The sequence below is a fragment of the Marmota monax genome, unplaced genomic scaffold (genome assembly GCF_021218885.2).
Source record: "Marmota monax isolate L192 unplaced genomic scaffold, Marmota_monax_Labrador192_F-V1.1 WCK01_AAM20220418_F8-fsc00004, whole genome shotgun sequence".
In the NCBI taxonomy this organism is placed as follows: Eukaryota; Metazoa; Chordata; class Mammalia; order Rodentia; family Sciuridae; genus Marmota; species Marmota monax.
In genome coordinates, this window is record NW_026692881.1 from 2574675 (window position 1) to 2718853 (window position 144179).

The following is a 144179-nucleotide window of genomic DNA, read 5'->3' on the forward strand; positions in this document are numbered from 1 at the left end:
TAGTCCCCAGAATTTATTGCTGGGTGAATTCTAGTTTACATTGTCACTGAGAGGGGCTCCCAAGCAATTTGGAAGAAGGGAGAATGGCAGAACCCTTATTACACCTGCAGCGTTCCCAGGTACAGGAGTTTGGCAGCTGCACCCAGGAGGTTTTACAGCAGCTTTCTAAGTTTTTTTCAGGACTTCACCAGCTTTAATACTGCAGGATCAGTATCCCGACAGTGATTTATATGACTTTCTTCTTCCTCAAGACCACTTGTTTTTTTTTTTTTTTCATTACCTCTGCAATAGCATCCCCATTGTCTATAATTTCTTTTATTAAAGTCCCTGAAATATTTGCTTGAGCAAACCCTGGTACAATATTTGGTACAAGAGTAGATTCAATAACCGCTCAGTCACTAAACAGTTGAAATCAAAGACTGAACATGCAGCAGAGTCCCACTACTATCCATGTGCTCACATTTCCTAGCATCTTTTGCATCACATGGAGCCTGAAATTTAGGTGATCTGCTTAATGGCCCCCAAAAGAAAGTCACTGCCATAGCTTCTGGTATAAAAAAAACCCAACATGGTAAATGAACATTAAGTTACATTGTTGTCCAGTAGCCTGTCCCCTTTTTTTATTAATAGGCAACTAAGATTTTGTCTTTAAAGATCAGTTCTGTACCTAATTCAGCCCTTTGAAACATGTTTCCCTGAGTCCTAATTTATATCTCATTGTGTGACAAGGATGATTCTCTTAATTTGTTCCATTTTACTTACACATTAAATGCAATACAAATGATTTCATATTGTATTTACTATGTGCAATAAACATAGTTAGCATTCACAATGTGAGCACTTTGCCAAGCAGCATAAAATAGCATTCATTAGATGCTCATGGATTGGTTTGTATGAACACTATGTCCCTGAGACAGAAGTTGAGACATCTATGGCTATATCAAATATTGAAAAATCTCAGGATTTATTCCTTCATTCAACAGGTATCTCTTAAACACCATGTTTGTGTCAGACTTTTAGGCAAATTTATGTATGAATACCTGTATTATTTAATGCTGCCATCACAAAAGATCACAGACTGGGAGGCTTATACAACAGAAACTTATTTTTTCATAGTTAGAGAGGCTAGAAGTCTAACACACAAGAGAAGGCAGTGCTGATTCCATTCTGAGGCCTCTCCCCTTAGCAGATGGTGTCTTCCATGTCCTCATGTGGTCTTTACTTTTTGCACATTCATAGAGAAAAGAGCTCTGAGGTCTTCTGCTTCTAAGAACATGAGCCCTATTGGGTGAGATCTCCGCTCTTGTGACCTGGTTTAACCTTAATTATATCCTTAACTTTCCTGTATCCAAATGTAATCACACTAGTGTTAAGGCTTCAACATAGGAATCTGGGCCTATGGTAACACCATTAAAACAAACTGATTATAGGATTGATTTTCTCAAAGAAATTCCTACATGAGGGAAGTTGTCAAATATTTGTTGAGAATGAAGCAAGACATGGAAAAAGCACCGTTTTCTAATATTCAACCTATTTGATTTTACAATAAAAATTCCAAATTCACATGTTCTGATTTTTAATATTTAATAGGTATTTACATAAATTATATAGAAGTGGTTTAGTGAACTTAATGATGCAAGTTTCTTCCAGTTTTTACTTTCTAACACTTGATTAACTTTATTGTCAGTATTTTTCTAATTTCAATGTTTTAAAATCTACCTTCAGAATGGATAATCTTTAAAGTGTGAGAATTATTAAACATAGTCTGGAGAAAAATCAGCACTTAAAAAGTCATTTGAGGTCATGTACTTTTAATCTTTGATATTAAGCAAGTACTGGAACAAAGTGAATCTGACATTTTGTTGGACCCAGCATGTGTGAAGAAAGAATATGTAAAATCAAAAGAGTAGATACTATCAGTTGAATTCATTAATTATGCCTGCATTTTGGAAAGTTTCCAGTCTGTTGTTATTCTGACATATGTCAAAGGATATATGGCCATTTAAAGTGTCAAAAGAATTGCAGAAGAAAAATTTTAGATCTCAAAAGAACAGTGATATTTTAAAACAAAGATTTATTATAAAATCGAATGCCCCTTATATGCTATACAAAGAGAAAAAAAATGTTGCTTTATACATTAGCTCATTATTTTTGGCCATGTGAGGGTACAGGGAAAACTTAGTATCTTCTCATAGCCTCTCTCCTTTTTTACCCTCTGGTTCAATTAAAAGCTTATTCTGTCTAATTTTAGCAAAGTTTTAGGCATGTTTGTATTTTCTATACAGCACTTAATGTTCTTTTTATTATCACAAGGATGATAAAATTGACAATTTTTTTCCCGTAACCTGTCAGTCATTTAAGTCAAAATGAACCTGTTTTATCTGTTAGCCTTTGCCAACTGTTGTGTGCATTACTCAGCTATAAGATATGGGAAAGCAGGCATTGCTGGGCTCCCTTCCCAGAGTTTCTGACCTACAGATCTGGAGTAAGAGGTGTTTTCACCTTTCTTCAACATTTTAAAAATCTCCTTTTCCTACCTAATTTTGGATAATTTCCTCACATCTATCTTCAAGTTTATTTATTCTCCTATCAGTTATGTTCATCAGTAGACATTGGTGAGGGAACAGATGTTTGCCTTGATTCCTTGCTAGCTTTGCTATTGATCCACGCCCAGGCTTTGTGCCCTGTGCAGGTAATTCAAGTCCTTCATGGTTCCTGATCCATTTGTTGATATATAGCCTAGCACCTTGGTCCTTCCAGGGAATAAGTCCCATCTTGTGCTGTCCTCCTGTCATGTCACTCAGGAGCAATGAACTTGGGCCTTCTTGATGACAACTGTTTCATTAGTTGTATTAGTTTCCTAGTGTTGCATAAGTCACCATAGATTTACTGGTTTTAAACAAATATTTGTTACCTCATAGTTTCCTTAGTTCTGTAGTCAGGGATTACTACCTTGACTCCCTGCTCAAGCTCTCCAAAGGCCTCAGTCAAGGTGTAAGCTGGGCTATGTTCTCCTCTGGAGGCTTTACGGGGGAAAATACCTGCTTTCAAGTTCATTCTGATTATAAACCCCTCAGAGATCTTAAAAGTGATTCATTGCTCCCGGTACCTGGCTTCTTTGAGATTAGCAGGTGAGGTTTGTTTGTTTGTTTGTTTTTCCTTCAGACTGGTAATACAGTCTTATATAATATAGCACAATTATTGGACTGATATGCTCTTGTCTTTGCTGTATTAGGTAACCTAACCGAGGCCATGACATCCCATCATCTTTGCCATATTATGTTGAACACACACAAAAAATAGATTTGCCAAGACTCAAAGGGAGGATATTATCTAGGCTGTTATTATGAAAGGGTGGGGATCCTGAAGACCATCTAGATCTCTGCCTACCAAGCCGAATTTCCTCCAGCAGCATCTTCCATGTATTTGGCTTTGATAGATAAAATTTCTTTCCTCACAAAATTAGTGCCTGTCCTCGTTTCTAATTCACCTCACGGTGAAGGTCTAGTTCTTAGTCTTACCTCCATCCAAAAAAATGACAGTCTACCATTCAGTCCTAACAAATATGTGATAATCTCTCTACTATGTAATAATTCTGATGCAGTGAAAAGGACACAGACATTAAAGTAGAAAAACTGCCTTATATTTTGTTTTCAAAATTATAAAATGTATAATTTAGAAGTTATTTAACATCTTACTTTCAATGTAAAAAATCCATAATGAGAGAACAAGCCCATAAACATGTGTGCATGCAAAAGAGAAATTGGTATATGGCATGCATGTAATCATTGATGATTATTTTTTGTGTATGAAGATTTTATGTCTAAGATAAAGCAGGGAGACAGACAACACAAAAATATGTAGAGTTGTTTTCCACCAGTAACTTGGTAATATGCTTTTGTTCTTTATAGAACAAAATCAAAATTTGAATCACTAATACCATATTAAAGTCATTTTACTCAAATATACCTATTGTTTTATGCCTCTATTTTAAGTACCTGGAGACCCTCATCTTTACTTAATAGGTTAAATGGCATAATTGTGGCAATGTTCACAAGATGGGATCAGATATATACATGGGAAATTATGATCATTAAGTGGTTAATTTCATATTTATGAGTAGAGTTAAATATGAGAATTTGCTCTGGATTAAAAAAAAACCTGAGGCAGGGTTAATTCAGTAATAAAGTAATTGCTATCACCATCAAGAGGAAGGAAAAGTAAAAAGACAAGGCTGCTTCTTTTCCTACATATAAAATGTTGTCTAAAGATGAGGAAGTCCCATTGATGGCAAGTTGAAATTGTTGGATTGGTGGTCATATGGATTGTTGGTCATATGGATTATTTTTATGTTAAGGTGACAAGATGGTCATATGGATTGTTGTTCTGTTAGGTGCAAGAGATAATGTATTGCATATCATAGACCAAGAGCTATCTTTTTTGCCATGGTGATTCCTTTAGGGAATTTTTTTCTCCCCATGCACAGCTGCCCTCAAAATTTTACCTCCTCTCTATCTGCACAGTTCTCTTCTTTAATTCTAGATAGGGTTACCTTTGAATCATAAGAATTAAATTTTCTCTTCACAACATACTCTACATACAATGATGGGGTGGTGGAAAGAGCAGTATTACCATGATTGAAAATGCACTTAGAGGTAAAAATTTGCTCCCAAGCTGTAGGCTTTCTTTTTACCACACTGATTGTTATTTTGCTGAGAAGAAACTTTTTAGTTTAAATCCATCCCATTTATTAGTTCTTGATTTTAATTATTGTACTATCAGAGTCTTCTTAAGGAAGTAGCAGCCTAAGCACTAATCTCTAGGGTATATAAAGAACTCAAAAAGCTAAACATAAAAAACAAATAACTCAATCAATAAATGGGCCAAGGACATGAACAGACACTTCTCAGGATATACAATCAATCAACAAACATTAAAAAAATGTTCCACATCTCTAGCAATTAGAGAAATGCAAATCAGAACTACTATAAGATTTTACCTCACTCCAGTCAGAATGGCAGCTATTAAAAATACAAACAACAATAAGTGTTGGCAAGGATGTGGGGGGAAAGTCACACTCATACATTGCTGGTGGGACTGTAAAATGGTGCAGCCAATGTGGAAAGCAGAATGGAGATTCCTTGGAAATTCCCACTCCTTGGTATATACCCAAAGGACTTAAAAACAGCATACAACAGGGACACAGCCACATCAATATTAATTGCAGCATAATTCACAATAGCTAAACTGTGGAACCAACCTAGATGCCCTTCAGTAGATGAATGAATAAAGAAAATGTGGTATACATACACAATGGAATATTACTCAGCAATAAAACAGAATAAAATATGGCATTTTCAGGTAAACGGATGAAGTTGGCAAATATAATGCTAAATGAAATTAGCCAATCCCCCCCCAAAAAAAATGATGAATGTTTTCTCTGATATAAGGAGACTGACTCATAGTGTGATTGGGTGGAGGAGCATGGAAGGATTAGGCAAACTCTAGATAGGGCAAAAGGGAGGGAAGGATAAAGGGGTAAAAAATACGGTGGAATGAGATGGACATCATTACCCTAAGTATATGTATGAAGACACAAATGTATACTTTATATACTACCAGAGATATGAAAAATTTTACTCTATATGTGTAATATGAATTGTAACGCAGTCTGCTGTCATATATAACAAATTAGAATTTAAAAAAGAAAATGCCCTCAGAAAACAGAATGGGAAAGGGAAGGTACTGGGGAAATAAAATTGACCAAATTATATTGCATGCAGTCATGAATATGTAACAACAGATCCCATTAATGTTCTGATAAAAACCCTTATAAAGAAACAAAAACATAATTTTAAAAAGGAAAACAGAAGGGGAATAATTCTCGTCACCAGCCGTGGCAATACTCACAGCCTACTGGGGGATCATAGAACTTGCCTAAGCTGCAGAGATTCCTTCCTAGCTCAAAGTGTGGGCTCATGAGATCTCTCCAGAGAAGTTGTCTTGTTGACTATCCCTTGTGTCCTTCATGTATGTTTATGTTACTCATGTCTGTCTTCTCTAAGAATAGTAGTCCATTCCAGTTTCTATTCTCACTTATGAAGACTTTCTGAAGTCACCACATAACCTTGTATCCTATTATTTCAGATACAAAATATAAGCAGAGACAGATTTAACTGAAATGGGGCTATTAAATGTAATCTTTTACTTGGGTCCATCATTGTTTTTAATAAATCAGAGCCCTCCTATTAAGGAACAAGATGAAAATAGAGGAACAACAATCATTTCTATGAAGGTCATCAACAGAAGCTCTACATAAGTATGGATGGAATAGGAAGGAATGCTACTGCCATGGAAAGTGACATTGTCCTTGTAGTTGAAATTACCCAACTCCAAAATAGCTACATTTGGAAGAATTGGAAAGTTATGTTGATAGTACAGAATTTCATACAATGTCATTGCTACCTAGTACCATAATGAATATGGACCATGGGTGCCATTCTTATGGTGAGAAGAGAATCAGGCTAAGGAGGATGGATAATCAGTGCTTTAGTGGAGACCAAAGCTGTGGAATCAACATGCAAATTATGAAGTCTGTAATATAGTTGATAAACTGAGGTCAGCCCAATAAGTTGTGATCTTCACGTGCTATTGTGACTATATTCCACTCTTACTTGGGCTCACACTATTCACACTAAGGACTGACTTCTAATTGGATGTAGTGGTGGATCATGGAGATCACTCAGAAGTCCAGGAATTTGAGAAAAGTTTGACAGAGTTTGGACAAGAGTTAGCATCTAGATCAATTAGGCACACTAGTGTCGCTGCAGGTAAGTTGGGTAAAGCTCTGAAAAAAAAATCAAATCTAAATCTAATCTATGAGAACACAGTGAATGAGAAGAACAGTAAGGCAGCAGCTCAGGGCTACCAAACATTGCTGGGATTTCCAATGAAAGACCAGGTATATGAATTTATTATGCTAAAATAGTCAATTTCTCTATTCTCTATCCTTCCTGCAAAGCCATCTCAGAGGTAATACTTACTCCACAGTATATGACACAATCCATTCATGTAGAAGTTATAGTTTTAACATTCACTGGAAATAAAAAGTACTATAACAATTATAAGAAAGCAAAACTAGCATAGAGATGGAGCTTCTATTAGCTCCTGTTATGTATGGTGTTATTCCACCTCATTTCACTCTTTTATTTGTAAAATAGACATTCAAATTCATGACTTCAAGATCTCTTCTCATTTAAATCTTCCACAAAGCTAGTTATTCAAGACTAAAAAAAATGGGGTTTGTTTTTTGGGGGGATCCTTTTATACTGTGATATTTATACTCTCTTCCCTTGTGTAGCAAGAGTGCATTTCTAAGTGTGTATGGCTAAATACTATGGCTACTCATTACCCCTAGGCAAGAGCACCTGTGGCTCCTTTTATACATACATAACTGTGGTCTCCTCTGAAGGAGGAGCCATAGAGATCCCCACAACAGAACCTGGGGTCAGTATATCTAGGTAGAAAGTAACAGTGTGTTTGCTCCTTAGCCACCTCATTTCCATATAAATGCTGCCTACTATAATAGACAATGCCTTTTGCACTTCTGAGAAGATAATGATGCAGTCATTTGGGGATGTCATTTATGCTTCTCTTTTGATTCAGTTATTTACAAATTAATAGAGTTCTGCCTAAGCTTCTCTGATACTATGGCCTTTCCCCTTTTCTTGTTTGTGTGAACAGCCTGAGAGGTAGGCACTAATCGTGGTTCAACATTCACAAGTTGGGTCACCAGCCTCTCATTTATCTCTACAAGTATGAAGGGGGAAAAGATCTTCAATAAATGGAGGGTCTTTTAATTGTTAAGGCACAAGTGAGGTAAGAATTCATTCATATGAGGTAACATTATACGTATCAAGTCACTGGTGAATCAAATTCAACTTTATTTCTGATTACAAACATGCTTAATGAAATGGGGAGATAAAGGGGTGGGGAGAAGAAATGGAGTTAATTATTGAGGGATTTTCAAGCTATTGTGGAGAAAGAAATGAAGTTTAAAGTTCTCATCCTGTGAAGTACGTTTGGTGTGAAGAGAGACCTCTTTAATAAAGAGGTTCTTCATTTCCTGAGTTTATCAGGGTGGGATCCCACAGAGGTTCAAAGGGCTGCCATGTGTAGGGAATTGTGTGAATTAACCACCCATTCAGTGGATAAAGATGTTGAAAAGCATAATTAAGGAAATCACTGTGTCATCTGTGGTTTTGTCTTTTATTATAGACACCTGGATTATCTTGAGGGTTTCCACGCAACCACATGGGTTTATTGAGAGCACTTTGAAATTGATTTAAGCTTCCAAAACATTGACTGGGATGATTCAAAGCATTTAAGTATATACTCTACATTAGGAATGCTTTTCAGCTGGTTGCAAGTAACAGAAACAAGGCTGTACACACTTCAAGAGGTTTTCTGAACATTCCAGAGGTTCAGGGAGGTTGACATTAGACTATCAGCTTTTGTACATCAAGGCTGATGTCTACTTCAAAGTTAGACTTAATAGTTTATTTCTTTATGGTAATAAGACAGCACCTGCTTAAGTGATCACATATACATTATAGGAAAACAGAGGTAAGGACAAAGATACTTTCCAGTTACTGTATCTTATTTTGTCAAGTAAGCAAAATAATCACCCTGAAGAGGTTTTTTTTTTTTTTTTTTTTTTTGGCTCTTTAATGTCTTTGGCCAAGGTCTCTAATATTTCACATGGACACCTCCAAGTAAAATATGCTTAGGAAGAAGAGGGTCACAGTGAGGAAACAGGAAGCATCTGATCATCAAAACACACAAATGAATTAAAAATAAACCTAAAAAATTATGTCCAAAATTCAGACAAGATGCTCAGGAGCAGTAGACAGAGGTCTAGTAACTCAAGGCAACTCATTAGGTCTTCTCACCCCTGTGTGCCATTTTCAGAATAGATAAGGTTTCTCTTATAGATCAGTGGTTATCATCTTATACAGTAGAAGGCATTCAGACTGTTAATCATCTCTATTTTATACCCAGATTTGGGGGATACTGTAAAGGAAGGCCTGTCTCAGATTCATAAATGACAATTCTGCCTTCTCTTCTTTTCCTATTATACAGTACCTTTAGCCAGAGCTATCTTCACTCCATGAATGAGAACCCCTTTCCTAACAAATATCATTAGCCTATTTGCTCATTGGCTCAGTTATTTTGCTGTCAAGGAGGATAGTAGGTGGGATCACCTGTCTCTCTATTTCCTGGTAAAGAGTAGATAGATTTTAGGCTACTTGCTTTCACTTCTTCCTCCGCAGACACTTTCAGGCACAGAGATGATATGCCATTGACTGATATGGAAGCTCTAACATTTTCTTTATCAGAGCAACTATTTATAAAATAACCACTTTGGGCTCAATAAATTATTCAATGACATTTATGTGGAATAAAGAGAAAGCTAACCTTGAAACCTATCTTTCTTGATGTGTCTTATCACTTATACTTTGCTACTTTCCTCCATTATTAAGAATAATTTCTTTGGTTAGTTAAAATTTTTCTTGTTTTCTCCTTTAAAAGGTTATTATTTATTTTATTCAAAAGTATGTACTAGGAAGTTATGTTCACAAAGAAATATGCTGGAAGCTAGAAACACAATGATGAAGCCAACAGATGCAATCTTAACCCCTCCTGGATCTTAAAATCCAGTAGATGATAGATTTAAGCACAAAACATAAAATTACATGATCTTGAAGTTTGATCAGGTCTATAAAGAAGATGTACGGTTCAATATTAAGACCTCATGGTAGCATCCTCTTAGGGAAAGATCAGAAAATTTTTCTTTATGAAAATTTTAAATTTTTATAACATAATCATAAACAGGTTTCCTTCCCTCTTAAGCTCTCAAGGATTGAATCCCACTTATTAAAGAAGGATTGTTCAACTTTCACGTGACTGTGTGGTTTCGCTGTGGGCCACTTCAAAGTGGAGCCTGAACCACAGCTCATTTGTTAATATGCAGTGTTAAAGATCCTAGATCTGGTCCTCAAACTGACCTACGTCACATTTTTATTTCTACAGTATACTGGTTGAGGCATCTTGAATGGAATCATTTCTCTTCTGATAAATTACAAATTTCATCCATAAAAGACATTTGTAGCCTCAATTGGTAGAGTTCTTTCCTCGCATAAAAGACATTTGCTTTATATCTTCTATTTGTAAAGAAAATTGTAAGCATTAAATGAGGTTTCGTATAGGCCACAGACAAGTTTGCTTAGGAAGTAATAGTCTTCATATTTATGTGTAGGTCCTTTAAAACAGTCCCAATCCCCCTCTCATTGTCCCAGTTCATTCTGACTTTGAAGATCACTGGAGCATGTAGTGTCTTTTCTCATGAACGTAAAAGAGAAGGAAAATGTTAATGTTGTGAGAATAGCTAACAAATGACCTAGAAACACTTTGTTCTTATGGATTGTTAAAATTGTCCTAATCTATGACTTTAGGTCAGAGAGTAGAAAGTATGAACAGTTCTTATTTTACACATCATAATCCTGCACACTTCGGTCAAGACCTGCTAACTTCTTTTTATCTAGCCTAAATCATTCCAACTGGTCTGTTCTCATCATATGGAAGCATTGCTTTATTCCTAACAAGCGCTGTCCCTTTTCCATCTTACAAATAAGGTTATTCACTTATTGAAGGAGGAACATCTGGATCAAGAACTGGGTATCTTAGATCATCCTCTTTCTATGAGAAAGCAGTCTCAAATGGGAGTGGAACAAATGAAGTTCAGACAGGGAAAGTATTATCACTCAAGTTAGAAACCCATGCCAAGGTGTCAGGTGTCCCCACTTCTGGATGACCCGTCTCTTAATATAAGTTTCTGTCTCTCCCTCCAGGGTGAGAGAAATAGCAGAGAAACAAGAACTCTAAAAGGCAATCTTCAATGTGGAATCCCAATTCAGAATTCTAGGCATGTGTCCTGTAATCCTAACCTTAATTTGGGGGCAGATACTACCTCTATTTTAACAGACCATTGAAGAGAAATGACTTAGAGAGTTAAACAGTTTTTCTGACTTAAGTTGTCTGTTTACTAATTTTGTGATTTTTTCTTACTGGTACAGTGCCACTCTTCACTTTCCTTTTTCTCCACTCCCGACCATCCCTGTCCCTGGAGACTATACCCAGGGGCTTTGCACAAGTTAAACATGAGCCTTATCACTGAGCTATAGCCATAAGTTCTTTTCACTCTTAAAAAAAAAAAAAAGATAAATTCAGAACTGTGCTGAAATTTCCATTTGGGGCTAGACTTTTCAAAGACAAATATACTGCTCATATTTCCAAAGTAAAACTGTGAAGTTTATTATGCTTAAGCACAAATAAACTTTGAAGCAAAATAACCCCTGAATTTCATCAATATGTTTATGGTGAAATGAAACAAGGAAGTAAAATAAAACTTTGCATAGTATTTGGAATTAATATCATATTAAGCAGTTATCCCTATTATTAAATACTAGTCTTTATATTAGATACTAGACACTGCTAATATTAATCTGTATGTTAAATACTATTACATATCATATTTCTACAATAGATTGTTATTTTTATGACCTCTATAATCAAAAGGATACATGTATGTATGTGTGCACACGCACAGACGCACACACACCATATATATCCAAAAGGAAAAAAAATAGGTTCAAAAATTGAATAGCAGCCACAGAAGGTAATAAGTTCCCTGGCAGTGCTTTAAAAGACAAAATGTAGAGATAAACAAAATTGGTACTATAGATTTTTTTTCTTCTTTTTGATTAGCATTGATGCTGGGTTTTTCCCCTATATTTCTTCTGAACCATGGGATCAGAAGGATGTAAAGATAGAGAATATATAAACCTATAGAAGATTTTCTCCCCAAAGGCCATTTTCTCAGAGCCTAGGGATTAGAGTCTAGAGCACCTCCCTCATCCCTCTGGACACTTGCTTACTTCTCAGGGGGAGAACTTTTCCTCAAGAGAGGATTAGAGGATGTGTGGACATGTCAGCTTGAAAGATAAGCTCTCTTTCCACAGGGTGGGGGTGGGGGGGAGGGTCACCGCAGGTATGCCAGTGACTCCTCTCTACATTCTGAATCCTTTACATTTTGGAGTTTCTCTTCTGTGGTGGGACCCACCCCCCCATGTAAAGGTAACATCTGGATCTCAGTACATTGTGCCATGGTAGACTAAGGCATCTAGTACTTATGTATTGTGTATATAAACTAAAGGGTCTTGTCCCTAATCTGAAAAACTTGTATTTATATAAATATATAACACATTTCTATAAATATATATAACACAGTTTGAGTTTACTTTATGATCATGCCCATAGGGTAATATCTTAGACCCTTTAAAGTTTAGGTCTAAAACTGGATGGCTTTATTTTATATAACTATTTGTATGTACAGTGAAATACAAATAAAATGTACCATTTCAACCATTTTCAGTGTGCAGTTCCATTCATGGAATATGTTCACAATGTTCTGCAACCATCACACTACATAGTTCCAGAAAGTAGAACATTTTTTTAATCACCCCCAAAACCACCACACCCCATAAACCATCACTATGTATTAAAGGGGATACTGATACAGAAAGCTCACAGTATCAAACATGATGCCCATGGGTCAGCTAGCAATCTTAAATAACATTACCTGATCAATGCTATGTTATATCATTTCCAGAAAAAAATACAAGTCAAATTTACTTTGTAGTTAGCCCTTGTTTGACTCCTGTACCTTCTTCTGTAACTGGAATACTGTCATATTATTCTAACTTTCATTCTTCCTTTGTTATCTAAAATTCAGACTATAACATTCTTTCTGGGGAAGTTATTTTGTATTTTTTTTATAATAGGTCATCTTTAAATTACCTTCTCCTGTCAGTCCTTTAGGTCAGAGAAGCCCGAATGGAAAAATCATTAAAGAGATTAAGGGACCCTTTATATCCTCTGCTGCCAGCCCCTTGTGTCTTTACTTTTGGTCTCCATCCTGTACCCTCAAGAACCACTGAATTAAAAGCACCTCCTGGTGGGCGTTGGGTTGTTGCTCAGTGGTAAAGCATTTGCCTAGCATGTGTGAGGCACTGGGTTTGATTCCTAGCACCACATATAAATAAATAAAATAAAGGTCCACTGACAAGTAAAATATATTAAAAATCAAATACATCCTGGGAACTTGAAATCACCATCACCTTGACCTTGCACAATGGTGAAAGGAGTCCCGAATGTTCTAAAAGATTATAGAGTATATACAGCTCTCTATACACATGTGAATGAAAAGAACTCTAAAAAAGCACACAGTACTCGATTTTTCACTCACTCATTTATCTTATTCTTTCCATTAGCAACTGAAGGCAGTTAACTGTCCTGTTCACCAAGTCTTTTTTTTTTTTTTCCTTTTTTATTAAATGATTGAACCCATGGCCTCGTGCATACTAAACAAGCACTTCACCAATGAACTACATCTCCATCCCCCTATTATTTTGAGAAAAAGGGTCTTATTAAGCTGCCCAGATAAACCTCAGACTTGTAATTTTCTCCCTCAGTCTCCCGAGTACCTGCTATTACAGGCATAATGTTCTGATACATTTAAACCCATCTATACTGTTGCCAGAGTTTTACTTTCTAACTATAAATAGTCTCATGTTTTTTCCATTAGGTCCCATGCACATTTTTCACTTGGTGAAAAACATCCAATGGTTATCCTCTTAACACAATCTACAAGACCTGAAAATCTGTCCTCTCATTCAGGTACTTCCAAGCAAATTTACATTGAAACTTTTGTCAAATTACAAACTCAGTGCTCATTTAGAATGCCACATGGTTGTAGAGGATGCATGTGAGAAGAATTATTCTTTGTTATCAATATCCAGAAAGTTGACATTGTAGGTGTCTAATGGCTAAATAGAGGCATCCCAGAGCTCACCTGTTCCTCCACAAAGAGCTAAAACAACAGATATGTGGCTGCATTTTGAGATAAGTGACCATCACAACCCTGGAAATTGGTAAGATAGAAACTGGAACCTTGAAACATTCAGAAAGCTGGGACATTAACATAATCAGAAACAAAATATCTTGGCACTTTCCATCTGAATCCAAAACCTGGGGAGAGGAAGTCTTCCCTCTATAGAGGTAAGGGTGAGAATTCAAGTGTGGATGTTGACAATCCTAGCTATTGGAAAGTTCCACAATTCTCATTGGCTTGCAGCCCACTTAAATGAGTAAGTCCACAGAGTAGCCTTGCTTTAGAAATGATTTCACATCATCCCTCAGCAAACTACCAAGTGCTATAGCTGGGAGCCATCTTGAGAAGGGAACTATTACCTTAACTCAGATTGCTCTAGTGGGTGAAAACCCTTGCATGTTGCATGTCTGGGATGCATTCTACTTCACTGGCTCAGCTTTATCTACCTCAGAAACCAAAGTTGGCCCAGTGGTGTAGCCAACTCAAATCTGACGGGTACCCTGTGGAGGGGAGAGGTTGTAACACACAGGGCAATGGAGGGCATTGACCTCAGTAATTGAGATATCAGGGAGTTTGCTCTCCGAGTCTAGGGGCATGGCCAGTCATGTATAGATTGACTCCAATGCCAGGACTAAAGTCATTCTCCCACATGTTGGTGCTACTCCTCTGCATCAGCGCCACCTACAGGTGCCTGTCACTAACAACATGGGGAAGAAATTCTAGTTCCACTTCTCCACCTGTAGGGGTATGCTGAGATGCTTTGAGCAACCCCATGAACCCCAACTGTTGCTCCACTCCCAGAGCACATGACCTATGTCAGTCCAGAGAGAAACTTTCTCTGGTTTTGTCTGTGTCCAGCTTTTGCTTCCTTCTTGGCAAGCCCTATAGCTCAGAGAGTCATGGGGAGAAAAGCCTCAGCTTTCACCCTATACCTAGGTGCACACAGCTGTGAACCCAAGATCCTACTCCTGGAAAGGCACTCTCACAGTAACAGGAAGAAGGAATGTCACAGTTCCTCCTGTCACTACACCTACCTGGGTCCCACTGTTTACCTTGTCTGACCATGATCTGCTGTCAGAACTGGGTTTGAATGCCACAGAGTGGGTGCTGTGGTTTTTGCCATCACTTCTCACTGTAAAGCTCCTGCACCATTGTTTGTCTAGAGGAAAAGCACTTCAGGCTTCTCACCACTATTAATGTAGCCAGTACTAGAAATCTTTACAAGTAACAAACCCAACTTCAACAGGGTCTGAGGAAACTGCCATGGAGGGGAGTAATGCTCCCACTGAGAGAGTAGCCACACAATATGCACCTCTACACACTCTGCTACCTATGCCATACCTACCTGGCACCCCACACACTCTGCTACCCAAACTATACCTACCTGTACTGCTAGAATGTCCTCCCTCTTGCAGACGGTGGGCCTCTTCAATTCTCACACGTTATACACTGTACCCAAAGAACTTATAAGGAGATAATATCATGGCGTTCATCTGGTAATAAAGTGAATATTGCATGAAGCCCAATATTCCAAGACACATCTTCTGGAGAAACCACTCATTAAGAAGGTTAGCCCATAAAAGTAGTAGAGCTCTCTGATCCACCAGATGAGCAAATCTCAATGTAGTCACACAAGACATATGAGATGTGACATCTCAAAAAATTCAAAATTTTCTAGTAAGAGATTTTTAAAAATCAAGATTGATGAAATATTTGTCAAAGAATTCCAAATGAATTATCTTTTTTAAAGGTCAATAAGATCAAAGAGTATACAGATGAATACTAAATTAATTAGGAAAACAATGCAAGATATGAATGAGAAATTTAACCAAAAAATATTTTCAAAAAGAACTAAACAAATTTTGAAAGTGAATAATTTAATATGTCAAATAAAACATTCAGGTGAAAACATCAAGAACAGACTAAATGAAGTAATAAAAATATTTCAGTAAGAAAATTGGTCTTTTGAAATATTCCATTCTCATTAAGAAGACAAAGAAGAAAACATTCAGAATCTTTAGGGTACAACTTAATGAACAAACATCCACATAATTGGAATATATAAAGGTGAGGAGATAAAGGTTAAAGGCATGGAAAACTTATTCAATGCAATAACAGCAGAAAGTATCCCTAATTTTGGGAAAGACAAAGACATCCATGTACAGAAAGCTTGTTAAACCTCAAATAGACATGACCAGAAAAGATTTTCACCACTGCATATTATAGCCAAATTTTCATAAGCCTAAAACAACAACAACAACAACAAACACACACACACACAAAATCTAAACTCTGCAAGAGAAAAGCAAGCATAAAGTTTAAGGGCAATGCCATTTGAATGATGGCAGATTTCTCAGACAAAACTCTACAGGCCAGGATGTAATGGAATGATGTATTTCAAGTGCTAAAAGAAAATATATGTGACCATGAATACTAGTCCCACTATAGTTATCCTTCAGAAATTAAGGTGAAATAAAGACATTCCAAGATAAGCCATCATGACCAATCTTATGGAAGATACTTTAGTGACTCCTACACTCCGAGTAGAAAATGTTAACTACCACTATGATAGCATGTGAATAAACCCCACTATAAGAGTAGGTACATCAAAAAATATAGAAAAGGAGCAAGTATTATCAATACAGTAAACCATCAAACCACAAAGATGAATAAAAGGAAAGAACAAGATATTCAAAATGACTAGAAGAAAGTCAATAATAATAACTGTGAATGTAAATAAAATACATTCTCCAATTAAAAGCTACAGACTGGCTGAAAAGATTAAAACATTTTTTTAAATAAAAAAAGAAGCACAAACATGCCAACAACAAGAAACTGGCTTCATTAGTTAACATACAGAGACCAAATTGAGGGGATATAAAATGGTATGCCAGGCAAATGGAAGCAGGAGTAACTATACTTATTTATTTATTAAAAAAATAGTAGACTTTAAGATAAAAACTAAGAAGAGGCAAAATAAAGAATTAAACAATGATTCAATTAATAAGATAAAGTAATTATAAATCTGTATGTATCTAATGGCACAGTACACAAGTTTGTATAAAAAACCCTATTAGACCTAAAGGGAGAGACAGACTGTAACACAATAATACCAACTATGAAAAAAAAAATCTGAGACAAAAAAGCTTATAAAGGAGGAACAGTTGATTTTAATCTCATGATTTCAGATCCCTGGTAAGTTGGTTCCATTGTTTATTGGCCTGTGGTGAGGCAGAACATCATGGCAGGGCAAAACTACTCACTTTATGGTGGCCAGGAAGCAGAGAGAAGGAAGGGACTAGGGTCCCAGTATTCTTTTCAGGGACACATCCCAACAATCTAACTTCTTTCCACCAGCCTCCACCTCTGACGGAGGCATGCATGATCTTACAATTGTGACATAATCTGGTGACTAAGCCTTAAACACATGGCTTTGAGGGACATTTAGGATTCAAACCTTAATAGTAGATGGTTTCAATATCTACTGTCCACAATGGACATATCATCAAGACCAAAAAAAAAAAAAAAAGAAAGAAAGAAAATTAGAGTCAAACTATACAACAGATTAAATAGAGTTAATAGAAATTTACAGAATATTCCATCCAAGAGCTACAAAACACAATCATTTCATCAGTATATGGAAATTCCTCTAGATACACCATAAAAAAAGTCTGAAAAAATTGAAAAAAAAACTAAACTCTCATCTTTTTTTTACTGATAAAAATGGAATCGAACTAGAAGTCAACAAGAGAAATTTGAGAAATTATACAAATATATGGAGACTGTAAAACACAATTTTGAATGAGCAGTAGTCCAGTGAGGTTGTCAGGAGAAAAATTAAAACATCTGAAACAAATGAAAATGCAGGGGCTGGTGATATAGCTCAGTTGGTAGAGTGATTACCTCGTATGCACAAGACCCTGGGTTCAATCCCCAGCACCACACACACAAAAAAATTAAAAAATGGAAACCATGGGTCTGGAGTTATGGCTCAGTAGTAGAGCGCTCACTCATCTTGCATATGCAAGGACCTAGGCTCGATCCTCAGCACCACATAAAAATTATTGTGTACAACTACAAAAAAATAAATATTAAAAAGGAAACCTACTAAAACCTGTGGAATGCATTAATAGTGCTATGAACTTCCCTTTTAGAAAAGCTGAGTGTCTACAACAACAACAATAACAATAAAACAGATTTCAAATAAAAAACCTAATGATACATCTCAGGGTATATAAAAATCAAGAACAAACCAAACTCCAAATTAGTAAAAGAAACAAAAATAAGGCAGAAAAAAAATGAAATAGAGACCAAAATAATGTAAAAGATCAATGAAATAAAGAATTAGTTCATTGAATATGTAAAACTCTCAAACTGTTAGCTTAACTATTCAAGGGGGAAAATACCCAAATAAAACCAGAGTTGAAACAGGAAACACTACAAATCACACAACAGAAACACAAAGTACCTTTAGGGATTATGATGAAAATATTTATGGCAATGAATTTTCAAACCTAGAAGAAATGGATAATTTTCTACATGCATGAGACCTACCATAATTGAAACAAAAGTATGAGACTGGAACAGTAGTAATAAAAATCTTCCAACAAAGAAAAAGCTTAGGACTGGGTGGCTTTGTTGATAAGTTTTACCGAATATTTAATGTTCTAATGCCAAATGTTCTCACACTATTCCACAGAATTGGAAGTCACAGAACCATTCCAAACTCATTCTGTGAAGCCAAAATTACCTTATTACCAAAATAAGACAAGTACAGAAAAAAGAAAATAAGAAACCAATATCCCTGATGAACATATGCAAAATTCTTCAACAAAATATTAGAAAATCATATTTAACCATATATCAAAAATAGCACACACCATAATCAAATTGGTATTTCATTCCAGGGATGCAAGGATCGTTCAATATATGTAAATCAATAAGTGTAATACATCACATAAATGCAATGAAAACAAAAATCATATGATCATGTCAATAGAGGCAGAAAAAGCATTTGATAAATTTCATCATTCCTTCATTTTAAAGGCCCTCAATAAATTTGGTATAAAAGAATCACATCTCAGCATAATAAAGGGTATATATGGCAAAACCATAACCAACATCATACTCAACTAAAAATAGAATTACTATATGAGTCAGCTATTCCCACTTCTACATATATACTCAAAGGAAATGAAATCAGCATACAGAAGAGAAATGTGCACCTGTGTGTTTATTTCAACACCATTCACAATAACTAAGATATGAAATAAGCCTAGGTAGGTGCCTATCAACAGATGAAGGGATTAAAAAATACATGTATACAATGGAGTACTATTCAGCCATAAGAATATAATTCCATTATTTACAAGGAAAATGATGGAACTGGAAGTCAGTTCATGCCTTATGAATGAATGGAATCATTCATTCATAAGGCATGAATCCCTGAATCCCATTAACATGTATAATTATTGGGTTAAAATAAAGTTGCCATTTTATTCTGCATAAAACTTATCCAAAGTAAATGAAATGCAATTCTAAATGAAGACCTATCCAAATACTATGGAGACGTATATACAAACACATACATAATATAGTATAAAGGATATTGATTCCAAGAATATAAAAATATATATTATCTCATAGTTAACAGGTTCTTTATATGTGTCTCAACCTATATTATATCAAAATATAATTTCTATGTTATATTTAAATAATAAATTTGTTTCAATTTCACTAGTACTTCACTAGTACTTCTAGGGAGGGCTGGTATGTCACCTTGAGTCAGTTCCATTAGATCAGTACTGCCTTACTGACCTGCTTTATTTGAAGGACTGTGATAGTGTTTTAGCAGTGAACATCAAGGATGTAGAAGAGTGACATCCTGAGTGTTTGTTGTCCCTAGTTATCTTTTATTTTGTAAATTCTTTGAAATTAGAAAGTCTTTTATGTTCTACTCTCAGCATCTGGAGGCCACATAGTGTGGGGTCTGACTACTTGGTATGTTCTGTTGAATGGATGATTAAATAGGATAGATGAATAGCATGGCAAATCAGTAAGAGTGCCTCTTTGTAATCAGGAATTATTTTCTTGGTTATACATGAAATTAAACAAGCAAATGAAGCAGAATTAATGTAATCTTGAGGTGCTTGAACTGTAGAACCCTGATTCTATTGCTTACTAAGCAGGCATCTGGTTTACCCTTATTGAGGGCTTCTTCAAACCCTTGCTAGTAGATTTTGGGGGAGGTTGGTAATTTGTATTTCTAGCAGGTCTCCAGGTGCAGCAGCTGCTGCTGTTCTGAAGACCACAGTGTGAGAATCACTGATGTAATCAGAGCATCCACAGATGAGTTAGATACAAGGACATCTGGATCCAGGAGGTCATATTATTTCATGAAAACACAATTTTGCTTCCTTTTATCCTTTAACTTTGCTTTCCTCTGCAGTAAACTTCTCTTCAGGCAAAGACTGCTGGAAGCATCTCAGCTCGTACAATCTTTATAGGTATGCATCTCAGAGGAGGAGGAGGTCTCCTTGATGAAGGTTTAAGCAAAATCCTAGGAATGATTATGATTTTTTATGCTCAGATAATGTAGCCACACCATGTGATTGAATCTCAATTAGATGAAACAGCAGTACTTCACTAGAAAATTAAATGCTGTTGGACAAAATTTATCATTTGCCCATCTTTTGAAATTGAGCTCAAAGGCACTGTGTGGGGCCACAGTCTTTACCATGTATGTTACTGGTAGCTTCAACTGAGTTCTTTTTCCCAGCCCAGAGCTTCTTACCATTTTCCACTTACTTCCCCTTTTTTTTCTCCTAAATGAGTCTGAAAGAGTTCAAACATCTTACGAGGGAAATCCGTCATAATAAGATCTAAATAGAAAGATATTCATTAGAAACACTTTAAATAATTTTAGTCAAATTAAAATAAGGAATATAAAAAATTCATTTGACTTTCCAGAACCAGGATGGTACAGATAAATGCTGTCAAAGTAGTTAATAGAAATGATATTAAAGTGCTTTGCTTCCTTGTAGAAAAATTAATAAGTGAGAACACAATAGGAACATTTATATTTTATGGACCAAGGGTTACTTTGAAAGAAATAAGTGTTAAATATATTGCTATAATTATTATAAGGCAGTCCACCATTTATCTCAAGATGGATGCGAAATGTCCCCCTTCCTTGTAATTATACCTGATGCACCAGGAATGGACAATGTACCCACGAGCACACAATTCTGACTAGTAAAAATGATGCAATATTGTTCACACTGTTGGTGCCTTTCCTGAAGACGTCTCCAGTCTCTTTATTCTGATAGAGCAGGGGAAGAAATGGCAGGGTTGTTGGTATTGTTCCTGCTGGTTGCTTTGACTCCCAAAGTTGCCAAACCCTGACCCTTTCCTGGGAGATTCTGGGTTTCATGTTTTCTCTTCATGGTTCTGGTACTGTGGAGTCCATTTTTCCCTTTGCCAAAGGCGCGCGTGCTCGCGCGTGTGTGTGTGTGTGTGTGTGTGTGTGTGTGTGTGTGTGTGGCGCGTACGCGCCTTTCATGCTATTTGCGTCATCTTTTTCAGAAAAACTTGTATCTCACCAAGTTCAATTGTGAGTTTATTCCCTATGACAATGTATATATCAGAGAATGTTTGAAGTATAGGGATCCTCAGTGAGTAGAAGACCACATAGCATCTAATGAAGAAGTCAGTAGAATTGTTAATTTTCCCACCTGGTGGCAAATTTCTGACCTACACTTGTAGTCTATGCTCCACCTCTGCCAGACAGCCTGCTCAAGTCTATGGAAGTTTTCAATTTTAAGTTTTTTTCCACCATGAGTCCACCTATGCTTTCTACCCAGATTGTAAAGGATCCTCTGAAGTATGATTGAAAAAAAAAAAAAATAGCCGATATCCTGAACCGAACACATATTTTACCAGGGTCTAGTTAAGTGTGTGTGTGTGTGTGTGTATAGAAACTTTTTTTCAATTTTTCTGACCACCCTAAAGGGTGGTTATTATTATTTCCCCATTTTCTAATGAGGAATACTAGACAAGTTCATAAAAAACATAATTGGAAGAATCATGTCAAAGCCATGTGGTCTATGGGTCTATGTACTCAATGACTGCTTTTTACTACCTCCTAAATAGACTTTTGGTGGCTAGTGGTAGGTGAACATCTAATCATATAATTACAAACACGCCAAGTTATTTTTAATGTAATGGAGGCAAGGTTTGTCTTGTAGGTGAAAGGCTCCATGTGTCTCAAAGACAAAAAGATCCATTATTATTCATCTCCTAGGACTTACCATAATCTGAGAATTTGATAAAAAGGGGGAAAATGCACAAAAGTGAGGAAATTTGAATGGATCAGACATATTTATTCACTGATAGATACCCTCATTCCACTATCCAGATCTCAGTGATCTGGACACCTCTACCTCTTGAGTTGGGGTGATTGGAAGTATAGTCTAGATGTGTACTGCAGGAGGGTGAAAACGGGAAGACTCTATTACAGTCGTCTCTTCCGAGAGTCCTATTTTTCAAAATGAGTGTAAAATAAGTTGATTCCCACCAATAAAAAAAATAAATATAATCTACAAGGAGACAGCAGCAATATCACAAAGTTTATCAATGCATATTTGCCAAATGAATGAAGGTATGCATCCTTCTCTATTTATAAAGTAATACAGGCTCATCTATTATTTCTATTTTTGCCCTTTGTTTATTTTAGTGTCCAAGTTATATGTTTACATGAATTAGACAATTGATACATGAATTTATTATAAAGTATAAATTCAGTATGTCCACACAATATAGTACTTTCCGTGGGTGACAATTTAGACTTGTTTAAATAACATCTCCTGCACACCTTTTTAAAATTTCAAATATCTAGAGAATAAAAACACATATTTGCAAGGGTTATCTGTTTCTTCATTAAGAAATCTATTATATTGCAAAATGTAATAACAATTTGATTTATATGGTGTACTGTCACATGAATTAAGCATACAATGTACATCAGTTTTCTATGTGCAATGGCCTTTCTCTTTAAATAACTTTCAGTTTGCTATAATAAAAGAATATTATGATTTCACAGGCACTGCCTAAGAAATTTAATTAACATGAGTAATTTCAAAATTCATTTAAAATCTTATAGTGAAATATTTTATAGACAGTTAAGGTAGCAAATTATAGATTGGCTAATCAAATTCTCAATTAGTGGCTGATAAGTTGTCATGTTCTCAATAACAGATATTCTTCAAATGAAATTGCTAAGGTTGAACTCCTCAGCATGCATCACACTTCCTTATATCTCTGCCATGCATTTCTATTCATAGCTCCCATTTATATGTTTCTGCTCACCATCACACCCACCCAAGACCAGGTCACATTTTGTAGATGTGTAAATGCCTGATGTGTCACAAAGATGCCATCCACAACTGCAAATATTCTAGAACTAATTGTCAATGGAGGAGCTGCTTTTCTGTCTCTGTTTCAACCACACATACAGGGTCAGAGGCTTCCTTCCTGGTGAGGCAGCCCCCACCAAACCTTGAACTGGTATGCTCCCTGGCTGATTGATTTTCTGGAACCTCCTCCCAGTTTGTGAGTAAAGTCTGGAAGTGTTTGTCCTTTTATACCCACTGCAGGTCTAGAGTTAGACCACTTTGTCTTGTGATCAATGGATTTAAAATTTAAAGGGAGAACAAGAGTATAAGAGTATAAGAGAGAACCAAGTATTGGGAAGGGAAACATGAAAAAAAAAAAACAATGATTTACATCCATTTTTACAGAACTATTTACGATTTGAGCTTCATGGTGCGTATTCATCCAAATTCTAGACTTATTGATTCAACAAATATGTATTTATCACATGTCACTTTGAATGCATGTGGTTTCACATTGTATGAAATAGGATAAAGACAATAGAAATCATTAATAAAAGGTGATAAAATTTTTTGTTGGATGAGGAGGAGATAAGAATAGAAAGTAAAAAAAAAGGCATTCAAATTATAGAGGTAGTCAAAGATGTCTTTCTGATAAAAGTGACGTTCAAAATGAGAGCCAAATATAGTGTGGTGAATGCTCTAGGTGAGGATTTATTTCCAAACCTGTACTTAAATGATCACCAAGCTCATGAGATTTTTCTATATCCAACTGTATCCAATAATATCATTTACTGAATAGTTGATAAATCCATTATTAAAATTTAAATTGAAGTTATTTTTTTAAAGTTTATATCATTCCCTAAGAAAATTAAAATCCCATATCAAAAGCAGGAGATATTTTTGAAAGTAGATACATTGACACAAGCATCTGAATCAATCTTAGCTAATTGTTGCCTTCTGCAGAAGGCTAGGAGCCTCAGAATTTCTCCCAGTTAAAAGGGGACATTAGTAATCTTAGTGAAGCAAACAAACTCACCTAGTATGGAACTGAGACTGATATATTTTGAATGACTAGAAGATGAACTCAGATACTATGAGACAGTGATATTTAAAGTTCTGAACATCAGTCTACAATTGTTTTTTACACCATATAGATACCTGTTTCACATCTATAGAAGCACAATGTGAGCATAGAAGACAGCAGAAGTTAGGATCCAGAGGAAGGATAGAAGAAAACGATTATAGCTTAGATGTGATTGTTGGGGGATAAAATGCCAGCACTGAAAATAAAGATGCAAAACAGAAGTCTGATGATGCAGGGCTTTTGAAGCTATATTCAGATGTTTCTGGTGGGTTAGTAGGGCCGAGAGCAGCACGTATCTGGTTAAGAAGATGGTTTGGCTTGGAATAGGGAACATTTTTCCAGTGTGCCTTAATGTGTCAATCACCACACTCAGTACTTGCTTTGGTCATGCCATGGGACTTTGATTAATGAGCATAACTTTTGTAATCCATTTATCTTGTGGTGGGTGCTGAAGTATGCAGAATTAATGTATTTTAAGCCTGTTCCTAGGCAAAGAAGCATTAAGGATCAAATCATTGAAAAATGAATGGTCTCATTTAAATCCAAATTAGGAATACCAATAGGAAGGAATCCTCTTCAAGGGCAAAAAGCTCAAAAAAGTTACTCCTAAATCAATTAAGAATGGGTATTTTTAAAGTACTGTATTTACCAGAGAAATTAGTTAAATACTGAGAATATTTTCTGTAAAATATAGAATATTTATATGACTTTTATGCATTCAAGTATCTTGAGGAAAAAAAAGACACCTGCCCTTTTATCCTTTTTTCATGTATGAATTTTCTCCTAGGAGAAAAGTAAAAAGCCTTGAATTTAGTGATGAGAATTCTGATACTGTGCCTCTTATGAATAGATGTGTCCTACTTGGAAGGTCATTAGTACTAAAGATACTAGCCAGCTTCAATTTATGACCATGAGCAGTTGGATGTTACGAACTGCACAAGCCTAGCCTTGTAAATTCTACTAGGTATAAAGCTAGACTTCATAAGTACAGATCATGTATTTCCAGGAGCAGTGGACAAGTCTGAAGCCTTGGTAGAAGTTTGTAACATTTATCAGAATACATATTTTAATTTAAAAATATTACCTTGTCCTAATTAAAATATATACACCAAAACATGTAATAATCATACTTATAAAAATAGATACTGAATACTTATATGTCAAGTATCAGACAAAGCTGTCTACCTGTAATATCACATTTAATTCTCCAAACTCTCTTTATGGATGGCTTCCAAAAAGTTTTTGACCATAGCTCCCATTGTATATGATATTAAAGACACACATAGAAACTGTTCTATTTTGATTAAAAAAAAATGGTGTTCTTGTTCTTCCAAAATTATTTCACACACCACCAAAGAGGGAAAAATGGAATGAAAAACATGTCGTTAGATGATAAATTGGGTACTTAGGATGCAGGTATCTACCCAATTGACTGCTCAAGTGATCAGACAATGGTTAGAAGTTTGCATGAATGCATTCAACACTTAAGAAATAACTTTGTATTGTGTTTCGGTTTATATGCCATTCTATGTCAATTGCTATAGATTCAAACTCAACTACTTTAACAAGAATTTCTAGAAAGACAACCAACTACATTTTTGGTAAAAGTAAAGTTTCAATTTCACACCTTACTGTGAAATGCAAATTAAAATAACAATGAGATACTTTTAAAAAATTAATACCCAGTCTCTGCTGGAGTAATGTGTACAAACTACCTACAGGGAAATGTGATAATGTATATAGAAAACCTTAACAATATGTATAAACAATGAACCAAAAATTCAATTACTAGAAATTTATCCTAAGGAAATAATTAAGCATATGGTCAAAGTTTTTGCATAATTAACTGCAAGGCTGTTTGGTTTGCAGCTGTTTGCAGTAGTGAAAAATTTGAAAAGAATAAAAATTGCAACTACTGAGGATTTGTTAGATGTACTAATAAACATTCATACAATGGATGACTACTAGATCTTAACATGTATTGTGAGTGACAGATATTAATATACATTTGCAATCTTTATGCAATAAATAAGAATTTAAATGGACATGTGATGAAAAGAAATAGACTATGGTATCAACTCCCAGAATTGGGAATAGAAATTGAGCCAACAGGAAGCTGAGAGGTTGTACCTTTTTACCAGATGTGGTGAGCCCAGGGATGCTAGGAAAAATAGTAAAGGTTATGTGGAGAATATGTGGAAACAAGGAGATTGACAGGAGAAAGGCTGTAAGAGAAGCAAGGAGAAAGATGGTTTAAGATGTTCTCCATTGTATTTTGACATCTTAAGCTGGAGGAAAATTGACAGTGACCAAGTCTTAAAGGGCTGATTTGCCATCTATTTGGTTCAATATCTGGTTGCAGCCTGATTCAAAAGGCACCTATTTTTCTTTGTATTACTTTAAAAATATTTCATGAAATAAATAATGCAAGGTTTAATGTATGATTGAGTTTATTATTGCATAATTAAAAATATTTTCTTGTCCTTTATTAAAGAACAAACTATGTGATGCTCCCGGTTTTTTGTTTTGTTTTGTTTTGATTTTTCTGTGCCCTTATCTCTAAAATGAGATAGGAATCAGTCAGCCATGCATTGTTTAGAATGAGGATATATTCTGGAATCACAGTGTTAAGCAATTTTATCAGTGTGAAGATCATAGAGGACATTTGCACAAACTTAAGTGGCATAATCTACTACACCTCTAGGCTATGTGGGGTAGCCCATTGTGTGTGTATGATCTGTCAAGGGCTGAGTCATCTTTATGCATCACATGACAGCACTAGTCTTGTGTTGTTGATACAAGTCTGCAGGCATTTATGACATGTGATAATCCTTAAGTGTATGGAACTGAGTATTATTTTAATGAGTCATAACAGATTCAGGACTATGTTTCTATTAATGTTCACAGTATCTTAGTTCTATGTAACGTTTCATTAACTAACCTAAAAATCAGAGATATATATACCTGGCCATTTATTTCAGATTGTCCTTATTTCTCAGTCCTGTTTGTAATTGTTTTTTAAATTATTGTTAAGAATTTCAAGAAAAATTCTTTTGAGTTTGTTAGTATTGGTACTATGCTTGAGCTCTACAGTATTTCCACACACAAAATAATCATAAAATCCAAGTTTTACCCACAATAGGAATATTTTTGGAATTATTGTTGGCAGCTTTTAACTCATTCACACTTTGTACAACTAACAGGTATTATGAGGTATGAATTATAAATTGTTAAGTACTTCAATTTCATAGAGCTGGTACCTGGTAGAGTTGGGATTTGAACTTGGGCAATTTGGCACTACATCTATGTTCTTTTTTTGTTATGCTTTTACATTTTACTACCTTAGTGAATTTGCATGGATTTTTCTTTTCAGGTAATACTTATTTCTCAGGATATATATATTATTTATTTCACAGAATATTTATTTATATCATGACTCCTAAAATTTCTTTCATTTATTTTCTGGCTGGTTGTGCCAGGAAAATCACTATTTCTATACTTATCTTATAACTGGACCCTAAATTTAATTAATCCTATAATGTTCTTAAGTAATCCTTTTTTGTATATAATTACATAATCAGCAAGTAATGAAATTGGCCATTTTTGCATGTAATGGATAAATGATGAATTTGTTGGCTGACTAGCAATAACTGTATTTCATCTAATTAAAATTATTTTCAATAACATTAAATTATACTGATTTTGAAAATTTTATGATTAATTTTAGTAGGAATTCTGTTGGTTGTCTCTTTCAAATTTTAACCTCAAATGTAGTCTTATTTTGGAAAAAAAAAAGTCTCTTTATTGGAAGTACGTTACTTTTTGTATTCACTAACATTTTCTTCTGAAAGCTTTTTGAAATACTCATATTATTCTTAAATGTTAAGTGTAATTACATTGTTATGAGTAACTTATTTATAAATATTCTAAAATGATATTTTTTAAATTATAGGAATAAATGGAATTGGGAAAATTCTTACAACAATAGACAACTTTTATATTTATACTTCAACATAGCAATTTTTAAAAATATTTATTTATTTTTTTAGTTGTAGTTGGGCACAATACATTTGTTTTTATTTATTTATTTTTATGTGGTCCTGAGGATTGAACCCAGGGCCTCGCACGCACTAGACGAGCGCTCTACCACTGAAGCACAACCCCAGCCCCACATAGCAATTTTTATGAGACAATATTATTCTTTGTGTCCATTTCTTTTTGCAAAGCCACCATTAAAAGTTATTCAACTCAAATAATTCTATAGCAAAAAGCCAAACACTCTTAATTAAAACCGTGCAATACACCCAACTAGACATTTCTCAAAAGACAGAAAAATGACCAAAAGGTATATTTAAAAATGCTCAATTTTACTGATCATCAGGAAATACAAATCAAAACTACAGTGTAATATCACCTCACTCCAGTAAGAATGGCTATTATCAAAGAGACAAAGAATAGGTGCTATCAAGGATATGGAGAAAGGGCAACTTGGCACACAGTTGGTTGATAGGAGAATAAAGTAGTGCATCTATTATGGAAAATAACAGACATTCCCTTAGGGCTGGGGCTATAGCTCAGAGGTAGAGTGCTTGACTCACACATGCTAGCCACTGGGTTCCATCCTCAGCACCACATAAAAATAAAGATATTGTGTCCATCTACAACTAAAAAATAAATTTAAAAAAATATGTAGACATTCTTCAAAAAATTTAAAACTACCATACGATCCAGCAAAAATACCACCTGGCACACATCCAAAAGAAATAAAAAGTATGTTGAAGAGACATCTGCACCCTCATGTTTACTACAGCACTAGTCATAATAACCAAGAAACAACTTAAGCATCTAACTGATTAATGGATGAAGAAAATGTAGTACATATATATAGTGGAGTATTGTTTGGCCATTAAAGAAAGAATTTAATCCTGTCATTTGCAGCAATATTAATGGAACTGCAGAATAGCATGTTAAGTGAAACAAGCCAAGGCAAAGAAACAAAAATATTACATAAGAATCTGTGACATCTAAAAGCTGATCTCATAGAAGCTGAGAGAAGAAGAGTGGTTCCTGGGAACTAAGAGTAGTGGGCAGGAGGGAATCCACAGAAAGATTTTCCATGGAAACTAATTTTAGAAAAAATAAATTCTGTTGTTCTATTGCACAATAGAGTGACTATAGATAATGAAAATGTACTTATATATTTTAAAAAAAGAACTAGAAGAAATAATTTTGAATGTTTTCAACACAAGGATATTATAAATGTTTGGGGAACCAGTTATGTTTACCCCGATTTAAATATTATATAATATATACATGTATTGAAACATCACATAGTACCTCAGATACTATTTTATGTACAAGAAAATTAACAATACATTACAGTTTATTTTACAGTGGTCATTGAAACTTTAGAACCAATATTTGTGTTTGAAAATTATGAAGGGGAAATTTGATAATTATAATTAAGATAAAATTAATCTTTAACATGTTACAAATTTGGAGAGTAGAGTCAATAAAAACATAAGAAAATAACCACAAGTTGATATGTACTAATTGTAAGACCGAAATATATAGCTGTGTTTTTGATAATTGGCAATCTTCTACATAGAGTCATTTCTTCTGACATGAGTATAACTGCTGAGAGCCATTGCCAAGTAGGAATGACACATCACAATTTCTTTGTCAGCCTACTCCATGTTGCTTAGAGGAAGGACTCTCCATGGTGGACCCAGGTCATTTGCAGTGACTTTGCATGAAAGGTGACCTTGCTCAAGGACCAGGGCGGATCTGGGTTTAGGGTGGATCAGGGTTTAGGGTGGATCAGGGTTTAGGGCGGATCGGGATTTAGGGTGTTCCGGGTTTAGGGCGGTTCCAGGTTTAAGGTGATTCCTGCTAGGAATAGGGCGTATCTTGCTGCCTCAGGCGCCTTGAGTTCCCCTTAAGTTCTCACGGGATTCAGAGAGTATTTGGGATTCAGAGCCCGGTGGAAGTGTGGATTTTGCCCAGAACGTGTTTGTAGAGTGCCGGTGTGAGTTCGGGAATAAAGAATTGCTGTTTGAATCTACAAGGCCGTGAGTGGCTCACGATTTTGTGCCCAGCCAGACTGCGGCATATAACTAACATAAATAACATCAATCTAAAGTTAAACCAAACTTTATAGTGGTTATTTTTAAACACATAGTCAGCTCATTTTCTCCTACTTCAGGAAAAAGATTCACAATGCAGAATATTAGTTTATATAATACTCCCAAGGTTGACATAGTAATTGACATTTTTCAGAATATAGCCAAGAGAGAAACATTGTCATAGATCACGAGTTAGTACTTACGGCTTTCTTTGACAATATTCAAGAAGATATACAAGGCAATGTGGGACATGAAATATGAAGTCTAAATTATATACTGTCCCCATTATTCACAGATCCTGTGTTTGCAAGCTAACCTTCTTGCTAAAACTTTTCTGTAACTAGCTTCCAAATTGGTACTTGTAGATTTTCATGATCTCAATCATTGACACAGAGAAATGGGGTAGGATGGAGGATCAAGGAAGAGAAGAGGAGAAAGGAATAAAGTGGTGAATGAGGACATAAGGGAATGAGAAAAAAATGATAGGAAGCAAGAAGTTGCTATGGTGTCTCCTGAATTGCCTGTTCCTATAGACGTCCATTGTATATGTCAGCCCCTGAGTCTGTTAGGCACCTAGTATCCTTGCATTAAAGACTTTTTTTTTTGCATTTAGCATAGATATGCCCTTGTTACCTTTATGTCAATCTGCTTCCCATCACATATGAAAACAAAAGAATGCAAGATTCCCCAACATATTTCACTTAGAAGGAAATAATAACTGGAAAATTCCATCAGTTTTCAATGTGGATATTAAGAAGTTAGGTGCATAAGTAGGAAATTCCTTTCCTTGTTATTGACTTTAAAACTTTGGATTTTTTTGCAGTTACATTATGTCTATTTTTATGTACATATTTTCATTTATCCTACTTAATAATCAATGATATTCTGAACTGGTGACTTTCAAAAGATAATTTTCATTCACTTAATCTTCAAATAGTTGTATTTCCTCCATTGTCTAGATTCTATTTAAAAATTAAAACTTCAAATTTACCATCTTATAATTTATACATCCTAATTCTATTACATATTCATAACTTTATTTCTTATTTCATTCTGTATAATTTCTTCAGTCTTGAATTTATGATTTCTTTTTATCAGCATTTAGTCTCTTTCAAAATCATTTGTTGGTTTATCATAACTTTTTTTCATTCAAAAAATCGTATGTTTGATATTCTTCAAAGTTAATAGTGTCTTGCTCACAATCATATAAACTGTCATATTCACTATTTTAGTCAGCTTTTTCACTGCTGTGACTAAGGGACCCGACCAAACAATTATAGAGGAGGGTAAGTTTATCTGGGGGCTCATGGTTTAAGAGGTCTCAGTCCAAAGAAAGCTGGCTGCATTCTTTGGGGCTCAAGTTGAGGCTGAACATCATGGCACAAGAGTGTGGTAGAGGGAAGTGGCTCATATAATGATCAGGTAGTAGACAGACTCACCAAATATGTACCCCAAAGGCATGCCCTCAGTGACCCACCTCTTTGAGCCACACCACTCCTGCCTTCAGTCACCATTCAATTAATCCCAACAGGTGAATTCACTTTAAAAGGCTCTTTTGATCCAATCATTTCTTCTCCAAACCTTCTTGCATTGTCTCACACATGAGCTTTTGGGGGACACCTCACATTTAACCCATAACATTCACTTATCTGTTTTACATATAAAACTTAAAACAATGATGTTTAGCATATTATATGCTAATTCCAATTTTTCAACATTCTGAGGGCTCAGTTTAGCAGGTAATTATTGCTATCTCTTTGTTCACGGTGACATTCCCTCAGGAGTCTTGGAATTTTCAGGTTTATCCATTTCTTTGAATTACTTATGGAAATCCGAAGCAGATCTAGATTAAAAGTCTGCTTCTTTTCAGGATATGTATTGTTGTCACATGCATAGGTCAACAGAATTTTGCACCTGGCTTTTCTTTACTTACCCAAAGAATGGGCCAGGCATTTTTCATGTTTCACCCCAGTGAAAACCCTTCGATTTAAAATGCCTCTCTGCATAGACCTAGTACATTTGTCTGCTGTACTCCTCCACATGTCATAACCTGATCGAGCCATCATTGACAAGCTAATGTCAGCAAAGTAATTCACTGCAGAAAAGTCATAAACCTCCGATTTAAAATCGACTTCCAGCTACTAAGGAATTTTTCTCCATAGATATGAATTTTTATGCATACATAAATATATTTGTTAATGTAGACATTTATATTTCATGCAGAATTTTCATGTGTTCTCTAGTGAGACTGTATCTAGACATCTTCCCAACAATATTTCCAGAAATAATTTGATATGAATAAACTGTTTTATCCATAACGAATCTATTAAAATTACTACCTTTGCCCTCCATGTAGCTCTGATGAAAAAAATCATTATTGAATATATGCCATGGACTGAAGAAAAATGTGAGAAGTGCAAATACAAGTAAAATGTTATCAAAGTTTTGTTGGAGTTGAATTTAATTCTAAAACTTATCTCACAAACCCCTAAAATTTATCAGACGTGGGGATGTCTCTATATTCTATGAATAAACATCTAAAACCAAGTCAAAAATGTCATGGAAAATAAAGTATGACATGAATAAATATACAAATATGAGGAACTCCTGAATACAAAATCTATGTATTCTATTTGTAGGAAAGAACTACAACTAAAACATGCATATGGTATGAATACCTGCCAATTACCAGATGACGAACCTTTCAGGTTGACGACATTCAAAACTTTGGTTTAAAATATTAATATAAAGGAGACAGGGGCTTCAGATATAGCTCAGTTGGTAGAGTGCCTGCCTCACACGCACAAGACCCTAGGTTCAATCCCCAGCACCACAAAAAGAAAAAATAAAAGAAAGACAGGAGTTGACTTTTCTTCTTATCCAACTCGGGATGAGCAATTTTTGCTTCAGGATGTGAAACAAATTGTGGCCTCTAGACTACAAAGTCAGGACAACACAAAATGGGAATGGGGATTTTCTGCTTCAACTAAACAAGCCAATAGAACTTAATGTCCTTGCTAAAAATTGGAATTGTAAGGATTTTGAAATTTAGTCATGCTCTGAGGCTTTATATCACTACTTTAATTTGTAATTGCCTAAATGATAAGCTATAATATCATTTATGATATGTAAATAATTATGTATACATATATCTATATTTATAAATCTTTGCCCATTTTTAGTGAAGTTGTTAGTTTCTTGCTGTTGAATCTTTGGATACTGGTATTTTGGATACAAAATCTTAAGCAGATAAGTTTTGCAAATATCTTCTGCTACTGTTGTGACCTTCATGAATGTTTTTATATCATTTTCTTACTTAGTTGCCTTAGCTAAATCTGCAGTATAATATTAAATAGTAGTGGTGAGAGGAGATATCTTTGTGTTGTTCCTGATTTTCAGTGGGAAGCTTTCAGGCTCTAACCATTAAGTGTCAAGATAGCTGTCAGTTTTTCATAGATGACCTTTATGAGATTGAGAAAATTCCCTCCTGTTCCTAGTTTGTTGAATTTTTTTATAATGAAAAAAAAGTGGGTTTTACCAAATATTTTGCATCTACTAAAGTGGTCATAAGCTTTACTTTATCTTTTATCTTTTCACAGTGCTGGGAATCAAAACCAGGGACTCATGCATACTAGGTAACCACTGAGGTAAACCCCTGCTTACTTTCATTTCTTACATTGATAAAGTGTAATATATTATTTAATTTTATACATTAGGCCAACCTTGCATTTCTGGTATAAATCGCACTTGGCAATGATGTAAGTAGTATTTGGTTGAGGATTTTACATTGCTGTATCTTGTAAGTTTTAGTATGCTACATGTTTGTATTCATTCTATTTAAACTATTATTTTCCTTGTGATTTATTTTCAATTTATTTTATTTATAAGTGTGTTGGTGATATCTTTATGGATTGACTCTTATTGTAATATATATAATATGTATAACCTTCCATTTATATATTATAAATTTTTCTTTATGTTTAGTGCCTGTTTTTCCATTAAGTATATTTGTCTGACAACATATTGCTACTCTAGATCTCAGCACTATTTACATGGAATATCCTTTCCTATCCTTGAATTCAATCTTTTATCTTTGAATGTAAAGTGAGTCTCTTGTAGGCAATATGTAGTAGGATCATGGTTTTTCATTCATTATGCCAATATACACCTTGTAGTTAGAAAGTATAATCCCTTTAAATTTAAGCTAATTACTGATAATGATGAACTTCTGTTATGTTTCCATTTGTCCTTTATGTGACTAATATTTTTGGTTAAAATAGTTTAATTACTCTATCTTTAGTATTAAATACAAATTTTCTAGTGTAATATTTTATTCCTATTGTATCACACTCAAACACCTGTGCATGCTCTCTCCTTTCTCTCTTCTATACACACTGGCAATTTTTTTAGTAACATTCTTTGTGGTTGCCTTGAAGATACATTAGCATCTTACATTACAAGAATCTAATTTGAATAAATAATTTTCTTAATATATTAAAACTTTCAACTTACCAAGCCCTTGTATCAAAATAAAATATATAAAAAGAGAATGTTGTAGCTCAGTGGTTAAGTGTCCTGTATATTTCTTTCCTCCGTCTCCACATTGCTGGTGGGACTGCAAATTGGTGAGGCCAATTTGGAAAGCAGTATGGAGATTCCTGGGAAAGCTGGGAATGGAACCACCATTTGACCCAGCTATTGCCCTTCTTGGACTATTCCCTGAAGACCTTAAAAGAGCGTACTACAGGGATACTGCCACATCGATGTTCATAGCAGCACAATTCACAATAGCTAGACTGTGGAACCAACCTAGATGCCCTTCAATAGATGAATGGATAAAAAAATGTGGCATTTATACACAATGGAGTATTACGCAGCACTAAAAAATGACAAAATCATGGAATTTGCAGGGAAATGGATGGCACTAGAGCATATTTTGCTAAATGAAGCTAGCCAATCCCTAAAATACAAATGCCAAATGTCTTCTTTGATATAATGAGAGCAACTAAGAACAGAGCAGGGAGGAAGAGCAGGAGGAAAAGATTAACATTAAACAGAGACATGAGGTGTGAGGGAAAGGGAGAGAAAAGGGAAATTGCATGGAAATGGAAGGAGACCCTCATTGTTATACAAAATTACATATAAGAGGTTGTGAGGGGAATGGGAAAAAAAACAAGGAGAGAAATGAATTACAGTAGATGGGGTAGAGAGAGAAGATGGGAGGGGAGGGGAGGGGGGATAGTAGAGGATAGGAAAGGTAGCAGAATACAACAGTCACTAATATGGCGTTATGTAAAAATGAGGATGTGTAACTGATGCGATTCTGCAATCTGTATTTGGGGTAAAAATGGGAGTTCATAACCCACGTGAATCTAATGTATGAAAGATGATATGTCAAGAGCTTTGTAATGTTTTGAACAAGCAATAAAAAAAATAAATTAAAAAATATGTCATTTTCAGAGATTATATCATTGTCTATGTGCACCAATCATCTCATTTTGTAATAATTTCTTCATGAATATTTTAAAATATCAGATGGAAAATAGTTAAAAAGTTTCACCTATTCTGTATTTTATATTTACCTATACAAATACCTCTACCTATACAATGACCTTCACCAGTATTCTTGGGTAATGACAATGTAAGAAAATACAACTGATGATCATAAATGTATAAAATTTTAAATAAACAGATAAATAAAATGTATATTCTTGAATGGGGTGAATTAGTATGTTAAAGATGATAACTATTCCAATCATTTAATAAGTTCACTGTAAACCTAATAAGCATTCAAGTTGAAAAAAAAACGAGAACTTGCCTGTTATGTGCGAGGCCCAGTGTTCAATCCCCAGTAGTGCAAAAATTAAAAGTTAAAAATATATCAAAATGTTAAGATGAGAGAAAAACTGGGATGACATTAATTTTAGTGTTGGGTATGTATGCAAATTCAATAAAGAAAGAAAATAAGAATAAATCTCAAAAAGTTAAGAGAAAATCAGAGAGGAAATGATTACCGTCATAGAAAATTCAAATTGCTAGAATAAACTTTCTGGGTGCTAGATGTGTGTAAATCTCTTGACATAAATCTGAAACTATTTGTTGCATCATATATATAAATACATTTATGTAAATATATATTTATATATATGCTTATATATAAATATATATATTTATGTTGATATTTATATCAGTATTTTTATGTATCCAGCAATGACTAATTTGAAAATATAAAAATAGTATGTCTATAAAATAGTTGAGTTAGCAGCATACTAACAAGAACTATATAAAACTTTCATAGACAGAACTCTATACTTATAGTGAAGAATTACTTCAATTTTAATCAAAATCCCTACAAAATAGTTTATAAAGTTAAATGTCAAGCATACTCCATATGAAATGCTAGAGATGCTATAATAATTAAGAACAATGACATGACACAAGTATTTCTGTTAGAAAATGTGTTAGGAGTTGGAGCTTATAATATTTGCATTAGCACATGAATGTATAATGAGTAGTACTTAATATAAAGTGGAAAAAATATCTCCTGACATAGAAAGAGATATATGGTCATATCAATAGTTTAATTCTATAGACAAAATACTGTAGTGAAAAAAATTTAATGGAAAATTTTGTCAGCCATATTTTCAATGACAACACACTTAGTCATTTCATAATTTTACTCAATCCTAACGGAAATAAAAACAAGTTTCATAGAAAAAATATATAGTATCAGTGCTGGTTAGCATGAGTATAAAACCTCTAGTCAATTTTTTCCTTTATGTCTCCAAGTTCCTGCTTTATATCTTTCAAGCACCTTTTCCAAGGCATCTTTCTGGAGGGCTGTAAACTTTCATCAGCCCAATGTTTCTCTCTCTCCCTCTTAATGTTCTTTTGATTTAATTTAGTTTTGTGATATTAACATTGTCTCCTTATTCCTTTAGTCTGTATTTACCATGCATAATTTTTCTATTCTTTTATCTTTAATCTGTATTTATTATTTGGCTTTTCACCATGACTCTTACAAATGGCACATACAGTAGTTTGATGTTAGAAACCCAATCAGAGTATCTGGGGCTCTCATTTGCAGTGTGTATAACCTCCACATATTATTGTGACTACTGATGCATTTGTTCTCGTTTCCGATGTTGTTTTTCCACACTTTTTACCACAAATTCTCTTCCTTTGTGGCCCTTTTTGCCTGCTAAGGATGTATCAATTTATACTTATCTCCTTTATTTTTTGATTATATGAGAAATTATGTTTCTTCATTTCTAATTTTACACAGTTGTAAACTACATATGTACTTAAATCAACATTACACACACACACACACACACACACACACACACACACCCCTCTCAATACACAGTTGGTAGGAGTATAAGTTATATTCATTCCAGATTTTTTTTTATTGGTTGTTCAAATCATTACAAAGCTCATGACATATCATCTTTCATACATTTGACTCAATTGGGTTATGAACTCCCATTTTTACCTCAAATACAAATTGCAGAATCACATTAGTTACACACTCACGTTTTTACATAATGCCATATTAGTGACTGTTGTATTCTGCTACCTTTCCTATCCCCTACTATCCCCCCTCCCCTCCCCTCCCATCTTCCCTCTCTACCTCATCTGCTGTTGTTCAATTCTCTCCCTTGTTTCCCCCCCTTTCCCCTCACAACCTCTTATATGTAATTTTGTGTAACATTGAGGGTCTCCTACCATTTCATTCCAGATTTTTAAAACCATAACGGTATATATGTCCACATATGTATATATGAACATAAACAGTATGAAAGTTGTTTGATAAAATACAGACTTCATGCAGATGCATATGTAGCTAGAGCTACTCAATCTAAATTGAGGAAAACCCCAAGAAGCAGTGTATGTAGTCTTGTCATTGATGCCTGAAGGACAGGGATCCAGGACAGGGAACTTGTCCCCCATACCTTTATAAATTTGTAGGAAAGTTTAAAGTGCATGCATGGAAAAATCTAGTCAAATAAGAGATCACGAGTTTCCCTGTGGAATCATTGAACTTATTAATACAGGGAATTTCTAGAGCTCATTGCTTGATGTAAATATCCACTTCTTTTGGGTGACCCGATACTAACTATGCTAAATAAACAACTCAAGGGTGAGGAAAACAAGCATACACAAATTGTGGTTTCCCAAATTTGTCTCTACTCACACCAAAGTGATAATGGTGCTCCCATCTGGCAAAAGGGGTAATGTGAGGAAGTATGTGAAGATGAACTTGCACTTTGTTGTAAAGACTCTATGGTTGAATTTAACAGAAAAAAAATCAACTTATCACTTATTCCCATTCCCATTCATTTAAAATAAGATATTGCTCTTGCCTAAAAGTGGTGGGAGGGATGGACGTATTCAATTCTTTCCAATAATAAAGGACATGCGTTCAAAGGTACTCTATAAATGCCTGGATAGATAAGGAATGCTTAAATCTGAGGACGTGCATAAATAAATAAAAAGCTTTCCTCTGGGCACTGTACATGAGTTCTTTTGGTGCTTTCAGCAGAAGTCACTCAGCAAAAAAAGCTTACAACAACCCCAATTTGCTTCTTTAAAAGAGCAATCACAGTTATTGTGTTAATAGCCCAGGCCTTTTGTAACTGCTTTGTCCTACAAATAAATTTATGCTGAATATTTGGCTTTTTTCCAGTGGAGACTTGAAGCAGCTGAGAAGATGACAGAAAATAGCCTCTCTACAGAAAAGGAAGTCAATGCTTTTGTGCATCTGACCACAAACACCACAGAGAAATGCTTATTAAATCCGGAAGGCTGTTATGCCTTCACTGGATTTTAATGGAAATTGCACGTAAAATGAAGTATTTGCAATCATAGACCCACTTCTTCCTACCTGTGGTTTAACAACGTAGTTGGTCTCCTATTGCGTTCCTGCCACATCAGAATTTTTTTCAACTTTTATTTTTTGAAATGAATCTAACTTGTGATTGCTGCACTCATTTGGTAGATAGATACCTGTTTCACTTCATGAGCTCAGAGGTTGTGACAATGGGCCTGACATTCCACTCAGGAAAAGGGGCATTGATGAATATCACCAGTGATACCTAGAAAGCCATTATGGGTGCTCTTCTTCTGGAAAGGTCCAGAAAGATAAATTGTTTCCTATCTTTTATCTGGATCTCTAATACTGTGCTACCTCTCCACCATAACCTACTATGTTCTTTCTTTTCTGTTTTTAGATGTTGACTTATACCTATTTATCAAAAGTCAGAAGGACATAACATACACATTTCAGAGCCAAAGCAAGAGTGTGTCACCTAATGATTCCATTTGCTGAAACTCAAGCTTTGAAAATAAACAAGAAAAGCAGTAATAATGTGTTATGGTAAATGCCATTACTAAGTCCTCTAATTACCCTGATAGAAAGCTACAATAAGTTTTTTTTTTTTTCTGTGACTTTTCCTGCTATTTTCACTTGGCTCCTCTTTAACTCTTGCTTTATAAACCCTTACCTAACTTCCAAGAAACAAATCCTTAAGAAAGCCAACTGAATTTTCAATGGCCAAGATGCACTTGTTGGCCTTGGGTATCTTGCAAACCATGTGTGTACTATCATCAGAGAGGACACCTGGGCTGAAAGTCTTCCTATGCTCCACAGGTTCTATGCTCTGTTCATCTCCATTATTCTTTTTGCCCCAGAAAGCCAACATGTATAAACAAGGGGTTTTAATAATCTGTGCTTTCTGGAAAATTTTGACCAGTTGGAAGCTGTGCAGCTCAGAGAAAGAACAAGATCAGTATTTTCATTCCTATAGATTACTCCTTAGACTAATCATGTTCCTGAGCCCCAAGTCAAGGATTACTTTCAAGGTGGTCTTCCATGAATGACCACCTGCCCCATGGTTATACAAACTCTTTCCTTATTTCTTCAACATAATGAGTCAGGCCTGCTGCTCCATAACTTTGGATTCTTTAATCATTGTACTACACTCATTTCTGTAAATATCCTCTTTTCAAGGAGCTGCATAACAAATTTTCAAACCTATTGATTTTATTGAGAACCATTTTATTTCTCATACTCTTTAGTGTTAGGAAGTTTAGGAAGACCTGGTTGATCAATTCTTCTGCTTACTATGTTCATTTGGTGGCATTCAGTTGGAAGATGGATAGGAGTAGTCAAGAGGGTATCAGCAATATCCTCGGAGCATTGGTAGAAACAGCTGAAGATGGGATCTGATGGACTCTACTCTTTTCAATGTCCTTGCAGGACATGTCAATCTTGTCTTTGCAGCAGGATAGTCACTTTTACATGGTGAATCTTATATGGCTTGAAGACATCCTCTCTCATAGGGCTTGAGTAAAACAAGATGAAGGGTGCTAGTCCTCTTAAACTAGGTTATTATGTGGCTTATCTGACTGTATGAATTTTTCTTTTGCAACATAAAAAATATCCCATCAAATTTCCAAATCTCAATGATGCTCATTAGGGGGTGACAATCATGTGGGCCACCTTACAAGTTTGCTAGTCAGACTTTATGTGGTCTTTAAACATTCATATTCCTCCAAAATGAGAAATACGTTCACCCCACAATGGTTCTCAAGCACATGAAACCATTGCAGTATCCGTGCAAAGTCCAAGAACTCATCATCCAAATCTTCTCAATCAGGTGAAAACAAAATACCTGGATATAATCCATATTGCTCAAGTTCTAAAGAAAAAGATCTCTCCATCTGTGGATTTGAGAAAGTAAAGAAATAATTTATTTTCCCTATTTCCTCTCAGTATATAAGGAAGCTAAAATTTGGAATTGGAATGCCTTTCAAAATTCCTGTGTGTTAAAGGCTTGATCACCAGTCTTTATTGGCACTATTGGGAGATTGTAGAACCCATGGGAGTTGGGGCCTAATGGGAGGAAGTTAAGGTACTTGGGTTTGTCCTTGAAAGAGATATTGGAATGCTGCTCTTTCCTCTCTGCTTCCTGGCCATTATGAGGTGATCAGCTTTCTTCCTCTAGCTATGTACTCCCACCATCCTCTACTGGGCTGCCACAGACCCAAAAGCAAAATGGTCAAGCAACCATGGACGGAAACCTCTGGAAACACAAGGCACAATAAATCTTTCCTCCTTCTAAGTTGATTTTCTCAGGTATTTTGTCACAGTGGCAGAAAACTGGTGAGACAAATATAGGATAACTATTATAGATATTTTGGTTCAAAGGAGTAAAAACAGAAAGTTAAAAGGAATAACTGGCTCCTGGAAGTTAGTAATAAAAGTAGGCAAATCATGACATTTTTCTTGACTTAGTTTTAGTCTCTGGGCTTCTAGGCTCTGCCCTCGGTGGCACCGTTTCCACTTTCTCAGTCATCTTTTCTTTTGCATGACATGTAAGCCAGTGTTTGAAACCAAGTTGCTTTATTAATCTGGTTGCTGCCAATAGAATTTTGGTCATCTGAAAGCTTTTCATTTTATATTCCCTCTGAACTTTTCATTCCAAGCGAGAAATATTTCTGTTGAAAAAAATAATTGTCAAGAGCATGGGGGGTCTTCCATTCATTATACTGGGTTTTACTCCATTAGGCAAAAACTATCCTTACTAGTCTTTTTTATCTTTCTGAGGATTTAGTAAAAGGTTGTAGAGTTTCACTCTAACTATAATGTTTACAATTAATAAGACAAATAAAATAATGTTTTGACACATTAAAAGGTTTTCTGGTTGTGTAAAGACTTCTTCACGGGGCTACCCAATCCTTAGGTATGAGGGGCTCAGCCAGGTTCAAGCCTTAGTTAACCAGTCAAGAGCTGTATCTCTTCTATGTGGTCCCTCCCTCATGAGGCAATATAACTCTGCCTCATCTAGGGTCAGGATCCAGGCAAGTAGAGGATGACCATACAGCCCGGAACCCACCAAAGCAATTCAAACTAGGCAATCCCAAATGGTTTATTCAGACATATCTGGCCTTTCCCACAAAAAAACTCAGGAAAGGCCCTTACCTAGGCTCTCCTCATTCCTATCTTGACTCCTGACAAAAATAGCCCTACAATGCATATGGTAACCCACTCTAAGAGCTAGTGGATATAATAAACTTATCTTTTCCCGATTGTCTCCTGCCCCTTCTATGGCTGCATCTGAATGACATCACACAAAAGATTAGATGATATTCAGCCTTCTCTTTATGTTGTGGCAGGTTTTCCCCCACCCTCACTTTCAGTATTTTTCCTGTTGGAAGAGGATGAGAATTTTCAAAACAATCAAATTCTATTTCCTTTTAAACAATTGATCCCACCTCTCAAATTTTACTATGAGCAATAAATAAACCAGGCAGAAACTTTAACACATTTTTAACACCTAAACTATATGTTTATATAATATATAATCCCAAGCAGTATATCACTGAATTTATATTCAGTTATTAATCCTGCAGTCAACATTGCTGCAGCACATATTTCTTCTAAGCTTTCTGAACTTAAAGATGTGCTCCTTTCCCTTCTGCGATCAGTAAGAATGAGTTCAAACTTTCTACACGTTGCCTGGAAATTTTTCCATCATCCTGCACACACATGTGAAGTACCTTTTATATTTTCCATGTTCCCATAGGCAACAGTGTTGCTTAGTGTGATAAAAGAGTCTTTCTCTTCAGTTTCCAATAATATTGTCTTCATTTCCTCTGAACCTTCTCTAATAGTCTCCAAAAAGCCTCTCCAACATGCTTCGTTTCCTTCAACTTTTACTAGCTGTATTCCCAATTTTAATATTTCTTTTAAGAGGCTATTCAAGGCAGCTAAGAATTTCTCTTTTCCACTTTAATATTCTCATAGCCTCTATCCACTGCTCAACTACACAGGTACTAATATGTATTTCAATATTTTTCATAGTGTAGACTGGGAGTGGTGGTACATACCTATAATCCCAGTGATTCACACAGCTGATGCAAGAGAATTACCAGTTCTAGGCCAACCTTGGCAATTTACCAAGACCCTGTCTATAATCAAAAATTGAAAGAAATAAAGAAAGGAAGAAATAAATTGCTGGGGTATAGCTTAATGGTAGAACACACTTGGTTTATTTTCCAGTACCAAAACAAAACAAAAAACAAGTCATGATGGAGATTAGGACTCACCCACATGATGTAATTTTAACTTGGAAAAGAGTTTATCTCCAGATAAAGTTAAATTCAGAACTAGGAGTTAGGACTTGTACAGGTACTGTGTCTTAGAAACCTTCTTTATAACTGAAGCCAGCTGTAAAGCGTATCCTAAAATTCCTTCCTAGGTCTTAATTCAGGATCCATGCCCCTGAATTATTCCTTGCTCAAGGTCACTTTATTTCCCCTGGGTTTGAACATTGTCTTGAGGTCAGTTCTTACCCAGGAGCATTTTGCAAGCTAAAGACTATTTCACTCCAGGTTTTCTATATTCTAACTTCTCCTCAAAAACTAAATATTCTTCTTCTATGGTTTTAGTTACCCCACAAGATTTTGCATGTCAAAATTTAATCGCCATCCTGAGTTATTAACAGGGTGGAAATTTTACCTAACTATGGTAGGTATAAAGAGGGGTCTTTGGGAGGTGGGCGGGATTAGATAATGTCATGGGGGTGGCTTTGTAAGAGGGGGAGAGATCAAATAGACTGTGACAGCCCCCATGCACATATACATACATGTGCTCCCTGTCTCGTGCCATGTGATACCCTATGCTCACTTGAAACTCTGCCACCAAAAAGGCCATCACCAAATAGAGAGCCAAGCCTGTATGTCTCTACAAATATGAGCCTGTTAAAGGCTCTTTTCTTACAACTTAGCCAGTCTGTGTTATTCTGCTCTTGGTAACAGAAAACAGACTAATAAATTTTATTTAGTCACTTCCTTTCTGCATGTATTTCTTTGCTCAAAGGTACATAGAATGAGTTCAAACTTTCTACACGTTGCCTGGAAATCTTTCCATCATCCTGCACATGTATGTGAAGCACCTTATATATGTTCCATGTTCCCATAGGCAACGTATTGCTTAGTGTGATAAAATAGTATTTTCCTCCTCCAGTTTCCAATAATGTCCTTTGAACCTTCACCAGTAGTCTCCAAAAGGTCTCCAACAGGCAATTGATCTCCTTAAGTGCCTTTTAGCTTCCACTCTCAACTTATCCCCAAACCAAAGTCACAGAGTTAGGTGTATGAGAACATCATCCCATCTCCTGGTAATAAATTCTGTTCCACTTAACTGTTGCTCCATAATAAGCTATGTGCATAATTAATCGAGTCAAACAACTTATGCCACACTTTTATGGGTCACAAATCTAGATACAGCATGGTTTCCAATTGTCCTACCCCATTCTTCTGGCATTAAACCAGAATCATAAATCTGGTAGAGAATTCTGGTGTGGAATGCCTAAATGATTTCACTAATATTCTGGGCACTTTGGTGGGTACTGTAGTTTTAATGTCCCCTCCAAAACTCATGTTAAAACTTAATTGCCATTGTGATGTTAAAAGTGGGACCATTAAGAGATAATTGGACCATGAGGACTCTACCCTAATGAATGGATTGATGCGATTATTGTAGAAATGAATTATCTAGAAAAGTCACACTATCTTTTACACTTACCCTTACTCTATCACATGTTCTCTTGCCATTTTGCCATGGGATGATGAAGGAAGATGCTCTTTACTAGATGTGGGCCTCTTATACTTTCTAGGCTCTAGAATTCAAGAGACAAATTCCTGTTGTTTATAAATCATCTCGTCTCAAGTGTTCTGTTCCAGTGGCACAAATTGGATGGCAACTGTGAAATCGTTAGAAAACTAGGATGAAGGAGGCTCTTTGCCATTCAGGGTATCATCTGGAGATTTTATTTCCTACAACTTACTCATTGTATTAGTCAGCTTCACATTACTGTAGTGAAATATCCCAGCATATTAAGTTATAAAGGAAAAAAAATGTTTTAGCTTATTGTTCAGAGGTTCCAGTCCAAGATTGGGTGGCACATCACAACATGAGTGCACGAGAGATCAAACTGCTTACATTACGAATTGGGGAGGGACTGGAGGGCTGCAATATTATTCCGGAGCATACTTGCAATGACCTAAGGACCTCCCACAGGGCCCCACCTCCTAAAGGTCCTCAACACTGCTCAACAGCACCACTCTGGAGAACTTCAGGGACTACTTATCTTAACTATAGCATGGTGGGGTCTTATGCTTAGAGCTGCCAAGGTAGAAACAGCAACCCAGAACTAGAATATTGCTATTTTTGCCATATCCTCATGGTGAGAGTAGCCATGGCTTTTCAAAGTTTGCAAATTGGAAGTGGCCTCCGAAGCTTATCTGTATCACATCTCCATGCTTTATGATACTTATAAAGAGGGTTAGATCCCAACATGGGCAGGATGGATTAGTACAGGAACAGAGAGTACATGTAACAGAAGAGTTATGAGATCATACCTGAAAAACATTCAAAAGTAGTTTTGGTTTCAAAGAAAGAGACAGTAGCATACCATTTTTCTCATCTACCATCATTTCAAAGTTGTAGCCTCTATGTCATAACGTAACCTGAAATGGCTTTAATCTCTATATCCCATGGAATTTAATGTTATTCCATGTCACTGAGATCCATTTAGATCCTTGTTATAGATTCTTGTTATAGATTAAATTATTGGTCCAAATCTTTACTTCTTCCTTTTTCTAAGCCCCTTTTCATTTGACTTTTGTGTTTCTCTCATGGAAGTTTCTTTTTTTTTTTTTTTTTTTTGGCCATCTGTTCAGCCATGTATTTTACTCTGGCCAATGGCATGGGGCAGCAATATCAGAATGACTGTTCTGATCTGAAGACAAGGAACACTTCTTGCTTTTGCTTATTATATTACTCTAGTCACCAAGGGGAGGTCATGTGCCTACTATATATATAGGAAGGAAAACAAGATACCCATAAAATGAAGTGGAGCAACCTAAGCTGCCATGGCCTCAGCTGATCTATAAACTGTAAGAAATAGTGTCTCAGCAAAAAAAAAAAAAAAAAAAAAAAAAAAAAAAAAATCAATAAATATCTAAGTGACATTTGACTGATGTATACTCTGTGGGTATGTGATAGACCCAGAGAAAGTTAGAGATGTTATAGGCAGGGCAGTACCCCTAAGGGTCCAAAGGTCTAGGAAATGATGGAATACTTCTCTGAAAGACAAGTGGCCAGATCCTGGTCTGTATGCCATGAAGAGTGGGTCTTAGTATCTGGCAGCAACATAGCAGGTATTTCTTCTATATACCTGTATATAAGATCCTGGTATATTTTTACAAGATCATGGACTAAAAATAGCAGATGCATTGTCACTTAATGTTTCTATTTCACTTTTCTTCATCCTCATTCTTACTATTTTATGTGGAAAGATCAAGGAAAAGTTGCTTTAGATATCAAGTATAAGGAGGACCAAAATTGTTCATCTTTTTAACATAGAAGGTAACGAAACTTTGTGCTCTTATGTTTTAGGGACCTTAGCTTGTTCCCTAGAGGAATGGAAGAAGGGATGTTGAGCCATAAAAGAGAAACTATAAAATGCATTTTCTTGGTGCCCTTCTGGATCTGTCCTCCACCCTTCTTTGTTTAGCTTACTGCTGGGGCAGCTGAATATGTCTCCTTGCATTTGCAAGTCCCACACTCATGGATTCAACTGTGGAACAAAACAAATATTTTTTAAAATGCATCTATACTAAACATGTACAGAATGTTGATGTGATTGTTTCCTGAACATTACTATATTATAACCACTTACATTGTAATAGGATTATAAGTACACTAAGAGTATTTAAAGTATTCAGGATTATGTGCATAGGATATATACAAAAACACCATATTGTACAAGGAACTTGGGCATTCATGCATTTTGATTCTTCAGGGTCCTGACACCAGTGCCCTGAAGATACCTAAGGATAATTATAAGGACCATAAATGTTTCTTATTCTGTCTTCTGGTTGCATTCAAGCAATATAAAGTCATCTCAGGGAATTGGGGAAGGAGAAGCATTAGACCTTTTTTATTTTCCTGGCTTCCTCTTTTCAAAGTCATATTGAATCATTGTTTCAATTGACTTCAAGGTTTTCTTCACTATGCAATTGAAAAAAATATTTTATCTAGTACATAAATATATATTATAAATATTAATTGGGTAATATATTTCAATAAATAGATTGTACAATGCTTATATTGGGATAAACAGACCCTTCTCCTCAAACATGGAACAATTTTTAAAATCCTTTCCTCTAGCTTTTTTAATGCATTGTACATTTCTGTTATCTCTATTCTACTGTACAAATAGCACATCAGAACTTCTCCTACCTATAACTTAGTACAGATTGATCAGCCTTTCCCCATCCCCCCAACTCTCCCTATTACTGTAACCACCATTCTACTTTCAACTTCTATGAGAAGTTTTTAAAAGTACACATGAATGAAATAATGTGGTACTCATCTTTCTGTGCCTGGATTATTTCCTTTCACATAATGATGTTCAGTTTCATTTATATTGCTGCAAGGATTTCCTTCTTTAAGGTTGAATAGTATTCCATAGTATATATAGATGTTTTCTCTATCCATTCATCAGTTGGACAGTTAGGTTGTTTTTATTTCTTGGGTGTTTTACAGAGCACTGTCATCAACATGAAGTATAAATGTTCTCTTCAACATACTAACTTCATACACTACCAGACTTAAGAAAATACTATTAAGCTGTAGCAATAAAAACACCATGGCAATAGCATAAAAGCAGACACATAGACGAATGGAACAGAACACAACCTAGAAATAAACCCTTACATCTACAGGCAAATGATTTTTGACCAACGTGTTAAGAACATGCATTGGAGAAAGGATAGTCTTTTCAAAAAAAAAAAAAAAGTTTGGGGAAAACTAGATGTCTATGTGTAGAAATATATACCCAGACCACCTTCTCTCTCTCCAGTTACAAACATCAATTCAAAATAAATTAGAATGCAAATGAAACGATGACAGTATTAGAAGAAAACATAGGGAAAATGTTTTGGGACATTGGAATGGGCAAGCATATTTTTGGACAACAGTTTAAAAAGCACGGGAAACCACAGCCAAAATAAATGGATTACAACAAACTTCTGCACAGCAAAGAAACACTCAACAGTGAAGAGACACACCTACAGATTCAAACTTAACATCTAATGAAGGGTTGATGTCCACAATTTATAAGGAAGTCCAAAAACTCAATAGCAAAATAAATAACCTCATTTAGAAATGGACAACAGATCTTAATAGACATTTCTCAAAAGAAGATATACAGTGGCCAATAGGTATACAAAAAAAAAATACCCAATATTGGTAATCATCTGGAAAATACAAATCAAAGCTACAATGATGAATGGAAAAATGGCTATTATCTTTAGTCTTTTTGATAAGAGTTGGTAAGGATTTGGAGAAAAGGGAACCTTCGCACACTGTTGGTAGAAATGTAAATTAGTGCAACCATTATGGAAAAAAGTATGAAGGTTCTTCAGAAAAATTAGAAGTAGAATTACCATATGACCTAGTAATCCAGATATTGGGTATGTATCTACAGGAAATGAAATCAGTATGCTGAAGACACATCTGCACTCTATGCATTTTTACCTTCAAAATTCTATCAACTACTCCCTCCCACCATCCTCGGGGATAAGAGCACTGCCACTATCAGCTGCAGACACTGAATTATTCTTGTTTTCTCCTCCTCGCTGCACTTCTATAAATGGTCCCTTTGTATGTTAACCTCCTCAAATTACTCTAAATTGTGTGCAATTTGTTTTCTGTTGGTAATTGGCTTATTCAGCTTTCTGCTCTATGCGTTTTTATAATGTGACTGATTGATCCCCTGACTATAAGTTTTATAGAAAGTAATGCTATTCTTACGTCTTTTTGTGTGAAGTTTGCTTTAAAAAGATTATTGAATAAGTGAAAGAAAGACATGAAAAAATCATCCAAACACATTTACAATCTGTGTTGGTAGAAGAATTAAAATACAGGACTAGAAGTTTATCATCTGGAGCTCTGGGCAGCATCCCCATCACCCCTTCAGGTCACACTAATTTTCTTAAAGATACTTTCTCTCTGTAGCTACAGTCCTACTGAAAAATTGCCAACCATATTACCTAAATTTCAGAAGTTCACTAAATACAACTTCACAGATGTGATTTTCATTCTAAAATATCCTTTATATTATGGAGCTCAGGAATAGTACATAAAACCCTACTAATGTAGAGGGTATTAGATATAATCTGGTTTGTGTCTTTACCAGATTTTTGGAAGTTAGAGAATATGATGATACTTGGGCAATAAAAATGAAGAGACTCCCATGAGAAAATGTTATCAGCCAATATTTTTGCGGTGTTCCAAGCCTCAGTAGGATTAACATTCTTAAAATTATATATATTTCCAGAATTAGAGAATACAGAATACCTAGACTATTATTCATACCAACACTAGGAAATCATCTGAGATAAACAGTATATATATATATATATATATATATATATATGCACTCCTAGGATATTTGCACAAAAAATTAAAAGAAATATTGTGTGTGCATGGTGCTGGGATCAAACATAGGCCCTTATGAATACTAAGGAGGCATTCTACCACGGGGCTGCACCCCCAGGTCCCCAAAGATATCTTTAATCTCCCTCTCCAAAGCCTTTATGGGCCTCTGACATCAAGCAAATATGATTCAGAATTAATAATCCATGGTGTCTATGTCCTCTCTTGATAGAGCACATAGATCCATGCCACCTGCATTGGGCTCTAAGAATAAAACAGTCCAAATGCAGAATAATGATATTACCAAAGACTAGAGAGATGTGGAGCCACGGGAAGACTCATTCATTGCTGTGGAGAACTAGAAGGTTCAGGCAGCCCAGAGAAGCTAAGAACTCACTGAATCAGAAGTGGGAAATTGGAAGCTGCAAATACACACTTTTTTGAAAAACTTGAGATGGTAGAAAGCAGGAACATTTAGACAGACTGTGCAGGCAAACAATACCTAGGAGATCAAGAGGAAAGAGCTGGAGCAGTCATGTGGGGGAAAGAAGGGAACTAAAGAGTAAATCTGTTATGATTTTAAGGTATTCATAGGCCAAGATAAAAATCAGTAAACGTTTAATGAAATGTGGGAAGAAATGGAAGGAAAACCAGCTAGTTTAAGCATTTTAATCACAGCAGAGAGATTTTCAAGTTTCTTTGATGTAGAGTCTCTGCAGATAAATAATATGTAGGCCCCTTCTGTTTAAAAATAGATTTTTACTGACTTCAGTTTTCAAAGGAGAATTTTATGATATTGCCTTTATTTCTGCATTGGTTTATCACAGTGTATGAAATAAAAAACAGCTGATGTATCCAAGCTTAATTAAAATGACATTTAAAGACTGTCACACCTGTAGTGCAACTATTTAATGAAAAAATTGTTAGTGGTATTTGGTTATAGAGCGGTACAAGTATAGACAGAAACACTGAATAAAGTGACTATAAACACACTATACAGTTAAAAGTAATGATAGTATTGCCATATTTAAATAAATGTTTAAAATCTATTCTGAAACTTGTTTTGACAATATTCTGCTTTCAGCCTTATATCATCTTCAATAAGCATTTCATTTACCTAATGAAAAACATATTTAAAGTAATGAGTACACAGAATTTTAATTTGCATATGCAAATGTATTTAATCAGTAGGAAATTCTGGCAGAAGGGAAAGTGTGTGAATATAATTATTTCAGTGACTGCCCACTCCTTTAAGTTTGTGGGAATACTTTATAGCTGGGATTAGAGATAAATATATTTTTTAAGATAAAAAGTATATTCTTCAATGTGGGAAATGACCATAATTATAATGACAACTAGAAGTTATTAAATCTTACTTAATGTTATGTGGAATCCATAGTTTATTTGCATTCTTCAGAAACGTAAACAAGAGACGTTATTGTCCTGCCTTTGGAAATGGATAAATTGAAGTACAGTAAGATGAAGTAATATGCTAAAGATCACATACTAAATAAAGAAGCTGGTAGTGAAAACACATCTATTAAAGTATGTTCTTGTGAACTTACTTTATATTTAAGGAGCTACAGAGGCAAGGGAAGAAAATACATAGGTCATGGCTCCCATACTCAGCAATAATTATTTTTTGGATGCACTGTAAAAATGATTAAACAACATTAGTAAAAGATGGACCTCTTGTCACTACACGTGAAAACCTATACTTATCAATTCCTGCTCTCCTATTTAAAACATCTTCTAATGTTTGATTTGTACTTTGGGAGAAAAGACTGCCAGTAGAAAGTGGCAAAAAAATAAAAATAAAATAAAAAAATTTAAAAAATAATTTTAAAAACTTAAAACATAAATAAAAATAATAAGGCAGGGCAACGTGACATATACCTGGAATCCCAGTGACTTGGAAGTCTAAGGTAGGAAGATCCCGAGTTCAAACCAGCCTCAGCTACTTAGCCAGGCCTAAAGCAATTCAGCGAGACCCTGTCTCTGATAAAATACAGAAAAGAGCTGGGATGTGGCTCAATGGTTAAACCCCCCTGAGTTCAATCCCTGGTACCAAAAAAATTTTTTTTTAAAAATAAGTGAACATAAGTAACATTGCATGTTTACACAGATACTAGAACATGTGGAAAATATCACATGGACTTTAAATATGATTTGAAATTACTATGAATCAAATCTTAGTAAGATGATCCTTCTCAGCCTCTGGAGTTGATTTTTTTTTTCCATTGAACCAATACCTGGGAAAAACAAACTATGGACTAAAACACAATGGATAGCCCTAAAACAATGCACGATGCACTAAGGATTAAAGTATATCCTTGTGAACTCACTATCTGTTTCAGGAGCTACGGAGGCAAGGGAAGAAGACATAGAAGTCATGGCTCCCATACTCAGCAATAATTTTTCTTTGGATATACTATAAAAATGGTTAAACAACATTAGTAAAGTAACTCAAAACTCCATTTTTGGCAATCCTAAATGGTTCTTACATCCCTAACTAAAAATGTTGTTCTTTCCATTTCTCATCCATCTCTTCCAGTCATCCCCTATGACAAATATGACACCCCCCAAGATCATCTCCATACAGATTCAACACTGCTGTACACTACTTTCCCTGTTTGATAGATCATTCCCTAACCTCACCCAGAAATCAGCATGCTATAAGATGTAATTTTTCTTGGGAGCTATATATAACCCTGTCTTTATTAAAAGCCCAGCTCTGACTTTTCCTTTATGCAAAAGCATGCACATTTGATATACACATCGACTTCTGCATAAGATATAAATGAAAATCAGAACTGGGTCTTCTAAAAAGACATTGATACATATACATATTGATTGGATCCACTGACTTTATTACAACTGTCATTAACATGATACCACCTTCTACATCACAATATTAAACATCATTATTTGACCAGTATTAATTACAACTGCTCTACTATTATGTGCTCCAGCATTAGCAGCAGGTATTACTATATAATTAACTGACTATAGCATTAATACTGTATAATATTGCTTTGCCCTCCCAGAAGAGAGGATCTAGTTTTATATCAATACAAATTCTAATTCTTTGGTTACCCAGAAGTTTATTTAAAATCCTAGTAGAAAAATTTAATCTGGAGGACCCACCTTCTGCCTCTGGAGGCACAGGAAATGGAATGGACCCAAATAAGTGCCTTCCTGGTCTGAGATAAATGATTCTGATCATAGGGAAAGAATCTACTACATGCTAAGAATAAATAAGACCTGAATAGACACTTCTAAAAAAAAAAAAAAAAACATGGGAAGAGATGGGGGGAAAAAATCTCAGTGCAGGTGACCTGGTATGCCCAATAACATGGTACTTATGTGCACCAAACCTGTTATGGTTTGGATATAAAGTGTTCCCCAAAAACTCACATGTGAGACAATGAAAGAAGGTTCAGAGGAGAAATGATTGGGATAAGACACTCACAAACCCAATCAGCGAATGAATCCCCTGGTAGGTATTAATTGACTGGTAACTGAAGAGGTCGGGTATGACTGGAGGAGGTGGGAATTGGGACTTGGCTTTGGGTTATATATTTGTATCAGGCAAGTGGAGACCTCTCTCTGCTTTCTGATCATCATATGAGCTGCTTCCCTCTGCCACATTCTTCTGCTATGATGTTCTGCCTCACCTTGAGCCCCAAGGAATGGAGCTGGCCTTCTATGGACTAAGACCTCTGAAACCGTGAGACCTCAACATTTTCCTCCTTTAAAATTGGTTAGAACTTTTAGTTACAGCAGTGAAAAAGCTGACTAAAACAAACCCCAAACTGGCAGAACGCACATGCTGGAGGATGCCTTCCTCAACTGTAAGAAGATGAAGAACTGACAAGAGCTGCTAAGTGAGACCAAGGCAAGCAGTAAGCACCTCAGCCCACCCATACCATCATTCATCATGCATAGAAATCATGAGGATGGAGCCACTTACTCAGATATGTAGCTATATGCACAGAACTAGTTACTCAATAAAATTTTCAAGGGTGTGTGCACGTGCACATGCACATACAATATAATTCCACAGATTTTTACTTATTATTCCAGGGAAAACAGAACCACTTGGCTACACAGGAATAGTATAAGCCATCGTATTAGCTGGCTTTTCATTATCTATTGTATAAACTTACCCTATATGTGGTAGGTATAGATGGTAGGTACCCAAGCCTATTTTACATCAGCTCCAAAATTTGCTATTGCTGCAGGAGTAAAAGCATTTCACTGGTTATCAGCCTTACACAGAGGTAATTCTAAATGATCTCCAAGCATATTATAAGTCTTAGGTTCCATTTTTTAAAAATTTATAGCAGGAGTTTCACAGGAATCATTCAAACTCAGTTGTAATTAGACATTATCCTTCATGACACATGTTGTTACACATTTCCACATTTATCAATTGGAGTAATTTTCACAGTTATAGTTGTATTTGTGTGTTGAGTCCCACTATTATCAGGCTATACACTGGATTCTACATTAGCAAAAAGACTTTACAGTTTTATTTGTAGTAAAATTATACTTGAAGTAAATTTAACATTCTGCCTATGACATTTCCTTGGATTATCAAGGATAGTACAAAGATAGTCTGATCATCCAGATACACATACAAAGCAAGCATAGTACCATGTATAGGCTCATTCATCTCAGTAACAGCTGTGATAATCTTTTCCATAATTTCATAAGCCTTTGCTTCAAAATGAGGTTTCCATAGAACTTCTAAGTGAGCCTAGAGTGACTTCACTGTGGTCTCCACCTGACTCCCTCCTCTACACACACAGGAAATACCTACTTTTGTAAAAGAAAGGAATTGAACTCCTATAACTACATTCAAGCCACCTCCATATTCATTATTACTTTCTCAACAGAAGAGATATTAGTAAGATGATCACATAACTTTGTCAAATTTAATTTATGGGTTTAAACCAGATATACCAACTTAGCCAGATGCAACCATGTGAGATATGATACCAAAAGATTACAGCTGAGAAAATATTAGAAGAGGCAATCTCCATATAACCACTTGTACACTGAACTACGAAAATTAATTATAACTAATTTTACCTGCTAAGCATAAGCAACTGTGTGTATGTCACCTACAGTGTCCTAACACAAAATGAATTTATAATGAAAAACAGACACAACTTTATGGCACATTCTTTTCCATTAGAATTCAAGATGCAACATTCCATGCAATATAAGAAGTCTTGCATTTTCCTAATAGCTAAATAAGGGTATTTTTAATTAGCTCTCTCAACTTGCTTAAGTCATACGAGCACAATAGTTGACCAAGAAGTAAAAAAAAAAAAAAAAAAAAAAAAAAAGTGAACAATTCTACCAGCTATTTTAATTCTAATTGCTTTAGCATCTTTACAAATCTTATGTGAGAGATGAAATTAATGACCCATCTTTAATTGTAAAAACTATAGGCTATCAATGATACTGAAGCTATCACTACAGATTATGAATATTTAAACTGATTCATTGTTTCCACAATAGATTTGAAACCAGGAGAATTATGACTACTTGAAGTAGAAAACTGTTGCCAAAATAAATATTAATTCACATTATTTTCATCTAGCAAATGGATTACCTTAATAATCTGCACCATCATTAGGCTTAAAAAAAATGTGCAATTACAGGGCACCGTAATTGAACAACTTTAACATCTGCACAACCAGGTTGATATTATAGGCAATACATAGAAATTAGTGAATCAAACCATAACTTTATGCCTGTTATACTCGAACTAGTCCTATTAAAACATTTGTAAAATTGTTTAGCATCTATACTATAATATTGGTGGAAGCTATTATAGCATTAAATTTTTAAGAATGAGAACATAATAAGAGACCCAACATGGCGGCCGGCGAGGAAGCAGCACTTTCAGTATCTCTACATTAACGGGATTAGAAAGACCCATTAATACACCTGGATTCTACCTGCTGAGGAACTTCTAGCAAAATTCCGCTGAAAGGAGACCTGCTGGGAATTACTAAGTTTATTAGAGGTGACAGTTTGTCCCAGACGAGTGAATCTCGGCCACGCGGCGCAGAGGTACAGTCCCACCGGCTGCCGCCTGCCCGGCTCTGCAAACCGCCCCCGGCGACCCGGCAAGGTGAGAAGGGTGCCTGCCTGGCCCGCGAAAGGCCCCCCGCCCGCTTGGCTCTGTGAACAGCCCCCGCCCATCCAGCTCAGGAGGCGACGTGAAGGGACTCTAACCAAGCCTTTATGAAATAGCAAACTGGGAACTAAAACCAGAGATTGAGTCAGACCAGAGACAAGCCAATCCCACCCCTCCCTTCGGACACTCCAGCAAGGAGCCAGGGGCCCGCCATAGCAGAGAGGGGAAGTCACCAAAGTTCGGCCAACGAGATTCCTTCCCAGCGGAATCTACTTTAGCAGGTGTGTGACTCCCACCCACATCAGACACAAACAACCGGGAAACTTCAAAAATCTCTCCGTGGGCGTGACCATAAGGGCCAAGGGACTTCCGACCCCCAACTCCCCCTACTGCCAGTGACGTGGGCGTGACTGTAGGGGCGGAGGGAAGCAGAGAAGACTCCCCACCCCCAACTCCCCCAACCGCCAACTGAGAGGGCATGACGGTAGGGGCGGAGGGAAACACAGGACACTCCAGACCCCCAACCCCTCCACCCGCCAGCGGAGTGGTCGTGATTGTAGGGGCTGAGGGAAGCAGAGGGGATCCTCGACCCCCAACTCCCATTACCACCAGTGGCAACACCCAAGGTCTTAGCCACCAGCTTCCGAGGGCGTGCCCACCAAAGGGGTCCGGAAAAATTAAACTATTGACTCCCAGACCACAGCTCCACAGCACTGGGGCTTAGATGAATGACAGAGAGAGTGCTCAGTCATTCAGGAAATAGGGCACGTGGTGGGGCTGAAAGTGTAACCAGATTCTTGGGGAACCGCCTACGGTGACCAGGACCTGGCTGGCTGGCAGGAGGAAGGGGAGGAGGGGCCGTAGAAGTGAAACGGCTCTGGACCAACAGGATTGAGAGACTCCCAGGAGCTGCCTTACAGGGATTGCTGTCGACACTTTTTGGGCAAAACTCAGCTCGGAGGGCACAGCTCTGCCTACGGGAAGAGAAGAAAATGGATCTCTAAGACCTAATTTTATTTCTTATTTTATTTTTTCTCCCCCCTTTACCTTCTTTCTTTCCCCTTTCAAGTTTTATTGTACTTTCCATTCTCCTCTATGCTATCTATCTCCCTCTCCTCCTTTCTTTTCAAGAGCACCTTCCTTCCCGTTCCCCCAAACTTTCATCCCAAGCATTACGTCCTCCATTACGTGTAATTGTCTAAATGCAAATAGGTGAATGTTTTGAGGCCGTCTATAGGGCTCCTAAATACCTAGCTACTACCAACACCCTGATCCAATTGATGGTTAGTATCCCCCTTCAGTAGAGCAACCTTCTAAAGTAAACAACACATACTAACCCTTATACCTTCATAGCACCTAACCTAAAGTCCTAAGAACAAACAACAGATCACTATATGCATACAGAATCCAGAAGCCCTTTATAAATTGAATGAATCAGCTCTAAAGTACAATAAAGCCCAACATCTCTAGGCATAATCTCCCACCACAAAGGAGAGACAACAGAGATATACAAAGCCCAAACAAATGTATAGGAGAAAGCAGTTACAAAGCAGTCAAACAGAGCTGGAAAGTAACGTGAATAACATGAAAAAAAACAAGGGAAAAAAGGATTACAGATAATGCAGGACAACTTAAATCTACAGGAGGACCTAGAAGCATCAGAATCATGGACAGGGAAAGAAATCAAGGCATACCTAACTCAAATGGAACGGAATATTAGAGAAGACATGAGACAGCAAGTCCAAACATTGAAAGTATATTTTGAAAACGAACTAAACAAACAAATTCAAACTGCAAAGAACGAGCTTTACCAGGAGATAGAGATCTTAAAAAAAACCAAACAGTAATCCTAGAAATGCAAGAAACCATAAACCAGATTAAAAACTCTAACGAGAATATTACAAATAGACTAGATCAAGTAGAAGTCAGAACATCAGATAATGAAGACAAAGTTTATCAACTTGAAAAGAATATAGTCAACACAGAAAAGATGCTTAAATCTCACGAGCAATCTATCCAAGAGATATGGGATCTCACCAAAAAACCAAATTTGAGAGTCATTGGGATAGAAGAAGGCACAGAGGTTCAAACCAAAGGAATGGACAACTTATTAAATGAAATAATCCTAGAAAACTTCCCAGAGATGAAAGATGGAAGGGATTGCCAAATCCTGGAAGCCTACAGGACCTCAAACATCCAAAACCGTAATAGACCAACTCCAAGACATATAATTATGAAGATACCCAACATACAGAACAAGGAGAGAATATTAAAAGCTAGGAGAGAAAGGAGGCAGATTACATTCAGGGGTAAAACAACTAGGTTAATGACAGATTTTTCATCACAGACTTGAAAGCGAGAAGATCCTGGAACAATGTATTTCAAACGCTGAAAAATAATGGATTCCAACCAAGAATACTGTATCCAGCAAAATTAAGCTTCAGATTTGACAATGAAATTAAAATCTTTCAAGATAAACAAAAGCTAAAAGAATTCACAGCCAGAAAACCAGCACTGCAAAGCATTTTTGGGCAAAATTCTACAAGAAGAGGAATGGAAAAATAGTGCCCAAAACTAACAGCGGGAGGTATCTCAGTAAAGGGGGAGGAAAATAACCAAAAAGTAAAAACTAGCCAAACTAAAATAAATAAATAAATAAACATGACTGGAAATACAAATCATATTTCAATTGTAACCTTAAATGTTAATGGACTAAACTCACGAATCAAGAGACACAAGCTAGTAACCTGGATCAAAAAAACAAATCCAACAATATGCTGCCTTCAGGAGACTCATATGATAGGAAAAGACATACACAGGCTGAAAGTGAAAGGTTGGGAAAAATCATACCACTCTCATGGCCCTCGGAAGCAAGCCGGAGTGGCCTTACTCATATCGAATAAAATCAACTTCAAACCTAAGTTAATCAAAAGGGATAAAGAAGGACACTATATCCTGTTAAAAGGAACCATCCACCAACAAGACATAACAATTATCAATTTGTATGCACCAAACAATGGTGCGGCAACGTTCATAAAACAAACTCTCCTCAAGTTCAAGAGTCAAATAGACCACAACACAATAATTATGGGTGACTTCAACACACCGCTCTCTCCATTAGACAGATCCTCCAAACAAAAGCTGAATAAAGAAACGATAGAACTCAATGATACAATCAATAACCTAGACTTAACCGACATATACAGAATATATCAACCATCATCAAGTGGATGCACGTTCTTCTCAGCAGCACATTAATCTTACTCAAAAATAGATCATATATTATGCCATAGGGCAACTCTTAGTAAATATAAAGGTGTGGACATAATACCATGCACCATATCTGATCATAATGGAATGAAACTGGAAATCAATGATAAAAGAAGGAAGGAAAAATCCTGCATCACATGGAAAATAAACAATATGTTACTGAATGATCAATGGGTTACAGAAGACATAAAGGAGGAAATCAAAAAATCCTTAGAGATAAACTGCCGCAGTCTGGCTGGGCACAATCAGGAGCCACTTGTCAAAAGAAACTAACTTTATTTTTAGAACCACACACGCCAAACAAAACAGCCTCTCAGGAAAAACACTCAGAGCCTCAACAGCCACCACCGGCTTTTCACAAGCCTCTCTCCCCCACACAAGCTTCTCCCCACCTCCCACAATCCTCCTGCTCTTGAGGCTGATTGGCTGGGTCACGTGGGCAGAGCCAAAAAAGCCCCCCAATGAGCAGCTCCGTGGTCTGAAAGGGCAGGGAAACAGCCCAATGAGCATTACTGCAGAGGAGCCAATCAGCTAGATGTTGCTGGGGCCGCTGTGAGCCAATCATCAGCCGGCAGCTGGAAGTTTGCTGGGGCCCCTTCGGCTGTGGCTCTCAACATCTCCCCCTCACTGTTTAAACAAAAAGCATGTGGCTTAAGGACCGTGCCTGCCTTAGGTTGTCCAATAGTACATATGGTCCTTACCCGTTAGGTTGGTACCATTGCAATTGGATCTTACCCGTCATTGACTACCGGTCCAATATACAGCCACACCTGTGGAGAGGTCTTTGTACCAGCGGGAATCTATGGGACACAATGAAAGCAGTTTTAAGAGGGAAATTCATTTCCTGGAGTTCATTCCTCAAAAAAGGAAAAAAACAACAAATAAATGAACTCACACTACATCTCAAAACCCTAGAAAAGGAAGAGCAAAACAACAGCAAATATAGCAGAAGACAAAAAATAATTAAAATCAGAGCGGAAATCAACGAAATTGAAACAAAAAAAACCATTGAAAAAATTGATAAAACTAAAAGTTGGTTCTTTGAAAAAATAAATAAGATTGACAGATCCTTAGCCATGCTAACGAAAAGAAGAGAGAAAACTCAAATTACTAACATACGGGACGAAAAAGGCAATATCACAACAGACACTACAGAAATACAGAAGATAATTAGAAAGTATTTTGAAACCCTATATTCTAATAAAATAGAAGACAGTGAAGATATCGATAAATTTCTTAAGTCATATGATTTGCCCAGATTGAGTCAGGAAGACACACACAATTTAAACAGACCAATAACAAAGGAAGAAATAGAAGAAGCCATCAAAAGACTACCAACCAAGAAAAGCCCTGGACAGGATGGGTATACAGCGGAGTTTTACAAAACCTTCAAAGAAGAATTAATACCAATACTTTTCAAGCTATTTCAAGAAATGGAAAAAGAAGGAGCTCTTCCAAGTTCATTCTATGAGGCCAACATCACCCTGATACCTAAACCAGACAAAGACACTTCAAAGAAAGAAAACTACAGACCAATCTCTCTAATGAACCTAGATGCAAAAATCCTCAATAAAATTCTGGCGAATCGAATACAAAAGCATATCAAAAAAATTGTGCACCATGATCAGGTAGGATTCATCCCTGGGATGCAAGGTTGGTTCAATATACGGAAATCAATAAATGTTATTCACCACATCAATAGACTTAAACATAAGAACCATATGATCGTCTTGATAGATGCAGAAAAAGCATTTGACAAAGTACAGCATCCCTTTATGTTCAAAACACTAGAAAAACTAGGGATAACAGGAACTTACCTCAACATTGTAAAAGCTATATATTCTAAGCCTCAGGCTAGCATCATTCTAAATGGAGAAAACTGAAGGCATTTCCGCTAAAATCTGGAACAAGACAGGGATGCCCTCTCTCACCACTTCTATTTAATTTAGTCCTTGAAATACTAGCCAGAGCAATTAGACAGACAAAAGAAATTAAAGGCATAAAAATAGGAAAAGAAGAACTTAAAATATCACTATTTGCGGTAGACATGATCCTATACCTAGAAGACCCAAAAGGGTCTACAAAGAAACTACTAGAACTAATAAAGGAATTCAGCAAAGTGGCAGGATTTAAAATCAACACGCATAAATCAAACGCATTCCTGTATATCAGCAACAAAACTTCTGAAATGGAAATGAGGAAAACCACTCCATTCACAATATCCTCAAAGAAAATAAAATACTTGGGAATCAACCTAACAAAAGAGGTGAAAGATTTATACAATGAAAACTACAGAACCCTAAAGAGAAAGATAGAAGAAGATCTTAGAAGATGGAAAAATGTACCCTGTTCATGGATAGGCAGAACCAACATCATCAAAATGGCAATATTACCCAAAGTTCTCTACAGGTTCAACTCAATGACAATCAAAATCCCAACGGCATTTCTTGTAGAAATAGATAAAGCTATCATGAAATTCATATGGAAAAACAAAAGACCCAGAATAGCAAAAGCAATTCTAAGCAGGAAGTGTGAATCTGGAGGTATAGCGATACCAGATTTCAAACTGTACTACAGATCAATAGTAGCAAAAACAGCATGGTACTGGTACCAAAACAGGCAGGTGGACCAATGGTACAGAATAGAGGACACAGAGACCAATCCACAAAATTACAACTTTCTTATATTTGATAAAGGTGCTAAAAGCATGCAATGGAGAAAGGATACCATCTTCAATAAATGGTGCTTGGAAAACTGGAAATCCATATGCAACAAAATGAAGCTGAACCCCTTTCTCTCGCCATGCACAAAAGTTAACTCAAAATGGATCAAAGAGCTTGATATCAAATCAGAGACTCTGTGCCTGATAGAAGAAAAAGTTGGCTCCGATCTACATATTGTGGGGTCGGGCTCCAAATTCCTTAATAGGACGCCCATAGCCCAAGAGTTAAATACAAGAATAAACAAATGGGACTTACTTAAACTAAAAAGTTTTTTCTCAGCAAGAGAAACAATAAGAGGTAAATAGGGAGCCTACATCATGGGAACAAATGTTTACTCCTCACACTTCAGATAGAGCCCTAATATCCAGAATATACAAAGAACTCAAAAAATTAAACAATAAGATAACAAATAACCCAATCAACAAATGGGCCAAGGACCTGAACAGACACTTCTCAGAGGAGGACATACAATCAATCAATAAGTACATGAAAAAATGCTCACCATCTCTAGCAGTCAGAGAAATGCAAATCAAAACACCCTAAGATACCATCTCACTCCAGTAAGACTGGCAGCCATTATGAAGTCAAACAACAATAAGTGCTGGCGAGGATGTGGGGAAAAGGGTACACTTGTACATTGCTGGTGGGGCCGCAAATTGGTGCGGCCAATATGGAAAGCAGTATGGAGATTCCTGGGAAAGCTGGGAATGGAACCACCATTTGACCCAGTTATCGCCCTTCTCGATCTATTCCCTGAGGACCTTAAAAGAGCATATTATAGGGATACTGCCACATCAATGATCATAGCAGCACAATTCACAATAGCTAGACTCTGGAATCAACCCAGATGCCCTTCAATAGATGAATGGATAAAAAAAATGTGGCATTTATACACAATGGTGTATTACACAGCACTAAAAAATGACAAAATCATGGCATTTGCAGGGAAATGGATGGCATTAGAGCAGATTATGCTAAGTGAAGCTAGCCAATCCTTAAAAAACAAATGCCAAATGTCTTCTTTGATATAAAGACAGCAACTAAGAACAGAACAGGGAGGAAGAGCATGAGGAAAAGATTAACATTAAACAGAGACGAGTGGGGGGAGAGAAAGGGAGAGAGAAGGGAAACTGTATGGAAATGGAAGGAGATCCTCATTGTTACACAAAATTACATATAAGAGTTTGTAAGGGAAAAGGGGAAAAAAAACAAGGGAGAGAATTGAATAACAGCAGATGGGGTAGAGAGGGAAGATGAGAGGGAAGGGGAGGGGGGATAGTGGGGGATAGGAAAGATAGCAGAATACAACAGTCACTAATATGGCATTATGTAAAAATGTGGATGTGTAACCAATGTGATTCTGCAACTTGTATTTGGAGTAAAAATAGGAGTTCATAACCCACTTGAATCAAATGCATGAAAGATGATATGTCATGAGCTTTGTAATGTTTTGAACAACCAATAAAAAAAAAAGAATGAGAACATAAGTTTCTTCATAAGAATTGCCACATGAATAGGTAGACACAGGAATATGTTTTATTACCATTATCTCAATAATCTTAACACTATTTCAATTAAAAATCTAAGTGTGTTTACCCTCCAAGTCCCCAACCAAAAAATATTAAAATAAATATGAACTTCCTTGAAGAAAAAAAAGTGAGAGAATAAACCTATTCATCTCTTTCATTACACTACATAGGACATACCTCTACATACACATAATAAAACACATCATATGTCTTTAGTTAGTGTATGATGTGAAATGTATACTAAGATACATGCATGTTAGTAATCTCTGAATTAGGACTATGTAAAAGGAAAGAAAAATATCTTCATAGGTTCAAATAATGAATGTTTTAGTTTAATTCTTCATAACCACAGAGTGCCCAAATCATTCAAAGGAACATGACTATTGACCTTGTCATTCTATCTTCACCTGTCATAATGCTGGTATGACCAGAGTAGAAATTCAAAGATTTTTGTAACTCATGTGGTATCCAAACTAATGACCGCAATAAAAGCAAAAGGAGACAGAAGCAAGGTACAGGGGCAAAGTAAAAGAGGCTGCTCCTCTGAGCTGCCAGCTTTATTTATATCCATAGTTTACATTAGGTCATTGGCATCATTAATGCATATTGTTCATTGTATACAGTAACTTTATGCAGGTTAGGGTGCAGTGACATAATCGTGTTGTCTAACCAGAGAGTTTCTTTATTCCCAAAAGCTAAGTGTCTAACATTAAGGTTGAGACTGATAAGACAATAGCACAGAGCCTCTTCATGAAGAACATTACCATAACAGCTAGGCATTGAACATGAATTAGTCATCTTACTAGTTCCTGGGAGAAACTGCAGAATATTCCAATCGTGGTAAACAAGGCACCTGTTACCCCCTGGGGGTTTGCTCACCAGAAGAAAGCTGCCCTCTACATTTTCACAGCCAGAATCCTTACAAATGACACCCAAAGTTTCCATGCCCTGATCCCCAGAACCTGTGAATGTTACCTTGCACAGAAAAAAGGCAAACTTTGTACTTTTTTTTATATGATTAAAGATCTTGAGACAGGTGGATTATCTTGAATTGCCTATTCGGGCTCAACATAAATCATAAGGAACCTGAAGTACAGAGTAGAAGGGTCCAAGATAGAAGATACAAATATAGTGTTGAAGGATGTGATAAACAGTTGAAGAAGCTCCACTGCTCCATTTGCGGTAAGAGGCCATAAGCCACAGAAAGCAGGTGGTGTCTAGAAGGAGGAAACAGTTTCCCCTAGAGCCTTCAAGAGGAAGGTGCCTTACTGTTTCCTTGATATTAGTCCAGTAAAGCCCATTTTGGATGTGACTTCCAAAACTGTAAGGAAATAATTTTTTTGTAGTTTTAAGCCTTCATGTTGTGGTAATTATAGGGTCACTAGAAGTTAGCAAAATTTTTTGGATTTCTCTATAGTAAAATAAATTCACCCATCCTGTCCTTTAATCTGATTTATAACCCAATAATGAAGTCTAAAATCTTATATGAGCATGGGATCTAGAAAATGAAATGCCTTAATTTGGTGTACAGTAGAAGAAAGATTAATGATGGGCCATATTTGCCATATGTGTGAATATATAAATACGAAAACATATAAACATTTATATTATATATAAATGTGTGTTCATATATGTGTTATGTATAACATATTATAAATATATATCATAAATATATATTATATTTATAGTATTATATATCATATTTATATTATTTTATAGTATATTTATAAAATATTGTATAATATATCATGATATATTATACTATATATATGATTATATATGATATCATAGTTATATATATCATATATAATAGTTATACATAGTTATATATATTATATATGACACATTATATAACTTTCATTTGGAACATTTAAAATTACCCTAAGGAATGTTTATGAATTTTATAGGAAAGTCAGGTATTACAGATACAACATACCATGTTAGAAAGACTCAGATAATGGTAGTGCTTGGAAAACAAAAACCATATACCTTTACTTGAAAAAGACCTCTACCCCCAGCCATGGCAGAGTGACTGCACAAACACTATAAAACTGGACAAATCTATTTTCATGCATTGAAAAAGCAGAGTACATGAAGTATATTCTTTGAACTTAAAAAAGGGAACTCAGCCGTTAAGCCTTGCTTGCCTTGCTTTTCTGGGGGAACATTCCCTCTGTTGTGGCAGAAGTTGGAGAAGCTCAAGGACAAGAAAACGTTTCCTAAGCAGAGCCCCTCACAATGCTAATGACTAAGAAAAGCAACAGAAAACCTGTGAGGACCAAAAGAATCAACCAGGGTTTCAACTGCTTCCCAGAATATAACAATGATTTTTAATGGAAAGAAATGATTCAGAATATCTATAAAATTTATCCTAAAACACTGTTAGATATACATATAGAAATACAGGGTGTAGGAATTCATAATCTTGATTCATAATCAAGAAAAAGAATCAGGTGGATCCAATCGCTAGACAATTTCAAAGTTTAATTTAGCAGGGAAAAAAAGCAACCATTATGAATATGTTGTAGAATTTACAGCAAGACATTGTCATAAAGAGTGAGAAGGCAGAGGATCTCTGTAAATGAAAACTAAAAAATTCTAGAATGGAGAGTTTTAATAGAAAATTCACTACATGATGAGATAGAATCTGTGAACTTTGTGACATATCAATGTAACTTGTCTGTAGAGATAATGTTTTTGAAAGGAGCTTAGGATGTTAAGCAGTTGTAATGTGTGCAACTACAGCCAGAAGAAAGGTAGTATTACATGACCAAAATTTGAATTTTATAGGTGTTCTGAATGCAATGGAATTAAATCATTAAAACTTATAGCCAGGTACAATGGTGTACACCTATAATGGCAAGTTAGGAGGTTAAGGCAGGAGGAACAAAAGTTTCAGGCCACCTTCAAGAAGTTAGCAAGATCCTAAGCAACTTAGTGAAGCCCTGTCTCAAATAATAAGGACTTGGGGTATAGCTCAGTGGTATAGCTCCCCTGGGTATGGTACCCGAAACTAAAACAAAGGAAAATTATATGTAGATAACCGCAAATATTTTTAAAAGAATTTAAAAGATCATGCTGCCAAGAAACTCACATATTAAAGAAAAAGAAAATAGTTAAGTAAAAATATAACACATTAAATTTTAGGGCATGTAGTAGTCAGCTCATTGCTTTAAAAACCTATATTTAGAAATAATAAATACTAAAATGTCAAGAGTAGCTAACTTCAGAAGCTAGAAAATAAAGAGTAATATGAAGTATATAGAACAAAAATGATAGAAATGCAATCTATGTCATAGAAACAGAATAATGAACACTAAAAGACATTCTTTGAAAAGATTAATAAAATTGATAAACCTGATAAAAAGAAACCCACACAAATTACCCACAACACAAGGAATTAAAGAGGATGTTACTGCAGAAAGTAGACATTAATAGAAATATCCACTTTATACCAATAAATGCAACAAATTCTCTGACCTAATCTTTTGGAAAATACAGTTTGCCAAAACAAAGTAGTAGATAATCTGGATAAGCACATTTCTATTGGGGAAAAAAATGAATTTGTGAGAAGCTACTAAGCAGCATGGTGCGGCCCAGCTCCAGCTCCCCTTTCCCATTTGCTGGGAGAGAGGCGTCTATGGGGCACATGCTGCAGCCTCCAATAAGGCCATCACCCTGCCGCTGGGTGCTGCCTGTATGGCAAGGAGGAGGAGTGCCAGCTCAAAGACACAAATACACAAAGGACAAAGTATTTTATGAAACAGATCTTCAATCAAATATAGCATTTTGATGCTTGACATCTAGTCTCCCTTCTGCCCTCACTATGCCAGCAGCAACTGTAGATCATAGCCAAAGAATGTGTGAAGTTTGGGCTTGTAAACTGGATGAAAAAAATGAAGAAAATTCATCAGGTTATCTGAAAATGTAATTAGGTTGCTATGGACACCAAGTTTCCAGGTGAGGTTGCAAGACCTATTGGAGAATTCAGGAGTGATGCTGACTATCAGTACCAGCTATTGCAATGTAATGTAGAATTGTTAAAGATAATTCAACTAGGACAGACATTTATGAATGAACAAGGCGAATACCTTCAAGGAACATCAACCTGGCAGTTTAATTTTAAATTTAATTTGACGTAAGTGGGAACTACATATATAAATCAAGCCTTTTTTGTTTAATTTTAGAAATTGATTTCCTCAGGTATAGTAAAATTCTGAGTGAATTTTGGTACAGTTATCCCAGAATACATTAAGTTTCAAAAATGTGGGTTTCATTCTTAATATGAGACAAAAAAATTCAGATATTGAAGACTTTAAAATTCAGATATTTTAAAAATATATCTTTAAAAGTAAAATATGACTACAGAATTTTTTTTTTGATCTGGGATACTTTTTTGTTGTTGTTGTTGCTGTTGCTGCTGCGGTGGTGGTGGTTGTTAATTTCAGGCTCTGGAATATAACCCAGGGCATCATGCATGTGAAGCAAGTGAACTAACTTAGCTACTTTCTCAGCTCCAAATCACTGGATATTGAAGATACTTTTTGATAGAAAAAATAATCTTAAGACATTGGTTGTGATTTCAAATTTTTTTGTACCATTTAAAATATAGATTTCTTTTCTATAATATACATTCTTATGAAGAGATTTTTTATTGCAGTCATACTCCAGTTGTGAGTAGACATGTCATGTGCAGTAAGATATTTCTTGAAAAGTTGGGTGCATTTTCTTTTAAAAATCAGTGTTATATAATGATTATGTTCCCTTGTCAACTCATAGAATCTCTTAATTTGCATAAAGGAGAATAGTATCCTTAAACCTGGTGATTCTAGTATATCAGAATCTGAATTCCAATTCAATCCCTGACTCTAAATTTAGTTTCCTTAGTTACAATTTTTCTGTATTATTGATAGAAGTAGTCTTGACAGCTGAGAGAAGTTTAGAATGTTTTGGGGGCAATGGCAGATTGTTTATAAACTGTTCAGGAAATAAACTGTATTCATGCATTCTAAATGTTAAAAAAAATGAATTTGTCCCTGTAATTTTAAATACAAAGAAAATCCTAAACCCAGAAATCATAACTCCAAAATTTATCAAATATTTAAGCAATAAATAATATTAGTATTTTATAAATGTTTGGAGAAAATAATATGGTATTATGATTTAGAAACGAGAAGTTCCCCAAAAACTCATGTGTGAGACAATGTAAGGAAGTTTAGTGGTGAAATGACTAATTAATGCACCTAATCAGTGCATTAATTCCTATAGGGATTAACTGGGTGGTGACTGTAGGCAGGTAAAGTGTGGCTGGAGGTGGGTCCTGGGAGAGTGCCCTAAAGGCTTATACTTTGTCCATAATGAAAGGAACACTCTCTCTGTGCCCTGGTATCCTGTTCCCAGCTGCTTTCCTCTGCCACACATATCTGCCTTGATGTTCTGACTTATCTTGGGCTGGGAGGAATGCTGTCTCAGTTTTTTGACTGAGATCTCTGAACCCGTGAACCCCCAAACAAACTTTTCCTCCTTAAAATTGTTGCTTTGGCAATAGCAGTATAAAAGCTGACCAAAACATGTGAGGAATGTTTCCAACACATTTGATAAGAAACCAAACAATGTAAAAACACTAATACAAAATTTGACAAATACCAGGTGAAGAAAAATGAAAGGTATTCTAGACTACAAATAGAACTTGGCCAATGATAAAATCAAAACCCCCAAGCATGTGCATGCACATGGGTGCGGGTCTAGAATATATACAAAATCAATTGTAGTATACACTAAAAGTATGAAGAAAAAAATAATTCTCAGTGAACTAAAAACAGCAAGGAACTCTCCATCTGATTAAGTTGCCATGAAAAACCTACACATTCCCATTATTTCTATATTTTCTACTGCTGGTATCAACTAGTCCAAGAGTCAAGAAAATATTTTAAAATTTATAAAAATGGAAAAGGACAAACTAAAACTTTATAATTTGCAGAATGCATAATTGTGATGCAGAATATCCTAAGGAACCTGCACTATAATTACTAAAATTAAGTTAAACAAATATTACAGTACTAGTTCAATTTTATGTATACATATGAACCACCAGAAATTGAAAGTGAGTTGAACAAAGTACCAGTACATAGTGGAAAAATATCAAAAGACAGGGAAAAATTTAATTTAAAAAATCTATTTAAAATACACACTACCATACAAAGATGGCCTAAACAAATGAAGTAATATTCTTGAACTAAGAGATGCACTATTGTTAAGATGTAATTTCTCTCCAGATATATTAAAAGCAAACATAACCTGAAAAGTTTTCTTTTCCTTTAGTTTTCTTTTTTTAAGAAACCATTGCAGGTATGGTAGGCAGGAACATAGAGGTCCAATAAGAGCCAAAATGATACTGAAAATTAGTAGGGACTCAGATCATCCAAATTCAAGATTCACTAAATTTATAGTAATCAAGACCACCTGATATTAGCCTGAGGCTACAAAACTACATTAAAACAAAATAATCCTGTATATAAATGAATAATTTCTAGAAAGTTACCAAAGTAATTCAATAAAAAAGACTTTTCAATAAATAGTGCTGAAATAGCCAACTGAATAATATGAACCCTGCCTTGCTAACTATCACCCACATACAAAAAAGCAAACACTATAAACACTATGAACATGATGTTCTATATGACAGAACTTCCTGTGAAGACACCGAGATGTTCTGAATCTGCAAGTTCCAGATGGTTACTACCAACCAGTTATGCCATCGAGCTCTTGAAATGTGGCTAATGTTCCTGAGAAAGGGAATTTTTAGTTAATTACAGCTAAAGTGTACACACACACACAAATTTGGGAATCACCAAAATTTAAAACTTGGAACAAATGACACAAATTAATCCAGATGGGTAGAAAATAGCACAACACATAAACCTAATAAAGGACTTTATGAGTAGTATGCAGTGAATTACAAATCAGTAATAACAGAGGCAAATGACCCAATGTATGACAGAATTGACTTGAAAATACATTCCAGGAGATTATGGAAGAATGACCAATAAGCACATGGAAAGGAGCTCACCATCAATAATCATGAGAGAAACGCAAACTAAGACAAAAATATCATGCCGACCAGTTCCCAATGATTGGTAGCTGCCAAGCTGGAAATTGAAAAAATACTTGAGCACTATCTCACAAAATTAAATAACCAAGCTTAGATGTAGAAAGACCCAAGAAAACATCACTTCTCACATGAAAAAGTCAAATATTCTTCAAAATTACAATTCTTTACACCTGACGGAATCCAGATTGCACAAAACAATTGAGTTAAGTGAAATTCAAAATAATATCAAACACCTGCTAGCAGGACAGTGGAAGCCCATGGCCACCTTAGCCCTTGGCAGGACAGAAAACAGGCAACTACCAGTGACTCAGGAAAACAACAGCTCAACTTCAAAAGAATTTAACAATTTAGAACCCCTTTTAAAAATATGTCATTTAAAAAATGTCTTATTTCTTCCAAATATTATTGAAGGTTAAAAGTTAAAAACAAACATTGTTTGGCTTATAGTGAAAATAGAAGTAAAATATTGCACGTGACAAAGGTAGAAAGGAGGCTGATATTTGAATGTATACTGTTATAAATATCTTACATTGTTTATGAATTACTAAAGTATTTTGAGGGAAATCATGGAGATTAAAGATGTACACTGTATAATTTAAAAAGCAGTAAAGGACATGGAAGTGGGGGGAGCAAATTTGATTTATCCAAACAATGCAGGACAGAGAGAGCAGATGGAACAAACATTAGTCAAACACCAAGTTGGCAGAAATAAAAGCAAATATTACAATAGTCACACAAATGTAAATAAATCAACCTCAACAACAAGACTGGGTAGAAAGTAAGAACCAAGTGCTTTAGGGAACTACCGCTACTGTCGCAATTTACTACAACCATAAGGACAGGTAAATAGCACATTAACTCACGGTTCTGGAGGTCAGAGGGCTGAGGCATCTGCTGGGAAGCGTTCCTTCTGGAGGGCCGGGAGAGAACCTGTGTCCTGGACTTTCCAGCTCCCAGAGGTCGCCCACCTTCTTTAGCGACCATCCCTACACCCACACTTACTTCTGTCTTCGCGGTTCTTCTTTCTCATTCCCTTATAAAATCTTTGGTGATTACATCTGATTCACCTGGATAATCCAGGATACTTACCCCATCTGAAGATCCTTAAAGAGCACTGTAACAAAAGTCTTTGATTCCTGCAAGGTAATGTATTCACAGCCACTGGATATCTCTGTGACACCTTTAGGGAGCCATTTTCTAATCTGTCAAAACCAACTACAGATTGTCTATTACTCAGGAGTACCACATAATTCAAAGGAGCTAAAAATATTTTGTTAAAAATATTCAACAGAAGTTTACAAATATTATGAACAGAATGATAAAATACAATGTATCCAAAGTTGAAAATGCCCGTAAGGTAGTGTCCACAGGGAAGTTTCTAGTTTTCAATGCTGTGGTAGAAAAGCAGAATGGAATGAGGTAATGTATGCTGCCACCTTAAGAAGGTAGAAAAATAAGAGCAAAGCAAATCTACTCTAAGTATCTGTAAGGAAATGATAAAACAGGAACAGAAACCAACAGAGTACATACAAACAGTAGAGAAGACAAATCACAGCTTATTTTTGGAAGAGTTTAAAATGATAAACCTTGAGTAAAACAGATGAAAAAAGGAAAAAGGTAAATTGTAAATATTAGAAATGAAAATATTGTACCTCAGAAATATAATTAATGATCATTGGATAGTATGAGTAGCTTTATGATAACACATTTTTAAAGTTAAGTGAAACAGATTTTTGAAGACAACAACTTATCAAAACTGATACAGGTGGAAATAGAAATAGCTTCATATTTTTCAGATAAATTGAATTGTAATTAAGATAACTTTGATATACAGGATCAGCTGGTTTCATTGGTGAATTGTTAAAGGATAAATAAAAAAGCAATGCCTACCCTACACACAAACTTAGAAAAGAGAGGAAGAACTATACTTGCCAATTCATTCTATGTCAGTAAAACTGTGATACTAAGCCATACACTATAAAAACAAAAAACTACAGACATACCACCCTTGACCACCAATTTTTAAAAATTGAAAATTAATCACAAAGGATACAAAGTAGTAACTGGTTTAAAATATTATATAATCTAACTAGATGCATAAAAAAGCATTTGACATGTTGACTAAAGTTTGTGAAAGGCCATGAATTTGCATTGAAGGATGCCTCTCCTGAGTTCAGCGGACTAAACCAATATAGCATTTAATCACAGTAACAGAGATTTGGTTTCAGGAGATCCTGTGGCCAACTAAGCTGTAAACAATTTTAACAAGCTATAACCAGTTGACTGGTTGATTGACTAAGCTATACCAATAAAGTTGTTTTCTGTGCCTCACTTATGTTTTTTCAATAAAGGCTGTCAGATCACAATGCTAGTTTGAAGTTCTCTGAACTTGTTCTAAGGGTTATCTAATTTGCAAATGGTTTTTATCTTGCTTTATTTTGTGCAGGTAAGGTATTTGAGGTAGTTGGTCTAAAGAAATTTTCCCTTTTAAGAAAACAAAATTCATCACCCTTTCAAAATAAAATCTCTCAGAAGGTTACGAATTGAAGTGAAATTTCTTCAGTACTTGTGTGAAAGCCTGTAGCTAATGCTTTACTTAATGGTGAAATGTTGAAGGCACTCCTTATAAGATCAATAATGACAAGACAATATTCACTGCTAATAGTTTTATGCAACATTGTACCAAAGGTTCCAGCTAGTTCAATAAGACAGGAAAAATAAATCCAAATTGAAATTATATCCAAAGGGAAGAAATAAAATTGTTTGTATTTGTAGATTACATGGTTGTATATGTTAGAAAATCCCAAGGAATCTAAGAGGAAATTAAAAAAAAAATAGAGTAGTTAGCAATACTACAGGATAAGTACTAAAGGATATAGTGTATACAAAAATCAAATGCATTTTCATGGATCAGAAATAATCATTTTGTAAAAAGGATATTTAAAAGTACAACATTCTAAAACATCCAATACTTAAGAGTATATCTAACAAAACTCACTCAAGAACTCTGTTCCTAATACTATAAAACTTTTCTGAGAGAAATTAAGGAAAATCACCCAGAAAAGAACTCCATATTTTAAAATCTCAATAGTTTAATTAAATTAATGATGATTAATTTAATTAAAGATCAATTTAAGTCCTAGCAGGATTTTTTTTAGAAATTCTCAAATTGATTTTAAAATTTTTATGGAAATACAAATCACTAACAAAATGGATTTGAAGTAAAGCAAAGGCTTGTATTACCTGACTTCAAGACATACTCTAAGGCTATATTAATCAAGATTAGGTATGAATGACATGCATCAAAGCTCACTGTATTGTACATGTTAGATGTGTGTGCACTATTAGATTTTTGTCTCAATAATAAAAGGCCAAAAGCTATAAAAGGTAAATCATAAAATATATGTATTAATGTAAGTATATATATACATATATGTGTATGTGTATGTATATATATATATATATATATATATATATATATATATATATATGTCTGTATCTTGTTTAATGTGTATAATTGGCACTTACCTAAATATCCTTAAGTTTATTTTATAATCAGGGATAAAAATTGTAATCCAACAAAAGTTTCTGTTGAAGTTTATTCTGGTTCTCCTCCAACTGGTATATCATTAACAGATAATAATTCCTTTTAGAGTGACCCAGGACATGTAATCATGGACACAAACACTAATCTCCCCAATTCAGTCTTCTGTTAAGTCACAATCAAAAAAGAAACTTTTGGGTTTAAGTTTCTAAGACTTGGATATGTTTTTTTGTGTGTGGACCTATTTAAATTGGGTCTGTTTCAGAGACTGTATCTGAGACCCCAATTTAGTTGTAAGCTTTGGGGGAGGGGAAAACATGGGGCATAGTGGGATAAGTCAAATATTAAAATTTATAATCTATGTAGAATATTTAGAGAGTTTAAATAATCAGCTTTTTGCTTACAGTGTGAAAGGTGTCAAAATGGAAGCTGAAGTTGGCAGAGAAAGGATAGGCCAAGACTTTTCGAATTTACCTAAAGCCAGTGGTTTTGAGCAGGAATATGGCAGGATGAAAGATCATCCTGATAGTCTTATAATTGACAGACTGGAAAGGCCTGGCATCAGAAGAAGTATAAGTTGGTGACAGCTATGCATATACAGGCATATACTAATATATCACCTAAGCTAGAAGTATGAGGGAAGGTGTGAAGATGAGGGTGACAACTGTTAGGATGACAGTATCAATATGACAGTCATCAGAAATTGCAATTTACAATGATAGAAAAAGGTCAACAAGTGATTTCAGATTTCTGTTTTGGAGGATTTAGGCCCTTGTCAGCTTGAGTGAGCCATGATAATCAGTTTAACTATGGCTATTTTAATTTTTCAACCTGAAAGTTTCAACAGTTACTTAAATGAAAGTCATTCAGGAAGTGATGTTCTGTAGGAAAGTGAGAATGTGACTGGATTTTTGTAGTAAATATAGGGCTGATTATAGTCTAATTTATTTTTAAATTATCTCCTTTTCATTTACTAGCAAACCCTCAGGGAAAGACAGATCATCTACTGTCTGCCTTCCATTCCACTCCATTATTCTACTAAAACTTCTGTATTTCCCCTTATAATCTAAGTATGCAATTTATGCTAATGAAGGCCACACTCTTCCTGAAATTCTCTTCTCACCGACCTATTGCTTTCACCTGATTCTCCTCTCTGACAAATATTTCTTAGTCTCTTTCATTGTTGCTAGTCCCTTAAGCCCCTATTCAGCATAGATCTTCTTCTTCTTCTGTCTCCTTTTCAATTTATTGTCTCCTGCATTTCTGGATCTTCAATGTTCAAAATGTATTCCCTGTACCAGCAATGTTAGCTTCACCTGAAAATTTCTTAGAGATCTATCGAATCAGAAACTCTGAGGGTCAGACATGGTTATCTGAGTTTTATAAGCCCTCCAGGTGATTCTGACTCATGTTACCCTCAAGCACAGCACAGAAAAGTTGAGTAGGATGGTATCCCATTTTCCTTGATTAAGATTCATGATCCCTGGCCTATATGTAAGACAGTTTTCCTATCTGCATTTTAATTTCCTTACCTCTCAAATAAATGGGTTCACTTAGATAATCTTTACAAGGGCCACAAATACATGTTTAGGTGATACGTCCTGTGCTAAGTGTTTGCATTTGGTAACACATTAAATACCAAAAAAAAAAAACCCACAAACAAATTTTATGTATTTTTTTTATTCCTTATCATATGTATGCACAAACTCAAGCAGAGAGAGATTACTTTCTCAAATCACAAGGACACTGACTGAGTGCATGATTCAAATGAAAACTAAAGCCCGCTTGAATCCTCTTATCTTTGCACTCTCCCACTTCTGCAGCACTCTGCTATGTAGAAAGGGGCAAAAGCCAAAAGCCAACAGAGTCTCTGAGGACAGCAAAACATTGTACATAGTATATGCATCACATGTATATCATATTAGCATCCAAGCCTAGTAAAATATTCTCATGTTTTGATAGGGTACTGAACTGTTCAGCTCAGAAAATTGGACCATGGATGATGAACAACACCAGGAGGTTGATTTTCATTACATTTCCCATAGGTAAAGGTACTTGGAGGAATTTCTTTGAATAAATATTCCATTCTGCATATTTAAAAACTACATTTAATCTCTTCTAGTAATTAGCCTGCAGATGTGTATTTCAGGACTGAGTGAGTAAATGAGTTTAAAGAGTTTTGCTAATTTTTTTGGAGAACCAAGGGCAAATCTGTTATGTACTGAGGTCAAAATATAACAGGCATTGGATCATTTTAATAGCTCAAAATAAAGAATGTTGGATGGATAGTTCAGAAGTATACTTGCAAAAATAAACAGGTAATTTTCCCCCACAAGGACAGCATTTCTTTAAAGAAAAAAAATTATACATACACACACATTCATACAAATAGAGGACTGACAGTTCCTTCTCAGCTGTTCCCCTACAATGTTTCCTTCTTGGATAAAAACAGCACTCACTTTTTCATAAGCCTGACATTTAAGACTAATTGTGGACATATCACATTTTCCCCTCTGGGTATCTAATCCATTACCAGCCTAGCATATCTGCCCAATGTTCAAATCCAACCACTTTTTTATATCTCTACTGCCACAAGGCAGAAAAGATAAAGAAAATATAATTACAAAATGCCATTTCCATTGGCCAGATTCTGCTGTATTCCCTAATGTGTCCCCATTGAGAATTCCATTATCTTTTAAAGACACAATTCAACAGTTTTCTCCTCTGTGTAACACCTGACAGTAGCATATTCATTCTGTATTGCTGTTGTAACAAATTACCATGAATTTGGTGCCTTAAAATGACACAGATTTATTATCATGCAGTTTTGGTAGGTTGAGAAGTCTAAAAGAGCCCAGCTAGATGCTCTTCTTAAGTTATCTTGTGGCTGAAATTAAGGTGCTAACAGAGTTAGAAGATGTTTACAATTATCCAGGCAAATATGATAGTAATTCAAGTTAATATAGGAACAGGGGAAAATTGAAGACTATTTTACAGAAGAATATAGAACTCTTGGAATTTGCAACAAGATTGATTGCACAGGTAAACTAAGCAACCAAGCAATGTGTCCAATTTCCAAAGAAATAGGCCTGATTTGACAAGATTCAAGCACATCTTGCTTTCCTTATTATCTCTTTGTATCTTTCTGGTATGTGCAGTTATATTGTGCAGTCTGGTCATTCTGAACCTCTGACCATTTCTTAAAAATAGATAAAATGAAATGATAATGATCCTCAAATTAATGCATTCATTTCCATTTATGGGCTCCCAAGGCATTCTGCTCATACTATTATCAGATGACTCACAAATAACAGTTGACATAGGGTTAGGATGGTGTTTATCTGTTCCTCCTCATTATATTATTGAGGTTTCTCCAGAGAAACAGAACCAATAAGATAGAGAAATAGAAAATTATAATAAATTGGCTCACTTGATCATGAAGTCTGAAAAGCCTGATGAAGAAGACTCAGGAAAGCTGGTAATAAAGTGCCAGGCAGAGTGCAAGAAAAAGAAAAAAAATCCTCCATACAACTCGGAGACAGGAAGATAGAGAATTTTTCCTTATTCAGCCTTACATTCTATTGAGGCCTCCAAGAGATTGGGTGAGGCTCACCCACATGAGGTAGAACAATCTACTTTATTAAGTTCACCAATTCAAATGTTTATTCTTTCTAAAATCACCCTTCTGCACACATCCAGAATAAAAGATCTGGGTAGCCAGGTCCCAATTAAATTAAAACATAAAATTACTTATTACCTCCATTGACACTGTAATTCTTAAATTAGGAATAAAGTTTTACAAATCTCTGTATTCCTTCATGGTGCCAGGTATATAGGAGGTGCTCAATAAATATTTGTTCAATGAATTTTATTAATAATATTAGTGTGTTTGTCATTTTGGTTTTTTAAAAAAAGAAACATAACATGAACTCAATGTGGTAAGTCATTCTAGCACTAATCTGTGGTCTAGTTTCAAGGCTGCCCAGGTTTCTGAAATGCATCACATGTGACAAACATAAAGGTGGACAAAGAGACTAGCAGATTTTTTTTTAACAGCACATATTTGTGAAATGAATATGTAAATACTCAGTGAAGCAAAGATGTGTTAATGTGCATGGTGATCACATATTACACTTTGTCCCCACCCCCCCCACCACCACCACTGTTGCCTTGCTATTTAGTTTTGTGTGAAATGGTAGGATCCTGGAATACAGAGCTCTTTCAATGTTCTGGAATCCCTCACCACTTTCACTGAAGCTATCATCTAGTTAAAGGGACTCTTGTGAAAATAAAACTTGTTCTCCTTTTCTGCATTCCCCCTTCCTTCTTCCTCTTCTCTCTCAGTTATGGAGATGGTTATTATGGGGCATTATGTCAACAACTTAAATCATAGCAGAAAAATTCAAAGACCTTTGGAAACCAGCCATTACCTATTTTCCGATTTTGTACAGCCTAAATACTCCCAGAAAAGTGTTTTTCAAACTACAATAATCCTCTTTAAATAAAACTAAGTTTTGTAGGTTTGATTTATGGTGAAGAAATTGGCATGCATTATGATAATGAGATTTAGAGACATAATTATAATCTGGACTAGACATTCAGGAACATAAATAAAATGGAGAGAGAGGTAAAAATCTATAAACTGAACATTAATATGCTAAGTTAATATACTATTTATAAAGGGAGCTGCCAGTCCATTCTGTACAGGTTCCTAAACAATGAGCCCTTGAATCTTCTTATACATTTTGGGAACAAAAATAGTGTAATATACCATAAGGCCATATCAAAATATCATAGTAACAAAATAGTTTTGGCTTGAGCAATATAAAACAGTGATTATACTGAGCAAATAATGCTAATTAATTTTCAAAATGAATTGCCTCTTGAACAATTAGAAGTTTTCCTAAAATATTTACATTTACCATATGGTGTAAGGAGAGAAATAAGGCATCTCCAAGTTTCTTACAAGGCACTGAGCTATGTGAAAAGTTATTTCCCTGGGGCCAAATAAAATTAATATTTTCCATGCATAGAACAAGAGAACAGATAGAGCTGTAGGGTTATTAGCAATATAAGTGATCCAATCAAGTCCCACATAATATAGATCCAGAGTTTGACGGTTAGAATTAGAGTGACTGCCATTTTCTTGTCTGGAAAAAAATCTAGAAAAATACCACAAGAATCTGTTGTTGTATGAAAAAGTCAATGTTTTTTTTTTCCCTCCCATACTTTTTAAAAACTCTAATGCTAGTGTTTTTTTGTTTGTTTGTTTGTTTTTAGTAAGAGGATGACTCTTCTAGCAAAATCCAGGATCAGGAGGTCACTATATAGATACCAAGGAGATTGAAGATTAAACCCCTGTCTGAATGTAGGTATCATGCTCTCTCTCTCTCTCTCTCTCTCTCTCTCTCTCTCTCTCTCTCTCTCTCTCAGAACAGCAGCAGAAGAGATTGCAGCTATTGGTCCATTTAGGGGCTTGATTTAAAAAATTACATACATTATGAACATCAAGGTAAACATCTGGTCCAATAGTACATGGAACATATACCCTATATTTTTGTGCAGTGGAATAAATATATTTAAGCATGGAAAAAGAATGTTCGTGATCTTGAGTTAAAGGTACTCCCTTCCAAATTCCTTAGCCCTAACAAGGAAGTTAGATTCCTGGAATACTTTTTTTTTTTATTTTTATTTTTTTAATTTTTTTTATTGGTTGTTCAAAACATTATAAAGCTCTTGACATATCATATTTCATACATTAGATTCAAGTTGGTTATGAACTCCCAATTTTACCCTAAATACAGATTGCAGAATCACATCGGTTACACATCCACATTTTTACATAATGCCCTATTAGTAACTGTTGTATTCTGCTACCTTTCCTATCCTCTACCATCCCCCCTCCCTCCCCTTGGAATACTTTTGATGGAGTCAATAATACATATTTAAATTATAGTAACATTTAAAATGACGGGAACTCCAAAGCACATCATTTCTCCATAATTTCCCTCCAAGTCATCCATGACCTAATTGAACATCTCTACAAGTTATCTCCTTAAAACTATTTAGGTGCTGGTTAACTCTACCAATTTGGGGTCTTATTACTGATCTAGGTCAATTAGTCCTTTCCTACTCTTTATAAGCCCTGGGATTTTTTAATTAGCAGCAGAAAAAAAAATCACAGCTATTGGTCTATTTGGAGACTGGGTTAAAGAACAAGGAAACCTTGTCAATCACATCCATTATAAACATCAAGGTAAACATCTGGTCCAATAGTAGATAGAACATACACCCTATATTTTTGTACAGTGGAATAAATATATTTAAGCATGGAAAAAGAATGTTCATAATTTTTCAATTATGTAAGAAGCTGGAAAAGAAAAAATCTATAATTGTGGTAGTAGAAGATGGAAGGGCATTAAAAACCCAAACAACTGAATTTTTAAAGCTGTTGAGAAAATTGCTTAAGCATGCTACAGAGGACTATAGAACCTCAGTGTCCATTCACATGGATATTAATTAATTCCTCATTTTACACACAACACTGTTTTATTGCTGGCACTTGCCATCCATGCTGCTTGAAGGAACGTTCCTACTGATGGATATAGAGTAGCACTCAGTACAATGCCCCACTACACTGTGAGGCTAATTTAGCCTTACCTGGGAAGGAGGCCCTCTAGATTGTCACATTGACAATGTTTCTACTCCTACTCCCTGAAGAAAGAAAGAGACTGGTTCAAACTTCTAAACAGAATCCATATGAATTTATAAAAAGATGAATCATAGAAATCATAAGATAATGAAAGTATAGATTCTTAACTCTCTTTTCTCATTGCATTGAGTGCCAATAATGGATATTTAAATAAAGAAATAAGGAAGGAACCATTCAAGTCTGGGGGCATATGTTTGTATGGAGGGAATCTGAAGTACTGGTTAGTAGGTAAACTATGCGATTAATGGTTTTACAGATACTTTAGGCAAGTGTGATGATATAATGACAACTATCAGTGTTTACTATATTAGTTACTCTTCTAAGTCTTTTATACATACTAATTTAACAACAACCTACATGCAGAATAATTATTCTGGTATTAATAATTAAATCCAGAGACAAGTTTTAAGTCACTTTCTCAATATTATACAGATAGAAAATGGAGACTTTGGGATTTATTAGCAGGCTGTTGCTAGAATTCCTCCATATTATCATCTATAGAGGTCAAACCCAGACAACCTCCTTGTTCTCCATAGTTCTATGAAAGGGAACATCAAAAGTTCTTATGGGTTTCACTTGTAGATGATGGCTGAAGTGGGCATTTATGGTCTTTTTGAAAACCACTGGGGGTTTGGCATGACTGATATATAGCTTATATGCCCCAGTATGATTTCACTGTCTGTTAAAATGGAAATCCAGCTAGCAGCTACCCTTGCCTCTGAGTGCTTATCCCTCCCAGCAGCTCCTTACCCGACCCCCTGACAAACTCTGATTGATCTCCCATGATCAGGGAAAGGGAGGGCTAAATCTGACACAGCAAGGGCCTCTAAAACCCAATTTCACTGCTCTAGCCAGTGACTGTTCTGATTGTCGGTAGCTGTACCATATCAGTTGAAGTAACTTCTTAAATATCAGTCTGGAAATAGGGCAAAGTGAGGTTCCTTAAAGGATACAGTGATGGGTGACCATAAGTCATTTCTATTTTCATCTCTCAGGGGATCCCCAGAGAAGTTGGTTGTGTAGGAAACAAAACTGCTCTTGAAGAACCTACCATTAGCTATTCATTTCTACCAATACCAAGTATATCAGCTGTGAGTCAGGGTTGTACCTGGTGTCAACCCTCAGTGAATAACTAACTCCAAAACAACCTGTCCCAGAAGCTAACCCTCCACCCCTCACTTCCATTGTATGACTAAAAGGAATAGCCATTTGATGGCCAGGAGGGATGCATGGTGAGTGAGACAGATCAGGTATGAAGAAACATTGAACTGACTTCAATGTATACTTCCCAAATTAATGGAAATTCACTAGATCATTAGATTATATTATCTTGTAGTTTCAAGACTAAGTTGTTTTCCAGAAGGCAGGTGCAATACTAATATAAAGATATTGTATTTGTTTCATGTTCAAGTGTGTAATTGTTGGCAGTACTCCCCCACTCATATTATAATGTATTAATATATATCAAAGGTAAAAGAAATAATGGAAGTGATTTAGTTGGACCTCTGACCCTTTGTAGAACTTTTTCTATAGCATTTTCAAAACATAACCATCTACTTTCATTAGATAATTCCACAAAGGAGGACTCACAATGGTACAAAGAAATATTAATTTCTAGAGACACATTAAAAGGTTTTCTTTTACAGTGCACTGTAATTCACAAAATGCTTTCATCCATATTATCTCATTGCCTCATTATTATAGCCCATGTAGGACTTTGGGTCATGATTTAGGACATCAATTCCAATTTTCAGAACATGGGAAATAGAAAATGTATTCAAGTAAGTGAAGTTATTCTGACCTCTGTAAAGCACTTTGAGTAATCTAAAAAGGAGCCTTCTGTCATTATTTTCTTTTCTTCAATTTTTCACTGTTTAATAATAGCAAGAATTGCAAACCTTACCCCTCACCGCCATCAATTCACTTAATTGAAAGTTCAATTAAGATTTCTCTCTATTACTGGTCATTATTAGACAATGCTCCCAAACTATTTCTTCATCCTTATCATAATTCATGCTTTAAACAATGCTAATGACAAAAGAGCAATATCTGTCTACATAGCATGTATACTGTCCTGCACACATGCATATACACATTCATTCATCCACCTTATCACACTGTTTGAACACTATCAGTTTCTAGTACTGAAATTTTACAAGACATCTGGTTTAACAATGGGCTACTGAAAAACTAAAATACTTCTATGTATGATATGGAACCTCAGTATGAACTCTGATGTTTAATCAAAATATTTACTTCATAGAAATTAGATAAGGGATTTATGTTGAGGAGTAAAGATAGAAGTAGAGAGAGGTAAGTTTCAGATATTGTCTTTTGAACATGAGATCCAATTTGGACATCTGCCACAGTCTGGCTGGGCACAATTCAGGAGCCACTTGTCAAAAGAAATGAACTTTATTTTTAGAACACACACGCCAAACCACACAGCTCTTTAGGAAAACCTTCAGAGCCCAACTGCCACCACCGGCTTCCCACAAGCCTCTCAACCCCCCCCCCCCACACACACACACACACACACACACTCCTCCTGCTCTTGAGGCAGATTGGCTGGGTCGCGTGGGCAGAGCTAAAAAAAGTCCCCCATTGAGCAGCTCAGAGGCCTGAAAGGGTGGGGAAACAACCCAATGAGCATCACTGCAGAGGAGCCAATCAGTTGGCAGCTAGAAGTTTGCTGGGGGCTGTGAGCCAATCATCAGCTGGCAGCTGGAAGTTTGTTGGCAGCTGGAAGTTTGCTGGGGCCCCTTCGGCTGTGGCTCTCAACAGGCATCTTTAAGTTAGGAGAAAGAGGAGGAACAAGGGTCAGAAAAGAATTTAAGAGGGGAAGAATCAAAATATCTTGGGCAAATTCTGGAATAAAGTACCTAAATGTTGAGTGCAGCAGTCACTGAAAACACTTCCCTAAAGAGGCTGAAAGTCTAGAATGTCAACTAAAATGTCATATATAGAGAAGCACACAGCCTGAAACATACAGTTGAACATTTTATATATTATGATAGTCCTCTCTTATCTGTGGTCAATCGCAATGCAATAACATTAAACAGAAAATTTCACAAATAACCAATTCATAAGTTTGGAATTACACACTGTTCTGAGCACTGTATTGAAATATTTCACCATCCAATTTCATAACTCCTATAATATGAATCATCCCTTTGTCTGACAAATCCATGCTATATCTACTACCTTCTGGTTAATCAGACAACTAGTAGCTATCTTGGTTATCAAGTTGACTGTCACAGTATCACAATTCTCATATTTAAGTAACCCTCATTTCATTTAACAATGGCCCTAAAGTGAAAAATAGTGATGAAAGGAGATACCTGGGCATAAAATATGGAAAGAGTAATTCTGGTGTTACATGGCATTTCTGAAGGATATATAAGAAAAAAACTGTAGTATATACAGGGTTCAGTATTCTCTGGCTTTATGCCTTGCAACATATATTTTAGGATAAGTGGGGATTAATGATATGTATTAAATTATTAGATGTTAGAACGAAAACACACCAGAAATTATTCAGTAAAACAGATGTGTGTACTTTTGGAAAAAGAAATAAGGAACACCTTCTACGTAGAGAGGAAGTAATAACTAAAAGTGTGACTCCATTTATTTCTTCATTATTTATTAATTCATTCAACCTATATTTCTTGCATGCCTACTTTGTGCAAGATAGTGCGAGTAGTCTCTGAAAATCACTGTGAATCTACCAGGTACAAATGGAGGTTGTTTTTAGGAAAAGCATGAAAAGACTCAAGATTTTTTTTTCAGGCCACCTTAAAAGATCCTTGCAAATTGAACAAGGGACATTGAATGTCATCTACTAGACTTTAGGAAGTCATTATGTGTATCTTTTCTCTGTGTTGGGAACAGATTCTTTACCTAAACTATTCTTCCTAGTAGTTTACTAAATTACTCAAGCCTTGTTTACTAAATTAGACTTTAGGTAAAGACATTTCCAAGGAGATCATGTTATTTCCTTCCAAAAATTTAATGTCTGGGTGTTTTAATGGCATTTCCAGAAAAGTTTTCAGTAAGATGAAGGTTACCAAAAGGAACCTATAATTCCCTAAGGAAGCAATACTAATTAGAGAAATATGTGCCTCTGAATTCATCCAATTTGCATTTCATTTTATGGTTTATTTTTTGCAAACAGTTTACTAAATGATTGCAGTTGCAGATGGTTAAATTATTATTATCAGATGGCTTCCATGGCTGATGCTACTGAAAAGGAGAGAATCTGGTTCTTGGTAAAAGAGAATCAGAATTCAAATAAAAACAGCATGACCTTCAGCTATACAGCTCTAACCGGTCTTTGGTGGCAAATGTCTCAACATTAACAAGGCCTCAGTCTCTTGGAAGGTCCAGATTGCCTCCAAAGCCTTCTAAGCCAGATTTCTTGTAACTTCCTTTAACAGCCCTGGCTGATATGAGTTTTGGAGTGGGGTAAAAAGATGATAAGTCTCAGATTCAGCCAACATTGGCTATTGTTATATTGTAACCAACCAACCCAATTTGCCAAAGGCTGTGCTTGTGTCAGCATTATTTAGCTTTTTTTTTTTTTTTTTTTTTTTTTTTTTTTTTTTAGAGAGAGAGCAAAAATAGATTTCCATAAAGGAACATCAGTCATCCATACATCAGTTAAAAACTGGGCATCAGCATAATCTTTTAAAATCTAGGATGTGCTAGACTGTGACTATGGTTTTATTTTTGGAGTTAAGAATAAGTAAAATATTCACAAGCTGTTGTATATGAATGCTATCTACTAACATTGAATAGTTAAACTAAAGAGGTTAAATCACCATTTTAGAAATGATTTTACAAGTTAATAGAAAAAGTCATTTCTAATTATTTCCACTGATATAAAAAAATTTAGAATTGCAAAACAAGGTTATTGTGATAAGCAATTGAAGCAGTTTTATTTCACATCAAAATCAATGCAGTTCACCTAGGTACAGATAGAGGGTGCTATGTCAAGCAGGGGTTCAGTTTTCGTTTTAATATTTTAAAACTGTTCAAAATATTCTCGTTAACCCTTTTATCTTTCTGGATTCTCATTTGGGCTTGGGGGTAATAGAAAATAAAAACATAAAAGCCTCTGTAATTCTAAAAGCACTAAGATAAAGAGAAGTGTGGGGAACCTAAAGAATTGAGCAAGAGCAACTGGTAGCATATAGATGTGGTTGTGGATGTGCATGGTAGGGAGAAAATGGAAGGCTTCCTGGAGAAAGCAATGTTTAAGCTCCAACACATGTAATACTACAAGTTATTTAAGAGGTATATTACCAGGTCTTGGCAATAGATTGATTGACTAAGGGTTTGATATGGAGGGGAAATAAATAACTTCCAAGTTTCAGTCTTGGGCACCAAATTGTATCATGGTGGCATTCCTTGGAGATGGCAGGTGAGTGCGAGATCATAATGATTTTAGATTCAAAATGTAATTCACCTAGGTACTAATTGACACCAATGGAAAAGGGTGCAGGTCCCAAGGTACCTGCAAAAATAGATTTAAGGAGATGGACTTAGTGGTAAAGCATTTGTCTAATATGTGTGAAGCTCTGGGTTCTATTCTCAGCACCAAAGAAAAAGAAAAAAATTGTTTTTAAGGGTTGTCCTGAGTAATAAAGGATGTTGAGATCTGTTTATCTGGGTAGTAGGGTTTATATTTTTTAATTTTTTATTTTTATTCTTTAGTTGTCCACGAACCTATATCTTATTTATTTATTTATATGTGGTGCTGAGAATTGAACCCAGTGACTCACACATACTAGGCAAGCACTCTACCATTGAACTGCAAGGGTTCATATTCCTGAGAATAGATAGTATGGCTAAACCAAAATGAAGAAATGAATCTAAAGCTTTTTTGTTTTCTCAGAGAGTAGAGAAAAAAGAGGGGGCTGTTTCACATGCATAAATACAATCTTTTCTTACAAAGAATTGACAGATGGATAGAACTGAAAATAAAGAACTCAGTATATTCTATTCTACTTTCTGCCCTTGTTACCCAAGGACTTGTTGACAAACTAGCAGCTTTTGCATAGCAGGGAAAAATCCCTAAATGTGAAGGATCTAGAGCTACCCCTTACCTACTGAATTAGAATCTGCAGCTTAGGAGATCTCCAGGTGACTGGAACACACATTAGAGTTATGAACCACCTCCCCCCGCACCCCTGTCCCCCAAGGACCACACTTCACACTTGACATTTTACTTTCACTTATGAGCATGATGGTTAAGAAAAAGTTGGAACCCCTCAGAAAACATTGAGGGGAATATAGTCAGAATGATGAGAAAACTACAAATATTATAAAAATAGAAAAGATTCCACTAAGAGATAGAATAACTCCCATAGAAAAGTTTTTCTCTTCAAATTCCTCAAAGGCTTCATGTAAACCTGTTAAAAATAAAACTATCAAGAAAAACAAAACATGTACACATAAAAAAAATGTGTTTTACTTCAATATAAAACAGAGGGAGGAAATGTATGTGAATATTTATAGCTGTTCTAAATATTCTCTAACAGAAGAGGAAAGGGGGAAGAAATCCATTAGCATTTATTTTTGTCAACTAATATGGGGCAAATATTTCACTGTTTTTCATGGTCCCCTCTTCACTGGATGTCTGATTTAAAATCATTACAGAAGATAAAAAGCAAACAAACATAGTGCAACCAGCAAAAGACAAATCTCATGATAGCCCAGGCTAATGTCATTACCCTGCTGGCTTGATTCCATGGCAATTGGATTTGCCACAGTGAGCTTTTCTTTTCCTTTTTACTGCTGGTATCTGGTGCTTTGTCTTGTGAGGCCCTGTCCCCCCTCCCAGTGCTAACCACCATTCTTTACCCAATTTTCTTCTTTATTTTCTACATGTGAATGCACAGGTTGTCTTCCATTTTATTGGTCAGCAATTGTGAAATCTTTAAGTGGTGATGGGATTTGAGCATGGTTTATGTTGGCCATTATGCCTTGTCTGAGCTAGCACTGTGCAAGGTGTGGGGATGTCTTGCAAGGTCAGGCTTCACAGCTTTTATTAGCTTCAGGTCTCATTTGGTCTCAACCTGCACAATGAGAGCGCCTTTCTTCTCGGTGATATTTCCTTTTGAAAGAAGATGCTTTCCGTATTTCAAATCTCAAAAGTGCACTGCATGAAGTAATACAGAGAAACGAATCACTGGTTGCAGTTTTATCACCAAGACTCATTACATGAATAATATGAGGTTTTACAATACATATGCACAATGGTGTTTACGGTGAATTGACCGGTAAGCATGTGGAACTTCTGTGTTACAAATTGTTGTAAATGCCGATGAAGAAGTAATGGTCTTATAAAATTCAAAAGGAAAATAGAATACTGATTTTTTTTTTCCTGTTCCAAATTCATGCTTCTGACTTTGGAGCTGGATGCACACTTCTTTTTTTCCTCCAGCCTGATTGGTCTAATGCAATTCATGAGCGATACCTTGTGACACTTGAATACTAAAAGACATCCTTTACTCTGAGGAGCCAAGTCACTTTCTCTCTTTATTTATTTAACTTTTCAATAGCTCCCTCATTGCCTAATCACCTGAGAGGATCAAAAGTTCTATTTTTAAAAAAAGATTAATGAAAAGGGAAAAAGGAAAGTAACAGATATTTAACATCACTTACTACATACTGAGAACCTTGAGCATATTTTGTTTAATGTTCACAGTGACATCACAATGAAGCACCATTATTACATTTGATAGTTGCCAAACTGAACCCTGGTGATGTGAATTGTTTACTCTGTATTTGGCATGCTGGGCAGGGGTAGAATTTGCAATCTTCTCAGCAATGCTTATATGGAGGGGGTCATCATCTCCATTTCATGGTCAAAAGAAGTGGTTGATATGAGTGGTTAAAGATGTTCATCTTGGATCTATTTGAGTTTCAGTTTTAAACTTAAAGGTTTTGCCACTTGATAATATTAATATTTTGGGCAGAGTAGCTCTTTTTGGGAGGCCCTATTCTATGAATTATAGAGGATTTATCAGTATTCCCACCCTTTACTTGGCACTAGATACCTGAAGCATACTTTCCCCAGTCCCCAATAATTATAACAGCAATATCTCCAGACGTTGCCAGATATCCCCCAAGAAGCAAATCACCCCAGATAAAAATAAAAAGTAAGTGACCATCCTGGAATTTAATGAAGATCCAAGAGACTGCACATCCCTTGCTCTTCTTAATGATTACTGTTAAATAGTAGTTCTAACACTTACTTAGTGTATATATATATATATATATATATATATATATATACATACATATATATGGATATGTACATACATATATATATATGTATACATATATATGGATATATACATACATATACATATGTATACATATATATGGATATATACATAGATATAGATATAGATATACATATACATATACATATACATATACACACACACAGATGCTAATACTTTTTTTCCTGGATTCTTAATTTTTTTGTTGCCAATATGTAATCAGTGGCCAAATTCCATTTTTACATACAAATGGTTCAAACAACTATCAGTTATTGAGTACCCATAGTCTTAAATTCTGCAAGTTCCTTAATCTATGACATTTCTAATTCTATGAACCAAGTTCAAAGATGATGTCATTCTTCCTACATAAGTTTCAAAAGGTTTCACTAACTTGAAACACGAATACTCTTTCTTGCCATTTATATATCTCCTTATCATATTCCTTTTTCATGTAATAGTTACAGAAGAAAGGCAGAGAAAGATTAACTCATTTCCCTAAGGGTGAAGGCCTGTAAGTGAAATGTGATTTTAATCAGACAGTATAGGGTCAACCCATTCTGTGTACACTCCATACTTTCTATGGCAGACACTCTTGGTGACCTACACTGTAGCCATTCCCAATACTTTCTGTGAAGAAGAAGGAGGAGGAGGAGGAGGAGGAGGAGGAGGAGGAGGAGAGGGAAGGAAGGAAGGAAGGAAGGAGGAGAAATTCTTCCATAACAGGTGCTTCTAATGCCAGATAAGAGTTTTCCTTTCCATACAGCTTTGCCAAAAGCCACTGATCCACCATAACAGATGGGGTTGGCCTGAGGCAATGGTATGGCTGCTGGTAGTGGAAATTCTAGCAAAGTTGTCCTCTTAATTTAAAAGGCAGAGATGTGCTAATTGAGTTCTCCTAATTTTCCCCTACTGTTTGGACTTTGAGATATGGCATCTGTTATGACCACACCAACAAAGATAGGGTTTAAAAAAACAGGGCTTTGAAGGCTGGGAATAGAAGGAAAATTTAACCAGGCACCAAACTGTCCACCTTTAAACAGATATTTGGTAACATTAAAACCTTCTATTGATTGAGTCCATTTTTATTTGGGTGTTATTAAGTTCCCCCTTATGTGCAGTTTCACTTTCCATAGGTTTTATTACTGTAGATCAGCTATGGTATGAAAATATTAAATGGAAAATTCCAGAAATGAAAAATATTATAAGTTTTAAATTGTTAAACTGAGCATTGTGTTGAAATCTCATGCTGTCTTGTCCCACCACACCTGAGAAATGAATCATCCCTTCAATTCAGTGTATCCATACTGTATTTGCTACACATCCAGCCATACACTATTTACCCAATAATCACTTATTAGTAGTTTTGATGATCATATCAATTGTTATGATATCATAGCACTTGCATTTAAGTAGCAGCCTAATGCTACATCACTATGCCTATGATATTCATTCACTGCACTTCAACTTATCACATAGGCCTTGTATCTCTTATATTATCACATTGAAAAAGTGAATAAAGTACTTATTTTAGGCAGATTTTTCACTACTGTGCCCAAAAGACCTGACAAGAACAATTTTAAGAGGAAAAGTTTATTTGGGTTCACGATTTCAGTACACAGATAACTGACTCCATTTTTAGGGGCCTGAGGTGAGGCAGAAAATCATGGTGAAAGAGTGTGGTAAAGAAAAGTGGCTTAGGACCATAAAGCAGAGAAATTGAAATCTCCCTCACTATAGACAAAATATATATCCCTGAAGCACACCCCCAATTACCCACCTTCTCTAGCCAAACCCTACCGGCCTACAGTTACCATCTAGTTTATCCCTATCAGTGGATTAACACATTGATTAGGCTAAGGCTCTCATAACCTAATCATTTCACCTCTAAACTTTCTTGCATTATCTTACACAGGAGCTTTTGGGAGACACCTCCTTGCTAAACCATAATAGTACTATATAATATTTTGAGAGGAAGAATATTCATAGGCCTTTTATTACAATATATTTTATAGTTATAATTATTCTATTATCAGTTATTGTGCTAATCTCTTACTGTGTCTAAATTATAAATTAAATGATTATAAATATTTATGTTTAGCAACAGTAAACACTAGAGAGAATGTGGAGAAAAAGAACACTGTTCGACACTGTTGGTGGGGTTATAAATTAGTACAACCCCTATGGAAATCAGTTTGGAAGTTCCTCAAAAGACTAGGAATGGAAACACTATAGTTTTAGAGAACAGACAGATGTGAATGTTCCTAACCCAAGGTTCAGAGAATAATTCTATAAAATGAGATCACTGTGCTGACCCCTCACATTCTTTCTTTTCCAAGAAGCAATTTATCTGCAGCTCTGGCTGGCCTAAGTAGAGAGGATATGTCACATTCTCCAGCAAACTCTCTTTATTTGCAAGAGAAATACAGGCATGAAATAATGTTGATAAGAGGAAACCAAGTTACCTTGAATGGGGAGACTTTTGTGACTCTTTTCATAGACCAGATCCTGAAACTCAGGAAAACCAAGTTAATTTCTCCTAACTATAAAACCTATAAGAATTAATGGCTAAGAAGCCAACTAAAACCGGTCAGCATGGGCTGACCTACAATTGTCATGCAGTGAGTACTTGAAAGTCTGATGTCATCTTGATGTCAATCAAAAGTCAAGAGGTAGACCTGGATGAGTCTCTTTTGAAACTTCTCTGGGATCCTTAATAAAAGTGGAGTTTTACATTGTTCTTCTGCTCTCTGAGAGGACCCACTCTCTCCCATGAGTGTCTCTTTTTCCCCTATACCTTCCATAAATTCATTTCTGTTACTTGAGTGAGACATCTAAAATCTTTCTGACTTGATCACAAGAATCAGGGTCTAAAGAGGGATCTTCGTGCTGCCTCTATACCACTTCTAAAGAATTAAAAGTCTGCATACTATAGTTATTTATGCATACTCATGTTTATAGCAACACCATTTATAAGAGCTGAATTATGGAACAAGCCAAAGTGTCTATCAATGGATGAATGAATAAAGAATGTGATATATGTAAACAATGTCATTTCATCTAGGCATAAAGAAAAATGAAATTGTCATTTACATAAAAATTTATGGAACTTGAGAACATTATGCTAAGCCAAATAAGGCAAACTTAAAAAGTAAAGGGTCCTATGTTTTCTTTCACATGTGGAAGCTAGGGAGGAATAAGGAAGAGAAATGTGAGGGAGGATCTCCTGACAATCAAAGGCAGATCAGTGAAATAGAATAAAGAGACCAGGAAAATGTGAGGTTTGGTAAGACCCTAGATGGCCAACAAATTTCTTCACCCCAAACACAAAATCTTCAAAACCTTCATCCATGTTCACTAACAGACCTCTGTTAATAGATTATACAGAAAGGTAATTGTATCCAGAAGCAGAACTCTAGGTTCACAGTGACTCTACACCATTTTCTTTGAGTGAAATATGTAACTTGATTATGTCTCTGAAATGCTGCATCAGCCTTCATGACTGTCAATCCTATACAGAGGTTCTTTTGTCCCTGTATCCTGATCAATATTTTACAGAATCCAGCATTGTAATTTTTTAACTAATTGTTAAAAGCAAAATAATATCTCATTATGTTTACATTTTTATATTTCTAAAGATTAATAAATCTAAGTATTTTCTTTTAAGTTTTTTTAAATTTTTTTAAATTTTATTTCTTTTTATTTTACTGGGGATTGAAGCCAGAGGTGCTCCACCACTGAGTTAAATCCCAACTTCTTCTTCTTCTTCATTTTTTTTTTAAATTTTAAGACAGTGTCTTGATAAGTGGCCCAGACTGATCTCAAACATTCTCCTGTCTCAGTCTTTCCAAGTTGTTGGGATAACAGGCATGCATGCACCTTCCTATGATTTCATGGAATTTCTCCTTAAGATTCCAGGACTTAAAAATGTAACTCAATTTCACACTACACGTGTCATTTTCATTTTACACAATGGGAAAATTCATTCCTAATTTAAATATTAATAACTTATTAGTGAATAATAGGTATGTTTTAGTCAGCTATTTTGCAGCTGTGACCAAAAGACCTGATGAGAACAATTTTAGAGGAGGGAAAGTTTATTTGTTGCCCACAGTTTCAGAGGTCTCAGTCCATAGACAGCAGACTCCATTGCTCTGGGCCCAGGTGTGACAGAACATCATGGCAGAAGAGTGTGGTGGAGGAAGGCGGCTCATGACTTGACAACCAGGAAGAAGGGGGGGCGGGGAGACAGCTCCACTATTCAGGATCAAATATATATACTTCAGTGGCAACCCTCAGTGTCCTACCTCCTCTAGTCATGCTCCTCTGCCTACCATTACCACCCAGTTAATTCATTCAAGTGGATCAGTGTGCTGATTAGGTAAAGACTCTCATAAACCAATAGTTACACCTCTTAATTTCTTGCATTGTCTCACACAGGAGTTTTGTTTTGTTTTTTGAAACATCTCATATCTAAGCCATAATAAAGTGAGGTAGTCTTGATAGTAAGAAAAAAGTAAATGACAAAGAAAATTTCCTTTTTTTGACTTGGGAAATTAAAATAGAAAATACAGAAAAGGGAAAATGTATTCATGGATGTGAGATGTGCTTCCATTCCTTGGGTCATTGTTGTGAGTATGGTTCTTTAGTCATTTGAGTTGCATTTGTGTCTCCACAAGCAGTGTGGGTCCCGCCTCCTAGCACAGGCTGCCTCCTCTGGTACTTGTTGCTTATTTTCACCAAGGACCGGGCAACAATATCCAACCTGTGCTGAGGCTGGAGGCTGTGTGTAAGACTGCTGGAGGAAGAGGGTGGTGGAACTCTATAAAGCTTCTGAGCTGTGACTAAATGCTAATACGTCCCTGCTGTATCACCACAGCTTTGAATACAACACCTAGAGCAGCTACCAATACTGAAAACACATCTATTTTAAATAGATGTTCCTATTGCAGTGAGTTGATGTCAGCCTGCTAGCCTTATAAATTTTCCAGATGACAGGAAAGAGATCTAAAGTCTCCTCTTTTCTTAGAAGTATTTAAAATGGCATTCAGAATACAAGCCAATCTGTTTGGCCAAACTGGTTGAACATTCATTCCATGTAATACGTGCCAATCATTTTCCTATTCACCAAGATAATTTGTTGTGTAATACAATGAAAAATTAGCCCTTATCAAAATATCATCATAAACAGAAATCACTCAAGATTTATGATAAGAAACAGATCAGTGAATACATTTCTAAAATATGTAATAAATGACTTCTGCTTTTAAGAAGATGGGATAGACATAGTTTTCCATTTTCTGCCTGATCAATATAATTAAAACCCTGAACATTATGCATAAAACAAAGAGTGAGAAAGCTCCAAAGGAGGTTTAACAATGAAGGTCTATAAAGACTTTGGGACCTGAGGAATAATATGCTGCTGAATTCCCAGTGTTTTCTTTTTTGCTTTTTATATCCCAGATTTGGAGCTGAAAAAACAAGTATTCCAGAAATGCAATGCACATAGGAAGTAAAAATGCCCTGCTCCCTTTAACTAAAGGTACATGAAAGCAATAGTATGTTCCTTTATAGATAGTGATTCCTCTAATTCAACCAAATCCCACCAACATTGTCCCTCTCGTACCATGTTAACCAAGGCCAAATTGGGAACATTTCCACCATAAGGAAGCTATAAAGAGATACCTCAAGGGACTCACAAGGGTCATGTCAAAGGAGGACACCACCTGTTAAAAACTGATCTCTGTACAGTGTCCATAGAAGCTCTCTGGGGATGTTATACTTCTACCAGACCTGGCAATAATAAAGTGCCTTCTCTCTGCCCCTTCCAACTGGGATGGTGTCAGAGAAAAAAAAAAAGTCAATAATGAAACTTGAAACATCATAAAGGAGGGAGAACATGATAAACAAAAATATGGACAGGTAAAAATTGGCTTTTCTTTCCTTGAGTTTCTGAATTATGTTTAACAGGTAAGGAAAAAATGTTCAATATAGTTCTAAATATGTACATATGAAAAATTTAAGGATATGGTATAAAAAATAGGCAAAGGAAAAAAGTCTTAAAGGGCAATAAGTTTTGTAGACTTCCAACTGATAAAATGATGACATCAATAAACCCTGGTGCACAGGTAGCATGATACCTAGTGAAACCACCAAAAATCTACAGGAAGAAAGGCATGCAAATACACTCAGAGTCACAAAAAAGACAACAGAGAGACACATAGCTAGAAGAGCAAACAAAAACAAAAAATAAAATGTCAGACATTAGTCAAAATATATCAGCAGTTACATGAAATATGAAGGACCTACATACATGAATTAGAAGACAAACATAGTGTGGGATAAAAATTCATGAACCAAATATATGCTATTTGCTAGGAACTTAGATATATAATAGTGCAGTGAGGTTTAAATGGAACTATATTTCACTTGAAAGACATTTGCTAGAGACAGTATGGGGCATTATGTAATGATAAAAGGGTTAGTCCACCCAGAAAACAAATCAATCCTAAATGTGTATGCACTAAATATTAGAACAGAAAAATATATGAAGAAAAATAAGAGAGAATTAAAAAAGAAATAGATAAATTTGTACCTATATCTAGAAACTTCAATGTGCTTCCCTCAGTAACTGTAGAACAACTACACTGAAAATCAGCAAGGAAAGAGTAAAAATATCAATACTTTTGATCAAAAGTTTCTCATCAATACTTATTAAATATTACTCAACAATGGAAAAACTTAACTTTATATCTAAGTGTTCATCAAAAAAAAAAAACAAGATAGGCCATATTTTGAGCCATCAAACAAACCTTGGCAAACTGAAAATAATTGTGTTCTCTAAACACAAGTAAACTAGAAATGAATAACAGAAAAAAAGGAAATACTCAAGACATTTGAAACCAACATTATTCTAAATATACCATGGGTCAAGGAGGAGATCACAAGGAAATTTTAAAAAGCACCATGAACTGAGGAAAACCAAAAATACAACACATCAAAATACGTAGGGCAAAAGAGTGAAGTTTATAGCTCTAAAGTTATTTATTAGAAATGTAGAAAAGCCTTTACTTAACAATGTGAGCACTTAGCGGGTGGTCTTGCTCAAGTGGTAGAGCACTTGCCTCACATTCATGAGGACCCGGGTTTCATCCCTCAAACTACCAACAAATATAGAATTGAAATCACAAATAAACAGAAAAATTAAATTTAAGCTTCCTTATCAAGAACTTAGAAAAATAATATAAAGACAGCAGACTCAGGGCTGGGGATGTGGCTCAAGCAGTATCGCGCTCGACTGGCATGCACAGGGGCTCTGGGTTCGATCCTCAGCGCCATATAAAAAATAAAGATGTTGTGTCCACTGAAAACTAAAAAATAAAAATTAAAAAATTCTCTCTCTCTCTCTCTCTCTCTCTCTCTCTCTCTTTAAAAAAAGAAAGAAAGAAAGCAGACTCAAAAGCAAGCAGAAGTTGGAAATTAACAAAGATAAGAACAGAAAGGAATGAAATTGAAGACAGGGAGAATATCAATAATACAAAGAGTTATTGTTTAAAGATTAAATAAAATCAGCAATCCTCTAGACAAAAAGAGAGAGAGAAATGGAGAGAGAGAGAGAGAGAGAGAGAGAGAGAGAGAGAGAGAGAAATGGAGAGAGACAGAGCTGTAGAGAGAGAGAGAGAACACAAAAAACTTCCAATATCAGGAAAGAATCAAGCATAAAAAGACAATAGGGGAGCCAGGTGTGATGGCACAGGCCTGTAGTACCAGCAGCTCCAAAGGCTGAAACAGAAGGATCAAGAGTTCAAAACGAACTTCCACAATGACGAGGAGCTAAGCAACTCAATGAGACCTGTCTCTAAATAAATAAGTATGTGGCTCAGTGGTTGAGTGAGTTCAAACCCTGGTACACTTCCCAGCCAAAAAAAGACAATAAAGGGATAACCAAAAACTCTGCACATGTAAATTCAAAAACTTGGACAAAAGATAAGTAAGCTTCAAAAACCATAAACTACTATAATTCACATAATACGAAATGGATAATTAGAATACATCTACCACTATTATGGAACAGGTTCAAAAGTTCTCAAGGAAAAAAAAATCTTCAGAAGCAGATGATTTCACTGGAGAAGTCTGTCATACATCCATTCCTTAAAATCTCACACCCTAAATTGTTTCACATTTTTCCACATTAAAATGAGACCAAATCGGCACAAACAAAAATGAAAACAAAACAAATCTATAGACCACTCTTTAACAAAATATTAGCAAATAGAATTCAGCAACACACAACAAGAATTATAAAGTATGACCAAGTAGGATCTGTTTCAAGCATAGTTCAATATTTGCTAATCCAAGTAATCCATAATATCAACAGGCCAAAATACTAAAATTGCAAAATCAAATCAATTTATGCAGGAAAAAAACACTTGACAAAATTCAACTCACATTCATGACAAAAATATTCAGAAATATAGGAATAGAGGGATTTTTTTTCAACTTGATTAAAACATGTACAAAGATTATACATAAAATTATTGGTAATGGGGAAGAGTCAATATTTTTCAACTAAAATTGGGATCAAGGCAAGGATGTTTGCTCTCGCCACTCTTTATCAACAGAGTGATAGTAGTTCTAGCTTATGCAGCAAGGCAAGAAAATGAATTAAAAGCACACAGTTTAGAAAGCAAGAAGTAAATGTTCATACTTGTAGACTATAGAATTGTCTGCATAAGAAATCACAAATAGTCTTTGATACATATATCCATGTAGGCATACATAAAAACAAAAGTCAAACAAAATTCTACCAGAACTTATAGATGAATTCAGCAAGTTTACAGGATAAAAAGATGTTTAGCTTGGAAATTTCTTTAAAAACTAACTTATATCTACAACCTGATCCAGAAATCACACTCCTGAGCATTTATCCCAGCAGAATGGAGAGTTTGTTTACATAAAACCTCTACATGAATATTTATAGCAGCTTTATTTGCACTAGCCAAATACTGGAAGCAACCCCATGTCCTTCTGTGGATGAATTGTAAAATTAATTTGAGAATATCCTTACCATTAATACTCAACACATATGAACTAATCATTTATGTAAAAAAAAAAAAACAGACTCGATGGATCTCCAAGAATGATTCTAATTTTTTTTTTTTAGAAAGCAATCCTAAAATGCTAACACTATGATTCCACTTTCATAATATTCCTTTTTCTTTTTTAGTATTGGAGATTGATCCCAAGGGCACTTCAGCACTGAGCTGCATTCCCAATCCTTTTAATTTTTATTTCAAGACAGGGTTTCTGCTAAGTTACTGAAACTGTCCTCAAACTTACAATCCTCTTGTCTCAGCCTCCAGAGTCACTGGAATTACAGGCACATACTACCACACCCAGTTTATAGTGTTTTGATATGAGAAATTTGTAGAAATTTAGAACAAATTAATGGTTTCCAAAGTTTAAGGAGGGATGGAGATTAGAAAGAAGTAGGTGTGTATGATAAATACAAGCAGAATATGAAGAATCCTTGACTGAAAGAAATATCTGGGAATAACTGCATCAATGTCAACATCCTGTTGGTGACATTATACACCAACATGTAGATGAAGATTTTTCTGAATATGTTATCATTTTGGGAAACTGGTAAAGTGCACACTGGATTCTTCCAATTGCATTCGAATCTATGATTGTTTCAAACTTATGAAAATATTAAAATGTTTATAGATAGATAACATGTACCTGAATGCATCTATCCTCTGTCAATCCTATCATTTATCTAATCTTTTTCCTGATATAATGTCTAATTATGAAGTGCCAGTTGTACCTGAATATTTAATTATAAGAAACATTAAATATAAAAAATATTTTACCGGGGAAAATTATTTCAACATTAAATAAAGTATTCAATAATTATAGAAAATTTAGGAACATATTGAAAAAATAGTACTACTGAAGATCATCAGTATATTTTTTGAAATTAAGATACAGGAATAATTTATAGCAATGAGACAAGAAAAAAATCAATCATTTGGAAATTAAGTTATGTGTGAATATTTAGATAAGTTAAATACTTAATATAAATAATAATCAGTGTTTTTAAAAGCAGTGGAATCCTGTAAATTGGAATTCTGGTTCTCAAGCTTGGGATGTGTCCCGTGCCAGTGGGTGAAGGTCCCACCCAGGATGGCATTCACATAGCAGCTCCATGGGCAGCAGCAGGTGCTGGAATCAGAAAAATCAACAGACCCACATCAAAAGAGTCCAGCATGGGTTTTCATTTCATATGGGATGTAGTATTTTTTTTATTACAGAGCCATACTTTTTTTTTTAAGTTGAGATCTGAATGTGATTTCAAATTGTGTCAGACATTAAATGTTTTAAAGCTATAACAAAGTTAAAAATTTCTACTTTTTGTTTTTCATTTAACTGTTCTTTTATCTATTAAATCATTATATATGGATGCGGAAGTTTTGTTTCTCCTCTTAGCATTTGCTTCTATAACCAGAAATAAAATTATATGTTAATATGAGGCACTCAATAAAGGAATAGAGCAAGTTGATAATAGTAGAAAATGTAAAAGATACAAAATATGAAAGATATATTCTCTAACATAAACTATACTTATAAGTAAATTACAGACAAATTAATGTAAAAATATATTGCAAAGAACTAGAAGCAGAAATAGATAATATTTTTTCTATAATTTTGGCTTCAGGAAGGGCCTTCTTAGAAACCTTTACTTATTTAACTTGATATTAAGTTAACATTATTCCTGATTTTAAAACCATAAAGAGGATATACAGTGGAAAGTTTCTTTTTCTATTTTACTCATCCCACACTCTCATCCCTGTAAGGAATTAAGCTAATAATTTTCTCTATGACCTTCTAAATGTGCCAACATAAGCAAAATGTGCACTTCTATTTCCCCTTTTTTATATAAATAGATGCATACTCTTCATACTGTTTTACCACCCTGGTGGTGGTGGGGGGGGACAGCTGAACTTAAGGTCGCTCCTGTGAATTTCTAGGGACACCAAATAAAACACAGACACTCACTTCACCTTTAAACAAGCTTCAGGAAAGTTCCTCCACTCACGGTCTCAAGCTCCCCAAATGGGAAAGCGAGGGAAAGTCACCAGAGGCTGGCGAGAGAAAGTAAGCACATTTAGAAGTAGGCTTTTATTGGGGGAACCTCGTTTTTAGAAAGTTCCATCCAAAAAAAGTTAAGAAGGGGCAGAGTTACAAAGGATAGGTGAGTAAAATTGGACCCAATGGCTGTAGGGTGACACCTACATCTCAAAATGCATCCTCAAACTTCCAGGGGGCAATATCCAAGTCACTACAAGATGTAGTGATGGTCAAAGCCTCTCTGCTCTGAGAAGAAAGACAGGAATCATGCAGAGTGACTCCCCACACTGTATTGAACTTTTTTCTTCCACTTAACAGTTTTTCTCAGGAACAACAATAACTAAAACACAGTACCGACTTTTGTGTCCTGTTCTAATTATTTTTCAAATATTTATTCACATAATACCTCACAATAATCCTAAGAGGGAGGCAATACTTATTTTTTCATATAATAAAAAGGTTGTGAAGTTTAAGTTTCTCTTATTTCATATCCATATTTCAAAGTCAAGATTTTTAAAAATGATGCTTTAATGTGTTAATACCATCCTGTACTACCAGGTAAGTGTTTTACACCATACTATAGCTACAAAGTATTGTATTGCCTGGATGTACTATAATTTATAAAATTGGTCCTCTACTGATTTTATTTCTATCTTTTATTATTAAAAATGTACAATATATACCATTATAGTATTTCTACTTGCACTTGTTTGAAATGCAGAATAAATTTGTTAGAAGTAGAATATCTGGGTAAAAAATATGAGTATTTATTATTTAGACAGATATTTGCCATATCACTTTCAATTTTGGGTTTCATCGATATGTACTCACATCAGTAATGGAAAGAAAGAAAAGTGGTTGAACAGATATAAAACAAATTACTCTTATACCTGTACTGTTTGTAATACTTGGATAAAGATGGATATTTTTCAGAATTGCCTGTTGTGCTTTGTTTTCCATTGAGGTAAGAGTTAGAAAAGATCAATTTGTGCCTTCCCTCTATATTTTCCCTACCTAATATACCTCCACCCCTTTCTACTCATTCCCTCTACTTACAGATTTTAAAGCATGTTTTGCAATTTTAATTATTTTTACTTCAGCCCCCTTCTTTTTCGAGGCAGAAGAAAGAGCACTTCAAAAGTCAATACACAACTTTAAATGTACTGAAATCTGGCCTACTTCTTTCATAGTCATTCTCACATGTAGTGAGATGGGACATAGAGCCTTATCTCAGGTAAGGCTCGGTTCTTCATAAATCTTAAGTACTGTAGTTCTGAAACTGATCTTGGCTTTTTAAACATCATTTTATAAAGCCTACATAAATTGTTGTGAACTTGAGCAAACACAACATAATATCACATCTAAAACATGAATTAAAGAAAGGCTGAAAGCTTTTAACCTTTTGTAGAAAAGTAGCAAAGTACTTTTGTGTTTTGCAATAAAACCTTTACACAGATTAGGCTCTCATTAACTTAAAAATACATTTAAATTGTATCTCAGTGTAAAAAGTAACATGGAACTTTACATATCTTATTGATAACAAGTCCAGTTATAGAACACAAATGATAAATAAATTTCCAACATGTAATTTTAAGCCTAAAATTACCATACAACTTTAGAACATCAGCTTGATATAATGCTCTTTCTAAAGCTTCTACCTAACAGACTTGTATACCTGGAAGATATGAACACATTAATAGCACCAATTACATTGATGTTTTTATATTAACCAAGTTTAGCTTTTAAAGAAATAACATAGCACAATTCTCTAAAACAACAGCACTTGTTTAACCAGCTGTTTAATTTCTTTAAGATTACTTGTTCAAAAACTTACACTTATAAGCAACTTACACAAACCTTCTTTATATCATTTACTTAAACCCTCTTAATTACTTAATCATATAGACTCTTATCCAGAAACACATTTTCCCTCTATTAAATCCATACCTAGAACCTTCTAGTTTTTTCTTTTTCATCTGTTAACCTCCTTCTGTTCACATTTTGAAACAATATTTGTAAATTTTTGAATTTAAGCTGATTTATCATTTTATTAGGTCCTTTTTTGAACACCTAGAAAAACTTAGAAGCTTAATTTAAGACCTCTTTATCTATTTACCAAATTTAAATTGAGCCATTTGAATCACATGAATCAAAGATATTTGTGTCCAAAAGTTGGTTTTTGACATGATTACCAGGATCTCAAACAGGGGATTATAATGTATAACTCTGCCAAAATTCAAGGTAGCTATTACATAAACTAAATATGTTTTTACCCTAGTTAATTTTATTTTGTAGTTTTCTTATAAATGATCTAAAGATTGCCTGTTAATGTTTTGCAAAGGTACTGCTTTAAGAACACACAACCTGGGTTAATTTAAGATAAGGAGTTATCACCTACAGGAGAGAGAGATAGACATTAAAGCCCAGTACTCTTAATATAAGGCTGTTGAAACTTATTTGCTGGATGTTTAAGATTAAGTTTTAAAATTAAAGTTAAATTAAAAGGGCCAAGAAAACCAATATTTGGCACTAGCAGAACTGAGAAGCTGCTGTAAGTTCCCCGAGGACTCCCAGGGAAACTCAGCTGACTGTTAATAGATAGAAACAAAAGTCAGTTTGACTTGCTTCATCTTAAACACTTAGCAAAAACAGTCAAAGCTGAAACACAGCTATCCCTGGGCATTTTAAATAATAATAATAGTTAAATGTAACTTCCAAAAATAAGTAAACTGGAGGCTACAAAAGAGATTCTCAGACAGGAATGCCTGATAACTATCAAAAGGAACTGCCAGAGTAGTTTTTAGTTTAAGGCCTTTATTTCTAACCTACACAGGTAGGCTTAGTGTTTGCTAGTATGGTTATCCAGCCCTAAGTAACAGAGTTAAAGATTTCTCTATTAGACACAGAGGTCATACTAGTAAAAGGATTTTACAAGACCAGATGACATTAAATTATTAAACTGTATCTTAAGGAAAAGGACATCTGTAACCCTAAAAGTTAAATGTTGTGTTTACATCCCTGACATTTCTGGCAATGTGACAAATATCCTTAAAGATTTACATGCTCAGATAGAAGCCATGTCCTCAGCAACTTTGTCATGGAAACAATATCTTAGCTCCTAGTTCTTAGTACTTCCTGGTGGAAAACATTGTTAGTCTTTGTCTTTGCCATCATACTCATTGGCATATTCCTGTGCTATGGCATTTATTGCTGCATCAATATGGTTCCAGTACTAATGAATTCTTGTTTCTCTTATAGACCACCCATCACTTAAATGGCCCTCCAGCCTATTACTTCTCAATCAGACTTCTATCATGGACCACTCAATAGACCCGATTTTTAAAGGGGGACTCCAAACTGCTTGCCCCACATCGTCCCTTTTCAGCCTGAAGAAGCCAGAAAGATCTTCTGCGCCCCCCTTCCTTACAGCAGTAAGGAGTTCCCAAATTAGAGGGGGGAATGAAGCCAGATTTAAAGTTAGGTAGTCAGTGTAGTTAGATAAATCTAATCTAATATCGAGTGAAATCTAAAATGAAGGCCATGCGGAGAATGACTCAGGGAAAACACAGGACAACTCATGGAATGTTAATGAAGTCCTAAAAAGGCCCTAGGCCAAAGTCCACCTCAAAGAAATGTTAATGAACAGCCCCCAGCAAAAAGGTGCTGACTCAGAAGTCCTTCCTGACCAGATTACTTCTTTGGCCCACCTGTGTCCCACCCCTGGGCCTTCCCACCTATATTCCATCACTGAAAGAACTATAAAAAGGGGAGACAACATCCCTTCCACGGATTCCACCTCTTGGGTCCCCTTCTTCCTCTGGGAGAAGTCTTTTCTGCTGTCCTTTAATAAACTTCTAATTTCTACTCTGAAAAATAAAAAAAAGTCAATACACATTCCTATCTTTATAAAAACCATGTTGAGGAGATTGGCAAACATGATCCATGGGCCCTTCTGAGTGAAACAAGGAGTAGGTGGCCCTCTCAGTGCTTAGGAGAAGAAACCACTGGGGTATTCAAACTGCAGGGGAAAACTGTCATGCTCAGTGGTAACAGGTCTTCCTTAAAATGGCAAGACCTCAGAGACAATTGATGCACAATGATCAAGGGGAGGAGGACCTAAAATGCAGGAGACAAGGTCTCCTCAAAGCGTCCTGTGACACAAATACGGTTCAGAAAGGGTCCAGCCAGTAGTGCTAAAGACATCCACAGTTTTGCAAAATCCACCACAAGAGTTTCCAGCGATAGATGATGAACCACCAAATGGGGATTCTGCAAAGTTTAGTGACACTATTGGATTCCAAGGCATTTTCAGATATTGTGAAGACATCAGATATTGTGAAGACGTAATGGTTAAAAGCTAATTTCTATTTCTTCAGTGGGATGTGTGTGTTATGGGGAGTGTTCTAAGCCATGCTTAAGGCACTTAATGTAAAGTTATTTCATCCCTAAATGGTGGAAAATTCACTAAGAGCAGAGGTTACTGCTCTTCCTCCTCTCTGACAAGTGACTGTTAAGAGTTTGGCAAACAGAGACATTTCTGTACCTAGTATTGATTCATTATTAGATTGCTTAGAAAAGTCAAAAGGGAAGAGCTCTATGTGGAAATTATATTCAGCAGTTGATGATTTAAATGAATGGCACTTAAGAATTCTGTTACCTGATACTGAAATCCCTCCTTTTTAACCCCTGGATTCAAGTTGCGTTGGCACTGAACACACAGACTTTGTCCTCAGGTGATAGTGACAAAGTTATGATGTTACTTTGCTTTAGGATATTGTTCCTTTATTACCCAAAGAGAGTATTCAGCAAGCTCCTAAAGATTTTCTTGAAAATGTGGCAACAAATACTGAATGTGTAGATATTGAACCATTTCTCTCAACCTCTCAGCAGTTAATGTGATTATGAAACCCCAGGACAGGTTCCAGGAAAATCCATATGAGTTTTGTTTTCATCAACCAAGAGACATTTGAGGTAGATGATTCATCTCCTTTTAGTTTAGTGCCTTAGGTCTATCTTTAAAAAGTCCTACCATCTAGTGAAATTGGAATTACTTTTGTCCTATTTTATCTTGGTTCAATTTCATCAGTAACTGCTTGGAGATATCTGGTGAAAATACAAGTAGTTATTTGTTTAAAAATTCCGTGAAGGGATTATTTATTTTTGGTTGGTAACAAAGATGTAATGTATATAAACCTCCATAAAAAGCAGAATTTGGTTTTGTTTCCGGATGTTCATTGAGAAAATATGTGTTTTTTTTTCCTAAAATGTAAATAAAAAGCATGCTTATCCTTAAATAAATCAGTACTTTCAAGGAATAGCAAAAAAAAAAAACAAAACTTCCTTGATGATCATTATTCAAAAAACAAGAAAACTAAACTGTTTTCAAGATTGTTTTTTTTTTTTTTTTGTCCCCTTCTCTTTTTGCATTCATTCTGTTCTTGTATCTGCTTGTGGTAGCACTACAGAGGTGAGAGATCAGAGCAAACATGGAAAATGCTGTTGGTATCCTACCCAGAGCCTGTCAACCAACAGGGCTGATTCAAGCATCTGCCAGCTGTTTTCAGTATTTTTTTGCTTGGGGCTCAGAACCTGTTGCCAGGAGCACTTCCCACTGCTATAGGATCCACTTTACCAGAGAGTCATTCCTTAGTTAAAGGTGGGCTTGTCTGAGGATGCAATACACCAAACCTCTCACATCAAGTGGGAACACCTGACCCAGGGGTCCCAATGGATCAGGAAGTTCTAGACTACTTGAGACAATTGCTTGCTTGAATCTTTTCCCTTCACTCTCTGCTTTCCTCACTTCCTTATGTATATTCGCTAAGAGAGTACTCCTTTAATGAATTCTTGGCAACCCATCTCCTTCTCACTGTTTCTAGGGAGCCAGAGTTTGGCATATCTTCCAAATCCTTAGATATTTCAATAACAAGGGGGAAAGACATTTATGTGTAGAGGATTCACATAAGCATCAATATGGAAGCAACAATAAGAACAAATTGCAAAAGCCTGAGACAACCATGCTAAGGAAAGTGCAGGTTGGAGTACACATTGTCAAGTGGGAGGAAGGCAGGAAGTGGAGTCCTGGTGAGAGGCTAGACTGTAAGATGGATTCCTCCAGCTTCTAAAGGTTATCAATGCCTCATTTCCCCTAGGCTTGCACTGGAGCCCTGAGTTGGAGTGAATCCAAGTGTACTATATCAGGTCTAAATTCTCCCTTTTCTGTGAATCCCTGGGCTTTGCCTTCTTTTGTGTGCAGGTTTCAGTGGGTAACTGCAGCAGTCACAGGTATTACAGGGTGACATTATGATGCCCTAAGGCTTAAGGTGTCTTTTGCTTCCTTTGACTTGTACAACTCAAAACCAAAAAATCTCTTTCATTTGCCATTTTCCCAGATCCCTGAGTAACATGAACCCACCAGCCCATGATACCAGTCAGTCCATGCTGCTTGATTAAATATAAAACAGGAGGTTATTGCTTAAGATGTAAATAGTAAGCCCTATAAAATAGCTAAGACCCTCTGACTCTCATTAAACCATCTCCTAAATGTCTTGCACTTGCAAGTTGCCTGCAATGCTCCCTGTTCGCTAAGATGGATGTGAGCTGCTTACATCCACTTCTAAAATCTCTTCTTAGGATCTCTCTGTGGAACCTGAATAAGCCATTATAAGAGAAGCTGACCTGTAACTCTGTTTTCATTTCTGAGCAATAGCTTCCTGTCCAGTGTGAGAGAAGGCAGGAAAATTCCATGAATCATAGATTACACCAAACTCCAAAGTTTATATTTCACTCGCTTGCTGATATTTTGAATTCAGAGTAACAAATACTATCTGTGTGCCAGCTTAGTCAACTTGAAGTCTTTACGATCCTCTTGCCTCAAAGGCAGCTCTACCCTGTAGAGATATTGAGGAAAAGCATGGGCAGATATGACCCATTTTTCAAGCAGATCATCCTTCAGAATCTGGTATGAGGAAAGGTGCTGAGTTCAGAGCTGAGCTGTGGTAGCTCACTGATATTTCTAGGCTCTGACTTTATAATCTGATATGTTTGTTGTCTGTAATCTGACATTTGTCTAATTACAGTAATACATAAAAAAAGCAGAAAAAACTACAAAATACAGCACATCCATAATAATAATGACAACATCCAAAATAATGACTATTTATATTGACAAATTAAGACATTTTGATGTAGCTGATTCAATGCAGTCACTTTTGCGGGACTTCATTGCAGGAGACATTTTGAGGAAGTGCTCTTAGTGCAATTATCTCGCTAATGCCTCACAAAAATGACTCCCTTAAAATACAAGTCCATGTGCGTCATAAGGTAGTGCCACATGGATGCATGATCTTTCCTCACTCACCCTCATTCCAACTGATTAAGCAGATGGATGGATGGAAAGGAAACAGGACAAGCATAAACAGGCCTGCATTTTGTAGTTCTTCAAAATGCAATGTTTCCTGGAGACGATGTGGCACTTGGTCATGATATTCTAAATGCTATCAATTTGATACATGTATCCTGAAAAGCAACGGGTTTAAATAGAAATGAGTACTTGGATTTAAATTATCATTTGGGGTGTGCATGCACATGCATAAGTGCGCACATTTACCTAACCACATGTGCAAATATTTCTCTCTGGCTACATTGTTTATAATAGCAAAATGTTGCAAACATCCTAAGTGGCAATTAACTGGGGAATCAATTAAACACATTTATTGTAAAACCATACAAAGGAATTCTGGGTAACAAATGAAAATAATTTTACATATGTATTTGTGCATAAAAATTTGGAAAAGACTGAATTATATCATGCTATGATTGCAGTTTGCCCTCCATTTTTCCACTTTAAGAATTTTTAATTATTTGTATATATACATCATATTGGGAGGCTCAGATTTAAAGATAATAAACAGGGACTGAATAAATATACTTAAATCCCACAAAAGAAGCTTTCATTAAAAAACGTGAAAAAAATTTTGAATAAAGAAAGATGGATAATGCTCATGAATTTCAAAAAATTAAACTTTACAAAAAGTAATTTATCTGTAATCTTGCGATTCTCTATCATATAATCTCTCCCCTCCAAAAAGAAAATCCACAATAAGTTGGTTTTTGAATTTAACAAAATCAGTTGAAAATTTTTCTTTAAAGTCTTAAAATGACAAACATTTAACATTCACATTTAATCTTTGTTCCTCAACAATAGTGAATGTAACTTTTAATAAAATGCACACAGAATAGTCATAAATGTGAGCAAATATGAAGCCACATATAACGGCTCAGTGTATTCCAACATTGAAATAGTGCTGATAGTATTATCTGATAATACAGAACTGGGACAAGAATGTAATAACAAAACAGAATATTAAAATTTTCCTAGCATAAGGAAAATTAAAAAAAAAAAAACTTTCTGAAACAATTTAACAAAAACCCAAACTCAAGTTGTAGAATCCCTAAAAATATTAATCATAACAGCTATTCATATCAGAAACTATGAGATAAAAGTTTATAGTTTTAATTGAAAACAGAAAAAGAGAAAGCAATGAACAGCGGAAAAGCAGAAGGATAGATTTAATAAGATAAAAGAGGAATGCAATCAATTAGAAATAACATAAACAGCAAAACCAATAAATAAGCCAAACATTGAATCCTTGAGCAAACCAATAATCTAGATATTGCAGGAGTAGAAAGAATAGATATATAAAATTTTAAAAATGAGCAAAGGGAAATCACTATAAATGGAGAAAATTAAAAGATTAATAAAATACTTTTTTTTTTTAGGGTGTACCATGGATTGATCTCAGGGACAGTAAACCACTGAGCCATATCCTCAGCCATATTTTATTTAGAGACAGAGTCTCACTGAGTTGCTTAGCACCTTGCTTTTTGCTGACCCTGGCTTTGAACTTGGGATCCTCCTGCCTCAGCCTCCCAAAGCAGCTGGGATTACAGGCTTGCGCCACTGTGACTAGCGAGGATACTTGTTTTGACTTTGCAAAACAAGTTGGAAATATAAGGGGAAAAAAATATTCTAGAAATTCTCACTAAAGTTAATTCACTCCAATACAAACAGAATACCTATGGGGAATGTGCTATGGAAAGAAATAGTTGTAAGAATACTATCTCCACCTCCCAAATCAACAAATCCAGGTATTTTCTTATTTCACTGCAGTTAAATAAATAAAAAAAAAGTAGGCATAGGAAAATAAGAAAGACAATCTCAATTTTCACTATTTGTCACCGATACTAGTGTGTACTTCAAAAATCAAAGACTGAAGTGACAAAAGCAATTATAATAAGGGCATCAGATAGACATAAAATTTAAGTAATTAATTTATTAATTTGATCATTCTCTGAGGATTGTACATGCTAGGCAGGCACTCCCATATTGAGCTATACTCCCATCATCAAAGCATAATCAATAGCTTTCCATTGAAAAACAGTTAAAGTACCTCTTTATAAACTTAACAAAACACACTGATTATAAGAAATAATTTTAAACATTTTTGAAAATCTAAAAGGAAGACTTGAAAATATGAAACCAATATTGTCATCTGCAAAAAGAAGAATTGTTTTTTCAGGTGACAATTATTCCTAGATTTATGATATCCCTGTTGATTTCTTAACCAGACAAATATGAGCTCTTGCATAAAATTAAATAAGAAAAATCTGAAAAATAATTAAAGAAAGGAGTAATCTATTTGATTTAAGTGCATAACAAAACTTGAAAAATAAAAAGAGCATGGTATAAATTAGAAAAAGAAATAAATTTGCAGAAGAAGTATATACAAATAGGTACAAAATGTTGCTATTAGAAACATAAATTAAACAAATTGGGAAATAATGAATCATATAGTAAATGTGACGTTTTGTGTATAGTCATTTAAAAGATAACAAATTACACATACCTTACTTCTTACACTAAAGTAAACTAAAATGAATCAAAGATATTAATATTTTTTAAAGTAAACTAAGGGTAATTAAAGGAAAATACATGTACAGGTAAACCCATTTTATAATAAAGAAGTGGGAAATCCTTGCCTTATGGTGATGAAAAATCCAGAAGTCTTTAAAAACTGCTAAATATTATTACATTAAAATATTTATGAATTTAATAAACAAGAAAATTAAAATATAAATGACCAACCACAAAACAATTTACAAATCCTATTGAAAATAATTCATAGTCTAATAATGAAAAATGCTTCCACTAATCAATAAGAAAAATGAACAACTAAATAAAAAATGGACAAAAGTTAAAGTTTCATTTCAAGCAAATTTATGTTGCTTCATCTCATTGTAATACAAGAAAAACAAAGAACATGCTTAAGACCAGCAAGAAGAAATCCCCAATTGCAAAATGGAACTATTAGAAAAAAATAAAAATTGAGCTGGGTATGGTGGTGCATGCCTATAATCCCAGCGATATGGGAGGCTGAGGCAGGAGGATTGGGAGTTCAAAGCCAGCCTCAATAATTTGGCGAGGCACTTAGCAACTCAGTGAGATCCTGTCTCTAAATAAAATACAAAAAAAAAAAAAAAAAAAAAAAACTGGGCACATCAATGTTTATAGCAGCACAATTCACAATAGCTAAACTGTAGAACCAACCTAGATGCCCTTCAATAGATGAATGGATTAAAAAAATGTGGCATACATAAACAGTGGAATATTACTCAGCAATAAAAGAGAATAAAATCATGGCATTTGCAAGTATATGGATGAAGTTAGAGAAGATAATGCTAAGTGAAGTTAGCCAATCCTCAAAAACCAAATGCCGAATGTTTTCTTTGATATAAGGAGGCTGATTCATAGTGGGATAGGGAGCGGAGCAGGAGCATGGGAGGAATAGATGAATTCTAGATAGGGTAGAAGGGTTGGAGAAGGGAGGGAGCATGGGGTTATTAATGATGGTGGACTGTGATGATCATTATTATCCAAAGTACAGGTATAAAGACATGAATTGGTGTGAATATATTATGTATACAACCAGAGATATAAAAAATTGTGCTTTATATGTGTAATAAGAATTGCAATGCATTCTACTGTCATATATAAATTTAAAAAATTTTAAAAATGGGAGCTGGGGATGTGGTTCAGTGGTTAAGTGCCCTGTGTTCAAACCCCAGTACCAAATAAATAAATAAATAGGTATGTAAATAGATAGATGGATAAGAGATGAGTTATTAACCATAGAATACTATAAGATTTCATGGATTCAAAGTCACATAAATGAATGAGTCCATGTATCAATAAGTAATCAGTTACCATGTTGGTGGGGACAACTCTTCTTTACCATAGAATTTCATGGAATCAGTGTAGAAGGAATGATAAAAAAAATCTTCACCAATTTTTTTGATAGATGCCAAAGTTAGTGGATGAGTGGATGATAAAAAAAAAAAATATTAGCAAAGCCTCAAATGATTTCTCAGAAGATACTCAATAATTACAAAGAGCAAAATGCAACACCATGGAAAACTACCGGGAACTTTTCAAACTGGATCAAATCCACATCATATTCCCTATAATACTGTAAAGGACAGGCCTTTATTTTGTGGTATTCTTGCCACAGAATCTAGTCAAGAAGAAACATAAGGCAGGACAACAATAGAGATGTTATACAAAAGAACAGGCCAGTTATCTTTAAAAGTGTCAAAGTTGTCACAGTTCCGCCTACCTTGCAGGCAGGGGGGGGGGGCGGGGGGGCGGCTCTGCCCCTCAGCAGGCCACTGGGCCTGTTCTGCAGGTGAAAACTACAGAACCCTAAAGAGAGAAATAGAAGAAGATCTTAGAAGATGGAAAAATATACCCTGTTCATGGATAGGCAGAACTAACATCATCAAAATGGCGATATTACCCAAAGTTCTCTATAGGTTTAATGCAATGCCAATCAAAATCCCAACAGCATTTCTTGTAGAAATAGATAAAGCAATTATGAAATTCATATGGAAAAATAAAAGACCCAGAATAGCAAAAACAACTCTAAGCAGGAAGTGTGAATCAGGCGGTATAGCGATACCAGACCTCAAACTATACTACAGAGCAATAGTAACAAAAACAGCATGGTACTGGTACCAAAACAGGCAGGTGGACCAATGGTACAGAATAGAGGACACAGAAACCAATCCACAAAACTACAACTATCTTATATTTGATAAAGGGGCTAAAAGCATGAAATGGAGGAAGGATAGCATCTTCAACAAATGGTGCTGGGAAAACTGGAAATCCATATGCAACAAAATTAAACTGAATCCCTTTCTCTCGCCATGCACAAAAGTTAACTCAAAATGGATCAAGGAGCTTGATATCAAATCAGAGACACGGCGTCTGATAGAAGAAAAAGTTGGCTACGATCTACATACTGTGGGGTCGGGCTCCAAATTCCTCAATAGGACACCCATAGCACAAGAGTTAATAACTAGCATCAACAAATGGGACTTACTCAAACTAAAAAGTTTTTTCTCAGCAAAAGGAACAATAAGAGAGGTAAATAAGGAGCCTACATCCTGGGAACAAATCTTTACTCCTCACACTTCAGATAGAGCCCTAATATCCAGAGTATACAAAGAACTCAAAAAATTAAACAATAAGAAAACAAATAACCCAATCAACAAATGGGCCAAGGACCTGAACAGACACTTCTCAGAGGAGGACATACAATCAATCAATAAGTATATGAAAAAATGCTCACCATCCAGTCAGAGAAATGCAAATCAAAACCACCCTAAGATACCATCTCACTCCAGTAAGATTGGCAGCCATTATGAAGTCAAACAACAACAAGTGCTGGTGAGGATGTGGGGGAAAAGGGTACACTTGTACATTGCTGGTGGGACTGCAAATTGGTGCAGCCAATTTGGAAAGCAGTATGGAGATTTCTTGGAAAGCTGGGAATGGAGCCACCATTTGACCCAGCTATTCCCCTTCTTGGTCTATTCCCTAAAGACCTAAAAAGAGCATGCTACAGGGACACTGCTACATTGATGTTCATAGCAGCACAATTCACAATAGCAAGACTGTGGAACCAACCTAGATGCCCTTCAATAGATGAATGGATTAAAAAAAATGTGGCAGTTATACACAATGGAGTATTACTCTGCATTAAAAAATGACAAAATCATAGAATTTGCAGGGAAATGGATGGCATTAGAACAGATTATGCTAAGTGAAGCTAGCCAATCCCTAAAAAACAAATGCCAAATGTTTTCTTTGATATAAGGAGAGTAACTAAGAACAGAGTTGGGAGGAAGAGCATGAGAAGAAGATTAACATTAAACAGGGACGAGAGGTGGGAGGGAACAGGAAAGAGAAGGGAAATTGCATGGAAATGGAAGGAGACCCTCATGGTTATACAAAATTACATACAAGAGGAAGTGAGGGGAAAGGGGAAAAAAAACAAGGGGGAGAAATGAATTACAGTAGATGGGGTAGAGAGAGAAGATGGGAGGGGCGGGGATGGGGGATAGTAGAGGATAGGAAAGGCAGCAGAATACAACAGACACTAGTATAGCAATATGTAAAACAGTGGATGTGTAACCGATGTGATGCTGAAATCTGTATACGGGGTAAAAATGGGAGTTCATAACCCACTTGAATCAAAGTGTGAAATATGATTTGTCAAGAACTATGTAATGTTTTGAACAACCAACAATAAAAATTTAAAAAAAAGTGTCAAAGTTATAAAAGGAGGGGGATAATATAGAGAGCTCTTCCAGATTAAAAGTATCTAATGACTTGTGAAAACTCAATGTATTGTATGTGAAAAGGACATCTGTAAAATAATTGGTGAAATGTGAATAAGTGTGTAAGTTATAAGTATGTATCCATGTTAATTTAATGATGTTGGTTAATGTCCTGCATTATGTAAAACGTTGATATTGGAGGGACATTGGTGATGAGTATTCCCAGTAATTCTTGGTGATTCAAATTCCCAGTAATTTTTACAACAATTTTTAAAATCTTTTAAAAATAAAAGTTGTTTATTAAAAATACTAGGAATATAATTTTTACTCATAATACTGACAAAGAATCAATTTTTTTATAACCGTGTTGTTCACTGTGTGGCAAAATAGAAAACTCAATACATTTTTGGTGAGGAGCATGAAACTGATGTGATTCCCACAGGATCTATCGAAATTTAAATCCTAAGACAAATTTTTAAACCATTTGGCTCAGCCTTTCTGCATGATGAATTTTACATACCAGTTACATTTGTGTGTGTCCAATATGGCACATACACAGGCCCATCACTGAAGCATCATTTGTAATAGAAAACCAAACTGCATTTATTTTTATCCCTAGAAGACTGGTTGACTCAAACATAAATAAATAAATAAATAAATAAATAATAAAACAGTATTCAATTAAATAGTTAAAAGAATAAGGACACATTTCATTCATTGCTGCTGAATAATATCTAAAGATTTGTAGTTACCTGGACAGGGCTTTATTTATAAAATTAGATGACTTATAACTACTCATACATATAAGATTGAAAGGAAATTATAAGAAACATGTCTTTCTAATAGCATGTTAGTAGGAAAGGGAGGAAAAAGATCTCAAAAGTCTCATACTTGTGTGTCCCAATTGTGTCTCACTAGAAATCCCAGTACCTGTATTGATTTTGATGGAAGTTACTTTGTATCTTAATATTGTATCACACTATGTGTTCATGATTTTCACTTAATTATTAGCTTTATGCTTTCATTATATTTATTCTGTGATGTTAAGGTCTTAATCAAATAATGTAAACTTTGGACACTCATTAATTATATTGGTTCAAAATAAAAGGCATTGCTATTTTTTCCCAAACAAATGTCTCCTTCCCAAAACACTTGCTTATATTGAAACAAATCTAAAATGATTTTATTAACTTATGAAAACAAGATTTTGATTCAGTATACATGTTGGCTTAACCATGTGGGCTTAATAGCTACATTAATAGTTCTTGGTAAGATACAGGCACAGAAATGCATTAAAACTCTGTTAGAGCAGCAGGGGGTAGTGGCACGCACCTGTAATCCTGATGACTTGGAGACTGAGGCAGCAAGATCCAAGTTCAAGGCCAGCTTCAGCAACATAGAGAGGCTCTGTCTCAAAATGAAAAATAAAATCTCTGTAAGAGAATCATGTCTCCAGCTATACAACAAATTTCATGAACTTATTATCTTGAGTAATTATTTAAAGTGGAAAAGATTTGCCAAGTATGGCCTTTGATAAATTGTGGTTTGGTGTAATAAAATGCATTTAACTAATTCAGCTAAGTTAAAAAGCTGTATTATCTTTAATCTTTGGTTCTAGAAATGGAAAATGAAGCAGGAATTCCAATTTGAATAAAAGCTATAAGAGTATGTGCATATGCTCACAGGGCTTTCATCTCATAAATTCTATACTCTCTGCCAAGACCAACACTATCAATGAAAATCAATTTGATATCCAAAGCTCTAATCTTGTTGCAATTAAAATCCATCATAACCTCCCTTTTTAGGAAGGGAAGGGTCCGAATCCTTCTCGCCAGAGTCTGCATTCTACACGACTTTGTATTAGACTATCTCAGACTTAATAAAATCTGAAGATTTTTAGCCCAAAACAACATCGTATGTCTTAGTTGCAATTTAATATCCTTACCTTATAGCAGGACTATGAATCCACCAAATATCTACTAAATTTTCACAGCAAGAAAAAGAATATGGTTGTATGAATGTGTGACCACAAATCCCATTATTACATATAAGTATAATGTCCCAATTTGAAAAAAAAAAAAAAAAACAGAGTCTATCTCCTACATGTCGTCTACCTTCTGTCATATTTAACATATATTGCCTCAGTCAAAATATGTTCAAAATATTTATAAAATATAGGAGCTATTAATCCCACTTTCAAATAAGGAAAGTGTCAAAGAAGTGATTTAATTTAGGATAGAAGTGTAGCCCATAGCCCTGAAGTGTCCACTGATACTTAGTTCTATATATTTATACAGTCTTTTCTCATGTATCTCCTCCACATGCCTCCTTAAACTCAATTAGTGATTTGATACACTTAGCATTTATGAATTTATCTAGGATAGTGATTTCACAAATTGTAATACGCTTAGGAATCATCCAAAGACCTTGTTAAAGTACAGATTCTGATTTGTAGGTCGGACTTCAGATATTCTGTTCAGTGCAAGCTTCTGGGTAATATACCTCTGCTACTCCATGAACCACACTTGAGTTGTGAAGCACCAGTACCTTCTCTCTCAGTGGAACATTTCGGCTATAAGCAAAAAGGCTTATGAAACATTCACCGTGTAAATTGATTTTCAAAAATTTCATGCTTCAGCCTCATCAGGTTGGCTCATCTAAACTGATTTTAAGCTTTACTAATGTTATGTATAAAAAGGATACCAGTGTCTGAATATACTTTTTCCTCTCTCACTACATAGGAAATACATAATTTTTTATTAACAATCTAAATTAATGACAAATTTGAAAAATAAATGGTAAAAAAAGTTCCCTGAAAACTGCAATCAGAAAAAAAAGAGGATGCTGAAAAATATTTTAATATTTATCTTTCTAGAATTACAATTAGTGTATATAGCACTTAATATCTATTAAACTATTAAATCAGTTTTGCATTAATAAATATACATTGGCACCATCATAAAACAACCAGAGAAAACCGCTGTTTTCCATCTAAGCCTGCAATCCACAGTTCTCTTTCCCTTTCTATAGCTCAGTTTTCTCACCTGTAAAATGACTCAAACCAGGTGGATTGACAGATCCTTTTCTGGACCAGTAGTATAAATTGCCTTACTCTACCTCTTTCTCTCAGTGTTCTGAATTGCTGCACACCCTGGACTCTATCCCCAATTCTCCAGAGCTTACATGAGAATAAGGTTAAGAAAATAGCAGGTGTGCAAACTTTGCCTATCTCAAAGGGTTCAGCCTCAGAGAAATCTTCATACTGTAGCAATCTGCATTAAAACCTTGGGAGGATTTTCTTGTATCTCTTCCTGCTCCTGCCTCAGGAGTTAAAGGTCAGCCATGCCTTCCACTAAAGAAAACATCTGTCTTGGATTTACTTACAAGAAATATAAAATGTACAAAATATCATGGCAAACCTTTACTTTGCAAAAACAATATCTCTGGGTATTTGTGTACTCTTTTTGGCTATATTTAAATAACATTTTAAATATAAATACAGGGCCTGTCATTTCATTTTTTCCCAGAAGGTATTTTTATTAAGTATGAATCTCCACTTAATCGAAGTGTCATGGTCTCAGTGAACTTGCACCAAGAGAATACAATCAAATGAGAAAGGAAATGGACTTAATTGGGAGATGGGCAGGTGGTGACCAATTAGCTGAGCAGGATATGGAATGTCTCTTGTGTTTAAGAGTTCATGTTTAAGGGCATTTAGCTTTCAGGAGACTTATTAGAGAAGATCAGCTTTTTAACCTTCCTTTTTTTCTTCCTCTCTTTCTCATTCTCTTTTTTCCTCCCTCTTTCCTTCCTTCTCTCTATTAACTTGTTATTTTTAGTAATTGAAATTTTAAAAATTTTGCCAACTCTTGCAATGTTGTAGGACTTGATATCTCTTTATTTCCCATGTAATCAGTGTGAATGACAAAGTATATATTTCACGACAAAGTCATTTTATTTATGTTACTCATATGTTGTATTTTCCCCTTAATTCAATGGTGCAAGGAGGCAGTCAGACACATAAACCATGACCTCCATCTTGCTGTGTTCTTCACTCTGAGAAGAGATGACTTTTCGTTTCTGTCAGAGATGATCTCAGTCACACATTTCTGAGTATGTTCTATGTGTTGCAGTAGAATTTATGAGGCTTCAATAAAAAAGTCATGTTTTTTTTTTCTTTCTTACTGCCTCAAAGCCACATCTTGCACAAGAAACAGAGGGTGAACTACAAACTCCAATACCAGACTACCAGAGTTTAAATCCCGTCTCCATTGTTTACTGTGTGACCTTCAACAAATTACTCCACTTCTCGGTTCATCAATGTCCTCATCTTTAAAATTGGACCAAGCTTCAAAGGTTGACCTGAATATTAATTAAATTTATATATATATATATATATATATATATATATATATATATATATATATATATATATATATATATATATTAGTGCTAGAACACTTCCTACACTTCCTCTATCATAGAAAGACAAATTGTGGTATTTTCAATTTTTGTTATCTGTGTCATTTTATAAGAGAGAGGGAAATAAACTTCTGTCTCACTTATTGTGATTTGAGGTTTTCCTGTTACCTTCAAATTTAATCATAAAGGTTATCTCATTACTTCAATTCTCACCTCTAATATTATCTTCTCTGTAAAGTACCTCTATCAGCCTGAGTTAAATTATTACTTCATTAAATCCTCAAAATATGTCAAGATGTTTCCATGAGAACCTTTACTATAATTATATTTTTTTGCATCTTTACTTTTATTGCATTTATTTTATTTGGCCCCTCCCCTTTGTAAATTATTGTTCATTACAAATACCAGTTTGTTCCTTTCTGTACTCTTAGCACCATAGTGCTTATCACTGAAATTTTATGGATGTTAATGCAATGAGTTAATAAAAAACAATATATACCAGAAGAAAACTGTAGTCACCAAAGTCAAAATGGAATTGCAGATAAATATGGGTGCAATTCTCCTTCCTTTGTGTTTTCTCTTTCCTATTTTATGCACTTGGAGTGGAGGGTCACTGTTAAAGTCAGCTGACTCTCTGTTGTGACTAACATAACTGACAAGAACAATTTCAAAGAAGAAAAGTTTATTTGGGGGCTCACAGTTTCAGAGGTCTCAGTCCATAGATGGGCAGCTCTGTTCCTAGGGGCTGAAGTGAGGCTCATCATACCAGGAAGCAAAGAGAGAGAGTTCTGCTCAGCAAGAACAAGTCATAAACCCCTAAGGCATGTCCCAAGGGGGCCACCTCCTCCAGCCACACCCTACCCACCTTCAGTCACCACTCAATGAATCCCTTCAGGGGATTAATTCACTGATTATAATAAGGTTCTCATAAGCCAATAATTCCTCCTCTAAACCTTCTCTAGTTGTCTCACACATGAGCTTTTGGGGAACACCTCACATCCAGACCGTAAGAGTCACTGTTAATGGCTCACTCACTGAGACATTGCTGTAGCAAAGTTAAGCTGGGGCTTAACATATTCAAGGCTCTGCTTGTCCCTTCCAGAGGGGACAGAATGATGGTGGCCATGGCCTTCCTGATGTTCTCATAATAAAGACCACTGAGAAATAATTTCTTTCTGGGGGATTACTGTGAGATTGACCCCAATTCCCATCCCTTTTATTTTGAGACAGGATCCCACTAAATTGCTTAAGGCCTCACTAAATTGCTGAGTCTGGCTTTGAACTTGTGATCCTCCTGCCTCTTGTGAGCCTCCCTTGCCACTGGGATTACAGGTATGCCTCAAATTTGTGAAAAGAGGCAGGAACTCAATTTCTTCAAGAAATCAAATTGTTAGTCTGTTCCACTCAGGAGAGACCTTGAAATATTTATTAAGCAGCAAACTTACAACAGCACAGAGCAGAACACCTTTTCTGAATTTCTTGTTCTGGAACTACTTGGATATAAAATGCAAAAAGTAAAATCAACGGTTGCTTTACTTATATGTCAAAATGAACTTTTTCATTAACATTTAGTTGGGGATAGCCGGTTTTATCATCTTTTATTCTTCCTAGATTCATGTTTTCTGTTTTATCTTTGAGGCCAACCAGGGTAAGATAGTTGGTAAATTTTAACCTCTGAATAGTGGGATTTTTACGTATGATCTCTCCTTAGTGCTAAAAAGTTGAGAGCAGAAAACTTCCCAGTGCCTATAATGTAATAAATGTGTATTTAAGTTCTGATGTTCTCTGAAAGGCCTTAGTAAATGCTAGAAAACAAAACTCATGGACTGTTTTAATAAGATCCAGGAGACCAGGGGCAAAAGTAATTGAATCTGACATTCCCCTTTGCAATGGGAGGACCTTGAGTGAAAAATTTTGGCTACAGCTTCAGTCAGCTGTGGCTGTGTTTGTTTTAAATTTTATTTTGTTTCAATTTCTCTTTTCATCCTGAAGACTGAAGAGTTCAGCAAATAACTGCAAAGGTTGACATAAACTGTCTATAGGAAGACAGTGGTGATGTGGATGGACGGGAGATGACTGGAGGTCATTTATATTTTTGGAGTTCTGAGGGTCAGGTGGAGAATAAGGCTACTGGTAATTTTTCATATTCACATATTAAGAAACATGTGTCCTCCCAGGGCACCTGGAATAACTGATTTGTTCTTACCTTTATGGGAAACTATAATATTTAATACTCACCATCAATTCTTGCGATGATATTTCTCTGGACAGATTGATTGTGTGAAGTTTCTTAAGGAAGGACTGATGGCAACCAGAGTCTCTGAGTTTTTGGATGATGACAGTTTCTGCCTTTTATAAACTGAAAGATACACTTGCCATCCTATGTATTTTAAGCCACTTTATTTTCTTCTGGTAAAAAGTATTAAAGATTCCATTGATTATCGAATTTTATTTCACTTGTATGTCATAGCTTTGTTTTCCTATATGCTCAAAGACATTTTTTTCTCTAAAGTCTGGTAATTTTATTAGACTAGGCATGTGTCATTAAGTGATAAGAAGTGTGTCTTTAGGTGATTTGTTGTGTAAACATCACTGGGTGTACTTCACAAGCCTACATGGTATGTAGACTATATGGTATAGCCTATGTCTGTTAGACTACATCATGTCCCTATGTGGAATACTGTAGGCAACGGTAACACAATGACAAGCATCTGTGTTATCTAAATGTACCCAAACACAGAAGGGTAAGGTAAAAACATGGCATGGTATAAGAGTTTAAAATGGTATACCTATCTAGGTTGCATATTGTGAATAGGACTTTCAAGCCTAGAAGTTACTGTGGGTGACTGGTGGGTGCTAAGTGAATCTGAAGGACTAGGACATTACTGTCTGCTCCGGTAGACTTCACCAAAACAGTATACTTAGGTAATGTTACATTTGTTTGAGAAAAATTTCCTTCTTCAATAATGCATTGGTCTTAGCTTACTGTCCCTTTTTACTTTATAAACTTTTAATGTTTTTAACTTTTTGATTCTTTTGTAATGACACTTATCTTAAAACACATTGTATAGTGGTACAAAAAGTATTTTCCTTTTTTAATATTTCAATTCTATAAGTTTTTTCTATTTAAAATATTTTGGTTTGATTTTTAAACTTTTTGTGAAAAATCAAAACCCAACACACACATGAACCTAGGCCTATATGGCTGGTTTCCACCTCCACATCTTCTCCCCCTGGAAGGTCTTCAGGGGGAATGAAACATGGAGCCTCATCACTTATGACAGCAATGCGCCTTCTGAAATCCCTCCTGAGGGACCTGTCTGAGACTATTTAGAGTTAAGTGTTTTTCTACAAGTATATGGAATACACTTAAATAATGATTCAAAGTTATAATGCAGTAAATGCATAAACAAGGAACATATTCACCTGTCATCATTGTCCAGCACCATGCACTGCTGTAATTGAGTGTGTAGACTTTTATATGACTTGCAGCACAGTAGGTTTGATTTTATCAGGGTTATTATAGTCATGTGAGTAATGCCTTGTGTTTCCACATTGCCATAGCTACCTCATCACCAGGTGATAGGGATTTCTTGAATCACCTATGATCTCATGGGGCCACCATCAAATATGTGTTCATTCTGGACCACAATGGTTGTCATGCAACTTGTGACTATGTATCTTGATACTGGATATTTCTAGGTATATATCCTCATGAGTCATGAGCATGTTCTCTAGATTTTTAATATGTAGTTTCAAATCTTCCTTTCTCTCTCCCACTTTCCCTACCTTTCTTTCTCTTTCTTTCTTACTTTCATTTCCAGCAGGGTCTCTCAATCCCTTCCTTTGATTTTTGTTTTTGTAGGTTGCACCATTCCTGTGGCAATTTCTTTTGCTCACTGTCAGTACTTGTCACTGTCTCAACTCCTTTTTACAGCTTCATTTCTATTTAATTATTCTCCTTTTTAATCTTCCATTACTTAATCTATTTACCTTTTTATTCTTTCAAGTTGAGTCTTGATTTCTGATGCTTGTATTTGTTTATGTATTATTATTACCTGAGTTCATGGCCTCATGTATGAATTTTGCTTACATTGATTTATTTCTTTCATATCTTCACTTTTCTCAATTTCTTATTTAGCTCATTTAGAAATAGAAGGTCATAGTTTTGGTTTGTTTTGTGTGTACACTTTGTAGTGTGCCCCTGTGGTCTATAAGGAAGTTAACTGACTTCTGAATCTGTTATATGTATCTTTTCCACCTTATAATAGCTTGAATTCAGATTTAAACTTGGCCCTTCCTTGTTTCCTCAAATGTAAGTTCATCTTCTATTATCTTTTTCCTTACACAAAAGAGAAATAGACTGCTGATTATAATGTTAAGCTTTTCTATTTTTCTGTGAAATCAATTTTTTTCTGATTGTTTAGAATGCACCACAGTATAGGAATATTTTCTAACTGCACAGATCTTCCTCTTTGGTGTGTGTGTGTGTGTGTGTGTTGTTAATTTCCTGGTCTTTTCCCCCATTTTCCATAGACTTCCTCTTGTTTTCCATTGTCTTGTCCCATCGGATACAATTTTGGCTCAACCCCTAAAAGTTTCTGTTCAATGAGAGACCCATCCTAAAAGGGAACCCCCGAGAGTCTATCTGGAGAGCTCCAGTTCCCTAGTCCTTCCTACCATGGGTCCTCAATCTTCTGGTGTCCTGGAGGGCTGCTGCTCTCAAGCTCGTCCTGAGAATTGATAGAGGACATCTGTGAGTTCTTTGAGTGTCTTCTGTCCTCAGTTCCAAAAAGCATCACTCTTGTTACTTCCTTTGCCCTCCCACATAAGCAACTTGCCTACCATATGGCTAGGGTTGTATTTTGCAGTGGATATGGATATCTGGGATGTAGTTTTGTTGCAGATGTTGTCCCTGTGTTCTTTCATTTCATTATATATCTGCTGCTTTCTTTTACAAGGGAATTCAAGGAGATGAAAAAATCTCCAGATACCATTAGCAGAATGTGTGTATGGTCTTGTATACATCACTGAAACAAATGCAAGCTTTATAGAGTTGCCCTTTAGGAGATACATAGGGGCTACACATGACCAAACTTGCTCTGTTCCCTGTTTGTTCTTTTATTAACACAAATCAACAGCAAACAGTAGATTGCAATAAGAAAGCAATATCACTAGTTCTTTATGGAGGTGATTGTATGGATCTTCTGAATAACAATTGCTTTATTTGGAGAAAGAAAAAGTATGAAAGTACTACAGGAGTGCCAAACATTTGACTACTTACTAATTACTGTGTTGGTGTTCTGGGACTCAGAAAATACTTCCTGAAAAAGGAATGTTACACTACAAGAGGTATTTTTGAGGATAGCACAAAGTGTCAATATGTGACTGAGTCCACCTAGTTGCAGAGGACTGTTCACTCAAATGCAAAAATTGAAATGATTTAGGGAGGGACTGGGGAACATGTGATATGCAGCTTGGGGAGTATATAAGGAGATGATTTTATTAGCTAGTGTGGTTTCTCAGTATGGTTTCTCATTGTTATCTTCTGTGAAATATATAGAAGGATATATACTGTAATATTCCACATTAACAATTATTTTGCAAAAAGCAAAAGTGGGTCATGTACAGATGGCTTTTTAAACAAAACATTTCAGTCAGCTGATGACAAATGAGGCTGCCATTCATATACGCCTTGCTAAAAGGAAAACAAAGGAACTAAGCCAAAGAGGCTATAGATCCTGCCTGCCAGAGTTGGAAAACAAAGGCAGATATTGCAACAGAGGAGCAATGGGCTCTTTCCTTTGGGCTACATAATTGAAACCATCAGCTCCATCTTGCAGAGTGAATATGGGCGATGAATAGCCAATGCCTGACTGGGCAGCTGCCCATGGTAAGGTGCAATGTCAAGATGGGTGTGTGTGAAAACTTCTCCTTTGAAAAGGAATCCAAGTCCTTTTTTTCCTCCTTAGTTGTCTCCAGGACAAATGACTAGATAGATGCAGTGTGTTCAGGGATAAGTCATAAGAATTGAAACACTTCCTGCCACATCATTAGAGAAGATAAGGGCTGACAGTGCAAATATCTCATTTGGAGAGACAGGACTAGAAGGTAAATAAGGCTCCTTGTGTCTTAAACATTATTCTTTACTTGAACAGCTTCAGATCAGTAGTATTTGATTTGACTTAATTTCATTAATTTAGATGGACTTAGAGCAGCTTAGGGAGCATAAATGAGTCAATGTTGAACTATAGGATTTTAGCTGAAATACAGCCAAATCTAGGCCATTAGAATTAAGGTAAGAGTTAAGTAATAAGAAGGTAGTTTGGGATCTATGGGCCTTTGGGAAGATAGCATATTTCAGTGGGCTATCAACAGCTTTGATGGGAACTCTGAGGACTTACAGCATTGGAGAAGCAGATGTTAAAATTGAATGAGGACAAATTAGGAGTCAGAATAAGATATTTTAGTTTGTAAAAAGTAGCCTGGGGGATCTTAGAAGTTATGTGGATTGAGGAGGTCCTCACAGCAGTCATCAGTTTGGGGAATATATCCAACAGTCTTCATGAACCAAACTCATCATACAGGACCATTTGGTCCAGCACCAAATTAGAGCACAAACTTCCCCTAAGTAAAGGTGAAAGGTCAAAGTGCACTGGTGGTATATGAGCTCAGGTATTGGTACTGAATTGTGATGCTAGACCTCAGGTTGGTGAGGTTAGGAGGTAGCAATTTTGAAAGTCTCTCCATAGAGGCCTGAGGCTGCAAACATTTCTGGACTACTTGATTCCCTGCCCCCTCTAAGCTGAATTAACAGTTATCCACCAAATAGTCTTCCTTATCTTACCTACTGATAATTCACTTTAGGTAGAGCATAAAATGTTAAACAGAAGCTACAGAATTAGTAAAAAAAAAAAGTTGTATATTATGATGAGCTGTCTGAGAAATTTAAATGATCAAAAGCTCAGCAAACACAGCAGCCAGTGGTAATTAGAGAGCTTTAAGGAGACCCAAGGATCACTAGTGAAAAATACCAACAACATTAATGATGTGTTTGAGATGGAGCCCTGGATCTAATTGCCCTGTAGCACCCTGTAATCATTGTGTTCTTCAACAAATATTTAATAGACTAAAATTGGGGGGCAAGCATTGTGCCAAATGTAATAATTATTCTCAGGGTGCCACACTCTACTACAAGTAGACTTAGAATCCTATGTTGATTGGTTCTTGGAAAATGCAGGGTTCTATGAGAGCACATTGTAAGGGCTTCCACTGTAGCCTCTGGGAAAGGGCAGAAATGAGCCAGAGAAGTGAACTGGAAGTGAATAGATGGCTGCAGAGCCATTGCTCTCTGGTGGGCTGACATGAGCCCCATGCAGGAGAGTGTGTGTAATGTGAGGAAAGGAACCGACACATGGCACAGTGAGAGAAGGTATGAAACTCACCTCTCTACTCTTGAGTTACTCTTGGTGTGTCATGTGCATGTGCTCTATTTGAGAGGGCAGGAGTGGAATGACATGTTCATATACTGTCTTTTCTAGAAGCATAAAGTCAGAGGGACATTATATGAAGAGATTGAAAATATAAGAGAATGGATTTGCTACACCACAGTTTAAAATTTATGGCTGAAATAGTTGTGAGATGAAATAATTGAGTCTGAGTAAGTAGAGAGAAAATTTGAGCCAAAATACCTTTGAAAAGGACCAGTAAAATGGAATAATGATGATCTGAATAATTACAGGGCAGCTAATTCTAAACTTTTAAAACACATTAGCTCCTACTTACTGTTGGACTGTGGGAACTTCCACCTCTCTGGAAGAAGTTATCCATGGCCTGAATATATGGTGCCTCTAAGGAAGTTAAATCCTGATGCTAGGCCAGCTGTGTAACAAATCTTGGGGAGCTGCTTACAGGTTGTAAAAGCTAAGGGTTTTTTTTTGGGGGGGGGTTGTTTTTTTGTGTGAAATTTCTTCTAAGACTTGGCACTTTGATGCCTGATTAATTTATCCTTAAAAGTCAATCTCTCTAGATACAAATGAGGGCAATGGGTGAGAAGAAGAATGCATGAATGACTTAAAGATGTTTTATATACACATAGACTTTTAAAAAGGCACTCATGATGTTAGACATTGCACCTGCAAATGTAAATCAAGCATAGTTTTTTGCCATTATGGAGCCTGCTGTCCAATGGGAGAGATATATAAACAAATGATTTCAATATAATATGTATTAGTTCTATGGAACACATGTTTATCTACCTAAGCACTCAAGTATCCATTCAGATGTACAATATATATTTATTTTTAACAAGTTAATTAATTGTTTTGCAGGGCTGGTGATTGAACCCAGACCCTTGGGCATGATAGGGAAGCACTCTACCACTGAGTCACACCCTGAGTCCTAACACACATTTATTGAGTTCCATCTATGTGCCAGATGCTCATTGGTTACTAAAAGTAAATAGAGGTAATTCTGGCCTCCCATTCAGGAAGCTGAGCTTCCAATTAATTAGGGATCTTCTCTAGTGGATAAGGAGTGCCTAGGAGAGGTCACCCGGTTGAGGTGACAAATTTGATTTGGAAATTGAGTTTGTAAGTGAAAATTTTTAAAGAAATGAACATATGCAACAGAATGGGCAAAATATGGAGACAAAATTACTCGTGACATATTTGCAGATGGACAATAAACAGTCAAAATGTAACTGTCAAGTGTCCACAGTAGTACTGCTTATTCTGTGAGTAATTTACTAAGAGTTCTGTGGGCAAAAGATTTCATTAAAAAACAGAATTGGAAAATACCAGCTAAATAAAAATCATGTTTGTTTGCTGCAAAGTTTTTCATTGTCTTTAATATGGCAAAGAGAATGTACATCCAAGAGAGGCCTGGCTTGAGCTTAAATGGCTTATTTCACTTTTGCTATGAAAAATCCCTTAGGTTCACCCTTCTGTGGAACATATCTTCAAAAGTGCTATCCAGATACAGACTGGTCCAGCCTGTAGCTACAAATTGAACTGGATATGTAAGTTTGAGTAACACTGTGGAAACTTTCAGACAGTAGAAATTGGACTCTATCAACTAGAGTGGGGTGTGGGAGGAACGCGATTTCTGTGTTATTGTTTTTCTTTGAGATAAACTGGTTTATAAGAATGTTTAATCCTGCATTATTCAGTATAAAGAAATGTACACCAGATAGGCCTGTGCCCTCATTTGAAATTTATCAGCAATTAGTATTTTGAAATTTGCTTTAGATCATATTTAAACAGCTAATTATAACCAAATATAAATCTCAAGAACAATTTTGAGAACTAACAAAAACCAAGTTGCAGAATGTATTCTACAATGCCATATATAGAGTTTAGATACTGTCAAAAATTACTATATGATGTTTATGGACTCACAAATATAGCATAAAAAACAAAATGTTCATGAGGATTATAAATGCTTAATGAAAGTTTGAAGATTTCTCTAGATATAATGAGAAGGGAGGGTCTTCAATTGCATCTAATACTAAATTCCTCAATGAAAATAAAAATAGTATCTGAAACAAATAAGAAATAATATTACATTTATAAAATTAGGGAATGATTGTCTTCTAGTTCCCTGGAAATAAAATTTGAATCAGAGATGTGTGTGCACTTGGGAACAATTCCTAGAAGAATGAGGGAAAAAGGATTTGCAGAGGGAAAAGCTACAACGATTATAGCTATATAATTAACAATTATAGCTACAAAAAAAAATCTAGCTGAATATATATTCAGCTATAACAGAGGCACCACCTGATTCCAGAGGGAATGCTTAGCTGGTACAGACTTCCTAAATTGGGTCATGAGAGGGTACATCTTGGACCCCTGCTTTAACCAATAGCAAGCTTTAGGTTAACTCTGAGAAAAGAGGTAAATTTGGGGGCAAGACACCTCCCTTCTGTGAAACGCATTCCCTAGAGCCATGCTCGGGTCCGAGAGCCCTCCATTGTCAGCCCAGTCAGCTTTTGGGAAGATGAATACACACCTTGGTTCTAAAAGACAAGTCTTAGTAGCCTACTACAGTGCCCACTACAATGATGTACCTTGTGCCACTTTGTTATTGTCTATTTGTTTGTTTGAAATATTTTATGTTTTTTTCAAAACTTAGCAATAAAACTATTTCAGTGTTTAGCAATAGTATTCCCCAAAATAACACACACACACACACACAAAACAAACAAACAACAACAACAACAAAAACATAAACCCCAGCTGTAGTATCAGGTCATAGACTTACTACTTTGTTTTCTATTTTCTCTGTGTTTTCAACAACCAGAGAGTCTCTCCTCTTCCCATCTTCCTAGTTTTGGAAGACCTTGCTTTGCTTTAAAAGGGTAGGATTTATTCCACATTTTAAGGTTTTTCTTACAGGAGAAGTTAGTTGGCTTTCTTGCTGTAATGTGTGTGCTGTGTCAATTCTGAAGTGATTTCAAAGAAAAATTATGTCACTTTCATTGTTGAAATATAACGTAATTTCTTTCAATCTTCCTCCTTCTTCCCTAGTATCAATACTGCCAACTCAAGACAAACTGTGTCTTTTAGTTAACTTTTTATTTTTAATATGGACTGTAATGTCCAAAGAGTCTCAATATCAGGGTTGGTAAAGAGACAAATCTGGACTGCAGCCTGATTTTGTCACATGGTCAGGCTCATTCATTCATCCAATGTCCATGGCAGCTTTTCTCCTGCAGTGGCAGTGTTGCAAGTCATGCCTGAAAGTACAGGACCCAAAATCCTAACATCAAACTAGACTTTGATGGAAAAAAAGTTTACTGACCCAGTTTAAAGCATTGACCCTCTTTACATTTTGCCTTCAGAAAATTCCTGTGTGGTAGACACAACAGTGGAGAGGGGCTAAGCTGTTTGGCCAAGATTTTTCTTTACTGATTTTTCCAACACTAACTGAAGAATGCACTGAAACAAGTTCCCAAAGGGCAGTGCTTTCTTCCATCTCTGCAAGACATGTCCAAACTGCAGGTGGCCCTAAAGAACCTCTGAACTGCAACAGGGAATAAGTTAGGGAGAAAGCAGTTTTAAGGTCTGCTTTTAGAACTCACAGGCAATCACAAATTCACTGCTGTGGGCCATAAACAGTGTGTTTTATATGTGTCCCCACATGCACAAATAGCCCCTAACACACAGAGCTCTTCTTCCTTTACATGTGCTGGCTACTTTTCTTCTGCAAGGACATGCCCCCCTTTGGGATGTCTCCACCAGCATCTTGTCTGATGTCGAGATTGATATATCTATACATCTTTTATTAGTTATCTTAAAATCACATTTCGGACCATTCTTTCATTAAGTGTAGGTTGAGAACTCTCATTAAATCTATAAAACCAGAATAAGGCAAGCACTTTTTATAATTACATATAGATCAATAGATAGGTGTACATAACCATGAAAATACACATATAAACACAGATATGACTATTGGTATGACAATGCATACATATTATTTTTTCTTCTGAATTCTGCTTGCTTTTTGTTCCTCATTTCTTATTAATATGGACTTTTCCATGGGCCTTATAAACAAAGGGCTTTGTTTATATGATCACCTGAATGAGGTAAAATTCATTCCACCTAGCACAACAAGGTGTTTGGTCACAAATTGGGTGGATTCATGTCCTTTCTTTAGTTTTTTTTTTTTTTCCCAGTACTGCTTGGTTTCTGATAGTACCCTTTGATCACATATGGTTGATACAAATTTACTTTGAGAATTCTTACATCCAGAAATGATGGGCAGAGATAAAGCTGTATGTGTAACCTACCTAGAGCATGTGACTCTACTCTGTTGTTCTTCAAAATTTTCTGAGCTGGGAAGGAATTTCTGACTTCTTTGCCTGACCAAGAACATAGCATCTCCACTGGTGAGTTGCTGCCCATCCTAGGACTGTTTCCTGTGGCTGAGTTGTAGCACCAACCATGAGCTGCCCCACAGGACACTGGTCACCAGTGTTACTCATAAGCTATGCTGGGAAGGATTCCAGTGCTTTTTATTCCACTTGCTCTCTCCTTTATCACTTTTCTTTCTAGATTAAAAACTATCAAGGTATCCTGAAAATCTCCTCTATTTAGTTCCTGGTAAGTTTGAGATGTAAATGAGACCTTGGATAAAGTTATCCCTCCATCGCCTCTTTGGTATAAGTGAGTAAATGTTTGAAGTTTTGGCATGTACAATATATTTAGCAATTATATAAAAATGTCTCTTTAAGTGTAAGTGGAGTTTAATGGAGATGGGCTGGGAATGAATCTGATTAGATACTTTATTGATGTTTTCATCCACTAATATAAATTTTAGTTGGGAAATTCCCTCCTTTAGCTATCAAGTAAAACAAATAATTGTCAAAGCACCCTCTCAAATGGAAACACAAAATTAAACACTCATAATTACATTTTGCTAAAGGAAACAAAATAAATAAAAGAAAATAAGAAAATGGTCCTTTAGACGTTTTCTTTAATTTCTATAGATAACATATAATTTTTTTTTAAAAGTAGCTGATGGGCGAATAGATTGAATATACAGTGGACTGGGGAAAGGAAAGAAAAAAATATATTTTTGTGATTCAGTAATGTTATTACCTATTAATAGTTTACTTATTTTTTGAAGGGGGCGGTGGGTACTGGAGATTAAACCCAAGGACCCTTTACCACTGAGCTATATACCCAGTCCTTTGTATTTTCAGTTATTTTTTATTTTGAGACAGGGTCACATGAAGCTGCTGAGGTTCTCAGTAAACTGCTGAAATCAATTTTAAACTTACAATCCTCCTGCCTCAGTCTCCCTTGTCACTGGGATTACAAATCTGCACTACCACTCCCAGATTTATTTTTTATTTTGAGATAGGATCTCAATATGTTGTGAAGATCTCACTAAATTGCTGAAACTGGCTTTGAACTTGTGATCCTCCTGCCTCAGTCTCTGGAATTGATGGGATTGCAGGCATGCTCCAATGAGCCTAGCCAACAGTTCACATTTTTATTTCACTTTCACTTAATTTCTTTGTGTGACAAATAACCCTCATGCTCTTTTATATTGATTTTAATAAACTATTTAATAAAATATTTATAGTATAAGCATTTTATTTTCTATAGTCTCAATATTCACATATATGTTTGTGCTTTAATGTGGTCTTTATCCTTCAGTTGGGAGAAGATGATCCAGATGGGCACTTACTTATAATCGCAAACACCTGTATGCACACATATGTACACTCATTAAGTAAGAAAATATTTAGTCCTACCAGATGTATGTCTGAAAACTGCATGAATTGCATATTTGGTTTTAAGGAAGAATTTAATAATGATAATGATGATTATAAATATTTAAATTCTACTTGATAGTCATTTTCTATGAACCAATACCATGCCAGATGCTTTGCATGCAGATATTCCTTCACTTAGGATGAATCTGCAAATCATTAAACCTATTGTAAGTTGCAAATACCAAAAGCTAGAAATGAATTTGGTACACCTTATCTTCCAAACATCACAACTTAGTAATGCAACAGAATGCATGATATTGGCTGTTTCTCCTCATCATCAGGGGGCTGACACAGAGCTGTGACTCACTGCCACAGCCCAGCATCTCCTGAGACTATGTTAGCACAATTTGATAGCCTAGGAAAAAGATTCAAATTCAAAAATTGAAATAGGGTTTCTACTGAATATGTAATACTTTTAGACTACCATAAAGTTGCAAAATTGTGAGTTGAACCTTTGTAAGTCAAGGACCTTCTGCATTTTCTTATTGTTTCTTTAACTTACCTTGTTGGATAATGTTCTTCTTCCTTGTTTTCTGGGCATGTGACTAAAATTTAGAGGGCTTATGTGACTCACCCAAAGTCCCTGACCCAGAAAATGGCAGAATTACAATTACAAATGAAGGTCTACCATACTCAATAGCAAACTCTTAATTACCGCTGTGCATGATTTTACTCAATTACAATGTGCTTAAATTTACCACAAAGAGAATTTCATCTGGTTTTTCAGGCACCAACTCCTCCATAAAGGCCAAGAAGCCTGTAGTTTCCCCATATGGTAACCACCAGGACACATCAATAGCGTCCGATTCTGGCCATTCAGGAATACTCATGCCTCAAATAGGAGTCACATTTTATTTTATTCATATTTACTTTAACATCTTTTTTTGTTATTGCTGTTTTTAATCAAAACATTTTATCAAAAAATGTTTAGCATTATATAACCAAGCAATACCCCATGAATTAGTTTATTTTTTGTTGCCAATAACACAATACCACAAACATAGAGAAGAGTTTTATTTTGGCTCATGGTTTTGAAAGTTCAAGCCTGGGAGGCACATCTGGAGATGGTGTAGGACATCACATGGCAAGAGACCGGGAGCACATCTGGATGATTCTTTTTGCTTCTCTCCCTCTCCTTATAAAGCCACCAAGATTCTCCCAAACTGATGGCCTTTTCTAACCTCCATCTCCTACCACAGACCCACCTCTAACCCCACAGTTGGATAAACTACCCACCCTCTTAGTACCTCCCAATGGGGATTAATTTCAACACATGAACCTTTAGGGGACATATTTGAACCACATCAGAACATTTGAAATGCCTAATTCTGGTCAGATGATATTCATCTTTCATCATAAACCTCCTAGCCCAGAAAGAAAACCAGGCAGAAGTTGGTGTAAACCTAGCCTAGGAGATTATTATTATTTTATTATTATTTTAAAATATTTGTCAAAGGTACTAGCTAGACCAAATTTCAACATCAGAAGGTACATTTGAGTACTGTCCCATACAGAGGCTGGCTTCTTCAGGACTTTTGTCACTGAACGTTTGAATTATTATTTTTCTGTGTTCTCAGGCAAGGAGTCACAAGTGGGTTTGGGGGACATAAGGCATCTTTCATCCAACAGTAGGATGGGAGTAGTCCTAACCTTATCAAACCTTGGCTACAGTTCTTAGACCTGGACAAACATGAGTAGCTGGACAAACAGCTAGTGCTAGGAGGCACTTTTGAGTTTTCTGGGGCCAAATGATGAGAATTAATGGTTCTAAGAGGATGAGCTTTTTTAGCAACCTTAAGGAAAAGCCTGGATGTTCTCAGGGAGGAAGAGAAATAGAAAGAATTTATATTTTTGGTAAGTCAATTTTGCTATGTTGTGATTGGTAATTTCTTAAGATATAGTGTGCCTTCTTTGAAATATTCAAATTTTAAGAGAGATAAAGACCTGATCATCAGGTGAAGATGACCACTTCTTTTTTATTTTGTAGTCACATTTATTATGTTATAATTTGCACAATAAAATTACCCTTGTGCTCAAGTTTAATTTGATGGGTTTTGACAAGTGTATATATTCATAAAACACCACTGCCACCAATGTAAAAATATAGACTATTTCTGTCACCCCAAAAAGTTTCCTTCCCCATTTTTCAGTGAAAACCCTTCCAAACCCCCTTGATCATAGCAACCACTTTTCTGATGTGTTTTAGTAGTCAATCTTTTTCAGATCGACCACCTAAATGGAATTGTCTAAGCTGGCCACTCTACAGGGCCATACTCAAATGTACCTGCTGATGTTAAAGTTTATCTTTAACAAATATTTAAAGATAAAAATAATCTCCTTGCATAAGACTTTTCAGATTCATTTATGCTTATGCATGTTTAGAAGTCCATTATTTTTTATTGCTGATCAGTATTTTATTTCACAGATGTATTCCTATTTGTTCATCCATTAACCACTACATAGACCTTTGAGTTGTTTCCAGCTCTTGACTGTCATAAGTAAGGATTTATGCAGTCATATGTTTCCATATCTCTAGGATTAATGAGAACCTGTGAAGCTGTCTTCAATGTTGCCATGCCATTTTGCATTTCCACCAGTGTTACATAAGTTCTCTTGCTCCGCCTCCTTGCCAACACTGGGTCTTGTTAGTTTATTCAACGTTAGCCATTCTCTTAGAAATGCACAGCCTTGTAGTTTTAACTTGTATTTTCTTAAAAATGAATGATGATGAACATCTTTTTATCTTTCCCCTATCATTTATCTCCTTGGACAAAAGGTCTGCTGAGATTTTTTGTCCATTTTAAAAGATAAATTGAATTTTTTTTTAATTTGTAAGTTGAGTTCATTTTATGTTCCTGATAATTCTTTACCAGATGTACATTTTCAAACATTTTCTCTCTTTGACCATTTCTTATTTTCCTAACAGTGTCTTAAAAGAGCCAACATTTTAAATCATTTTAAAACCAATTCATTACATTTTCTTCTATAATTTGTACTTCTTCAGTTCCAGGCAACCTGCCTTTTACAAGTCCAAGAAGGTCACAGAATTCTTGTTCTGTATTTTCTTCTACAAGTTACATAATTTTATCTTTTACATTTTGATATATGATCTGTTTCATTTAATTTTTGTAGATGATATGCTATAATGGCCAGGGTTTGCATTTTTATATGCATGTTCAATTGTTATAGCACTATTTGATGACAGGGCTATTAATTCTCCATTGAGTTACCCTAAAACCCATGTTAAAAATTAATTGAACATACATGTGTGGATCTATTTCTATTATTTTTCTTTGTTGTGTTCCATCAATCTGTGTGTCCATAAACTTTAAAAAACACATACATTCTTGATTAATGTAGCTTTATATTAATTCTTTAGAAAAGCTAATGTGAATCTCTAAGATTTGCTCTACTTAAAAATATTTTAATTTATTTGATTTATTTTCTCATTTCTTTGTTTTTTTAGCTAATGTGACATAATACATAAATGCAATGTGGAATGCTGAATTCACTCCTGAAACAAACAAACAAAAAGTAATTGTTATAAAATCGGAGTTAAGTCTACAGTTTAGTAGATTTGTAGCAATTGTTCCACTGTTAATAACACTGTACCAACATTAATTTCCTAGTTTTCATAAATGACTATGTAAAACACTAACAAGGTTATGATAACTGGGTGAGTTGTAATAGAAACTTTTCATACTATCTTTACATTTCTTCTGTAAATTTAAAATGTTGTCAAAACAAAGAATTATGAAAATTTGTTAGTTTTTGTTTTGTTTTATCACTGTGACCAAAATGCCTGACAAAAACACCTTAGAGGAGGAAAAATTTATTTTGGCCCACAGTTTCTTAAGGTCAGTCCATGGTTGGCTAATCCATTGCTTTGGACTCAAGATGTAGCAAAGGAAAACTCCTTAGCTTGTTGCATCTGGGAAGGAGGATGGGAGAGAGAGAAAGAGAAAGGAGAACACAAGAATCCGGGAACAAAATATAATCCCCAACAACACAATCCCAGTGACCTATTTCCTCCAGTCACATCCCATCTGCTTACAATTATCACTCAATATTTCATTCAGATTATGTTATGGTTTGAATGTAAAGTGTCCCCTAAAAGCTCACATGTGAGACAGTGCAAGAAGGTCCAGAGGAGAAATGATTGGGTTTTAAGAGTCTTAACCCAATCAGTGAGTTAATCCCTTGATAGAGATTAACTGAGTAACTGAAGTGGTAGGTGTGGCTGGAGGAGGTGGGAATTGGGGCATGGATGGCTTTGGCATATATATGTATATATTTGTATCTGGCAAGTGGAGTCAGTCTCTCTGCTTCTAGATCACTGTAATGTGAGCAGCTCCCTCTGCTACACACTCCACCTTGATGTTCAGCCTCATCTCAAGCCCTGAGAAATGGAGCCAGCCTTCCTTGGACTAAGACCTCAGAAACCATGAGCCCTCAAATAAACTCTTGCTCCTCTATAATTGTGCTGGTTGGGTCCTTTAGTCACAGCATCAAAAAAAGCTGGCTAAAACAAATTATTAATGATCAAAAGTACTAAGGCATTAATGAGTTATAGCTTTTATAATCTAATCATTCATCTCTATTTCCTGCATTGCCCCATGCCCTTGTTGGGGTACACTTCATAGCCATATCAGTAAATAATACCACAAATCAAGAAAGTAGAAATTAGTACCAATTTTAATGATTGAAATGTTGCACACATGGTAGTCCCTATGATAATCCCATTTAATTCACCATTCTGACCCTTACAAAAACCCAATGGATCGTTTCAGGTAACATTGTCTTACTCTAAGCACAAACAATATCTTCAATTGCAGTTACTTTACCAAAAGTGATATATCTACTAGAATTAGTGAATGCAGTCGCAGAAACATAGTGTGTAGCCATATATCTAGGAAATGCATCAGATTTTTAACCTTTTGAGGCAAGCAGATTAAAATCAATTTGCATCAATGTGGGATAGAAGTAATATACATTAAAGTTCCTGTCCTAAGTCTGCATTAACATTCCCATCTTTTCATAATGTAGTCTGAAGGGACTAGACCACTTGGTCATTCTGTAGAGCCTCCTATTGACCTACTTCATTGATAGCATCATATTAACCAAACAAGATACAAAGTAAAACATACATTGGAGACTTCTGTATGTCACGTGTGCTCCAGAGGGTCAGGAAAGATCATCATGATATCACTGGCAAAGCAAAGACACTTTTATGTTAACTTATCCTTTCCACCACTGAAAAAGAACACTATGCTTGAAAGCTACAGGTTTGAGTAGAGCCCAGGACACAAACGAGTGATAGCCCAAGTATTCCACTTGACCCATGTTATTTAGAAGATACATATTACCTAGGAGATAATAATTTTTTATGAAGGTGCCACAGAGCATTTTTTAAGTATGCAAATAGGAAAATCACAGTTACACTTCACATCATTTCACAAAGTACTGCTGGCCTACTACTGGACACAGACAGAGAGTCTGATCATGGATATCATTTAACCATGTGGTCATATCAAAACTCTCTGAAACTCACAAAGTCATAGGTGGAGCAGTCCAGCAAGTTATCATTAGATGGGAGTATTGTGTCCAGATGTAACATAAATAAGGTGGCCTACCTGTAAGAGCAGATAGAGCAGTCCCCTGTATCATGACTAATGTTGCACAACTACCTCTCTTTTAACTGAACCTGCAAACTAAAGATAGTATTCCTTTTGACTAGCTGACTGAGAACAAAAAAGGCAGGCGTCAGACATCTGTGTGGGGAGGGAAGCAGTCCAAGATGAGAATGCAAGTGCACCAATAATCAAAGGCTAATAACTGGGTGACTTTCTATGGGCCTAAAAGGAGAACGAATGCAAGATTTAGGAAACAGATATCTAGGAAAGAAACATGAAGTCACCATCGAAAGCAGTCAACAAGTTTGGAGACATTTTCTTGCACACCAATTCTACTCACCAGAATGAGCACTGAACTACCAAGTAGTGAGAATAACAGCATTCTGACATCAGTCAACCTTGTCGTTCTCTACCCCACTCCTAATGTAGTGAGCTCACAAATATAGCAGCCACTGTGTCAGAGGAGGAAGCTGAGCATGGTCCCAACAGCAGGTGTTTCCACTTGCTAACACAGATTTAACAGCAGCTTTCCCTGAATATCTAACTTGTCATAAGCACAAACCAACACTATACATCAATAATTTGTCATCTATCATGCTATGCTTTAAATATGAGGTGCCCCTCAAAAGCTCATGTGTGAGACAATGCAAGAAGGTTTAGATATGAAATGCTTGTATTATGAGATCCTTAATCCAATCAGTGAATTAGTCCTTTAATAGGCATTAATTGAGTGGTGACTGTAGGCAGGTAGGGTGTTGGGGTGTGGCCACAGGAGGTGGGTAATAGAGGACTTGTGTTGGGGTTTATATTTTGTCATGATGAGGAGAGCTCCCTGCTCCCTGCTTCCTCTTGTGATGTCCTGAGCCACGTGCCTCCACCACTTCAAAACACTCTTCTGCCATGATGTTTGCCTTGCTTTAGGCCCCAAAGAACAGAATCAGCTGTCTGTAGATGAAGACCTCTGAAATCAGGAGCCCCATAATAAAGCTTTCCTTCTCTAATTGTTTGTTCAAAGTCTTTTTGGTCACACCAATGGAAAAGCTGACTAAAACATACCAAGAAGACTTTTGGGGTGGCAAGTTCATTACATTTAACCCTACCTACCTTAAACAAAGATAAAAACCATAAAGAGAATGTGATATATTAAAAAGTGTATTACAGAGATAAGTTGCAGGAGCTAGTCCTTAGGAGCTGGACATCTTTCATGGTCATTAACTGTATTGTGAAACCTTCTATCATAATGAATAGCTGTTTTTCTTTTGGGACATGGCTTTTTTTTTTTTTTTTGGAAAATGTGTTCACATTTTTTTCTACATAGCACTGCTCTTTTTGAAATTCTCCTAAGAGATGACATATACCAACATAAACACTCTCTACTAAATGTTTTCCATCTTCTATGGTATGTTTCTCTATTGTGTTGGGTAAAGGAAATCCACTCCTCAGCCACTTTCTAGATACCATGAGCATAGCAGGAAGCAACACTGGTGACCCAACAGCCACATAGTTGAGTAGATGTCTCCTTATCCTACCATGATTATTATTGAACCAGCCAGTAACTGCACTGGCTTCAGGCATATGAGAGTTTAACTCTTTAAAACTGATGCAATTTCATCTGCTGGAGAAATGCCAATTCAGAAAAAATGATGAAAATTTCAACAGAGGCTTTTGTTGTTGATATACTTCTCCAGGTTTTGGGTTTCTATATAGCCTATTTTTTGGGTGATGGGGATCAAACTCAGAGATTTGAGCACGCCAAGCAAGTGTCCTACCACAGGATTATATTTCTAGCTCTCAAATAGTCACTTTTTTGTGTGAATGAGTTGTGGTTGGGAGATTTTAGCTTTCAGGATTTCAACCTTTGGGACTTTAATATTTTGAGATTTCAATATTCAGGGTTATGACTTTTGGAATTCCAATAAGCCCATTGTATGTTGAAAATATCATCATATATTCTATATTGAAAATACCAACATCATTGTATGTTGGAAATATCACAAGTCAAAAAGATATAAATTCTCATTTAACATTTCTAATGATAAAATTTATATTTCAAGAAGCAAAAAAATCAAAGATCGTGATTTTTTTCTGTATTATGTAAGTACTAATAAAGAGTAGAAAAAAATGAATTAGAAAATCAGTATGGAAAAAAGAGTAATGAGAAGTGATTCTAACATCCAGGATGGCAGTACAAATGCTTCATGACCATTTGGTGCATGACTATTTGCTGGATACATGACCATTTGGAGGATAGATTTTAGAATCTTGCCCTGACCAGATAATACTTATTTCGTATGCAGGCTTGTATACAAATATATTTACATTTTTTAGCTCACCTTTTGAAAATATAAACAACACTATAAAATGAAATTTGTGATCTTGTCATAATTTTTATTTTACACAATTGTAAGAAATAGATTTAAAGAATCTTCATCCCACAGTTTCATAATGCCCAAATGAAAATAAGTATTTTATCTGCATTGTGCTCTCATCAAGAAGAACCCAGTTTTATAAGATCATTAAGTCTTATTGAAGCATTCATTTGGCAAATAAGGTTGAATATTGTCAAATGCCTGATGGCTAATTTTAAATTTCAGCTGTACAATATTTATAAGTGTAATATTAAATGACTTCTGAGGAAAATACATTTACTACTCATCTTCTTTGAATAGATGCATTCTAACTTCTCATTGTTTATGATTCTCAGGATGTTGTACTTAGAAAAAACACAATATTGAATAAAACTTTCTCAACAGTCAAAGTAATTTAAAAATGAATAATACTAAATGTAAAACATAAATATTTCTATAGCTAAATTTTTCTATATGCCTCTTCTCCAGCCATATTTCTAACATATCATTCTAAATGTATTGAGGCAAATTTTCAAGAGATTCTCTTATAGACCTTAGAAAATAGATTATGGACTGCTTCAATTGAAAGCACAAGAATGATGTATAAATGTGAGTATTGTCAGCCAGGTGTGATGGTGCATACCTATAATCCCAGTGACTTGGAATTCTAAGGCAGGAGGATCATATATTCGAGGCCAGCCTGAGACTCTGTCTCAAAAAATTAAAAAAAAAGAAAAAAAGAAATGAATGCACCCTTGAGTTTGATCCCCTGTATGAGAGAGAAATGGAGGCAGAGACAGAGAGACAGAGAGAGACAGATAATGAACAAATTCATTTCAAAATACTTTTGAGCATTTTTTATACTTCACAATGCTCATCCAAACATCTGAGCTTCTTTCTTGTTATAAGAGTGAAAATTTAAAATGATCACAAATGGGGTTTAAGGAAGAAGGAAACTGTAATGCTGCAAATGCTATTTTGCACCCAATAATAATGTTACCTCATTAATCCTCACCCACATCTCTGAAGAAAGCATTATCTCCATTTGATGGATTGGGATACTAATGGCAGTAATTTGCCAAAGATTTGTATCTTCTCCTCCTTTTCCTCACACTTAAACACAGGCAAGCTTCAGATTTGGGTTCTTTCTCACCTTACTTCTCTATATACATTCACACTCTACAAGATCTCCCCAGATCAGTGGCTTCAAATATCATTGTAGTAGTTATCTATTGCTGCATAAAACATTACCCAAATTTAGCTAATTAGGGCAACAACCATTTATTAGCTCTTAATGGTTCTTACAGTGAAAAATTCATCAGTGGCTTAGGTGGATACTTTTAAAAATTACAACTAATATAATTCTGGTTTATCGTTTATGCATTTTAAGTATATGTCATAGTGACATTTATTATACCATATTCATACATGAACATAATATAATTTGATCAATTTCTTTACCTCAGTTTCCTCCTTTTGATCAATTTCATTTCCCAGTACCTTCCCTTTCTTTTCCCTCCTCCCTTCCCCGATCTGTCCATTATGCCCTCCTAATCTCCTTTCCATTATTATTATTATTATTATTATTGTAATTAGTGACTTACAATTTTACATATGTACATAGGGTTCACTGTGTTATATTCACAAATTGGCAAAGCATAATTTTGTTCCCCGGTACTTTTCCATGCTCTCCTCTCCTCCCCACCTCCTTGTGGCTCACACCTGCAATTGCAGCAACTTGAGACTGAGATAAGAAGATTGCAAGTTCAAGGCCAGCCTCAATAATTTGGCAAGACTGTGTCTCAAAATTTTAATAAAATAGAAAGTTCTGGGATGTAGAGTGCCCCGGGTTCAATCCTCAGTACCAGACACACATACACACACACACAAACACACACACAAAGAAGGAGGAGGAGGAGGAGGAGGAGGAAGAGGAGGAGGAGGAGGAGGAGTAAAAATTAAGAGTACCTATAAATTGCACTCTTAACTCTTTATGGAAACTGGAGTCTGATTATTTTGATAGTCACTTTTAGTTTTAATTAACCATTATTAGAAGGTATTCTTAATTTTAGCATAAATTTTCTGCTGAAGAACCTGAGAATTCTGAACATCATGAAGTCCCAGCTCCTTTACATTTTTTAGTCCTTCCTTTGAATTTTCTTTTTCGTTTCAGATTTAACTATACTTAACTAGAGCTCTCTTTAGCACTCTGGCTGGAAATCTTCTTATCCACCCAATCCCACAATTCATTATGTACATTTTCTACTTTCTTCATTAATGTTAGCAATAGTATAGATATAATTAAGCAATTCTGCTACTACACAAAAGCATTCCCTTTGCTCCGGTTTCCAAAGAGATTTTACTCATATTCATCAATTGCAGCCTCCTCAAAGGCCATGATGTTTCTAAAGAGTTTCCTCATGGCTCTTCAATTTTTGCTAGCACCCTCACCAAAGTCATAACAGCAGAAGCTGGGGATGTAGCTCAGTGGTAGAGCATTGCCAAGTATGTGTAATCCCTTGGACTTGATCCTCAACAACAACAACAAATAATAATAATAAGAGGAAGAAAGTCCTTCTAGGTTTAATTTGTTGCCTAATTCCAAAAGCACTCCCTTATTTTTAAGTGTTTGTTATTACTCCATCCTACTTCTGACACCAAAACCTGTATTAGTTACCAATTACTGCAAAACAATCACCCTCAAGTTTAGCACCTTGAGTACAAAGAACCTTTATTATGTTACACATTTTCTTAGGGTTAGGAATTCAGGAACAATTTAGCTGGAGGGTACTAGTCAGGTTCTCATGGGGTTGCAGTCCCCTCTGGACTGCAGTGGAGGTCATCTGAAGGTTGATTAGATTGAAGGACTTGCTTCGAAGATGGCTTAATTATGTGGCATAAACTCAGCTCCTTAGGCATAGGTTTTCCTGAGTATTTATATAACTTGGCAGCAGGTTTCTACTAAATAAGCAATCCAAGAGAGAAAAAGAAGCCCTGATCGTTTTTATAACTGCCCTAGATAATTATATGTGTCAACTTGGTTTGGCAGCAATATAGATAAAAAGATATTTTGTCGATTGTTTTTTTTTTTTTTCCTCCCCTGGACATTTTCTGTGAGAATATTTTTGGATGACATTAACATTAAACTATTAGACTCTGTGGGTAATCTTCACCCACTCAGCTGGAAGGTCTGAATAGAATAAGAAAGACTAGCTCCCCTGAGCAAGAAGGAATGCTGTCACAGATAGCCTCTGGGCTTAAAGTGCAGCATTGGCTTTTCCTGGGTATCTAGCCTGAAAACACACTCTGATTATCTTTGATTTACTGCCCTACATAACTTCATGAGCCAATTCCTTAAAATCTCTCTCTTTATACACACATGCACACACACAGACACACACACACATATCAAAAACATGTGTCTTTTTGATTATATTTCCCTGGGGAACTCTAATATAAAAACCCAATCTCACAAGGGACATACCATCCATGATTCTATATATTCCATTACTCACACATACTAACTCTGATAAAAATGAGGGCGAGGACTACACAAAACCATGAATATCAGAAGGCAGGGAGCATTGGGGACCATATGAAGGCTGACTTAACACAACAATCTATAACTTAAAATACCCAAATTTGTATCTTTGATGTCAACCTCTTCTTCAAACTAGGGATTTATAAATTCAACTGCTTACTTTATATCTATACTTAAATGCTAATAAGAAGTTCATGCTCAACAGAACTCTTGACTTGCTGCCTTCGCTACCACCTAACATGTAAATCTGCCAGTTGCCAATGATGATAACAGTACTGATTGCTCTACTTAAAGACAAATCTTGATTTCAGTCTTGGTTCCTCTATTTGTCTTATGCTCCACACCTTTTCCATAAATGGTCAACTATACATCTAAAACCATCTTCTTCCAAATGATTTTTAACTTTTGCTTTGGTAGTGGTGATTGAACCTAGGCTTTGTACATATCCAGTGAAATGTATTTCCGAGTTACATTCACATCTCTTTTTATTTTGAGACAGAGTCTCACTAAGTTGTCCAAGCTGGACTTGAACTTGTGATCTTTTGCCCTAGCTTCCCAAGTAGCTGGGATTAGAGGTATATACCATTAGGCCTGTAGATATTTTGCTTTTTTAGTCTGTATTAATTATTATTCTAGTTCAAGTTCACATCATCACATGTAAATGGAATCATAGAAAAATGT